Genomic DNA, 144,179 nt, shown 5'->3' with positions numbered 1-144,179 from the left:
TGATTGTTCATAACTGTTATAAGTGATAACAGAAATTTTGTTTTGCAGACATTCCACAACATTAAATGTAAGTATATACAGCACATTTGCCTCGCACCTCCAGGGTCGGGGGTTCGATTCCCACCTGTGCCCTGTGTGAGCGGAGTTTGCATGTTCTTCCTGTGCTTCGGTGGTTTCCTCTGGGTACTCCGCTTTCCTCCCACAGTCCAAAGACATACATTGTAGGCTGATCAACATCTCTAAATTGTCTGTCATGCGAAAGTGTGTGTGACTTTGTCCTGTGATGGGTTGGCACTCCATCCAGGGTGTCACCCAGCTTGTACCCCGGGTTCCCTTGGATAGGCTCCAGGTTCCCCCATGACCCTGTGTTGGATAAGCGGTACAGAAAATGGATGGATGGATGGTTAGAGTTAGCAAATTGAGGTACTTTAAAAGGAATAAAACATCTTTGTTAATTAATTTCTTATAACAGCACATCCCAAAGTGTTTTATTCCTTGCTTGATTTAATGATCCCTACTAGCTATACTACAGGATGCCACATAAATGCTACAATGTGTTATGTGATAAACGCGATGTGTTAAATATAATACAACTAATAACATTGGCATAAGGTTAGAAAAGAGGAGACAAAAATACTTACCCATGTACAGCAAATAAATGTAATGCACACATAAACAACACAATGGCATTTAAAGGACTACTCGTGTGATTCGTAGTATAATCATAGGACATCATTCAACATGTCCTGTGCTGAGAAAGGAACAGAAATCCCATTTTTTAAAACATATTTAAGCTTAAAGCGCACCTATTATGGCTTTGAAACGGGCCAAATTTTGTTTCAGAGGTCTCATACAATAGATTTACATGCATTCAAGGTCAAAAAACATCTTAATGTGCTCATAATTTAAACTGCAGCATTATCTCCACCCCCCCCCCCCCCCCCCCCCCCCGCCCAGTGCTGACCGAAAACGACTCCTTAAATGAGTCCGTTCTAAAGGATTCATTCTAAACTCCTCCTTTCAGAGAGCATACTCTGCTCTGATTGGTCAGATGTCCCAGTCTGTTGTGATTGGTCTACCGCTGTCGGGGAGCAGCCGATAAAGTCCAGAGGCGGGGCTTTTTGTTACAAACTTACGTAGGTTTGTACAGGAAGTAAGTCTGGAATTACTGACGACTCGTTTCAGCTGTTCAGAATCGGTTCCTTCTTTTGGGAGTCAATAACTCAGTTTGTTGTGCGCTTTGATTTTTGAAACCTTGCAGACCTTTTACTTTCACAAACAGCTCTATAATACACTACATGAAAGGTGATATTTGAAAAACCATAATAGGTGCACTTTAAGGGCATGTCAGTGAATGTTTACCTGTGATTATATAACATGAATTCAAAACTACAAGTGTTCTACTCCAACAATAAATGTGTTAGGATGACAGAGACTTGACATTTTATTACAAAAGCTGTTTTTACAGAGCTTTACCCAACGCTTTCGTGAAAGCTCTTCTGAAAATGTTCTATCCAGGCGTAATCAGACTCGTGCAACTATGTCATTAATACATAACCACAAGCTTAATGTACAGTAGAAATACACGAATGCATATGAATACAGTACAATATAATTACAGAAAAGTGCATTGATCAAATACAGCAAATTTCCTTTTAGACTTCCACTTCCATTATACCCGAGTTTCAGTAAGCATTCTCTGTTGTTTTTTTCCCTCAAAGTAATGGAAAATATGTTGAAATAGTTGTTGTTTGTACTTGCACATATGCTGCAGATGTGGTAGGTAGAGATTAGGTTGGATTGTGCTGTCCTATACTGTATCTCTTACAGGTGTGTTTTCATTCTTACACATTCTGATTTTCACAACCCTGTGTGTGTGTGTGTGTGTGTGTGTGTGTGTGTGTGTGTGTGTGTGTGTGTTCTCTCCCCCACCTTTTGATGTCTGCATTGCGTGGTCCCATTGGTATTCTGCATCTGGTGTACTGCACATATTCACTTATAGCCAGCCGAGCACAATTAGCCGCTAACATTACATCGCAGAATTCAGTCCAGAATTAAGAATTAAGTTCCTGAACCCCCTGGGAAATTAATCCAGCAGCAATTCATTAAAGCACAAGCTAAACAGTAGCATGCATTTGCATTTTTATTGCACCTGAATACAATAGACACTTTCTATTATCATTGCTGTGCACAGAAGGGCCGCTGTGTTTAATATGATGATGTTGTCCCATATAAAAACAATGGCGTTTATCAGAGAGAACAAGAGCAGCGCAGGATGATGATTAGTGAAAGAACAAGGTGCAAGTGGCTGACTAGCTTGACAGTGGTGTAGCTTTGTTATGTAAATCCTATTGTCACACGTCGCCCGAATAAACAAACCGGAGAAGAAGGCTGTACAGCGAGCCAAGTGATTAGCTGAATAAGGGGAAAAAAGTTTCAGGGCATTCTGCATTCCAGAACTGTTTTCAACCATGCACTTGTACACTTGGAAGGCCTTTAAGATGCCAGCGGGAATTCCCCCAAGAGAAACTGCAAGTTGACAAGGGCAATTTAAAAAGGGGTTTTTCTTTTGTTACACAGCCTTATCTCTGAATTAAATGCTTAGGCCCTGTTCCAAGCATAATGTATTAAACAGCACAGTATGTCACCAGAGGTTTAGTCATTTGGGCATATTTTTTAGTGTGCTAGTAAACATCTATGCACGTAGACCTAAATACTCTCTGTTTGTTTTTCAGGTGAGCAGCATGTGTTCACACACCCCCCAGCGCAGGGCTCGTGCAGTGACATCACCGGTGGAGCGGGCTCTAGTCATTCAACCCGTCAACTTTGATCCTGATGAGACTCTTTCTGGACAACGCAGGTAATGGATGAATTAATAGGTGTGTTTTCAGTACAAAAGTGTGTAATACATAGTGCAGGGGTGTTGTAGTGCACAGGTTCGTGGTATTTTCTGTTCTAACTCTATTCAAGGCATGGTAATGAACTGGTAATGGTAATGACCATATTCACAAAAAAATCTATTTTTGTCACTAAGACTTCTCTTAAGTCGCATAAAAAGTTCCTAGCCAGTAATTGGCCATTCTCCGTCATGGCTGCCTAATAATCCCCATCTCTGAATTGGCTACATCACTCTCTTCTCTTCTCCACTTATAGCTGGTGTGTGGTGTGTAGCATCCAGGTGGATGATACATACTAGTGGTGGTTGAGGAGATAACCCAATCCCCCCACTATGTAAAGCGCTATATAAATGTAACTGTAAAGTTTCTTTTTAAAACCTATTCACAGGTGTAGAAAGGATTTTTTACTAGTTGTAAACTAATGATTGAAATGACAATTCAGATTACCATATTAACATAAAAATGTTGCTGATGTCAATACTTATCAGATGGTGTTGTTATAATTGGCTGGCCTCACTAGCTTTCTTTGTTTTGTTTTGATTTTTCACACACGATTGATTTTGCCCACAATGTCTAGTGTCAATCTGACCTGGCCAATTTTGCTCCCCTGACTCCCAGCCACAGACGGCTGTTGCAGCATTCAGACTCAGTCTTTAGAGAATAGGGTGAACGCTTTTTGTTTGCCTAACTCGAATTCAAAGAATTTTTTTCCACTAAAGAGAAAAACTACAATGCGATGCAAAAGATGTTCCAGATTTGTCATACTTAATTGTTTTAGATCTTCTAACAGAATTTTAAATGAGTAAACACAAAATACTGCTTATCCTAAACAGGGTCGTGGGGGAGCCTGGGGCCTATCCCAGGGAGCTCAGGGTGGGGGACACTGGGGACGGGGTGCCAACCCATCGCAGGGTATAATCACACGTTAGGGACAATTTGGAAATGCCAGTCAGCCTACAACATGTGTCTTTGGGCTGGGTGGGGAAGCTGGAGTACCTGGAGGAGACCCCCGAAGCATGCAAGCTCCTTGCACGCATGGTGGAAGCGGGATGCGAACCCCCAACCACGGAGGTGTGAGGCAAACCTGCTAACCGCTAAGCCACTGTTCCCAAATCCCCCCCCTGGACAGGGTGCCAATCCATTGCAAGGCACAATCACATACGCATTAATACACTACGGACACTTTGGACAATCAGCCTACCATGCATGGACAGGGGGAGGAAACCGGAGTACCCGGAGGAAACCCCCGCAGCACGGGGAGAACATGCAAACTCCACACACACAGGGCCATGGTGGGAATCGAACCCCCGACCCTAGAGGTGTGAGGCGAATGTGCTAACCACTAAGCCACCGTGCGCCATTTTATTGAACAAAGACCGTTATCCAACACCAACAGGCCCTAAAGTAATTGCCCCCTTAGTTACTCAATCAACCAATTAACCAAATGTAATTGATGATTGTGTTCAATTAGACTAGACACACTCAGATGAATTCAGGCCTGTTGAATCTCAACATAACTTGAATAGAATCTTTCCAGCAATATGACAACTAAAAAGTCTCAACAAGCAGCACAGTATGCCGTGATCAAAAGAAATTCTGGAAGGAGGAGAAATAAAGCTATTGAAGTATATTAGCCTGGAAAGGGTTACAAAGCCATTTCTGAGGCTCTGGGACCACAACGAACCGCAGTGAGAGCCATTATCTCCAAATGGAGAAAACTTGGAACAGTGGTGAATCTTCCCAGAAGTGGCTAGCCTACCAAGAATGTAGCGTTCATGATTTCATTTAGAAAAAGACTGGGCAAAAATGGTATCCATGGAAGAGTTGCAAGGCAAAAACCACTGCTGACCAAGAGAAACATAAAGGCTTGTCTCATGTTTGCTGAAAAAGTACTTTCATGACCTCCAAACCTTTTGAGCTGATGTCTGTGGACTGAGGGGTTGAAAGTGAAACTTTTTAAAAGACATGAGTCCCATTGCGTCTGGCATAAAGCTAACACAGCATTCCACAATTAAAACATCATACTAACGACATAGTGATGGTAGTGTGATGGTGTGGGAAAGCTTTGCTGCTTCAAGGCCTGGGCCATAATCGACGAAAACATGAATTCGGCTCTTTACCAGAAAATCCTGAAGGAGTATGTCTAATCATCAGTGGGTGACGTGAAGCTTAATCATAGTTGAGTTATGCTGCAATAGAGTGATCTGAAGAACAACATCAAGTCCACCTCTAAATGGCTCAAAAGAAACAAACCCCATTGAGATGCTGGAGCAGGACTTTATACGGTCAGTTCATGCACAAAAGCCCCCCATTGTTCTGAATTAAAGCAATTCTGTAAAGAACAGTAGGCCAAAACTCCTCCACGGCGATGTGAAAGACTGATCTCCAGTTATCAGAAGTGTTTGGTTGCAGTTGTTTTTCCTTCAATAAATGAAATGATCATTTATAAACCACGTTTTGTGTTTCCTCATGTCTTATATTACATTTGTATCAGGATCGGAAACCTCATCGAAATGAGGTACGAAAATATGCATAAAATAGAGGAACTCATCAAGCGCAATGTACTTTTTCATGGCACTGTTTTAGACATATCTTTAATCTTGTTACAAAGTGATGAGTTTCAGACTTGCCCTGTGATAATGAAAATACAGTACTGTGCAAAAGTCTCAGTAACCTTCATTTGTCATAGATTGCATGTTTGCTGCATTTTGTATCAATAGAATGGATCAAATTTTAGAATTCCATAGTAACTTTTTAAAAAAAGGAAATGTTCCAGGAAATGTTTTTATATTACTGAGAAATAGACCACTTGTCAGGTGGCATGGTTCCTCACAGCTCCAGGATGTGCATGTTCTCCTCGTGTCTGTGTGGGTTTCCCCTGGGTTCTCTGTTTTCCATCCACCTCCACCAAAAACATGCAATTGCCCCAAGGCGTGAATGGGTGTGCATTGTGCCCTGCGGTGGATTGGCATTCCATCCGAGGTGTATTCCCACCTCTCACGTAGTGTTCCCAGGATAGACTCTGGATCCCCAGCGACCCTGACCAGGATAGAGCATTTACTGAAAGTGAATGACTGAGTGAGAGACCATTTGTCAAATAAAAACATCAGACTTGACTGGGACCTGCATAGAGAGGAACACGTGAGAGCCAAAGGCAAATTTTTCATTTAATTATTTTTAAAAGCTTTAAAAACTTTATAAAATTACTATAATATGCCTTATGCAGTACAAAAATTCATTTATTCATATATATATATATATATATATATATATATATATATATATATATATATATATATATATATATGAATAAATGAATTTTTGTACTATATATATATATATATATGGGATATTATAAATTAATTAGAAGCTGGTAGTGACGACTTGATTTTGAAGATGGTATTAAATTTAATGTTCATGACATTAGAATATTAATTTAAACATCCTTCTTAATTAAAATGGGATTTTCTATACCACTAAGTAACCTGGGTTTTGCAGCTGGTGAATATCTAAACAAAGGCTGGTTAGACTGTACGCAATTGTACACAAGTGCTTGACTACTTGAGACATGTGTAGTACATTACACTTTTGGATTCCTCATGGTTCCACTTTTGCGGGGGGGGGACAGTAAGTCAATTGTGTATCTAATGGCTGAGTAATGATTAGAGTTCCTCATGGTGCATTTGTGCCTTTTTGTACAACTCCTGAAGATCCACTGCTGTCTCTTAGAGCGGCAGCCTTGAAAGCTGGCTGGCATGCTGTAATAGATAGCTCTCCAGCACAGCACTCCACACACACTTGCAGTGCGCTCTCAGCAACTATAATGTTCAGTGCTGTCCTCTGAGTCTGCCCTTAACCTTCACCTAGCTGTCCAGAGGGCTTGCTTTCAGCTCAGATTGGACTCTCCTCTTAATGATGGTCTGTGTGTGTGTCTGCGTGTGTGTCTGTCTGTCTGTCTGTCTGTCTGTCTGTCTGTCTGTCTGTCTCTTTGTGGGAAGTATATGATCAAAAAATTCCAACACTGTAAGGATAGTCATTTAGTTTAGTAATATTCTTACACAAAATACTCAAAATTCTATTGAATAAAGTAAATAAGTGAATATTTCATTTTGTTTACAGACCCAAGGGTTATTCTATATGTATTGCAGTTATGAAAGTGGGTTGTGTGTGTGTGTGTGAGGTGATGCTGACAGAGAGGCGCTCATTAACACTGGCTTTGTCTCCTGCCGTGACAGTGACATTGAGCTGCCTTCTGCCTTCTCCATCTTGCATGCTTCCTCCCTCCCTCTCGCTGATGAACAGATGAGTGAGCCTGGGCCAGCGCAGCAGGCAGTGCAGTTTGATCCTCAAAGTCCATTTACCATCAAAACACTACAACTCAACTTATTCTGACTGGAAACACAAGGAAATGGAGGAGATCTGGTTTCACAGGCTCCCCCCCCCCCCTTCGTTTCCTTTGCTTTCCTTTTTATTCTCTTCTTTTTGCTGCCATTTTAATTCTCACAACTAATTCACGTTCCTGTTTAAACCATCACTTTTTGTTTTCATATTTCTGCTCTTTTTTTTTATTTATTTGTATCTTCAGAGAGTTTATCCAGAGTCTGAGGGGCTTCAGTTTCTTCTATGCTAATCTTGGGGAGACTCTGTGCAGCCGCGAGCCAGCGGCACTCAACGGCTCCCTCTGCTGGAACGGGCAGGAGATGACAGACAAGTGAGTAAACAACAGCAGGGCCACATTACACATGGACTCTATACGAACACACTATTCATTTTAGTTTAGCTCACTTCTTCAAGACATCATATATATATATATATATATATATATATATATATATATATATATATATATATATATATATATATATATATATATATATATATATATAAAATATACACGTTTCCCCGCATCATTTCATCACATGTAGCACTATAAACTACAGAGCAAAATGTTGTGCACTTATCCTCCCACATTTCGTTCTAGGATATTGCTGTTCCATACTCTCCCAAATAAACATATTATATGATCCTGTTTGTAATGTAATGCTGAGGTATGGATTGTATGGGAGCCAGTTGACTTTAGTTGTGTTGTGTGCCTGAGGCAGAGAGAGTGGAGGTAGGTGAGCTGAAGGTTGTGTTTGTCGAGAAGTGATGAGCTCTGCACAGTCCATCCCTCGCTTGACAGGCTTTGGGGTGTAAATCTTGACTCAGGCTGCGTGAAGGGTTATTAATGTCATCGAAGCTGTTGTTTCTCTCCGGTTGCTTAATTGCGCCTTCGATCGCATTCACCGCCTCTGCCTGGCTCTCCACTCACCCAGTGGAACCCAATTTGGAGTTTGCCATATTTCACTTTGCCTTGTGTCTCTGCACCTCCACCTTCCATAGCTTTGTCTCACTTTCAATCTAAGCCAGGATAACATGGGCTTCCTTGCAATGCATGTGCATCTGTGCCATTAAAAATGAGCTTCGTCTATAACTCTATCTGCGTTCATTACAGTCGTCATTAAGACATTACGTCATTATAACTTGAACAATTTGCTTGGAATCTCTATTTATTGTTCTGTGTCCGTCTACATCCTCATTTGGTTCATGTTGGTGTCATGCTGCTGTAGTGGCCGGTAGGACATCGTATCTACGTCACTGTTGTATTATTTGTGTGTGTTTTTTTCATTATGCCACTAAGCTGCTCACTCGGGTGCGCCAGATCTGAGATCTGACAGTGAGGAGATTAGAAAGCAGCAGCAGAGCTCAATCACTGTCAGCTAAAGAGCAGTAAGCCTTCGGAGCAGCCAGAGAATGTCAGTGGTCACTCTCCTACCGGCCCGAGATAATGAGAACCAGACACAGGGAGAGACAAATAGTCTACAGCTGTAGGAGAGAATATGCAGATGCATGGAAATGACATCTGTGATGAGATTATAATTTGCTAGGAATAGAGTCTGCTTCATTATTGGCACTTTCCATTTGAACAGTCAGAGGTTATAGGTTTATTGGATAATTAAGGCTCACAAAAAACAGTTCTTGCAACTCGTTCTGGAAAACACTCCGTTATAGGGTTCTAGACGTTCTAAACGTTTAAAGTGCCTTGAAACTGAAGCGTTATTCGATGTGTTGACGTAGTTTCCACTGAAATAGGAAGTCAAGGTGGGACATTTAGACTGACTCCTCCCCTTTTTAAATAGCCAATAGTGTTTAGTGTACCTCACAGCCCGGGCTAAGCCGTACTTGACACAAAATTGTGAGCTGGCACAAATACCTCTTTCTTCAACGTGAATGAATTCAAGCCGTTTCCTTCTTATCCAATGTACGGTTGGAAAACTGAATAAAACATGCGTGCTCAAACAGCCAAAGACACCTTTATAACCCATGCTTGCTGATATTTCTCTCACTCACCGACGGCAAAGTTGTTGGCGGGACACTTCAGATTCTAGAGAGCATTTGATTGGACAGAAAATCTGATGAGAAGCAAAACGCAAAACAGTACATTTTAGACATTAACATTTTGCAACAGTCATCTGTGACTACATTGTATAAACGCAGTATGTAAAGGATCGTGAATTATTCTGCATGTGGAAATGTCCAAGATCCCTCTACAAGTGTCTGCTTGGTTCAATACAGTGCTGTCTAGAGGTGGCTGACTAAATATTTCTTTACAGATATTTTTTAAACTAGTGTTTTAACAAAAATATCATATTTGTGCGATTGCTATTCATTTTGTTATTCATGGAATTGACTGTTATTAACAGACTTCATATAAAAATCATAATGAACTTTCTTTTACCTTCACACTATCCGTCGTTACCCAGATGAGGACGGGTTCCCTTCTGAGTCTGGTTCCTCTCAAGGTTTCTTCCTCATATCATCTTAGGAAGTTTTTCCTTGCCATCATCGCCACCAGTTCGCTCAACAGGAATACATTCACACACTTAAAATCTATATCCTGTGTTTATATGTTTCTGTAAAGCTGATTTGAGACAATGCCCAAAGTCGTTAAAGGCGCTATACAAATAAAATTGAATATATATTCTAAATTTATGCAAGAATTGGAATTCTTACAGCTTGACTTTAATTCATAGCTTTTTTTTTTATTTTATTTTTTTAATTGGCTTGTTTAAACTGTTGCAAATTACAAACCATGGGATAATAATGACTTAAAAATCTATTTGTATTTACTACTACTTCATTCTGCAAGAATTTGTGTATTAAAGAGACAAGAAGTCAAAAAGTCCCATATAAACATGCATACTCGCTACTTACAGCAGTGTAGTTCATCTTTTGCACATAATGAATAACCATGCTCTAATACTTGAATTAATATTTATGTAAATATGAACTAATGAGTTAAGGCATGGACTAATCACAAACTAATGAAGAGTTAACCGTAACTACGATGTAAGTCTTATGAATTCACGCGTGAATAATGACTACCTTCAGTACGTTTGTTATTTAATGTATTACTTAACACATAGGGGTAAACTAAACAGAACACTGCTTTTAAATGTTAATATATAATAGTGTTGGCTAAATGAATAAATGTTATTTTATTAATTTCACCCTTATGGGCAAAGAAGCAGTGCCGCGGGCCCTAGCTACCCAGAGTATGCACTTGTGCTACAGTGGGATTTGAAAAGAGATGGATGGAGAATGATACAAAATGGGTTGAGATGAAATTAGTGGTGTTTCTTATTAGTGCATCTTTCCATGTTTGATAAGGAGGATCAATGTCAATTATGAAAGTAATCCAGCGCCATCCGATGATGTTTGTGTACGCAGCAGCATATGGCAAATTATAGACGGAATTTGAAATTCTGCACATATAATTCATATTCTTTCTTATAGAGCGGTCTTGGTTTAGTTTACCCCTATGTGTTGGTTAATACATTAACTCAAACATGTTAATCACGTATCATGCATGTATTCATAAGACTCACGTCAAGGTTAAGGTGAGCACTTCATTAGTTTGTGATTATTACATGCCTTAACTCATCATTAGTTCATATTTAAGTAAGTCAGGTATTAGTGCATGATTATTCATATACTTTTACCATTATTCTTTTTTTTATTATTATTCATATTGTTCTAAGGAGGAAAAGTTTTTTTCTGTGAAACCTTTAGTTTTTTTCTCACCTATATTCTGAGAAATCCCATGTTCTGTACTACTTTGTCTAGCAATCCTTACTTTCAAAGTATTTGTATAATGCACACAGAGCATGGAAGGATGTAAACACAACATCCATGCACACAGAGCATGGAAGGATGTAAACACAACAATCATAACACTCATTACCAGTCACTTTCAATAACCACGTTCAGGGTCGTGGTGGATCAGGAGCGTTACCCTGGGAATACTGGATGTAAGGTGAGGGTACACCGTGACTGGCCAGTCCATTGCATGGCACCATGCATACAGACATTTACGCACTCATTCACTAGGGGCAATTTATCTTAGCCAGTCCACTTACAGTTCATTGGGGTGGGGGCAAGGGAATGGGGAAACCCATACGGATATGGGGAGAATACACGAAACTCCACACAGATAGTAGGGGACCTTGGAGCTGTGAGGCGGTAATGCTACCACTGCTATCACTGTGCTCCCTCAAGCATACCACAGAATCATAGATTCAATCAAAATGTTGAAGATGGCTCTGAAGAATACATGAGGTGACGAAATTCATCATTTCAAAAGACAAATTGGGACAGTAGAAACATCAGAATAAGCATCACAAATAGTTGCATGTATCATTTCATTCCTATGTTTTGTCTACATCTGTCCTCACATTAATACTGTAATAATAAGAGCCAATTCTGGTAGGGAAAGATGCCGTCAGTGTCTTACACCTGCTGATCTATAGGACTGAGGTCCGGTGATTTTGCCAGTGAAGTGTCCCGGTGTTGCATCATGCTCATCAAACAAGTCTCACGTAGGTTTGAGCCTATACAGCATACAGTTCTCATCCTGGATCCAGACAGTATCAGTGTTGTATTCCGTGTCTAGCTTTTCTGCTACGTTACGTTGGCCCAGGTGCACACCTTATCGGTGGGTATGAAGATTTTCCTCTCCATGGACGTTGTTAAATAATTGGCTCTAATTATTATACAAGCCTTTAATCCAGTTGTCCACATTACTTAACCAATCACATTCGTTTGATGATCATTCAAATAAACAAACACAGGAAGCAGTGCAGATGGTGACTGTAGCTGCATTCATGCCATGTCGTAATCACCGTAATTCTGAGATTCCGACTTATAATAAGCGTTCATGTCTTCGTAGAACTCGTAATTACGACTTGTAAACGAGGAATTTTTGGAGCACTCCGACTTGTACCACATGACCGCTGCACCGCCATGCGGAAACACTCAAAATGGCGGTGGCTTCAGCCATACAGTGTAGTTATTGCATAATATTTCTGTGTAATAACTGACTAGCATCGTCTTAATAATGCAAGATGAATCTCAAAATAAACGAAAGACATACAGTACCGTTGAATGTAGCTAGCACAGAGTTGGATAATCAGCTAATGTCTAAAATAGGAGATCGAGGATTCCTAAACCTCTGGGATCACATAGGAACAGTGGAGGTCAGGGATATTCTCTGGAGAATTAACTTTATCCTTCAGTTCTCTTTCCTTCAGTTCCTCCTTCAGTTGCTCTACCTCATGGTAATCTTCCAGTTATCCTGGGATCATAGCGAGGGAAATTATTTCCCAAAGTTCAAATAAAGTTTTAGTGAATGCTTCTCCTGAGTATTTTACGATTATACTGTATCCTTGCACTCGTCCTTATCCTCTTTCTCCTTCCAGTCATCGGTGCATTTGCATTTCAGTGGTGTGGATCGGTGGATTTGACTCCGATAAGCTCACACAGAGGAACCGTGACTCTCTGGGATTCTCTCTCATATACTGAGGAGATGCTTCTTAATTAATCTTTACACAAATGTCATATTTAATCAATTAAAATTAATTCATCTTAAGATCATAACCATTCAACATTCAACGTTGCCACTGAATCAATCTCTCTCTCTCTCTCTCTCTCTCTCTCTCTCTCTCTCTCTTCCTCCCTCCTGTTCATCTTTTTTATCTTCATATCTCTTCCTTCTGGAATATGTGTATGTATTATTAATGTGATAATTAAGGGCGGAAGGTGGGCTGCCATCAAGCCTAATAAGGAGAATAAATAAGTATGCAAATGTAATTTGGTTTAATGAAGAAAAGGGGCATAGAGTCGATGAAACTATGAATGATGATGGGTTATGTCATTGCTAAGAATGGCCCATGATCTCATATCTTTGCCTCTCTCTCTCTCTCACTCTCTCTCTCTCTCTCTCTCTCTCTCTCTCTCTGGTTAAGTTTTTTTTTAATGTGTCTTTTGTATTTGTGTGGTGCTATGGTAAGTCATATTTATCTACTTTATGGTTGGCGCTGATGAAAAATCACAGTCTATGGGTAACGCTCACACTCTACCACAGTCAAACAGGTTACGAAACGTGTTATTGACTGTAATGGAGTTGTAAGTTTGACAGTGTAGTGTTAGGACTAAATGGAAGTTGTTTGTCAGAGTGGGGTTTGTGGCAGTCGCTCGGTAGTTCTGTGTCTCTCTGACTCGGTCCTAGCAAATCTCTAATACACTAATTACATTTTAATAGGGAGTAAGCTACTGGAACATAAGTTTCACTGCTCCTCTGAGAGAGAGAGAGAGAGAGAGAGAGAGAGAGAGAGAGAGAGAGAGAGAGAGAGAGAGAGAGAGAGAGAGGGAGAGAGACAGACAGACATACATACATACATACATACAGACATACATACATACATACATACATACATGCCTACATGCCTACCCACATGGAGATTTGAAGCACATCCTATGTAAAGAAATTCCAGAAATATTTCTATAACTGTGTATATATTTTATGATTCTGTTGTGCTGCTTCATTTGTAAATGGACATGATTATCCACTGATGATTTTATAGAGCTTCACTGTAAACTCACCACTTAAAATACAGCCATTCTCTTGGGAGAGAGAGTTCAAGCTTCCTGTCCAATTGAGTTTCATATTATTTAATTTATACACTTACTCAAGTACTGTTCATTTTTTAAAAAAAATGTTTAAATTAACTTGCAAGTCGCTTTGGTTAAGGGCGTCTGCCAGATCCCGTAAATACAATCAAATGATGAAATTCCTGGAGCCTTTTTGTTCATTTCACCTCTAGATGGCAATATAGTCCACGTTTAGTTTTATATCCAAGCTTCAGTTTACATGCTTAGTGCAGATTTTTGTAATTTGAGAAATGTAACTCATGACCCATGAGTGTGTGCACGTAGCCTAATGACTTTGTTGCGTCTGAATAGGTTTTCAGGTCCAGGGCCGAAGAGGAGCCAGTCTCATGGATCGGACACCAAACACAAGCACCCCGAACCTGTCATCAGCCAAATCATTGACAAACTCAAACACATCAACCAGGTGAGTGTGAATCTGCACCCCCCCCCCCCCCCCCCCCCCCACACACACACACCTGAAGAACAATCGTTCATATCAAAAGCATTACCACATCCCGATATTCTCTGTATCACTTTTTTCACAACTCGACTCACACACTAGGATTTGTAGAAGTGCTCTATCAGGAGGAACCCAGTCATAAGGGCTGCAGGCATCTTCAAAACAGACCACTGCTGAAGACACAGCAGAAGCCTGCCTTTGTCCCTTGACAATACCACAGGTGGTGGAGACATCAGCGTTTCTCTTCACGTGTGTGGATGGGATTTTTAGGGCAAGGCTTGTTAGAACGTTTTGCAGTGTAAAAACTTTACACCTTTAGACTGATCACACAGATTGTTGCGTGTATAATGCAACTATTCAAATATTAAGCACATTAAGCAAAACTGTACCATCTTTTCTATAAGAGAAAAAAAACACCTTTTTTTTAATTTACATTCCAAGTTTCCACACACGGAACACAAACATGTGTTTTAAAGCTTCAGAACAGTTTCTGCCATGTTCAGTTGAGCTTTAGATTTGGACATGAAAAACACGTTAGTGTGGCATAATGTAAACCGCTAGCATATAGCACCTATATAACTGGGGTGTAACGATGCACATACTTTAAATTTAGAACGATACTATATGGTCGTGTCTCGATTATAATGAATGTTTGACGCAGCATTCCCAGCATGTGTGAACATGATAAAAGAACAATAACTGGAACTTTTTGTAAAGTGGTTAAGACGTTGGACTTCTGATCGGAAGGTTGTGAGTTCAGATCCCAGCACTGCTAAGCTGCCACTCTTGGGCCCTTGAGCAAGGCCCTTAACCCTCAACTGCTCAGTTGTATAAATGAGATCATTGTAAGTTGTTCTGGATAAGGGCGTCTGCCAAATGCTGTAATGTAACTTAATAAAGTAAAATCCACAGTGCTGAATTAACACCTACAGTGTTTATTCAAGTCCAATTGGACACAAACGAACTCTTTGGAGGTTAATTCAACACTGGGGAATTTTTCTGTGCAGTCATTCATTCACATTCTAATGGCGTGGGTGTCAGGTGTGCGCTAGAATGGAACAAACTTAAACACGGTTAAGCTTTCACTGGCGTGACTCCAGGGGGCGTATGTGAAGCACAGAGCTTTTCCCATCCTGTTCTCGAGTAGCTGTAAAGTCAAAGTCATGTAGCTCTGTGTAGCCTTAGGTGTGTTTTTGAATCCTGCTTTCTCCGATACTGAATCTGCTTCATGTCTAGTTTTAGAGACCCCAGTTTGAGAACCACAGCTGTAAGAGACATTATGCATTATGGGTATGTTCTTTCTGTGCATTCGGCTTTGTTTCTTACCCGTTACTATTGTCCTAACAAGTATGGTTTCACAAATATTTGAGCTTACGACTTTTTATTGTTTGATAATTTTTATAAATTATTAGGGCATATCTGTAGCTAGGGACGCAGAAAGGCGTTTTAGACTGGGGTGCTGGAATTTTAAGCAGCATCCATGCGGCATGATGTCACACCTGAATGATGGTCAAATCATTTTTTCTTTTAAAAGAGAATGTGTGTGTACGGTGATACAATGATAGTTCACTTTTCAAATTAGATGGTGTTGACTAATTTGCTATAACTGTCCCTCAGTGGTGGAATGAACTTCCAACCTCAATCCGGACCACAGAAGCTGTCACTATCTTCAAAAAACAGCTAAAGACCCACCTCTTCCATGAGCACTTAACTAATCGTTAACTTAACTAACCGGGCAGCTGTGGCTCAGGTGGTAGAGCGGGTTGTCCACTAATCGTAGGGTTGGCGGTTGGATTCCAGGCCCACATGACTCCACATGCCGAAGTGTCCTTGGTCAAGACACTGAACCCCAAGTTGCTCCCGATGGCAAGTTAGCGCCTTGCATGGCAGCTCTTCTACCATTGGTGTGTGTGAATTGGTGAATGAGATACAGTGTAAAACGCTTTGGAACGACTAAGGTTAAAAAAAAACGCTATATAAGTGCAGACCATTTACCAACCCTTAAATGCCAACCCCATGTTATTTATATATATATATATATATATATATATATATATATATATATATATATATATATATATATATATAACATACTCTGGCTCTTGCACCTCTACTCTGCACACTTTTCTTCCCTCGAACTCAATTATAGATCTTGTATGGTAGCACTACTCGTATTGTTCTCCACTTGATATATCGCTTTGCTCATATTTCCTCATTTGTAAGTCGCTTTGGATAAAAGCGTCTGCTAAATGAATAAATGTAAAATGTACAACAGCACGGCTCTGATAGTAGTCAAACATAAACGATACGATTTAATATGTTAATGTTTCTATAGTAACTGCTCATTCACAGGGACTTTTGTATATATGGTATGGCAGATGCAGCACTTTAATCTAAACCTAATAATAAATGAATTAAAAATGCAGTGCTGGTTAAGAAAGAAAATCATGTAATTGTTGATATTGTATAAGTTTTCTGTTAGGTGACGATTATTGAACATTTCACGGAAGGAGTCTCTAGTGTTGGCACTTGGTAAAAGTCAGTAGGTTTTCCTGAAACGGAAGTTAGTTCCTGTTATTGATTTTTTTTTTTTTTGTAGCTATATGAAGTCATTTCATCAGCAGCGTCACCTTTTTCATTCTCTTGAAGTTAATGAGACAAAAAGTGGCAACAGCTGGTCGAGTCGATGAGAAACCAGACAGCGTGAACTCCTCTGGACTGACGACTCAAGTTTTATGGACGTTCCATAATATTTAAGCAGTTAAATACAACGTATCATCCATCCATCCGTTTTCTGGACCGCTTATTCTAACCAGAGTCACGGGGCGCCTGGAGGCAATCCCAGGGGGCTCGGGGCACAAGGCGGTGGGACACCCTGGACGGTGTGCCAACTCATCGCAGGGCACAACAGCAAACACACATATTCACACACAACACATGTCTTTGGATTAGGGGACGAAACCCCAGAAGCACAGGGAGAACATGCAAACTCTGAGATTTTATTTTGATTTTATTTCCTTATTTGTTTATCTATATATAATTATGTTAGCAGTTGCAGTTAAAGGACTATTGAAAGGTTGCAAAGTTTTGCAAAGTTGCAGCAGCAGTCCTTGTCTGCAACAGAAATCCAAGGTTTTAGGCTATAGCAGGTCATCATGAGAGAGAGAGAGAGCTGTGAAGTATCTCGGTTCCACTTGGTTGTGTCATCTTGGTCATACCAAAAGTTATGTGGTGTTGAATCGTCAGTGTGCAGAGCCATAAGTCAGGATTACACCCGCTTCCTTTGTGTGTGCGTGTGAACTACTGCTTTGCTGTGTTTCTTGTGTGAGACTTGAAGTGAGACTTGAAGTTTGTGGAGAGTGTATGTGGTCTGTGTGTATACTGGATGTGTGTGTGTGTGCGAGTGAGAGAAAGAGAGAGAGAGAAAGAGAGAGAAGCCTATTGCAGCTCTGCGCTCACCAGGCATGTCTGAGTAGATTAACATGGTGCTCTTGTTTAAACAGGATGGAGAGGCAGGTCTGAGCAGGAGGTGGGGGAAGACCAGGGGTCTAGGGTAGGTTCACTCTTCCTCTGGGACAAGCCTTCATTTTCTCAATTACTCCACCGCATTACCTCATGCCAGCAGGCTTCTTCTCTCCCGTACTCTACGTGAAGTAGATAGCCTGGGGTTGGCTTGAGAACGAGTGCTAGATAAATGCAGATAGACAGTCAAGACATGCTGGTATAACCACAAATTGCCAAGCAAACACACACACACACACACACACACACACACACGCGTACACGCATCATATGATCATGGATCAGCTGTATGGAGGCTATGAGGGCAGATCAGTGTTGCTGACGTCCTTATGTCAAATGAGTGTGCTTTGGAAGAAAGCCGAGTTTCTGTATGCTTTTGGGAAACACATCTGTTACATTTATAAGCATGAGCGCATACACACACAAGCAGAAAAGACCCGTGTACTTCTGTAAAAAGTTCTGAGATGCTAGTTAGGAGTTACACTATTGTATGTATGCACAAGGGTATAGTACAGACATCTCACAACAACCAGCATGAAAGACTACGTCAGCTATTGCACTACAAGTACCACAAGCTACCCTCATTATATACCGTCCCAAGTGAGTCAGATCTGAACAAGTTCTAACAGCGCTCACACAGGCGCTGCAGAATACAGCTAAATGTCTTTATTCTGTTTTCTTAAGATGAACAATAAGACTGATTTTTGCTAGATTACGACATCGCTTTTCAAACAGCTTCGGCATTGAGTTAACATCCGGTGTGACTGTTGCATAGGGTTTATCTGATGAATTTAATCTGTTTCTCCCGAGGCCTGTGTTCTATTTTTTATTATTTTTTCCCCCAAGTAAAGCTGGTCTCCTTTCGTTTTCTACAGTCAGGAGCTCTGCTCACCGATCTGTACGGACAGCACATACTGACTGTGAGCTTCCCTCAATGGAGTCTGTTTAATGTAAGAGCAGAGGTGATCTCCCTCGGCTAGGAAAGCTCGATCTGATCTCTTCACACCTCCAGCTGTGTGTGTTACTCTATATCAAGTGTTTCCCATACTTGGGTAATACCTTGGTGCTACACCCAGTTAGATTTTAATGAATGCCTAATTAAATTTCATTTTTATTGCCTTTTAATGCATTCAGATCCTTGTATTTAATTTGATGGTGACGTGAATGCAGCAAGTGAAAGAGAGACAAAGGGAGTGAGAGCGAGACAGAGCGCGAGAGAGACAGAGAGACAGCCCTGTTTGTCTTCAGTTTGTTTGTTTTTTTAACTTCTTTAAGATACCAATTTGTATCAAGAAATAATTTCTTTTCTCTCATCTCCATGTTTCTATACGGACACCCAGTTTTATAACTAATATGTTAATAATATTAATAAACAGTTCTTCTGTTTCCGGTAATGCTTTGGCAATAGCGTACATGAATATGGTCAAAGCTTGTTGAATTGAATTGAGAGACAGAGAGAGCGAGAGAGATTTTTAACTTGAAAACCTTTTATTTAAGTCATACTACAAATGAATTCATAGTACACTTTTTATACTTATTAATTCATCAACAGTAATGTTACTGCAACACATTATTAAAAAAATACTTTTTTAAACCTTCCTCATCAATACCCGTACAAATCAGGTCCTTATAACACCATTCTAACCTTCTCATGTCATTTATTTTCTTATATAATTCGAAGAAATAAACACTGGTACTAATTGCCGACCAGATCAGTTGTCTCATTTGTTTTAGTCTTTTAGCTTACCCGACGAGGAAGTTCAGCGGCTGCCAGTGTTTTTGATAATGGTGTTCCACAGATAAAAGCCTGCAGTGTAAAATCCTTCCCACACCTCTTAAACAAAAATATTAAATCAAAAAGTGGTTCGAGTCTTGCATATTCTATCAAGCAATTAAAACGTTTTCTCAAAGCCCTCTAACATTTGGATTTATAATGGATACAAATGCATTCACAGCCACAGCACCATGCAGAATTCTGCACTGGAGATCACCAGAATGTTTTCTCCATGGTGGTTTGTACAAAACCTTTCAAACTGGTGATCTATCTTTTTTTTTTTTTTTTGGTAACAAGGAAGAGAAGCTCTTTGTGGCTCTGCTCTCAACAGGCATATAGAAGTGGATTAACTTGGTGTTCTTGTTTAAAACAAGACAGAGAGACCGATTTAAGCAAGGAGGTATGGGAAGTCCAGGGGTCTGGGTTAGGTTCACTTCTCCTCTGGGGCAAGTCGACATATGGGTCAACGGGTCAATCATTTCAAACCACCTTATAATCAAATAACAACCCATACAGGACGTGAACAAAACAACATAGCCGAGAAACACAACAAATTCGAATGGCAGTATAAGACTCTTCATACCCTCTGGACTCGGAGACAAATTATCTCCTGTTATACTGAACAAAGTTAGCAAACCAGATGGCATCCTAAATTAAATAATCACCCACACAAGCCAAATTATTCAATTAGTCATTGTTAAACTTATTCAGCAGGAATCTGAGTGTAGGTTATTTCCCTGGACTCTTTGTTTACATTTAATCGCTAGCTACTAAATTCTAATTATGTCATTCTAAAGAAGCAGACAAACTGCTGCATTAGTACTCTCTCTCTGTGTAATAGCAGGGCACATACAGTGGTGCTTGAAAGTTTGTGAACCCTTTAGAATTTTTGACGTTTCTCGGCAAATATGACCTAAAACTTCATCAGATTGTCAGATAAATCCTAAAAGTAGATAAAGAGAACCCAGTTAAACAAATGAGATAAAGTATTTTTCTTGGTTATTTATTTATTGAGGAAAATGATCTAATACTACAACTAAACGTTTCTGGTCACTGTTGATCAGTCCTGCACATCGGCTTGGAGAAGTTTTAGCTCATTCCTCGGTACAGAACAGCTTCAATTCTGGGATGTTGGTGGGTTTCCCTAGATGAACTTCTTGCTTCGGGTCTTTGCACAACATTTCTATTGGATTAAGGTAAGGACTTTGACTTGGCCATTCCAAAACATTAACTTTATTCTTCTTTAACCATTCGAATTACTTGAGTTTGGACTCATCTTTTCACAAATATTTATCCAATAGCCTTCTGGCTATTGGATAAATGAACATGATCTTTGAACTGCAGACAGGCAACGATGTTCTTTTTGGAGAGCAGTAGCTTTTTCTTTGCAACCCTGCACACCATTGTTGTTCAGTGTTCTCCTGTTGGTAGAGTCATGAACATTAACATTAGCCTATGTGAAAGAGGCCTTTAGTTACTTACGCTGGGTTCCTTTGTGACCTGGCAGACTATTACAAGTCTGTACTGGGGGGGTGAGAAAGAGCGTGGGGTGAGACGGTGTAGAGGCGAGCGAGAGTGGTGGGGTGAGACAGTGTAGAAGAGAGCGAGAGTGGTGGGGTGAGACGGTGTAGAGGCGAGCGAGAGTGGTGGGGTGAGACGGTGTAGAAGAGAGCGAGAGTGGTGGGGTGAGACGGTGTAGAGGCGAGCGAGAGTGGTGGGGTGAGACGTTGTAGAGGCGAGCGAGAGAGAAATAGTGTTAGTTTTTATTTCTAAAAAAACTACCAAACTGGAATGAGAGCATGTAAACCTAATCAGTCATGTCTTTCAGTCCTATACATTATACATGCAATATCTGTTTAAATACATATTAAACACACTAGTACATCACAGCCCCCCACCCAGTCTTCAGTCCCCTGACCCACGTATACTTCAGATCTGTGGGAAACACTGATACGGCTCTAGAACTATAAAACAACTCTGGGTGTTGACCGAGCCATTTTTATGGAACGTTTTATTTTAACTTTCCCCTCAACTTTAGAGACGCTGTTTCAGACGCCTAGCGTGACTGGCTTCTCTCTAATGACTTGTGGGTGTTTAGCAGTTATGGAGCTCAATTGCAGGGAGATGTAGAGTGTTTTGGTTTTCGATTAACACCTCTCCTGACACTGTAACAGTGGGGACTGTGCTAAAAACCCAGAAACATTTTTATAGAATTAGAAAATAGAAAACTTTAACCTCTTTCGACTCTTCAGGATCGGCTTTCTCACGCCTAAACGCGGCTGATGTAACGTCTGAGTCAGGCCAAGTTTAAAATGAGCATCCTTCCATAAACTGAGGGAATAAAATGACTGTGTGCCGAAGTTATTTCATGCCGGCAAGCACTCAAAGAACATCTGAGCTCTTATCTGCTTGCTCGACTATAATTTCTCTTCGTTGATATTGACGTTTCCTGTGGACTGCTTGCACTGAAAATATTGTTGGAAGGTATCGACGCATACCCCGTATGAAAGTAATTATCAGCCGTTTAATGGCGCTCAGGAATGAGAAAGATGTGTTTGTAGACGTAAAGTTACACACATGTTTATATGGTGTTTTTGTTTTTTGTACAGCTGTAAGCGAGTGAATTACTGAGTCGTCAATTATGTCATTAATGTGATCTCCAAATATTCAAAAATTACCTTTTAATCTAATCCATCTAGATCAGAAACATATTAAAAATGTTTACGGGTAACAGTAAATACTCAAACCAGCAATCAACAATAAACAGTCAGTGGAATCAGAATTTTTTTTAGAGGACATGTAGGTCATCACGTGATAATCAATCCTCCTTGGAATTGTCCGAGTACCGACATCAAGGCAGTTTTCAGGAAGCTTGAAAACACGTGCCTTGTACTGTGATTATGTCTCATTTACTCCAAACGGCGCTAATCCGACTTTGTCAAGATGAGGACGTACAAAACAAACAAACAGTCCATCAGTGTTTTTCCATTACATGCTGTCACAATCAGCCATATTCCGAGTATTCAGAAATTGTACAAATTGTCATATTCAAAGATAGTGTATGTCAATATCTATGTGAGGAAAGTTCTTCATACTCAGTGTTGGTTTATACAGATGCGTAAATGGATTATTTTTGGATGGTTCGTTCATTCATTCATCTTCAGGTGAATGAACAGCTTTATCCCAGTCAGAACTCTGATGGTCCAGTGTCCATGCTGGGAAAATTGGGTGCAAGGCAGGAAAATACCCTGGGTAGGAGAGCCAGTCCATTTCAGCCAGTGGGGGGTGAGAGAGAGAGTGTGTTTTGGGGGGGACAGAGCTCTACCACCTGAGCCACAGCTACATAGTTCAAACCCGATCACTGCCAAGCTGCCACTGTTGGGCCCTTGAGCAAGGCCCTTAACCCTCAACTGCTCAGATATATAAATGAGATAACGGGCTAGATAAGGGCGTTTACCAAATGCCATGAATGTAAACATAGGCACTTGCCTTTAACCCACATAAAACATAGAAAATAGGAACTGAAGCAGCAGATCACTTTTGTTTTTGCTGTCAAATGTAATGTGATATAACAAAAGCAAGAGACAATTTTTTAAAAAAAAAGAAGAAAGAAATGTCGCACCAATTCCGTCCAACTACAACTCCCAATAGACATGTCTCAACCAGCTCTCTCAATAGGTATGTCTCAACCAGCTCCCTAGTTCAGTTTTCAAGGCGCTGATCAGGGAGCACCCATGCTCACACTGTATTCCCTTGCTGGAAATGATGTCATGTTTTATGAAGCTTTTCAGCTTGGGGGATGAGCTCTCTGCCAATTTCCGGCTACACATGTAAGTAGCTTGTTATCGTTGTTGTAGTTCTCAATTGATTACTTACGTTAGCGATCTGTAACTTTATCTGACGTTCTATATATGGTTTGTTAGGGTCTAACGACTTTTTTTGGATTTAATGATCTATATTTTTTAAACTCACTCGCTAGCCTACAATCATGCTTGATGTATTATGACAGAAATACATGTGATTAAGCTAACAAATTTATGTGACGTATAAAACTTCAATATTTTGAAGAAAAATTAGGCACATTTAAGCACACCACCAACTTGATGGATCGCTCACAGTTGAGTACAGTTGAGGTCATAAGTTTACGTCTTGCAGAATCCGCAAAATGTTCATCATTGAGCAAAAAAATTAAGAGGGAGCATCAAAATTGCATTTATTAATTTATTAATAACAAGAACAACCGAAGGACTTGTACACAACTATTACATAAGTGCAAACATTCACCGGTTATCAAGAAGGCAACACTATACATTAGGGAGGGAGGGGGGTGTAAACTTTTGAACAGGATGATCGGTGGAAAATGATTACTTTTGTTTTAAAGATCTTATATTTTCCATTTGGTACTGCCCTTCGCAAGCTGCCTGAGACATTTACATGTTTCCCAGAACACAAAATATTAACATTTTACACCGATCGTCCTGTTAAAAAGTTTATACCCCCCTGGCTCTTAATGTATCGAATTGCCTGCTTGAGAATTGATGAATGCTTGCACACTTTTGCAATAGTTGTGTACGAGTCCCTCAGTTTTCCTAAGTCTGAAAAGATGGATCAAAATCCTCTCAAATTCACAAATCCAGTGTACTTGTGCATGAGGTCTGAATACCAACTCCTCACTGCACAAATGTAATGAAGAAGAATGAATCAATGAATTGATTTTTCTGGGGCAGGGAGGGAATGTGGGAGATCGTGGGGATTGTGGGAGATCATGATTGTGTATTTTTTTTGTTTTGTTTTCTTCCATATATACAGTTGAAATTCAGAGTTGCTAGATCGCAACCAAACTCAATCAATTAGGGAATTAAGAATTTGGGAAAGAATAACTTTAGAAGTTTCATTAGCTTGTCTCTTCTCTCTAGCTCTGCTTTCTCCTCTCCCTTTTTCATTTCATTCTCTCTTTTCCCTTTTCCTCAGTTCTGATCCTGAACTTTTGTACCCTAAGTGCGACAATATATATTAAACGAAATAGAACCCACATGTGGGAAGCAGTGGTGGTGATGCTATGCTGCAGTCACGAAGGAAGCTCAGTGCTGCACTTGAGGCAGCAGAATGTGTTTTGGGAAAGGAAGAGTGCTGGAGAAGGATTTTCTTCTCATTAGTAGAAGATTTATCCTTGTGTTTTTTGTTTATATAAGCATGTTGCTTGCAGGCACTCTAGGGGGAAAAGGGAGAAAGGCTTGAGGATTGTCGTCATGTGCTTATGTGATCTGTGATCTCTGTTGTAATGCATGTAGTTTCACTTACACTGATTTGTTGAATTAGATTTTAATATTTGTGTAGCATGTCTTGCTGTCTCTACCTTTATTGAAACCATCTGTTGAAATTCCCAGAGTGTAGGATTACTGCAGAGGGCTGCCTCTCTCCCAGCAAGCAGTGCAGTTCACATGAAAATGCTGCAATTATCTGATTGGCCTTTGATTCCAGAGCCAAACTTTGAGAAGCGTTTTTGCACAGCTAGAGAGGTGAGGAGGCACTAGGAGTGTCAATAAGATGTGTTGTAATTTGTTGGAATGAAAAAGAAAACCGAATTTGTGCTTTTGCACTGCAAAGAAGCAAGTTGAAGTTGTGCCCAAAAGTTTGCATACCTCTTGCAGAATCGGCTAAATCTTAATACTGTTAACAAAATAAGAGGGATCATAAAAATCTCATGTTTTATTTAGTACTGTCCTGAATATGGGATTTCACATAGCAGGTATGTAGATATAATCCACAAGACAAGATAATAGCTGAATTTATTAAAATGACCCTATTCAAAAGTTTACACACCCTTGATTCTTAATGCTGTGTGTCGTTACCTGAATGATCCACGACTGGAGGATTTCAGAAAAATCCTCCAGGTCCTGCACATTCTTTGCTTTTCCAGCATTTTCTGCATATCGCTACCGGCTTGCTCAGTTGGGATAAATTCACACATTTAAAATCTGCATACCGTGTTTATATGCTTCTGTAAAGCTGCTTTGAGACAATGTCCATTGTAAAAAGCGCTATACAAATAAAATTTAATTGAATATATGAGCCCTTTCCAACCGCGGCTATATAATGTTGAGATCCGTCTTTTCACACTGAGGGACTCGAACACAACTATTACATAAGCTGCAAACATTCACTGATGCTCAAGAAGGCAACATGATACATTAAGAGCCAGGGGGATGTAAACCTTTGAACAGGATGCTCTGTGTAATATTTTGTCTTCTGGGAGACATGTAACTATATTATTTTGTGTCTGAAGGGCAGTACTAAATGAAAAAAGATCTTTAAACAAAATAACAATAATTTACACTGATCATCCTGTTCAAAAGTTTACATCCCCCTGGCTCTTAATGTATCGTGTTACCTTCTTGAACATCAGTGAATGTTTGCACTTTATGTAATAGTCGTGTACGAGTCCCTCAGTTGTCCTCAGTGTGAAAAGACGGATCTCAACATCATATAGTCGCTGTTGGAAAGGGCTCAAATATTCAAAAGATGCTGGAAAAGCAAAGAATGTGCAGGACCTGGAGGATTTTTCTGAAGAACAGTGGACAGTTTAACTGCTCAGGACGAACAAGGGACTCATGAACAACCATCACAAAACATAAAGTTGTGGATCATCCAGGTAACGACACACAGTATTAAGAATCAAGGGTGTGTAAACTTTTGAACGGGGTCATTTTAATAAATTCAGCTATTATCTTGTCTTGTGGACTATATGTAAGCATCAGTGATGTGGAATAGCTTATTCAGGACAGGACTAAAGAAACAACATGGGATTTTTATGATCCCTCTTATTCTGTAAACAGTATTAAGATTTAGCAGATTCTGCAAGGGGTATGCAAACTTTTGGGCACAACTGTACATACAACTGCATCGAATAGCAGATTTGCAGCCTGTACTCTCTGCGTGCATCGTTTTTCCCATCTTGTACTTTCCCCTGCGTTTCTGTTTCTTTTCACGCTCTCTTCATCTGGACTTCATGACTTTTTAATTTGTCCTGTGGTGCCACTTTCCCTTGTTCCAATTCTATATCTCTGCTCATGTTCACTCCCTTTTCTTTTCAACGCTTCATTTTTTCCCTCGTTCCCTCCCATGCGTCGTTCTGCTCTCATCTCCTTTGTTATATGACACACTACAGTCCTGTTCCTGATGTTCCTCTGCTTCTCCGGTTCCCTTTTCAATACACCTACAAACACACAGACGCACACAAAGCACGCACTGGGTTGGGCAGAGTATGCTGAAAAAGCACCATTCTAAAGGTATTTAGTAAAGTATTCTGTTACAATACTTTAAAAACAAACAACTTTCCACAATTTACTTTACTGTAGATAATTTCCCACTATGTTGCTGGTCAGTAGCTTTCAGTATGTTATGTTTCTGGATGTCCAAAGTACTCGAGTTTTTAAACTTCATCAACTTAGATAGCAGACTTAAATCAGTGTCAAAGCTATGAAACTGAAAATATGCCACTGGTGCAACATATGCTTATTACATTCATATTGCATATGGCTTTGAACCAAAAAAAATTTTTTCTCACAATCGGATGAAAAGAAGAATTCATTATCTCTTCATGTATACGTGTGTTTGACATTCAGACAGACACATGTAAAATCCATTCTGTCATTCTTTGACACGTTGACCTGTTGCCACCGACTGCTGCTTTCTGTTAGGGCTGCACGATTATGGCCACAATGATAATCACGATTATTTTTGATCAATATTGAGATCGCGATTATTTTTCACGATTATTCATTGATTTTAGGGACGACATTTTTATTGCACGTTCATTTTTAAATAAACAGACCGCTGCTTTCACCTCCATGTCGTGCTACATTCCTGCTAATGTACAAATCTTTGCATCGAATTAGACTGATCCTTTAAGTGCATCATCTCGTAGAAAGAAAATATCAATAAAATTGTACCCAAAATATATGATAAGTACAAATAAAAATACCATCAAACAAATGAAAATATGCAATCAAATATAACAATGTGCAACCAAATGAAAACAATTCAGGCGAATGCAGAAAAGGCAATAACAGTGTTTACAGGAGGAGATACACAGCCAAATCACCCAATAGAGTGGTGCAGGGATGACGTCATTTTGTACCGGAACCCAGGAGTTATCATCACACTGGTTCCCTCGACAAAAACCCAATAGGATTTTCCCATAGGCTTTTGGATTATTGTGAAAAATAAGCTCTGTGATCAACAAAAGTTTATAACACTGAGACGATTTTCTCCATCAAGATAATTTTCACAAATTAACAAAACTTTTATGAAGTTTGAAGCCTAAGTACAATGTCAGAAATAAACAGCTAACCGTATACTATAAACGAACTACACCACGGTCGCTCGACTTCAACGTCACCATCACTAAGCTTCCGAGAACTTTTCCAAACTTGATTTAAAAACATTTTCCATAATACGGATTTACTCCCACTGGGTGTTGTGCACAGCATACCTGAACCAGTTTATCTGGCAAGTTTTTTCCTGTTCAGCGTGATGACGTGTAATGTCCCCGACAACGTCTGTAGTCCCATTTAGCAACTTGTTAGTGTCATGATTTCCCCTCTGAAACCCGGAGCCTAGCTCGTAGCGCAAGAGCGCACGCTTCCAGTTTTTTTAGTGACGTTGACTCTGTTTACTTTCTACATGCGCGTTTGTTATGATTTCTGTCGTGTGTCATCATTAGTCTCAGCTGTTTTGTGTTCACCCTTAATTACGTTTGAACCCCTCATGCCTCATTGTTCGACGTGAAGTATTGCATGTGTTTTCCGTGTACCAAGCCTTTGTTCAGTTTCAACGTCAACATCGCAGTCGATCATTTTCATGTAATCGTGGGCTGTCAGAAACGTAATCCAGATCAATATTCAATTAATTGTGCAGCCCTACTTTCTGTGCAAATGAGAGAACAGGTACTCCGGTTTCCTCCCCCAGGCCAAAGACATGTGTTGTAGGCTGATTGGCATCTCTAAATTGTCCGTTGTGTGTGAATGTGTGAGATTGTGCCCTGCAGTGGGTTGGCACCCCGTCCAGGGTGTCCCCCAGCCAAGTTCCCTGGGATAGTCTCCGGGCTCCCTGTGACCCTGTGTAGGATAAGCGGTATGGAGGGTGGATGGATGGATGGAATTTCACTACTTCATTTCAGTACTAACCTTTCTCATGTCTAAATTTTAATGGACGTGGTAAAGAATTGACTCCGACCCAAGCTATTGATATTTCTAGATTTTAGATCCAGACTAGCAGACTTTTTTCAGTTTTCCTGGTTGGCGTTTCTGTGATGCAAATGCATAGAATGGTATGAGATTGGATACAGGCATCAGTGTGTTGACAGAGGAGATTGACATCCCTCCCACCCAGAGAGCAGAGAGCATGGCCCATTTTGGATCCCTGGTCAGGGGTGGCTATAGCATTATCAGGATTTGAACTCACAATGGCCTGATGATGGAGCAAACCACTTTTTGTAAAGAGAACTTTGTCATGTTAGAAACATTTGCCCGTAAGCTCAACAAAAATATTTTCTAAGAAGAAAACTCAGTCCTATTTGCCAGCAAATGCACTATGAAACGACAATCGAGCATGTGTTCTGTCAGGGAAATGGACTTTTTAAACAGAATCAGAAACTCTTTATTGCCTATGACTTGTGCTTGCAGGAATTGGTTTTGGTTTGGTGCCGGTGTGCAACATTAAACAGTACACCAAAACATACAGTGCAGCAACAACAGACAGGATCAACAGTGCAGTAGACACCATTTATACAGTGGAAAGAAATAGCCATTGCAACAGCTCAGAGACAGGACATACGACAAGAAACATAAGGCAAAAGTCTGAGTGTGTGCAAAATTTCGTTGAGGCGGTTCAGTAAGAGTTGATCTGGACTGGGGCCGTTGAATAATTGGATAGCATCTAGAAAAAAACAGTGTGGTGTGTATTTTGGGAGGTGATGGACTTGTAGTGCCTCTATGATGGCAGCTTGACAAAGAAGTGGTTGCTTTGATGTTTGGTGTCAGCAGCAATTTTCACTGCTCTCCTCTTGGACCTGATGGTGTAGAGGTCCTTGAATTTGGTCTGCTCATAGTCCATGAACTTCTCAGCTGAGTGGACCACTTGCTGTAGTCTGGTGTTACAGATGGAAGAGGCAGTTGTCGACCTGCATAATATGATATATAATGGGGTAGAAGTGTGAGAGTTCCTCCAGTGAAGTGCGTCACTTGATATAAAAGCTGGGCTTTAGACCCTCCATATAGGCAGAGGTGCAGCATGGGGTTAGGTTCGACACTGAAATGAAAACTTCCCACCCCCTCCCTGAATCCCCCTTCCATTCTTTCATCCTTCTCTCACCTCTCTGTATACGTGCCTTTTCATATTCAATAGGTGGAAACCTGTATATCTTTCCCACAGTGTTCTTCCTTCACGCGAAACCTTTTTTTTTTTCCTGTTTGTCTTTCATGAATTATGTCTCTCATTTATTTTCACTTTTCCACCCCTAAGTCCTCTCACTTTGTTTTACCACTCTCCCTCTCTTCCTCTCCGTACATCTGTTGTACAACACAATCTCACATTCTTGTTCTCCTTCTTATTCATCCACCTCTCATACTGCTTCTATCTGCCACTCTCTCCCCTGCTGGCTAGGAGGTTAGGTGGAGAATGTGAGAGGTCTTTTCCTCCCAATTAGTTGGCTGGTAATGAGGCTGAACCTCTTCTGTCCTCTTGCTCCATTCCTACCCCCTTAGCCCGGAAGCTCAAAGCTGATCTACCCCTCCTCTTCCATCCTTTACCTCCCATCTTCTACTTAATCCCCCTGGCAGACTGCAATTACCCCACTGTAGGTCGACAACAGCCCCCCGGCAAGGATGCAGTAGGGGAGCTGACTCTAAGTAAATTATAATACATTCATAGATGTTAAGGCCAGTGCACCATTTTCATTCCCACCGGCATTGTAATGCTAAGATCAGCATAATTGTTACAGATCGCATTGCGTTTATGTATTCTTTTACTTGTGATTATCTTAGGACCTGTATTAAACTGGAAGTCAAGTAAGTGCAATGGAAAGATGATATTGTAGCAAAGTCATGCATCCATGTAGCCCACCCTATTATTGTAGAGCAAGTGGATAGCTTAACTTGATGGCTAAAATGAATACATTTCTTCCTCTGTTCTTTTAAAAAGAGCTTTGAATCGCCACCTCCTTCTTCATGCATATATGCAGCTCAGGTCATTTCTGCTTCCCAAGTCCGTAGGCCCGAGAGAGGAAGAGGCCTACAGGTGGCAGCGTTTTTGCATTCTTTCTCACACTGCAGTGTAATCGGAGCCTCCCTTGGGCTGCTTGGGAGAGTTCGGCTGTGCTAGTTCGTTCTCATGGCTCATGTAAGTCTTGTGGCGCTCACGCGGACCTCCGTCAGCAATTTTCACTCCAGGAAGCACAATGGGAGCCTCTCGGCAAGGTCAGAGGTCTCACTTCCTGTTTCCTGTCTGCTCCAGGTCATCAGAGGGTCTACTTGCGAGGGTCATGTACCCCTCCGCCTCTCCTCCCTTTTGTTATGGGGGCCTCTCAACCCTGGCCTCCATCATTACAATGAGCGAGAAGGCGAGGGAGTACAATCTCACACATTGTGAGTGTGAAAGGACTGCTTAGTGTCATTGGCTATCGGTGATAAGCCAAAAGTTAGAAAAAAGGCACCAAACTACACACTTTTTGTTTCTTACAAATGGTCATTTCATACAATAAATGAAGAATATACCCATAACTTAAGATGCATACTAGAGATGCACCGACGTATTGGCCATCTATTGTGGTCACATCACAATATGTGGAGCATCCATTACACAAGTCGCTCTAAATGAGCTGTTACTATAGAATGTAAATGTATGGCCAAATGTATGTGGACACCTGACAATTAACATCGTACTGTATGTATTTATTGAACATCCCAAATTCATCCATTCCAGTAGAATAAAGTGTAAATGAAACATTGTCATAATCCTGTCTGGATGACGAATCAGGGTGTGTATAAGTGTTGTGTGGTGACAAATTGGTAACAGCAGGGAGACTGTGCTAGACCCACCGGCATAGATTTGGTCATTTGGATGGTCAAATATTCATAACATCATACTATGAAAACAATCTGTTATGATTGTTCTCTCTATAAAATAACACTAGCTGAAATAGAATGGCTAGCTCACTTGTCGGTTAACCAGGCTGTATTTTCTTAACTATTAGTGTAATATACTGAGCAGAAATACTCCTTCAAGCCAGTCAAACGAATGCCTTTACTAAACAGAGTTTGAGATTTAGGTAACCTTTTGTTAAGCTTATTAATGACAGTTTGCGTAATACAAAAAATATTGGTAGCGATGATTCAGTACTACCATGAAGCCCTTTGTAACATCCATACCTAAATCTGTTCCTGCGCATAGACCTCATGACTTCGGGTATTACAGTGCTAGTGTTTTCAACCCAGAGACAAGCGTTCTCTGTTTGAAGGCTCTAATCGGATTTAGCCAGCAGAACATCAGAAGTTGACCTTTTCAGTCCCAGCTTCTCATTTGAAGAATACGTGCATTTGTCAGTGATTTAAAATTTTTTGTTTAAGGTTTGGGAATTGTCTTATATCGAGTTGGATATATGTTCATAAGAGTATCATTTATTTTTTTAAATGATTTTTAAATATATATATATTGATTATGCCGTACTTTCTTTCCAAAGCATAAATTTGCATATGTATTTACAGAGCATAAATATATAATCAAGTACTTTTGTCGAAAATGCGTCACTAGTTGAGGCTGGAGGGGGGAGCAAGGAGAAATATTAGGATCCTGCAAACATGTTTTAGATTTTAACATGACCTAGAAAACTGCGGTAAGAGCATAGTAATTCATTGTAAAAGTGGCACACACCCAGTTTAAAATACCCAGTGGAGCAGAATCTCTCTCTCTCACACACACACAAGCACACACAAACACTCACTGATGTTGGAGAATCTATCAGATTGTAAAACAGAGAACATGTGCCAAGAGTCAAATATAGAGCAAAGTGATAGTCTAAACCCTTTTTTAAATAATAATTTTTTTTAAAAAATTAAAAAGTTAAGTAATGTGTAAAGGAAGTGGGTAGATCTGAGCCCCCAGATATCCTTAACCTCCTTAAACACTTTACAGACACTAATCCTGTCTTTGTGTGTGTGAGGGTATGTTTTTATATCTTGTTGGGGACCAAATATTCCCACAAGGACAGCAATATCTGACAGTTGTGACCTTGTGGGGACATTTGGATGTCCTCATGAGGGGAAAAACCTTTCATAAAAAAAGAAATAACTACAGATTTTATTTGAAAAAACCAGAAGAGTCTAAAGATTAGGCTTTGTTTCTTGAAGTTAAAGTTAGCGTTCGATTTAAATATAGCATAGCATTAAATGTATCTTTTCATTTTAATGCATTATTAATTATGTTAATGTAAGGTCCTCACAAGGTTAGTCAGACGTGTGTGTGTGTGTGTGTGTGTGTGTGTGTGTGTGTGTGTGTGTGTGTGTGTGAGATTTCCTATTAGCAAGAAAGTGGATTCCCTGTAGATCCAAGTTAATAATGTAACAATGTGAAGAATGCAGGAAATTGAGATTAAAATGAAATTAAATGCGCATTTAAGCGCTAAGTTTATTTGGTTGTTCAGCTCCGTTTACTTTAATAAGATATGCCAGGTTTACACTGGAGTGCTCTGAAAAGATCCGAGTGCTCATAGCGCTCTTAATTAAAGCATACAACGGTACAGTATGTAAGCTGTTTAGTCACGGGTCTTGGCAGGAGTCATAACTTCACTGTATATAAGCTGTAGTCCACAGGCTGTAGGAGACTTTACACGTCTTCACATGTCTACACTTGTCCAAAGAGAGGATGTGCATGGCCTGATTCTTATCAAAAAGTGTGACAGAGGAAGGTCGCTTTCTTCCGTCCCTCATCTAGAGCCACACACAATGGTCATGGTTGTATTAAGGGAAGATGCCTCCACTTTGTGCTGGATACACACACAGAATAACATGCTGCGGGATGACACATGGGACCAAACCACAGGATCCCTCTGGGGTCCTTCACCCATGGCCCTTAACAACATTCTGTCTCTCACTCACCGCCTCCATGCTGTGTGTTGTGGTTACAAAAGACGGCAGGGGAAAAAAAACATGTCTGCTCTTGCTAGAGAACAAGGAGTGTGCTAGGCTCTCGCTGCAGATGTTACTGTAAACAGGAGTTCTGGTTGAGTTGGAGACACTTGGATTATTAGCTGAAGAGGGAAAAGAACTGCTAAATCTGGGAGTGGTGAAGTTTACTGATGGAAGAGTGATAACTTCAAAGAGGAAATCAGGTGGATATTAGGACAGGGAGGTTCTGCAAACACCGCTGACATTTTTTTTTTTTTCAATGGTAAAGTTATCAGCGCACACCATCAGAACATCAGTCATGTATAATGTGCTAAGCCCCCTTTTACACACATACTAGCGGTCTTTTCCTGCAAGTGCACGCTAGAGTCGAAATCCTGGGACGATTGAAGCAACAGGACAGTTCTTGGGAAATGATTAAACAGACAGTCCTATACTAATATCTTCACGTATTTATTTTATGACCTACTGATGGTGATTTCAAACCCGAGCACAGCGTAGAACAGGAATACAAATCTCAAGTCGGCAAAGAAATGTCTGGAACGTCAAGGAGCCGTTACTGTTTGAAGGCTGCAGGTTTGAATAACCCAAAGCCTGACACTACAGGTTAAGGTATGCTGATAATGTAAAAACGCTATTAGACTGGACAGCGGTGCAGCTCGGTGTTAACACAGCTGTCCTGTGGTCCTGTGTGTCTCCACCATATGCTGGCCTTGGAGCGGACCCGTTTCGCTCTGTTTTCCATTGTGACTAGCTGCTATGGTAGAGGAGGATCGCAGACACGCTGATTGCATGTTTCGTGTCGTTCGGCTCCGCAACATTCCAGAGGATCCGTGCGGCTCTTGCCTGCAAACCACAACGAGCAAGGAGGGGGGAAGGGGGCTTGATTTTGTTCCTAATATATAAGGCATGTTCTTGATTTTTTCAGATGTTTTCATTTATTTGTTTTCTTCGATGATTCCTTTTACCGTGTGTGTGCGTGTGCGCGCAGGAGAATGTTTTTAATGAATTCTGAATTGAAGGTGGTTTTTCCTCATGTGGTGTTTCTTGAGACCTAGCTGCCTGGAGCAAAACGTCACTTTCTGTGCAACCATTCCATGCCACCGCAGCAGGGTGCGGTGTGTTTGTTTGTGTGTGTGTGTGTGTGTGGGTGGGTGTGCACGTGTTAGTGGGTGAGGGGAAGTTCAGGGTCTCTGTCAGCGTATCCTGTTCTCCGCAAACCCTCACGTCATACAAGGCTCCAAATGAGGAAAGCTTTTTACATCTTATTTCCACCTCAGCCTACATTATTGGGGGTTTGTTTTGAAATCTCTCAACCCCCCGCACCCCCTAAACCGCCACTCATGCACTCTCTTTATGACTGTTTCCCTTTAGTTTCACTTGTTCTGCAGGACGGCGTGGCTCCCGCTGTTTCCACGCAACCATTTTTAGGATGGAATTCCGAGCTACTTGCGTCGAGGCCTCTGGCACACGCAAACCCACGGCTTAAAGAAGAACGAGCCGGATGCATTAAAAAGCCTTTCTAACCAAAAAATCAACCATAGGGAAAGAGAAGAACATTTGTGGTATACTTGCTTACTGGAAAAGCCCCAAGAGAAGAGAGGGCCAGATGCATTAACGAGCCATCCGTCCCTGAAAGTCGAGTGTAGGGGAGGGAAAAAGAACACTTGTCTTATGTTCGCTTACATTCAGTGGAACAGTTTGTACCCAGTGGAAAGGAGTTTCAGTAGCTGGCACTCTGTAAAGACCCTCTGCTGCTGGATTTCACTCTGGTTGGGCCTTCATCATACAGAACGATGCTGTTTCGGTGTGACTGAGCTATGGTGAGCAGCCTGTTTAAAAGAATCAGTGTTTACCACAAGTTCCTTTGGCCAGAAGCAGTAGAAGTGCTTTCAGAGAGAGAGGCTCATGTATGCCTCCAGTATCTGGCCCTGAATGGAGGCTTGTTTGGTACTCTGGTGGAAAATGTTGTATGTGCGTCCTTACTGACCTCCAGCATTAAAATCACAGATGTGTGGTGTGCAGGAGAAGTGGAGAAGTTATTGCGGCTGTTTGCCCCCTCTGTTTGATGTAATTTGATGATTATCGCTCTCTCCCGCTCTCTCTCTCTCTCTCTCTCTCTCTCTCTCTCTCTCTCTCTCTCTCTCTCTCTTTCACCCTATTAAGGTCCCTGTCATGGGCCATGGCTTTCAGATTTGTTTTTGAGGAAAGCAGTCCGGAGCGCAACCCACCTGATCTCAATTTTCTCCTGTAGACAAAAAAAAAAACATTTAAAAAACAAAAAAAACAACCCAACAACAAGCACATGCTTGCGTCTGCACATCGGAAGGAAATCAATAAAAAAAAAAAAGAAAGAGTCAGAAGACGAGACAAAGATGAAAGGAAAAGGCAGAAGGCGTGGAATGTCGAGTAATTTACTTTGGCAAACCATAGAACCTGTTTGTTATAGGAAACGTATTGAACAGCCACGTTCTTTTCCCACATTCGATTTTCCAGTCCAGAGAAATCCTCCTCATTTTGTTTTGGCACAGCTTAAAAGCATTAAACGAATACTACATGTATTATACATTTGAGATCGGATATCGATTCTACTGCTTTTATTGGAAATATTGGTTTCTGACTGGGAAATATAATGTGAAAGGCTCGAGTTTCTACATCGTGTTTTCATATGTTCAGTATGACCGTCACGTTAAATCTATCGACTAACATGTTAGCAAAATACACGTTTAATAAGTTGCATGAATTTTTTTAAAGGCATAGTTTCCAGAGGGTGTGTAGGTCAGTTTTACTGAATGATTCTAACAGGTTTTACGCCCCACCGCCTGACTGGTGTGCAGATTCAGGTTTTATCTCAGCTTATATGCCGAGATGTGTATGTGCTCAAGTTGCACAGACTTTTAAAAACAAAAACGTTGCGTCATCAACATAACTGGGACAACAACAAATGTCTGAAAAGTGTCTGCCAACAAATTACACATCCGTCTCTAACAGCATCTAAATTACAGTTATTTTGCCACCTGTGAATATATAATGTAGAGAAATAAAATATCTGGTTTGTTAATAACAACTCTATGGTGCTAAGATTACTCAGTTTTTATTTTGTGGAAGAAAGTCCTTCTGGAGAGCTCATTTAGGAATACGTTGACATGGATGTACTGTGGATGATATCTGGGTTGATACTTGTTACTGTATAACTTTTTTTTTTTTTTTTTTTAGTTCATAAGAGTATAAGCATTTCAATTAGGGAATGGCATATGCAGATCACATTGAAGCCATTGTTAATTGTTTGGATGTAAACCACCAACTATTATTCATCTCCTCAGCTGTTACGGATGGTGACGTCACCGGAGAAGCGGTGGAGGGCTCGGCCAGGAGGGGGCGCCGCACGAAGAGATCCAGACCGAATGAACCAAGGGGTGGAAGATGAGGAAGGTCTAGAAAGTGGGGACTGCGATGATGAAGACGACTGCACTGGAGTTTCGGGACTCGGTCCACCCACACGACGCAAACGTTTACGTATTTTTGCAGGTCAGTTGTACAATGTGAATTACAACGTGTAGTAGATATTTAGATATTGCTTTTGTAACATTGATCTGCTAGTCTAACTCCTCTCAGTTTCACAAACAACGTTGGTGGAAATCACCCTAGTGAAACATTAAACACCCAACCATGTTGCAAGTCCTCATTTAGCGTTCAATTAACTGCCACATTCTCTTTTCTACTCTACATCTAGACTCATTTGATTAGGTTGCACCTCAGTTGAATAGATAACGAGTACTTCACCTTTTATCGGTTACTTCTTGATCTTCTCGTTGTTAAACAACACAGAACGGTGGAAAACAGGAAAAGTTTCCCTTGATGCAGGGTGACGCTCTAAAGAGCCAACAAATCATACAAATGCAAAGAAACCAAACACAGGCAAATAATAACAGGAGAAGGATAGGAACAAGGAGTTTGATACCGGTTGACTAAACTGGCCCAGCTGAACAAACACAGCCAGGCCATGTTTTTGTAGCGCTTTGGGTAGCACCATCAGAAGCCTAGACATGAGGCCAAAAATCTGGGGTGTCCACTACATATGAAATGGTTGGATAAAGTTAATAATTAACACTCACACTGAGTACACAGGCAGTACATAAAGTCAAACTCGTGTCACAGTCCAGTGCTCTAAATGTTTTCTGAAACTACCAAACCGTATCTGGGTGGATTTACTGCTTTAATTACTGAGAAGAAAGGGAATTTGGCTGTCCTTGCTTGGACCTGTGTTAAATGCGTCAAGACTTTGTGTGTGTGTGTCGGTAACTGTTTGGGCTCCGGTCCTGTTTGGAGACCTTGTGGGCGTCCGTGGTGAGGCAGGTATACAGATAGCAGCTGATAACTTGGTAGCTTTTGATGACCTAGTAAAATATGGTTGACCTCTGTGTCTTTTCATCCCATTTTGGGCGAGTGGGCCTGAGGGAATGAGGGGTCAGTGTGCCAAAGGTCATCAGCAAGCAGATTCTTTAATGCGAGGTCTGTCTGTGCCTGGTGCCAGGAGATAGACGACGTGGATCTGATTTCACAAAGCTCTGCAGAGGGGAGAGAGCCCCAGGAAGGGTGACTGGCAAGTCAGCAACAAGGTGCAGACAGCTTATGGCCTGGACTCAGACCCTGTTAAGTCAAAGCTGTCAGTCAGCTGACCACATCAGGGATGGTCTGATGGTGATTGATCGATAGTGATTCGCTCTAGCCTAGGATTCCTAACCCCCATCCTAGTCCCTCCCTATTTTCTCTCCGGCTATGGAATTAACCCCGATGCATTCTGTGGAGCATTCCAGGGCAGCAGAGCTATTCCAGGACAGGGTGTCTGTGTGTGTCCAGTCCAGACACCCAGTGATGTATAGAGTCAGCGCTGTCTCCATAAGGCCTTGATAATGTGACTCTACAGTGTCAGGTGCATTTTTATTCTCTGATGTTTAATCAATATAAGGTACAAAGAGGTTCTTAAAGTCCATTTATTTTACTTAATGACTCTAAAGTTACAAAATATGTATCATTGAAGGAACCATCCCAGTGACATGTGTTTCACCTCAAATTTCCAATTTAGTACCCCAAGAGGAAAAAAGTGCAGCACAAGCAGTCTCTTTGTTTGAAGGGTTGAATTCTGCATACAATCGGATATACTGTAGAAGGGGTATTGAGGCAGTAACAGCTGGTCATCATGTCAGATGGGAGGCTAGAATCGAATGTCAATCAATAGATTGACAGTCAAACTATTAGAGTTGAGAAATGCATTATATCACATGGTCTCACATACACTTAAAGGCAGACACATTGTAAAGCAAACAGGAGCAAAAAAAAAAAATTTTTTATGTGTTTTAAATGTCTGTTAAATGCTGTTCAATACTGGCTTTATATTGTGTTTCTGCTAAATATTAAACGTAGTAAACAGAAAAGTTTGTTCAAACCAAAAAACACTACATTTACAGTTCTGTCATCTGTGTTTTTGTGTCTTCTCCCAAGGCATTTTGCTTGGAAAAATGATCAGAGAGTAAATAATCCCTGTCATTCACACTCATCACATCACGTGACCATATTTCACCTGATCCTTCTCCGTCAATGCTAATGATGCGTTACAAATGCGTGAGCAACGCGGGTTGAAAAATATTCGCCCAAACGCACAGGAATAATGTGTAATTAACGGACACGACCGTCACCGATAAGCTGTATGAAATGACTTTCGGCTAGAAAGAATGAGCCCTAACTTCGGTTCTTCGTACCATTGTGTGATTTTCGAACTACAACTGGTGGTGCTGTTGTGTTTGGTTGTGCTTTGTGCATCAGATGCTGTTGTTTGCAGTTGATCAATGATGTTGTATTTATTTGATCATATAGAGAGAAATGCATGTTAAGTTAAACATGTCATGCAGTAAGTACGGTACTAATTTAGCTTAATAGCGCACATTTATCTAGGTGAACGTTAACGTTAGAGCGAGCGGCCATGTAAAGTGGCTAACGTTACGTTACTGCTTGTTTCAAATGATAAGCCGTGTTTGAGGTCGATGGATGATAGGCGATGTTTGCCTGCAGAGTTTGCATGTCACCTTTTTGGGGTCACCCTCTCGAAATGATCCCACACTTTGGATTTCCTGCCCGACGTAATTATCACACGGACCAGCCGTGTTAACCATCTGTCCGTCACAGGCTGCGTGACTTAACCGCTTCCCGTGGAGTTTTTTTTTTTTTTCTGTGACCAACGACCAATCAAAATTTGGCCGATCAAGCCTCTTCTTATTTATGAACATTTGGTCGACTAATAGGGGGCAGCCCTAAATAGGGACCTAGAAATATTGCAAAATCTTGAATATTAAATATGCAACATGGACTTTCTTTGTTTTACTTTCATCTTTCAGAATTCTTAAACTATTCATTTTGAAATGGAATTTTAAATGGAAAAAAAAAAAATATTTCAATGAGGACTTTTGGACCCCACTGTGTGTGTGTGTGTATATAATATAAATATACAGTTGCAATCAAAATTATTCAACCCCCATTGCAATTCAGGTTTATTGGGTGTACGTCTTGGAGTTCTGGCATGGAAACCTTCCGCGTTTAGTACATTCCTTACTGTGCTCACTGGAACCTCAGTGCCTGTTGCCATCAGGTCCTGCTGCAGGTCTTTTGCAGTCACTCGAGGGTTTTTCACAACCTGCCTTCTCAGAAATCTGGCTGCATTGATAGCTTCCTTTTTCTTCCCCGTCCAGATATTTCATAAATTTTCTGCCCCAAGCCAGGTATTTCATAATCTTTTTGCCCCTAGCCAGTTCAGGTATTTCATCTGTTCCAGCTCAAGCACACCTGAGGCAACTAATGAAGCCCTTGATGAGTTGCATCAGGTGTGCTTGAGACAACACCTGTTTTGCATATTTGTGCTGTTATGAGGAATTCTATTCAGGGGGTTGAATAATTTTGAAACTGGAGAAATCATTAGAAGTTGCATTTTCAGTTGAATTTGGGGAAACCACTTGAAGCATTCGTTGTGTTGAACTATTTCAATTGCCTTTGTTTGATTTGTTCATCGCAAACAGCTGAAAGTCTGTACAATTGGTCAATACACCTGATGTGCAATGGGGGGGTTGAGTAATTTTGATTGGTGTATGTGTGTGCACATGTATGTATATATACGTATGTATGGAAGGCTAACTTCCTGGATATTGAGCTAAAGGAAATCTTTAGCTCATTCACTCTCCTTACTTCAAGCCTACCTAGCAGTTGCCTTTAAAGGCATTTTATTGCCTCTTCTCGTGTTTAGCCTGGATCCTTTTGGGCCTTCCCCAACATTCTCTCCAGCTCTCTCTCCTCTCTTTTCTTCCCTTTATATTACTCCCTTTATATGACTTTATATGATGGTTCTTACCATAAACCGTAGTTTGGAAAATTCTGGAATGAAGTGTTGTGCCTCACCTTCATATACTTTAAAGATGTCTTTGCTTTGCATTCCATACCCGCATTTGATTATCCTTGCAGGCAAGAATCAGGAAAAGTTGACAAATGTAGCTGTCACTATAGGCCCTGAGCCATGTAGTAGAGCCTTCCCTGTAGGACTGGAAGTGCCCTAGTTCTGCACCACACAGTGAGCTCTGTGTCAGATGAGCTCTTGTTATTTTCCAGCGCTCAGCAGACACTCGGTCACTGTAAGTGCGGCAGAGGCGCTTTTTTTTCCCCCCTTCAGTGCTCTTTGGCCCTTTATCAGCAGGCAGAGGTTAGCAAAATAGAGCGTGGAAATATGCCTGCAATGTGAAACACGCAGCTCACCGCAAGAGTCTGGGCCTTTCCCGAACCTCAGGTCTGCTACAAATTTACTCAAACACAATGAGTGGCAAGAAGAAAGATGGAGTGGAACTCCAGAGACAGTGATGGACACCAGAAGTATGTTTCACTCGCACAAATGAATGTGCAGACACACACACACACACACACACAATTCCCTCTTTCCAAAATACACAGACCTTATCCCATGCTTCTTCCATTTTGGAGGCTGGAATGCTAACGAGCTCCATGTGGCACCTTTGACCCGCAGCACCTGATAGGTGAGGAGCAAAGAGCCCTGTTTCTATTAAATCCAACATGCCCCATGTCTATTACTTTATGTATGCCAAGAGGAGTTTTACAGGTTGTAATTAAAAGTAATTCTAAGGTCATGGCAGGTTATTATTCATTTATTCATCTTAAATCATATTATTCAGTAACTTTTATAATTATTCATTAACTACAGTGAAACTAAAAGGAACCCTCTTGGGGGTTTATAGGGTTATGTTCTTACTAATATTTAACTTGATTAGATGTTCTGCTCTGTTAAATAGCTCAAATAAACCCAAGTTGTTTTTCAATCTACAATAAGAATCATTGGGGTATTTTTTTTTTTTTTTTTTTTTTTTTAAAGATTGCTTCGCTTTTAACAGAGCTTGCAAAATGACTAAATGTAAACGCAGATGCAACACTGAATACCTTCAGAGGGAAAGTTTTGGATCTGTCATAAATTTTTTTTTGCATGAAGTTGACAGTCCATGCAAGGGATTTCAATCTACAGCTCAAAATAGATAAACTGTTAAATATATTTACTTTTGAAACATGTTAACCCCTTTTTTGTAGTCTATAAGCAGAACGTATCATAAGTAGAATCTGAGACAAAAAAAGCATAAGAAAAAGAAAAAAAAAACGCTAAAGAAACCTTACTTATTTTCCCGAAAGGAAAAACAACATTTGGATATTAAGTACAGAGCTTCCGATTACAGCTTTTAAAAATATTTAGTGTGAGCAGCACAATGGCCATGTCAGAAATGTCTTCGTTTATTTTTCCTATATGACTCAATATTTAAGTTTCCTATATGTCTCAGTATCGGTCATCATTCTACCAAAAGCTTCTGTTCTATCAGCTAGATTATACTGCATTTGCTGTAAATGGAGCACACTAATTAGATCTCTGAACAGTTCAAACATGGGTATAGCTTTAAATTTGCATAATTGTAGAATTAATCTTTTGGCAAAAGGGGCACCAAGAGAGATGACCTCTTTCAGATATTCAGATCAGATTCGGATATTTCGGATAATATTTCTTAATATAGATCCTAATGGATCTGTAGCGTAAACTCTGTCGAAAAAAAATGAACGACCGATTCTCAAAACACGTACGTGTTTGAGCATGTCCAAAATTGAATTTCAAAGTGTAAAATTGAATTGAATGTTACACTTTGCCCACGTTGAGGACTTGACTTTTGAATAATCATGTATGTAAAAACCATGTATGCCTATATTTTAAATTGTATCAAAGGATGCCTTTTAGTAACTGAGGATGTATTAATGTTCTCAAGAACATTTTCACACAGCTCATCAGAACTCCCCACATATACAAATAAATAAACAAATCTTATTCAAAAGGAATTTTTATGGTCAGTTATATATGCCACAACTTTTGGCAACGGTTTAATGCACCAGTTAAGTGATAGTAGTATATGGGAATAGTGCTAGAGGAAATGTTTGTCATTTTAACGATGGGTTAAAGATGAAGATTGTTTTAATTATCGATCTTTTAATTACTATTAAGATTATTTTAATACAAATTCAGGGTTGAGTTCACAGAATAAGGTCATGGCAAACAACCCCAAAGGGCAAGGTAGTAATCAGAGTCAGGATCAGGCATAAATGTCTGATTATCTACAAGCAGACTAAACTGGCCAGAGCCAGGATCAGGATGAAAAGCAAAGCAAAAGTCAAAGCACGATATACGCAATAATAAGGTAGCAACGTCACATGTAGAATGCAGGAGCGAGAATTCAGAAAGATCTTTTGAGACTCTGGGTTGATTAAGTTGGGCGTGTATAGTTATGAGCAGGTGTGCTTGATCAAAATGTAGTGATTGTTAGCCAGATGTGTGTGATGTGATTGTTTGTATGATGTAGTTTTGTGGCTGGCTGAGGATCCTGGGAAGTGTAGTTCATGGTTTTAGCAGAGACAGGTGTGACGCACATAAGCTGTTTAACCAATTGGCCAATCAGAGAAAGGAATTTTAATACAAACACTTCCACCATGCTGGAATTAGCAATGCTGTCACAGAGAGATGATCCAGTGCTGGTTCTTGTTTTTGAATGTGCAGTGGGAAAGATCTGAGCTCCAATCTGTCATGCTACAGCAATAAGACTTTGAAGGAAGCCAGTTAAGCAGGCACTTGATCACATTCATGTGCACTAGATGGGCCGGTAATCAGATATGGTGGACAGATTTCAGGGGATTAGCGCTATAGTGATGGTGCAGCACAGTCTACCTATAGTACTGTTGACTCACATTTGAATTGGTTAATGGCCTGTTTGGAAAATGAGCTCATTAAACCGAAATGAAGCAGAGGGGGTTGTTTCCCTCCTGGGAGGAAGCTACAGTGGTGGCACCATCTCATCTGCAAATCATCCTGATCGTAGTGAGCGGAAGTTTGCCTTGAGGAACGGCGCAACGGATCTGGAGGATTGTGCAGCATTCCCTCCCCTTTCCCTTGGCTTATAAACACCAGTCATTCCCCACTCTCGCACAGCTCACACATAAACGTCCAACCACACACACTCACAAAAATAATGAGACTTAACCACCATCTGTGTAAACAGCATCTGGCCTGATGTGCACAAGCATGTGATGGATGGCCTCTATAGATGTTTTAGGGTTCTTGCTGGTTCCTACTAGAAGACAAGTTGATCACTGGGAATTTAAACCTGTCACATTGCATTGTTTCATATAATAGAGCACTTTAGGAGGCCAAATCATGAAGATGGTGGGAAAATGGACTGATGTCTAACTTCAGCTATGCGAAGAGAAGAGAAAATCCTAACTAAATCCAAACAATATTTACCATAATCTACAGGGAACCTTCTCCATTCACAAGAGTCCTGCCTTTCTCCTTCGTGCTTGTTTGTTTAAGAGTTTTATTTACACGAGCAAGAGCTCTTGACGTAACAAATTGACTCCAGACGGCTTCTTGTGGCACGTCTGTCAACATGACTACATTCTCTAGAGACTCAAGCCAGGACAAACCATCAGGGATCATCTATTCATGCCTATGGTGACCATGACCAGGCTGGAAACTGGGAGGTAACATTGTAACAAAGTGACTTAAATGGCTATCTCTGAAGCAGAGGTACTTTGTAAATAATAATAAATAGTACAAAGTCTCCTGAATGAGTATTATGGAATGGACTGACTCGTATCTCTCAGACAGCCAGTTCCTTGGCTGCTTCAGTGGGGCTAATAATGCAAACGATCGCTATTATTTTCTAAATGTTTAACACTATAGGGCTTGGGAATGTGATGCCACGCCACCAGGACTTGTGGGAAATCCTCCATATTGTTTGAGTATGAACAGTTTTGAGGCATCAAGGTTACCCAGCATTCCTGATGCCAGTAATCTAGTTACAGTTGCTTTTCACATTTGGGATTCTAATCCAATTGTGAGAGGGGCACGATGGCTTAGCAGTTAGCACATTTGCATCACACCTCCGGGGGTTGGAGGTTCGAATTTAACACCGACACAATTTAATGAAGTACGTTAGCAGGCTTATTAGACTTGAATTCTGCTTTCTCTTTTGTCATAATTTCAAATTTATTCCTGTTTATAAAACTTGTGAACTGGTGGAAACCTTCAACAGATAAGATCATTGCAAGGAACTGTTTTAAGAGTTATGACATTCATAACAGCGATGGTTTAGATGACTCTGACGGAAATGACTGCAACTGCTTGTTGCACGTCCTTATCTGCATTTTAGTAATAATTCTCCTGGTAGTTTTGTAACTACCACCTAAGTGTTCAGCACAGCTCAGCTCTCCAAATTACCCATAATCCTCTACATTGTTCCTCTACATACCTCCACGCGAGCCGTGCCATGCCAGATTAATGTCTGGAATCATTTCTATACAAACATTTTCAGTAGCAGGCTAGTGTAGTGGCTGGCAAAGTTTCTCACAATTTTCCATAGTAACATTTTCTCATTGCTGTAGCTAAAATATGTAGGAAAATCCACCATCTTCTAGTCAGGGCAAATCTCAAATGTCTTCTTATTCACTTTGTTTGTGTCCACCTTACACTATAACATGGTCTTTGTTGGGACATTTGCCTCATGTCTTTCTACATCTGCCCTTCTGTCTTTGGCTTTAAACATTTGATTTGTCTCTAGCAGAGGTTCAGGGATATAAATACACAAGGGCAAATCTAATTGTGCCAGGTTTTATTGAGAGCAGCATTATAACTGTGGTGTGTTGGTCATCCCTCTGCAGACACCAGTGTGTCTAATTAATAGCTGTTGACTTGAATTTGGCCCACCGAGGGGCCCATTGGAGAGCAGTGGGGAATGTTGGCCATGGCTTGCTGTGGTCCAGCTTAAGGGGAAAGGAATCAATTATCTCCAAACATGTAGTCATATTTCCTGCGTTAGTCTGCTCGAGTCATTAGGAGAGACATAGAGGCTTGCCCTTCGTACATCTCCACTCAAGCTCCTTGGCGTTCTTGTTTTCTGCCTCCCTCGTCTACAGAGCTTTCCTCTCTTTTTCCACTTGTCTTTCTTGATGAATGTTTTCACTCCTCCAGGTCATTTGAAATGTTTTGTAGTAGTCAAGATGACAGGGCTTGTGTTATAACCTTGAAAGCATTTCACCACTCTTCTAAGAGGCTTTGTCAGTTTAGAAGTGATGAAGCCCCTCACATGAGCAATTCATTTCTCCTCACCATTATACCACATCTTCACTTGCTTTGATTTACTACTGCCAGACCTCTCTCTCTCTCTCTCTCTCTCTCTCTCTCTCTTTCTTTCTCCCTTTGGGAGGCCTGCAGAGAGAGAGCAGTGAGCTTGAGTGAACGTTCTTTAAGACACTGTGCTGAGAGCTTTAGGTGGGGTTCAGGTTGGTAGGTTTTTCTTGGCAGGCCTACTGGATTGACTCTGTGGTCAGGAACATGGGTGTGGAAGCTGACATTCACATTCCCTTTCTCACTCATCCACCATCAGACCTGAGCAAGGCCATTAGTCCCTATAATTACAGCACAGCCTTAATTGACGTGGGGGTCTGTTAAGACATCTTCACATAAAAACACTCCGCTATTTCACTGAAATAACTAATAAATATCAATGAAATGAATAATAATCTCATTGAAACTAAACAAAACTACAGAAATTAGAATCCCCATCTGCATTGACATTACTCCATGAAGGATGAGGATGAAGGAGATGAGGGAGTTCTCTGTCATTAGGGCTATTCGGATGGGACGAGTTTTCCCGGACTGCGTGTTCCTGTGCTGATTGAAGATTACAGTGTCTTTCACCTTCTATAAAACAGCCTGTAAAAACAACCCCAGGTTAAACTAATCCCATGCAAATGCACTTTCTGTAGTCTAATCGTTCTCGACATTTAGTCCGGTCACCAAACACGACGTTGACAGATGGACATTTATCGCAAACGTCCCGAAAAATCTCCTCACAAACGGAATGATTATGTACCATTTTGTCCAAACTGAAATTGAACAGAGTCTCATCCAGTTTGCGTCTTTTCTTTTGCTTCATCGGTGGCATGATGTTGTATTATCAAACCCTGAGGTGCAGCACCATGTTACGTGTGACGCACGGGGCTGCTGTGATAGGCCGTCGAAGACACGCGCATTTAGGTGATTTCTACAGAAAACGCTTATCCCGTATAGTTACTTTACAGCCATATGTCCTGTAAACGAATCCCGTCCGAATATAGGGCTATATTCTGCAACAAATGACGTTATGTCTGGTGTTATTTGTTTACTTTGCCTTTTTGGACCTTGTTTTTGGTTTTGTTTGTAATAGATACAGCCATTGTACTGTACATACACAACTGTTACAAGTAACTTAATAACTAGTGACCTCCAATTGGTGGGGGGTGATCTTTGGTTAAATATTCCTTGCCTTTGTTCTCTAACAACCCTCAATACGCTTCCAGGCTTGCATTTCTATATAAAGTCTAGAACGTTCAGGGTAAATTTGTCATATATTTCTGAATCACATAGTTTTGCCCTCTGCTCATACAGGTAAAAGCTCCAGACTCTGTCTACTATCCAGACTCATTATTCATTTTTTTCTCTCTCTCTCATTCTTTTATTCATAGCTTTTGTGGCACTTGTTTTTGTTCACATTAAACATTTCTGACCCAAAAAGTAAAATGGTCGAGGATGTTTTCCTTGTTTATCTTCATTTTAGTTTTACCCAGATCAATATGATCACGATGGCTTTATAACGCATATTAGAACTCTGTATCGTCTTATCATACAATGTTCTAACTTGTGTTCAGACAAAGTCTCGGCAAACTGTCAGATCAGTGTGAGTTTGGTTCATGTTCACACACACAGCCTCATCCTGTTAATCTGCTGAAACATTTACAGGAAAAAAAAATTGCATGTGTGACAGATGTTTTAGCGATACATCCTGTGTGACATGCTGTATTTATTTTTGCTCACTTATCTGCCTAGAATGTGTTAGTAAAAGGATCTCTGGCTGCCTTTTTCATTCCTCTTTACATTTTCACTCTTAGTAATGTCAGAAATGGTCCAGTTGTTAGCATACGTGATAGAATTATCTTACAGCCTTTGTACCATTTCACCATTTCCGACAAGCTGAAAAGGACTTTGAGCAAAACTACTTTGGGGTAGATATGTACTGTCTGATGTCAGTCCTCCCTGCCGTACGTCGAGGACCATGATTTGATTTATGCAAAAGAGCTCTATGTACACTGGCAGACAGGTCTGAGTTAAACGTTGTGTTCGAGCTACTTGTTTGCAAGCATTGATGTCAAAAGACCAGCTAAGCTGGTGGGATTCTCAATAAAATTACTGCATTCATGTGTATTTTCCTAAGCATCAGCTCAGCAAATGCAGCTGCAATATGAACCAATTCCTGTTTTATAAGAAGCACCTGTGTTTGGAAATTGACATTCCGTAGACCATGCCGTTCTGAGGCACACCTGTACAGGGCTGCAGGATAAACACTGTGAATGTACAGGTGGATGTTCGCCTTTTGTCTGGAACATCTGAAAAAAATTTGTATAATGTATACTGTCCAAGTCTCCCTGGAGAGCTTTTATGATTTAAGGAATGTTTCGCAATAAATTGACATGCGGATAACGGTGTCTGCTGGGAGTATAAGTATTTCATTTCATATTGCCGTTGCATGGATACTGTGTTCTCAACAACAAAATAAATCAGTGTAGAGAGTAAATACTAAGCATGTATCCCCCCCCCCCCCCCCCCCCCCCCATTCGAATAGGTTAGTGCATTGTTATGTATGTGATAAATGTTGTGTCTTGAAGATCATTTGTTCTTACTCTTTATGCTCAGCTATAATTAGTTAGGTTTAGATTTGTGTTCGGTGACTGGGTTTCATTTTGTATTGTTTTGCTGGAATTAACCGCCTTTCCAGTCGAAAAGATTTATGGATACATTATAAAGCAGGTTTATGGAAACGTTATAAAGTTGCTCCTCCAAAACACCTTGACCTTTACAAAATTACCAGAAAACAAAACAGTCCACTTCTCTCTACAGAATCCTTTACTGCCCCATTCTCCACTCTGAAGACCTGAGGACTTTTTTTTTTTTTTATGTGAAGCTTGTTTTATGTGTTTGTTTGTTTGATATAGTTCACTACTACCATTGAGGCAGCTATGTCCCACCATTAACAATCAATGGCTGCCTTTTGAGCTTTCACCCTGAGCGGTAACAGGATCTCGCAACTTTGTGATACCGCCAGCCAGACCACGATGGCACTACGCTGACCCTTGGGGCGTTATCCTCTGGGAAACTGATAGCCGTGGTGGGGGGTTGTAGACCGTCCCAGCGCCAGGAAGACCCTGCTACATTGTGTGTCAGAATGTTCCACGTTGGTCACGTTAAACACCAGTGAGGGTGCTGTTGATATTTGTAGTGGACCTCCTGCATCCCTACATTCCTTTAGTTAATTATTCAAGCCTTGGTAATATACACATGCTTCTTATTCTAGCCTTGAGAAAGGAAGAAAGCTTACACTACTTCCTGATGTCTGTTTTTGTGTCTTTTTCCTGACACAAACATGCATATTTGTTCCCAATTGCAGTAGCATGTTAGTCCCAGTACTGACGAGTGTGGACCCACTGTTTCTATAATACTCGGTCACCGTTCGCTTGTTCTGAAAAACCTGCAGCACAAGCCCTTTTTCAGACACTGGTTGTGTGGAGTGTACGGTTTCACCAGTTACCCACCCCCTTTACATTTTTTTTTCTACTCGGTGGATGTCTCTGAAGGCCAAGATTTTTACTAAATGATTCATACCCTTTCACAGTTCCCCATACTTTCCCTGAACAATGCTCTTACACACTTGCATGCCTGCCTCGCTGGTTTATTCACTCTTCCCAAGCAGGGCGAGTGTATATAAAAGCTGTATCAAATTGCATGTCTGCTTTAATGGGAGTGGCTGTACAGTGTGCTGCTGTCACAATGACAAATCAGCCTTTCAGGCTAGAGGTGTGCCCGAACCATTGGCCTGGCCATGGAGGAAGGGGAAGAAAAAGTTAATTGTCCTCTGGCTCGTGTTCAAGCGTTGTCGTAATTGCAAAGAAATTTCAAGGAGTTTTTAGTACCCAAGCTTTATTTGTTCACCCCCTTCCCCTGTTTTAAAGGTGGCAGCACTGAAATGGGCCCCTTGGCACTTGGACACCTCCCCAAAATTAGGCCTCCATCTCTTTGCCTGTCCTGCACTCGGCCTGGTTCTCACTCCCAGCCGATCTTCAGACCCAGAATTAATTACGTTTCAGGGTTTTCCTGCCAGTCCCAGCACCACGCAGCCACTTGTGTAAATGGTGGACTTCCTCCCAGCGGAGCAATAGCTCCAAAATGGAAGCAGTGATAGTACAGTGCAGAAGTGAGTCATATTAAGGCCTGGGGCCTCGTTTATAATGATGTGTGTAGAAGAAACTTAAATGCGGACAAATGTTTATTTACTCAAGCGTTCTTATGAATGATGTATACAATGCACAAAAATGTTTTCGAACCCTGGGGCCTGTTCTGTCTTAAAGTTACCACAGGAATAAGCACATTGACGACTCCTAAAGAACATCCTCAAATATCCATATATGGTGGGATATGGGGCACGGTTACCAGTTGGTTAAGTAATTAATCATGGCCATTTTCTCATAACCCTTTAAACTCATAGTAATCGGTTCCAGACTTTCAGTCCTCACTCTTGTAACATGTCCTATTAGTTTTACTGTAGTTACTGAATAATTACAATAGCATTTACTTATTAATATACTTATATAAGCTAGGGGGTGGGATATGTGATCACACACACAGTTCCTCAATGTTATTTATTTGTCTGACTGTAATATTGGTAATATGTGTGATTTGGTCAACATGCCCGTGCCTCCCGCGATAAGCTGACGTCTACGACCAATTTTATAACAATAAAACATACTACTAATAGAACAAGGTCAGAAATGATCCAAATGAGAGAGGGTACCGTTTACAATCGTGTCACGATATTTATGAACAGTATGGGTTGGGTTGATGGTTCGGCTCTTAGACATGCATAATTAAGATATTTTCGAAAACATAACATGTCAGTGGTATTTATGTATTTTGATTAAAGTTCATATGCTAGCCATCAGATTCTTGTGATGTGTGTGGTTTCTTATGACTCAGCGAAAAAGTTGGAATTTTATAAGCAGAGAGGATGCGATGTGTTTGTGTGTGTGTGGTGTGTTTGTTGTGTCTGGGATAATGGGGAGTGTATGCTGCTATCACTGGAAAGCTATGTTAGAAATGAACTGCTTCATTGGGCATGTGTGTAGGCTATTGTATGTATGGTGTGTGTCTGCACACATGCTCTCGTGTATGTGTGTGTGTGCGTCTGAAAGAATGAGGCTCTGCACAGCTGGCTTGATAGGAGGCGCTTCCACACATAGCTGAAGTGCCTCTCCTTAGTGGTCTTTTATAACTGATATCCTCTTGGCCTTTCTCATAACTCCCGACTTATATCAGTGTCGCTCTCGTGCATTTCTCAGACCACGTGCCCTGATATGAGATGCTGGCATAAATGAAAAGTTGTTTTAGTTTCCTTGTGGGGTGATGGCATGCCTGATGGGCAAGTTGTTGCAGACAGACATACATATGCTTTGAATCATGATAGCACGCATCTTGAAAGGTGTACAGTAATGTCACATTATGATCGAAAGCAGATAATGTAGAGAAACGTAGCATTTCCAACTTCCACATTTTCCAATAGAATGACTTATAACGCTACAGTGAATGTGCAAGTACTACATTACTTGGTAAGGGAAGCTGTCCGACTTTTGCTCTTAGCATTCAGTATTATATGAAAACTATGTAGAAATGGCATTTCTGCTCTTATCTCCTAATATATGTGTAATTTAATAGTGTTTGTGTCCCATTCTTTTTCTGGAATGCTGTCATCTAAACATTAATATGATAACAATCTAGATAACAATTAGAGATTTTTGTTTTTGTTTTTATTGTGCTAAAAGTGTTACAGCAGTGTACCATTTTAAAGTGTACTTTAAACCAGTATACTGTAACAGTGAAAGGTGGGAAAGAGCTTTTACAGCTTTTATTTGCACTTAATATAACAAGCCAAGCTTTCCCTTTCTTTCCACTTCAAATTAGACATTGTATCGGTTCTTATTTTCTTCTCCTGTTTCTCTCTTTCAGATTTGGCAGATAATTTGGCAATGGATGACTTGACCTTTCACGAGTTGCTCCTGACCCCGAGACTTGCCACAGACACGCATGCCGGAGCGTCTGTACCTGGAGCGGCAGACGGGCTGCGTGTCCCTGCTCGTGTCTTCTTTCTATTCGTCATCCTCCTTCTCTTTGGATTTCAGTGAACCCTCCAATCTGTTTTACACAGACTCCACTCAAGAATTCCTCTCCATCGACTCCTGACTGTCGTTTAAACCGGCCAGTGAGTTTTAAAGGACATCGCAGCTGACCCTTTGTACATATATTGAAAGATGACCTAGAGTGAAGACAGAAAACTCTTTCTCCCTTTGTGTGTGCAATCTCTGCTGTTACTTAATGAACGTCTGGGTTGTTTTTTTTTGGACTTCTACAAGGATCTGTTCAGTTGCTAAACCATTAAAGATGTACTCTCCCAGAGCATGACAAATACAACACGTATCCTAACTGTATCCCTTTGTGCTTTTATCTCACAGTACAGTCATCTGTTTTACATGGGATATCATTTGCTTTCTGGTGTTTTACACATGGCTTTACACAAAGAACAGAGCTTCCTGTAGGTAAAGAACCTAACCGTCTTTTTCTTTCTTCTAAATGTCATGCTTTTGTAATTTATTGGACTTTCCAGAGGAGGAAGACTGTGACTAATGGGGTCTGGGGAAAAGTAGTGCTTCTCTAGTGGACACGGGGTCTGTCTGATGCCTGGACATGATCACACACATACACACCACATTGCATCCTAATTCTGCCACTCATTTCCTCTGTAGTAAATGATCCTTGCAGGAGATCAAGGGATTGGTATGTCGTTGTGAAACCTTCTCACTGCAGGGTGACACCAGTTGAATGTTACTTGGAGAGATAACAGTGTATTAGAATGGTAACTTTCCCTTTTAGAGTCATACTATCTTTTCTTCCATCCGTCACTCTCTGTTTGCTTTTTCTCTCGTTGGTGACATGTATTTCACTCGTTCTCTTTCTCTGTATCCTCGTCTGTCTCTCTGACTCTCGCAGTGACAGGCCATGTCATATTTAGGTGTGTATTGTAGCTGGATGATTAAAGATATGGCCCATGTGGACACGCTTAAATGTCCTCCTCTCATCTTTGCTTTGATTTGCAAGTTGCCAAGACAATGGCGTCCAAGAAAGGAGGCGCTGTGTTGATGGCTGAAGTGTTTGAGTATGTTTTTCTTTGTTTCTAAAACTGTCACTCAAAGGGATAATCCTATAACTTAAGACCACTGTAAAAAAAAAAAAAAAAAAAAAAAAATGTTTTTTTTAAGTCACTGTACAATTTTCAGTAAATAATCATGAAACATATGTCCATTAAAGTATTGTAATATATTTACAGGTAATTACTTTACATTTTTACGGTACATCACTGTATGTTTTCAGTAATGTACTGTAAATTTTAAACAAAATATCCATTCACTCATTTGACTCGTGCTTTTATTGAAAGTTATATGAAACTTACAATTGAAGCAGGATAAAAACTGAGCAGATGAAGAGTTAAGCAGTTCTGCCAGGATTTCTCGATCGCAGACGTTAATGCAAAATCAAGGAAACGCCGCAGTGTTCGGAGGACCCGGAGTTTTTCAAAATTGCTCAACAATGCGCATTCAGCCAAAACCCTCTTTGATATGTCAGCATCAAATATGAATACAACTAAAAAGTCTCATTTACCAACAAACCTCACTGTGAAAGACTGTGCAAAAAAGTTCGTGCAATTGCAGTTTCGCCAATTCAAGTCATTTGCATCACAATTTTTTTATTTTTTTTTTTTTTTAAAGTCGCAGCAAAATCAAGCATTTTTGGTCGCACCAATAGCAAAAAAAACCTCAACAACAAAAAAAAAAACCTGTACAGACCGGTTAAGGGTCAACCACGGCAGTTTGGCAGTGCTGGGATTTGAATTTACGACTTTCTGATCTATAGCCCTAAAGCTTAATCACTGAGCTACCACTTCACTCGACTAGTTTGCACTGATTCAACCACCTCTACCATTGAATTAATTCACGCTAAAAGAAGAAAGTTTGTGCTTTGCTAACCTGACATTTTTACTAGCATATAAACTTATATCGAAGAGGGTATGAGCTCACTTAAAAATTTCTAAAATAAAGGCCGCAGAATAAGATCTGCTCATTTACAGATGTCGACACAATGAGAATCTTTGCTAAAACATTAAATATTCCACTATGCCTTGTGTGTTCCGGTATTTTACTGTATATAAGCGCACTGCTCTAATTGCCCAATCGTTTATCTGTACAACCCTGTAAAATATTTCCAAAATAATATTTTGCTGTGAAAGAAATGCTGTAAATGTACAGTCATTTTTAACGTGTAGAGTAATAAATGTTCTCATGTGCAGTATGTTCTTTGTAAATTATGGAAAAGGTTTCATATTTTGAGCTGTTTGATGACGTGATCCAGTATCCAATCCGCAGGTTTGTTTTGCCCAGAAGTATAGCAGGTTTGGAGGCTCTGAAAGATAGTGTCTCATTCCATTCTCATCTGAAAGTAATAGGCACGTAAGTTCAAGTAAACGACTGAGAACTCACGAATGAAATCACATCGAAAATCCAGTGGGTATTAAATGAGTTATTACATGTTGGCCTGTAGTGAATTGTGTTAAGAAGCCCCGTAATTAAACACCAAATTCCCTCATTGCTGTTTATATTACAGCTGATTTGAGTAGTGGGGGAATATCTGAGGCCATTTGGCAGCTCTGAGCTGTGGAGCACTCGCGAAGACTTTCTTTCACACCAGTTACCCAGTTCAGCATTCAGTGACGAGTACTTCCTGTATGTGCAGCACTTCGCCTTGTTTGACCAGTATTTGTGATTTGTGGAAGCCAATATTGATGCTTTTTTTTTTTTTGTGGTAACAGGGTGTCTCACAGCCAAACCAGATTAAGATGATGTTTTCTGGCTTTGCGACTGCATTCTGATTTCACACTTTGTATTTATTAAAGTCAATAAACATGTTCACATTGTGCTGTGAATATTCTTTGTGGTTTTGGAGCGGGTTCCCTGTTTGTTTGACGAGACATAAGGGATATTTCTGAAGTTTGTGTGTTCTTGCTCTTCAACTCAAAGACGCCTTTTTGATATCCAGTTTCACAAGTGTGTGTCAGAAATGCAGACTAATTAAGGTATGAGGAGCCACACAAGGCCAACTATATAAACAAAAAGCAATCTTCTTATTCATTCGACTTCTTTGATCTGTTAAAAAAAAAAGAAAGAAAAAAGTGTCAGACACAGCTATAGAGTTTCACACCAATAGCAGCAAACAAACCCCATTTTGCTTGAGTGTTTACCTTCTAATGCCCCCCACCAGTGTATTTAGCAGGCTCTAATTTATTTCCCATTACCCGCCTAATCTGGCCACCTAACTGACCGTGGGGCCACACACCCTGAGGCAGTGTCTTTTGCATTCTCACACTTGCTCCTTTCTCCCTCAAAGCCAGATAAAGCTTGCCTGTCTCTAGCTGTGCCTTTCTCTTAGAACTTGTGAAGAACCTTTAGAATGGTAACGAAAGTCTGGTTATCAGGCCTGGGCCAATGGGGGCTTGAGAGAGGGAGGCAGCAGCTGAGCTGACCCCAGCTCCTGCCTACACTCTGAATGTTAATGGGAATGGGAGAATGGGCAAACAGACCCATTGAGATGCGTAGGATGAATGTTTTCTTAGGGTAATAAAGTGGCAATACAAGGATGACCCAATTTTAGGGTCAACTGGTCCATATTATGTGGGGGTGAATGGGGCACTGGGGAACCGAGTGTAAACTGATTTATCTGTTACTAAGAACATCAATTAGGCAAATTTTTACAGATATTATCAGCTCATTGTTAGATCACTGTGAGATAATGATTCTGCCACCAAAACTCATCATGTATAGCCCATGTATAAAGTTACATATAGGGGAATTGTAAAGTAGTCAGCCGTGTAATATCAAGCTGTAGTAAAATGTTTCACTCTAGCTATTTCCAATTGAGATGTTAATGAAACCGATGTTGCACTAAGAGCCATTTCTGAAACGAGCATAATTCTCTTTTTACACTCAATCCCATTCATGTTCTGTGGAATTCCAGGGCCACAAATTTGTCCATTAGTGAGAGTTCTGAGGCAAATAGTGCTCACCTTTTGTTGTCCATTGAAAGTAACACCAGCCCACTTTCACATCCATAGTCAACAGATCCCCAGAACTCCTCAGTGGCTTTCCATTGGCCGTCCGCTTTCCAAGCCACGGTCACACAGAATGAATGGGGCCGGCCGAGGAATGCGGGACACAATAGTCGGAATGCAATGTTGCTGAAAGCCTCCCCCAAACCATGAAGACGCGCGCACACAGCCGCAGCGATACATACACATGCTTTCACAAATCCAGACATGTTGAGGCCCCCAAGTATGCTCTTGATGAAGTTTGGTGTGGGAAAATATACTTTAGGCCAAGAGTGCATAAATACAAGATTACTAGTGTGACATTAAGTGATAAATCATGGGTCTAATTTAAAGAGGCTATAAATTGCATTTCTAACTTTTGCCATCAGTCATAAATTATCGCCTCTCTCTTGGTCACATGGTGAACCAAATGGCTTGTCAAAACATCAGCATAGGAAATAACATACATTTTTTGAGCTGCCTACTTTAGATGAGTCAGCCAAATAGTATTCCAAATCATTACTTTATTGTAGTGGTTGTGCACATGAGAATGTCTTTAAATAGATCAAATCAAATAGACATTGAAAAATTATTTTGGGGTCCTATGAGAAAAATAATTGGTGTTGGTTATGCTGGAAAACAGTGTGTTTCTGACAGTCAAAAACAATTTAAAGTTATAGTGATTTTATTATATCCAAGGATTTACTATAGGATTTACTTTCTGCACAGGAACACTGTGCCATCCTTTAATATTGACACCCTTGGTAATTATGAGCAAAGAAGGCTGTGAAAATTTGTCTTTGTCTATTGTTTATAGACAAATACTCTGCTCTCATGGATATCAAACAATTGCAAACACAAGTGTTTATATATATATATATATATATATATATATATATATATATATATATATATATATATATATATATAAACTTTGTTAAATATAGTTAGTAGTTAGTTCCGTCCGCGCAGCGGGGCGCATCGGGCAACAAGCATTCGCCAGCGGGCTCGGTCGGAAGCGTCGATTTCCACATCTTCCCACTTGACATCGAGCGCTCGTAGATCTTCCATGAATGTTCGTCGCCAAGTATTCCGCGGCCGCCCTACTCTTCTCTTCCCCCGTGGCGGCGTCCAGCGCAGCGCGATCTTTGCGTGGCGGTGGTCAGACATCCGTAGAATGTATCCTGCAAAGCGCATTCTTCGCTCTACGACCATTTCTGCCAGGCTGCGGGAGTTTGTTCTTCTTAGAATTTCTTCATTTGAAATACGATCACGGTATGATACACCGAGTATTCTTCTCAGGCATCGTTGTTGAAACACATTCAGCTTGTGGATGACTGCCCTCGAGCTCTTCCAAGTTTCAGATGCATAGATGGCGGTTGGGATGATGATGCTATTAAACAGGCGAAGTTTGCTGTTGGTGTGGATAGTTCGCCTAGCCCAAATCGGTTGTAGCTGTTGGAAGACTGCAAATGCTCTGCCGATTCTGCGATTGACATCCACGTTAGTCCCACCATCCGCAGCCACAATGCTGCCAAGGTAGGTGAACTGTTTGACTTCTTCGATCAGCTGGTTGCTCACCGTGATCCGCACCGGCGTCATCCGGCCGACGGCCATGACGTTGGTCTTGTCAGTGCTGATCCGTAACCCAACTTTGGCTGCTTCGTGCTCCAGGCTAGTGGTCATCTCCTGTAAGACTTTCCCATTCTGCGCCAATAGCACAATATCGTCGGCGAATTCCAGGTCGGTCAGGCGTCCCTGGCCTGTCCACGGAATTCCAGACGCTGGCTGTGTTAGTGCTCGTCACATGACGAAGTCCATCATCATGAGGAAAAAGAATGGTGAAAGAATGCAGCCCTGTCTGACTCCAGTCTCGATGGTGAAAAAGGCAGTATGACCTGTGTCCGTCCGGATGCAACAGCTAGAATCCTGATATAAGTTCTGGAAAATGGCGATAAACCGCTGTGGAATGCCATATAGCCGTGCGATGTTCCAAAGCGATTTCCGGTGGACGCTGTCAAACGCCTTCTTAAAGTCTATAAAGTTGACCAAGAGCGGTTTCTGATATTCGGAGCTTTGTTCAATGATGTTTCGAAGAGCAAAGATTTGTTCAGTGCACGACCGACCGCTTCTAAACCCGGCCTGTTCGTCCCGTAGAGCCTGATCGACTGCTCGCAGTATCCGTTTGAGGAGGACGAGACAAAATACCTTGCCTGGAACAGACAGAAGGGTGATGCCTCTCCAATTGTTACAGTCTGCGAGATTACCTTTCTTAGGTAATTTGACGATGACACCCTGTCTCCAGTCATTTGGGACACGTTCCATGTGCCAGCAGTCATTGAGCAGCGTAGTGAGCACCCGTACAACTTCATCACCACCCGCTTTCAGCATTTCTGCTGAGATTTGGTCAAGACCAGGTGCTTTGTTGTTTTTCAGATGACGAATCGCTGCAGCGACCTCAGCATCCATGATGTCGCTCATGTCCACTTCCAGCTCACAGGGAGGAGGAAAGACTGTAAAGTCGTGCGTGGCTACGGGAGCCGGCTGGTTTAGGGTGTCTTTGAAATGTTCCACCCAACGCGCGTCCTGCTCTTCTTTGCTAACTAGCATCCTGCCGGTTGTATCCCTTATCGGCCCAGTGGAACCGCTTCGGGCCCGAGTGAGATCTCTGACCACACGAAAAAGAGTCCTGCTGTCACCCTGGTCCGCAGCCAGTTGTGCTTCAGTGCCCTTCCGGTCCAGCCAGTCCTTCTTGTCTGCTCGGCAACTCCTCTTGACCCTGCGGTCGAGTTCTCGGTACGCCTGCGATGCTTCATTTCGCTCCTCTTCGGTCTTTGCTTGATCGCGCTGACGTTTCTTGACCCGTCTTTCATCAAGCAACGACCATGTCCGGTCCTGAATCCACCGTTCTCGCTGCGTTCCACGCCGTCGACCAATCGTTCTCTCTGCCGTCTCTATGGCAGCATCCTTGATCTGTGCCCATTGTTCTTCGATGCTGGCCGAGTTGTCAAGAATCTGGAATCGATTAGCGAGTTCAATGTGGAAGTGCTCGGCGTTCACGCGGTCCTTCAATTTCTCGAGGCAAATGACCGAACGGTGTTGCGTCCGGCCACTCTTTTCAATTTTAGTCGGATTGAAGTCACAAGCAAGTGGTGATCAGATCCGACGTCGGCGCCGCGAAAAACCCGTACGTCACGTAAAGCCGAGCGCCACCGTCGATGGATGCATACATAGTCGATTTCATTGTGAGTGGCCCCATCTGGTGACCGCCACGTCTTTTTGTGAATCCGTTTGTGAATGAAATATGTATTCCCGATGCAAAGGTTGTTAAGATTGCATAGGGATAGGAGACGCTCTCCATTATCGCTCGTTACTGCTGCCGATCCATGAGGTCCGATCACGTTTTCCCAGCCCTGCCGGTCGCTACTGAGTTGCGCATTCATGTCGCCAAGGAGGATCTTTATGTCATGGTTGGGGATAACTGTGATTGTGTCTTGCAGTTGGTCGTAGAAGGCGTCCTTCTCTTCATCATCTGCCTCATTTGTCGGTGCGTAGACTTGAATAACAGTAATTTTAGCATGGCGAGACTGAAATCGGGTGGTAATTATGCGATCACTGATCGGTTTCCATCCAACGAGTGCCTGTGCCGCGGTTTTGCTCAGGACCATCCCGACACCGTGCACGTGATGTTCTTTGGCTCCCGAATACAGGACGATCTTCCCGTCGCTTATCATTTTTCCATTACCCGTCCACCTCATTTCGCTGACACCAAGAATGTCAAGCCGGTAATTGTCGAATTCGTGCAGAAGCTGCTCCAGTCTCCCACACTGGTACAACGTTCGCACGTTCCAGGTTCCAATTCGTGTGATCGTATTGGCGTCGAGTATCCCATTTTGCATCGGGCGATGGACGACCTTTCGGCTTTGCTCCAGCACCGTCATCAAGGGAGAAACAGGGTCATCGCGCCGGTATTGTTTAGACCGCTGGTTTTTGCTTGTTGTTTCCGTAGCAAGATAGATTTTACGGGATCAGGGTGCTAGCCTGATGCCCAACCCTCCTCCTTTTTCACCCGGGCTTGGGACCGGCGTCGGCGGAGATTGTTAAATATAGGTGTGGCACAATTATTGGCACCCTTTAAGTCAATACTTTATGCTACTTCCCTTTGCCAAGATAACAGCTCTGAGTCTTCTCCTATAATGGTTGATGAGGTTCAAGAAAACATGGCAAGGGATCTGAGACCATTCCTCCATACAGAATCTCTCCAGATCCTTCAAATTTCGAGATCCACGCTGGTGGACTCTCTTCATCAGTTCACCCCAAAACCACCTCTGGTTTCATCTGACCATAGAACCCGATCCCATTTGAAGTTCCACCATTCTCTGGCAAACTGAAGATGCTTGAGTTTGTTTTTGGATCAGAGTAGGGGCTTTTTTCTTGAAACCCTTCCAAACAACTTGTGGTGATTTAGGTGACTTCGGTTTGTAGTTTTGGGGACTTTCTGACCCCAAGACACAACTAACTTCTTCAGTTCTCCAGCTGTGATCCTTGGAGATTTTTTGGCCATTCAAACCATCCTCTTCACAGTGCGTTGAGACAATATAGACACACGTCCAATTCTTTATTCATAACATTTCCAGTTGACCGGAACTTCTTAATTATTGCCCTGATGGTGGAAATGGGCATTTTCAATGCTTTTGCTATATTCTTATAGCCACTTCCCATTTTTTGAAGCTCAACAACCTTTTGCCACACATCACAGCTATATTCCTTGGTCTCACCCATTGTTATGAATGACTAAGGGAATTTGGCCTATGTGTTACCTCATATTTATTCCCCTGTGAAACAGGAAGTCAAGGGTGAACAATTTCCTTTTCCTAGTCACCTAAAAAAATAAAAAATATCAATGGGAATCTAATTCAAATATATTTTTCTCATATGAATTCATAGGGATGCCAATAATTGTGCCACACATATATTTAACAAAGGCGTTTGTTTTGATAAACCTGTGTTGTGTTTGCAATTGTTTGATATCCATGAGAGCAGAGTATTTTCGTGATTTCTTTTTTTAAAACAAAAGAGCAAAAGGTTAAACAATAAAGACAATTTTTCACAGCCTTCTTTGTTCATATTGACCAAGGGTACCAATATTAGTGGAGGGCACTGTAAAATATTGAGACATAAAACACAAACCGGTGATTTACAGTAGATGTTAATCCTAAAGTCTATATCCTCCTGTTCTGTAAACTAAGTTAAAGTTAAATTAAAAATGACCATTCTCCATTTGTCCCTCATTCTCACTTACTGAGCAGGCCTAACCTCAGGAATCTCACAGCAACCACATACTACCAAATGTATGACAGAGACAACATCACGGGAATCTCCTCACAATTTACGATCTGTCACGTCTTCGATGTTACATTTTTACCACGGGCTGGAGGAAACATATCATCACCGATAGCCATTTGTGTTTAACATTTAATATTTTTTAACATCCTTGTTCTTATCTAACATGCTCTTCTTAACCTTGTGTAGTTTGATCCACGAGTTGATTCATATCTATAAAGTGCTGAATGAGCACCATCAGTTCAGAAGAGTGAGAGCGAGACACTTTCTGCTGTCACAATATACAAACATGACTTGGACTGCATGGCCTGTAACAAAACAGTGCTACTCATATGAGTGTTCATATGACTGTGACACATTTCATGACATGCAGACATATCAGTGTTTGTGGCTCAGGGCTGTGCCTCTCTATAGTATTGGGTAATGTATTAATGGACATGTACTGTGTTGTGTCTATGGTTCTTCATAAAGAAATGTACCAGTGTACTGTTATATAATATAATTTTTTATTATTATTATTTAACTAATAGAGTGGTGAAAAATTGTAGAAATATTTGTAAAAAAATCAGGAGATAAAAACCATGAATAATGACGACAGTGCTGATGAGTCATGTTTCCCTTGTCAACAGCAACTGTTTTGGTCTGGCAGTAATGCTACCTTGTGTGTGTCTAGAAAGCTTTGACATTTCCCTTCTGATTCACCTCACTCCACCATTTGTGTACCTTGAAGAAAATTTTCACTGTCTGTTTTCCTTTCACTGCTTTTTCATTTTCCCCTTTCTTTTTCCATAGCAAAAAAATGCTTCGCATATGTCACACTAACTGAATCGTACTGTTCTACATGATCTAACTCCCTGAATTGGTAATATGGGATATGTTAAAAAATGGCTGCCTAATACATATCCCAAAATCAATATTGATTCAATTCAATTATTTAACATAGGCTAAATAACCCTTTTTGGGGGCGTTGCACTACATGTAGTATGCGCTTCCCTTTGTCATGAAGTCATGGTTTATTGATAAGGATAATGCCACATATGCGTGCGAGACAGAGGCCTTTAGTCATTTGTAAACATGTGGACATAAATGGACAATACACAAAAGTCATAAATCATGCAGTGACTACACAAAATAGATACCCACATGAATCCAGTGTTAAAGCAATAATTAAGAAGTTTTAAACAACCAGAGCTGTAATAATCCTGCCTGGAAGAGGACACACACGTCGAGGAGGATGGCTACAGAGCTAAATATTTCTCCAAGCATCACAGCTGGCGAGATGACGGCAGCATATTGAGGTCACCAAAAGTCTCCAAATCTACAATTAGACACCTCTATGCCAACAAACTGTATAGAAGCTACACCTTTTCTTTTGTGTAACCACAAAGACACTACTGAAACTTTGACTGAAACCATTTAGCTCAGACGAGACAAAAATAGAGCTTTTGGATAAGTGGGTATGTATGGTGGAGGCTCTGTGATTTGATGTTGTGGGGCCTTTTTTTTTTTTTTTTTTTTTTTTAGTTTTTTCCTTTAAAGGCCTTACTGGCATCATAGACTACGTGAAGTACCAGGAAATATGGAATGGAAATCTGGCTACCTGTGCAGGGACATGTGGCTTAGCTCTGTTGCATTGCACCTCTGGAGGGATTGATTCCCGTCTCCGCCCTGTGTGCACAGAGTTTGCATGTTCTCCCCGGATACTCCGGTTTCCTCCCCCTGTCCAAAGACACGCATGGTATGTGTATTGGCATTGCCAAATTGTCCGTAGTGTGTGAATGTGTGTGTAATTGTGCCCTGCAATGGGTTGGCACCCTGTCCAGAGTGTCCCACATGTTGTGCCCTGCGTTCCCTTAGATAGGCTCCAGGCTCTCCCTCGACCCTGTGTAGGATATGCAGCATGGAAAATGGAAGCTACAAATGGTTCATGGTTGGATATTCCAGCAGGAGAAAGGTCAAAAACATATACCCAAATTCAGGCAAAAATGACTTAATGATCACTGTGTCAAGCTTTTGACATGGTCATCTCAGTCCCCTGATTTAAGTCCCATTGGAAACACGCCACGTGAACTGAGGAGGAAATTCTATACAAGAGAACCAAGGACCCTGGAAGATTTGGGGAGATCTTGAATGGAGGACTGATTTCAGATTTGTTGCTCTGTATTCTCCACACAGCAAAATCCCCAGTGTTGAATTAACATCTTCAGTGCTTATATATGTCCAAATGGACACAAATGAACACTGAAAGAGTTCAATCAACACTCTAGGTGTTAATTCAGCACTGGGGACTTTGCTGTGTGGTCTCATCAAACATTATAGAAGACTCAGTGCTGTTTTATGATCATAGGCAGGTTGCATTTTTGAGAAGGATTCTTTTGTTTGTTTACTTTTTTTTCTTAGAATAAATTTACTTCAATTACAGATTATATTCCTCATATATATTAGTGTGAGATTAGGCTAATTATTAATCACCAGACATTATTGAGCAGGATGTGTCATGCTACCTGTATAACCTAAAAGATTATATATTTAAATAAGTTAAGGCGATTCATTTTGCGTGTGGAATGTAAATAAATCAAGGTGATATTACTAAATATATGAATAATGATGACATTTTTTTTTTCTATGAAAATTATCCCTATGGGCAATAAATGTTTTCAAATCATAAAAACAAGGAAACATGGTGAGTTTAGTCAGTGATTACAGAAGAATTCGCTCTAGATATAACTTTTATTTATTTATTTAATAATAATAATAAAAAAATAATAATAATAATAAAGTACTTGTCTTTGTCCCACACACATTGTTCAGATACCTGAGTCAGATAGCCCCAGGTGAACGCGTGTTGCGCGTGCACGCCGCTTTGTCTGAAAAGGCGTTCACGTGAGCGCGCGAGTCGACGCGCCGAAGACGTCGTACCACGCGCGCGCGCATGCAGGCAGGCAGCGCTCGAGCACACGGCGAGTGACTCCAACCTTAAAGCGTCCCGTCTTGAGGGCTACACAGCGCTGGGAGGTTAAGAAACAAAACCAAAAACTTCTCACAGAAACTTTCATTCCATTCCCAGTTATTCTCCTCAAGACGGAATCAAACTCCGAGTTGGATACCTTCCAGCGAAAACATCTTTCGAAGCTGTTTTGATACGAGTTGTGCGTGGGGTTTTTTTCACCGTATGTTCGTATTGGCGCCGGGCTCGCGCTCACTCTCTCTCGCGACTGGCTTTTTTCACGCAGAAGTTTGACCTCGCGAGACTGCCGATACAAACCCGTCTTTTAAAACAGTATTTTTTCCCTCCCCTGTAGTCTTTGTTTGTTTGTTTGTTTGTTTTTTAAAAAAGGTCTTCATCAACTTTTTAAACCAGAAACGGACGGTGAAAACTCCCACCGTCTCCGTGAGCAACTTTTTTTTTTTTTTTTAAATTTGCTTTTAAAGTGAACTCCACGAGACGCCGCATCTCCATGTGGAAATCCGAAGACGGGCTCAGAGATACATTTTAACCGAAGCGAAAGTCGTGTTTTGTCACCGCTTGTGTGTGCAGAAAGCTTCGACGCGACGATGAAGGCGATTGTTGCGCTCGCGGTGTGTGTATCCGCAGTGATTTGTGCCTCAGCCAGCCCGAGTGAACAGAAGTCCAAGAACTGCAATGAAGTCCGGACGGCGTACAGCTCGAAGGGCTTCAACAGTAACGACGTCCCCAACAAAGGAGTGTACGGTAAGACTCCTCTCTCAGCCTTTCTCATTCAACTTCGCGGCCTCTCAAACACAACTAGGTTTTGTGACTTGACTCTGAACACGTTTATTACTCTCTACCTCGACTACAATGAACGAGGGGGATATAATATATAGCCCAAAGCTCCTACACGGAAAAGTTTGCTCTGCCAGAAGCTAAGCACAAATAGCTTTATAATAACACGCATAGTTCTGAGTTCATTTTATAGCCTGAGCATTATGCTGTAATTCGTTTAAACCTATAGACTCGACGTCTGGCTGTGATTTTATGTCGGGAAACGGGTTTGTTTCTCTTTTTTTTTTTGTCTGAGGAAACGAATGAGAGCAGCATGTAGGCTATGTGGAGGGCTAGAGGTTTTCCTAGCTTGTTTTTTTTGTTGTTAATATTCTTCACGACGTGAACATTGTGTCTGTATGGCACTTGGAAGCAAAAGTACCTACATTCCCCAAGTCGAAACCTAAATCTTATCGTAGTAGACTATAATGGTTATGTAAATGTAGTGATTTTTATCTGGTTGTAGGTTGCTGGTGAGAGAGAGAGAGAGAGAGAGAGAGAGAGAGAGAGACTGTGAGCTCTTCTTCGTGATCAGGATGAGCAAAGCTGACTCCAGGATCCACTCTGTTTATATACCACATGTTTCCCTGGAGTTAAAGGAAATCCGTGGCTTTTACATTTACATGTGTTTATTTGTACTATTTATCATCTAAAGTGCTATTAAAATGAGGAGAATGCATTTCAAGGGTGTTTTCCCAAGCTTAGGAGTCTGGCCGAGGAGTCGGGCACTGGCTCTCAGGCGGTCCTGTGATCTGGACTTCATTTTAAAAACCTGCTGAACCCAGTCCCCCCAATACACACACACACACACACACACACACACACACACACACACACAACACAGGGATTTGTTTGTCTGGGACCTCTTTCACCTGAAGTGAGAATCACACCCCTGGGCTAACAAGTTTTTCAGTATATTGGTTGCCATGTACATTTACATTTTTGGCATGTGGCTTACGTTTATCTCATTTATTACACGTTAAGGGCCGTGTCATAGAAGGAAAAAAAAACGACTACGGGATGTCCTGTAAGTCTCCAGACATGGGGGACTATGTACGCCAGCACCACGCCGTTCATGTCTCGGTCGGTCCGCAACACTTCCAGTCTGCTTGAATTTGTTAGTAAGTTTGGTAACAATGTCGTGTGTGTGTGTGTGTGTGAGTGAGAGAGATGGGCCTGTTAAAGTCCATCGCAACCTTGCTTCACGATCTAGCCGTGCGAAGGATTTCAACACGTTCTTCTTCTGTCAAATGCGTTCTTAAATGTGTCTGAAAATCAAAATGCATAACGTAAACCAAGTATTAAGTTTTGGAAGATATTGCTAGAAAGTGGTACGTTTCATTGTGTATGTGGCCTTTTTTTTTTTTTTTTTATAAACACAGAGGGCAGTTGTGGCTCAATGGTTAAGGCTCTGGGTTACCGATCGCAAGGTCAGGGTTCAAGCCACAGCACCACCAGGCTGCCACTGTTGTGCCCTTGGGCAAGGCCCATAACTCTGTCAGTTCCCGGGACGCTGTATCACGGCTGACCCTGTGCTCTGACCCCAGCTTCCTAACAAGCTGGGATATGTGAAGAAAAGAATTTCACTGTGCTGTAATGTATATGTGATAGATAAAGGGGGCTGCTTCTTCTTGTTTTGGGACACCCTGTGGATCAGGAAAGGCTGCTTTCTGTCCCCTAACATTTAAATCTATGGTTTTCAAAGCCCATCTTACAAATACCATTAATACTGCCGGGTTTAACGCTTTTTCGTTACATAAGTAAATGTTGTTATTGTCTCCAAGTTTTAAATCCATGCTTGGACTATAAATTCCACCACAGGAAAAAAAATCCAGATGTGGAATAATCTTGCCGCCACATGTCTGATTTATTTATTTATTTATTTATTTATTTATTGCAGTTCTAGTTATATTTCAAGGTTTTATGTTGTAAAATGAGCCCATTTGCAGAGAACTTTTGATTTGTCCCCAAGTGGTTGGGACTAATGTGTGACTTGTAATGAATGAAATGCTTTTCACAGTCACCGAAGCCCTTTGTGGCTGGATTCGTTTCACCCGATGACGTAGTGTAATCAGTCCCTCGAGGATGTCGCGAATGCGAAATCAAAACGAACTCCGCAGTATTCATCACAACGCACGTTCAGTCAAAACCCTCTTCGATTCACGTGCGTCGAACACGAGCACAGCTAAGAGGTCTCGTTTCCCAGCAAACTTCACGTCGAAAGACCACGCAAAACAATTTCCCGCAAGTAAATTTCGCCAGTTCGAGCGCACAAGATTTCCACTCCGCAAGATGCATCACAAACTTTGAAAAAACCTGCCGCGAAATCAAGCGTCTTTGGCCGCAACGGTCATTACAAAACTTTGCGAAATCTTGTACAGACTGTGTAATGTAACTGTATTGGACAAAAAAATTCTGCTCCTGTTCAAAACCATCATCATGGTAACTTTTTTTTTAATGTACTTTGTGTTTTCTCTTGGAAAGACTGCATCATTGTTATTATTACTGACTATAAAATACCCTGTAGACATAAACCCAAGTAATGTAATTCATCCTTTCACATCATTTGGACATAATTCATAAAACAGCATTGCTTCATTTATTTATTTATTTTTTTGCATCAACTTTAGCTTATTGATGTATTGATTTTATGATACTGGCGTTTCAGCTGAGACTGTGATTATGGGAAGTTAGTAGGTGGAGTGATGTAAGTCTTAGTAGTTGGGTTATATGTGCGAAATAGAACAGCTGTCTCAAATCACAGACTCCATTTGCTTGTAATTTGCCTTGTACTTTCCACCAGGCCCAAAGCCCATTGTTTTCCCCGGTGTATCATTGTAATGTAAAATTCGTCCGATTGTACCCAAACTCGCCTGCATCGATAATCTCTTATTGTAGCGCAACTCGGGGTTTTGTCATGACTGTTAACAAGACCGCGTCCTAATGGCTTGTTGAACAGTCTGGGTGCCATGCGCATGTGCGTCTCACAATAGACCCTGATACGCATCGGACTCTTTTCTTTGTCAGTAATAGGGCCTGAGATAATTGATCCGGCGAGAGTAACAAGGTCTACTGTCGCTGAAGGGTGGAGGCTTCTTAGAAAGCAGAAAGAGAACACAAAAAGCTCTGCTTTTTGGCTAACAATGTCTCCTGTTGCTAGGGTGAAAATGGTCCACAGGAGAACGTAATTGAACGGTCAGTGTCCCCCTTCTGGTTTTGGCTTTCAGCGCCGGCCCTTTTCACCTGGTAGTCAAAACATCTATTCTCCATATTTCCATGGTCCTGAATCCACATTCTATCCACAGTTAGGCCAAGTATATCCAACACAGCACCGATGTCCAAAATTATATCCTTTCCAAGCCAACTTGTCTGCTTTTCTGTGATTAATCAGCAAGGGTATTATTATTTTTGCCCTCTGCATTTAAAAAAAAATTTTTTTTTTAACTCCCCCCTCCAGATGGTATGTTCCAGCCAAGCTGGCCAAATAAAATTTTTCATCCAAACGGTATACTTCATTCAGATGTTGTGACCCATTGGTATTGTAAATGACATATTACCATAACGGACACATTGAGAACTTTGTGTTACAAAGTTCTGCTATTTCATCTCCACCCAGATAGAACGTAACCACGAGCACAGTTTTTAGACAAAGCTTCTAATATGACTAGTGATCCATCAGCCACAAGCATCTTTTTGTTTTCAACTCGTGGTGGAAAAATTATAGTATTTGCCGGCTGAATCGCTGTCCTTTCAATTAAGACGTAGCGCTTGTGGTGGTTTGTACGTGAACCAGGCCAAGAATACGATCGAGCGTGTCCTGTCCTGTAATAAATGTGCAATTTTATTCCTTTCTTTACTCCTTTTGACAAAGATTTTGCACAAAAGCATACCTAGACCAACACGGACATATTTGACTCTTTATATTGCTCTAATTGATCTCTTTTTCTCTTTTTTTTTTTTTTGTTGCTGTTTAAAAGGGTTGTGCACCATTGGAAGTAGTGTTAACTTTAAATAAGTATGTTTGCGCAGGTTGAACAGAAGCACGGATCTGATCTGCCTGGTATGAAAAAGCAGTGGAATTATCTTTCCACAGTCTAATGGAGTACACTTTTTGAACTTCTCTTTACCGTCTGGGATTCAAGATGTTTATTCGCCAACCAGTTGGTCTCCTCAGATCCTTTCTGTACGAGAGATACCAAGGATTATATTATCGTGGAGGACCTCATAGTTACTTAAGCCCTGAAGTACACAGTTCCCCACTAAGGTCTGAAGCTTTCACACCCTCCCATTCCTAACCAAAGCAGAGAGGGTCTTGGCCTTTTAAAGAAAAGCCCCAGTGTTTGTGATGGTTGATGATTGGCCTAGATGTTGTAAAAACGTGTGTGTTGAGTTCCTGCTGCTGCGCAGTGCCTCTTCAAAAGGAGAGTGGTTAGCACTGACCAGATTGGTATCTCTTTGTGTCAACAGTTTCTTATTGGGAGGCAGCAGAACACTCTTTCCTGTGCTAGAGCAGTCTGTTTTGCTTCATATTGGCAGCTGGGTCTTATGTCATGCCTCAGGTATGGACAGTGGTGAAGATCAAAGGCTCGTACTTCTTTGCTCTCGGAGGATCGTTCCCGTTCTAATTACTTTAGCGCATTAGAACTGCAGAACCGGCGACCGCAGTTCTTCGACTTCCTATTATAGTATACATCTTGTACATGTTCTCATAGGGGTATGCTTGACGCGTGAAATATTTCCACGTTTTAAACTGGAGGTCATATCTTATGTTCACTATATGTCTCTCAGCTGCAGTCTGGTAAATAATCAACTGTGTGCCATATCACTGCAGAGATAAGACATGAGTCGAAGGGAGGGTCCAGCCATGCCCGTGATCTAAAAAGCTCCTGTTTTGCGTTACACAAAGTAATGTAATAAGACTTGACCAGGTCAACTAATATGTCCCGATCAGTGTCATTTAGATTTGAATCAATCCCACAGTTCTGTCTATTGGACGAGCGTGTAGTTATCTCTGCAGCAGTGCAACCTTTTGCTTTGTTCACGTGTGTTATTTATTTATTTATATATATATTTTTTGTACTGATAAAGCCCTGCCTAAAACAAGTACTGACATAAAAAAAAAATCGTTACGTCTGAGTTCTGTCTCATATCAAATGCTGTGGACTAGTTATTTAGATTTGATTTATTATTATTATTAGTAACAATAATATTTTTCAACATTTAGCCTGGCTATAGTCATGGTGACATCACGCAGTAGCGCACACAGGAGTTTCACTTATTGAAATACGATCCAAATGGAGAAATTGACTGGTCTAAACCGATCAAGATACTTTTGGCTGTACTCGCCAGTCATGATGCTTAATTGCTCAAAGGCCGTATTTTCTATTGCGGAGTGCATTCGAGTAAACCTGGCTGTTTTCTCTTGGTCGAATGTGCAGTGGCAGTTAAACAGCAGGGCTCGTGTGAACACAGCCTCGTGCTCTTTGTAGTGTCGGGTAAGAGCAAACGCATCAGGAATTATATTTCTCTTTGTCAGTGACTAAGGATGAAGTCTTTTGTCAAGAAACGGGCCACTAGAATATCAACAGTATCGATGGAGGGAATTGATCCTGGCTCGACAGAAATTGTTCCTCCCTGTTGTCAGCGAGATTACAAGCCTAAGAACGGATAGCAAAAAGAGTATCGTGCACTCTTTTCTGCTTAACACTCTGACCTCAAAAGCATTTGTCTTAAACCAGAAGTGTTGCTTAAATGTGTGTATGTGTGAAAAAACTGCTTCTGCTGCCATGATCGTTTTGAATTGGCACCTAGCTGTTTTCTGATGAGCAGAGAATAATAGCTGAAGTGCATCACTGTAGCCAGGAGCGTATCAGTGTGGGTGGGCCTGCCATTAGAAATCAGCATGAATTAAAATCATCTGAGAAGCTAAGGGTGAAGGGAATGAATGTCCCTTATTTTAGATAATATTGGTTTTACATAGTAATTAAGAGGAAAGTACGTTCACCGGCCACTTGGATAATGTTCACCCAGTTAATATTCAAAACAAACATCATAAAGGGGGGGAGGAGGGGAGGGGAAGGGGGTGATTTCAGTGATTTTGACCATGACAAGGTTGATGGTGCCAGACTGGTATGAATATTGAGGGTAAACTGCACTCTTTACAACCATGGCGAAAATAACAGCAGCTGAAGAACACACAACGTGTCGAATCTTGAAATGGATGGACAACAGCAGAAGACCACATCGGGTTCCGCTCCCGTCAGCCAAGAACAGGAATCTGAGGTTCACTGAAACCGGACAGACAAATACTGGAAAAAGACCAGGCAATGTTTTTGTAATCTCCAACTGTGCTGTTTCAGTGAGACCAAGCCTAGTGAAGCCTCAGATGTCTCTTCTTGGCATGGAACCTGAGGTGGTGTTCCGACGTTGTAGTCCGTCCAGCTCAAGGTTCAACATGTTGTGCATTCCTCAGGCCCCGTTTACACTAGTGCTTTTTCCGTTTTTCCAAAAACGCATAACTTTCGTTACGGCTGTCGTCTACACTACTCGCGCGTTTTCGACCCTCGAAAACCGCGACTTTTGGAAACTCTGAGCTCGCGTTTCAGTGTAAACAGACCAAAACGAAGACTTTTGAAAACGAAGGCGTGGCTCCGCCCACATTCGCCCCCTGATTGGGACTTCCGGATGACTGCGCATCCTTCCCTGATTCATCACTCCCGTACAATATGACCATCAAACTACCTTAATCGTTTACGCAACAACATGGAGACTGAACCGCAAGCTTTGCTGGATTTGTTGTCATTCTTAGGCAGCAATTGTCCAGTTAAATTCTGTATTTTATTAAACTGCAGCTGCTTACATGCGCAAGAGGCGAGCTATGATTAGAGAAATCGGCAACAAATCTCATTTCAAGCGGCGTAAGCCCTACATGGACCGCCGGTTTTGGGTTGGACCAAAAGAAAGCGGACCGCAGACAGTGAAACCAAGGGGAAACGAGCGAGACACATGGTGACAAGGTTTCTTGACCCATAAGCTGTTTTGAGCAGCCCACATTAAGAGCAGCCTACATTTTAAAAAAAGAAACAATATCCCTTATTGTTTTTTTCATAATGAGTGTATGACTGCTTATGTGACCTATGCATCTGTTTTTACCATCATGTATCGTTTATGTATTCACTGCAGTGAACCAGTGTACTGTTACAAATAGTTATGTCTTAAACGCCGTTTTAAAATGAAAACTGACTAGCGTAAACAGGGCCTCAGATGCTCTTCTGTTCACCAGTTGTGAAGAGTTATCTTGGCCTTCCTGTCAGCTTGAACCAGTTTGGTAATTCTCCTCGGAGCTCTCTATCAGTAGGGTGTTTCCACCCACAAAATCGCCACTCACTGGACGTTGTTGTTGTTTTCCACACAATTCTGTGTGTGAAGGAGTATTCATTTTCTGAAATACTCAAAACGGTCAGAGCAACTGAGATCAGGTGCCACATGATTGGCTGTTTGCATAATTGGTATTCCTAATAAAGACAGTGAGTGTAATTAAAAAGGTACTTTGGGAATTGTTTGAGGAAAAACATGCTTAGAATGCTTTGCCCATTTCAGTACAAATATGGGTTTAGACTAACTTGTCATCAGTCTGCAGGTGGAGAAATTCATTTCAATCAAAATATATATAAATCTTTACTTTAGGGCATTGGCAGCATTTCTGAGGTACCGTTATTGAGCTGGATGGAGATATCAGTAAGGGTAATTAAAGCTTCGGGCCATGGGCGAGGCTAAAATGACCTTGCTGCAGCCTGTTCCTGTGTCATGGCCAGGCCCTGGGGCTGGCTGACTATTTGGCTATCAGAAAGAAGATATGAAACACGTTGACAGACACATTACGTAACGCGTGAGTGGGTGTTTGAGGATGTAAGAGTCTTGGAACGGTCAGCTTTGCAATTTTGAAAGTCGGTTCGCTTTGGAGATTGCACGTGTCGAGATTAAGGCATGAACGCTCTAGTGCCTTAGGATAGTTTCTACTCGGAAGCACATGGCCCTGATAATCAGTTACGTCACGATGTGCGGAACGTGCGGTGGATTCGAGACACAATATTACCAAGTGGTTGAATACAGGAAGCTATAAATCGGCTACTAATCCAGCTGGTCAACTTGCTTGTAGCCAAAGCTTGCATGAGCATTTTGTCTGTACTTGTGGTCTCTGAATGTAACCCAAGTCCTGAGTCTTGTCTCGTTTTGCTCCGTTTCTCTGAAAACCACTGGAGTTTGTTACCAGAGTGTAACGGTAACATTCATTTTCTGCTAGTTTCTATACATTGTTACCCGGCACTCCCCCTGCAGAGCCTCCAGTGAGTGACGGCCCAGCAGGGGGTGAATTCTGCATGCAGGAACAATCAAACAAATGCCCCGCCCCCCCACCCAAACCCCGTTCCAAATTACATTCTGCATGAGACCACCAAGACCCACACACTGGGAGCCCAGATCACCAAGCAGCAACAAAGCTTGCGCCTGCAGAGGATTGACGGGGCTGCACCACCGAGTGAAAATTGCAAGGGGATTTTGACTGATTGAAGAGGAGCCTAGTCTGAGGATGAGAACAAACCTCAGGACTTACCAAAAAGGAGTTGGCACTGTGTGTGATTTCAAGCAAGCTTCAGTGTTGCACTTTCGGCGAATAAGCTGGACGTCTCTGGGGCCTTGCCCAGGCGCTGATGTTTGCTTTTAACCATATACATACACATGCTCTGTGTGTATGGATGAGGCATATGCGTACTGACCTTTTCATAGCCCTCTACTCACAGCTTTGAAGCTTGTGCCTCTGGTGACATTGTTTAACTCGCTGTTCTTCTGAGTGAACCAGGCTGTGCAGTGCAGCGCAGAGCCACTCCTGATTGACGCTTTGTAAAAAATCCGCCTGCACATTTGTGCCTTTTCCTCACCACAAGGCAGATAGAGGCCGCCACCGAAGCTCCTTGTTAACACATCCAATTTGCATGTGGAGTTCCCAGGGGCCCATTCACTTGGCTCATGCATCCTGCCTTGTCTTAAAGAGCGTGCTTTGTAGGAAGTGTTGATGCAGGCATTCCTTTTTATCTAGCCTTAACATCTAGAAGCTTTTCTTTTCTTTGTGCTCATTCTGTTGGGCCATTTTTTTTTTTTTTTTTTTTTTTATCTGTTCTGGCTTGCTCCAAGGCCTCATCCAAGGTCTGGTCCCTTCTCTTTTTATCCTTCATTGTGTCTTTTTTGTTTTGTTTTTCTTTCTGCTCTCTCTTCTCTTTCAGTTGAATTTAATACCAAAACCCGTTGTTTTGTGCATTTGCCTTGACAGACGTCGTTGTTACGAGGTCATGTTTAATCACGCTCTTCGGATCTGTTGCAGAGACGAACCGCTCAACGGAGAAAATGCGCAGTCTTTTGAAAGAAGACATTGTGTTGTCGTGTTTCATCTGTGGGTGTAATCGAGAGCACTAGCATCAGTCCACCAGCTCCCAGTCTCTACTGTGATGTGTTCCATGCTACCCTTCCCTTACCAGGCACAGCTCCATATGAAACTCCCTTGTTTCATGAGCAGCATTGCAAATTAAGCCCCGAGACAGTTGCCGTCCACTAGTATTGATGTTAATGGGAATAATAGTACGGATGCTGCCAATAACTGTGGTGTTTTTATGGTCCCAGAGCAACGTTTTGTGGCTGTGGAGACAGAGGAAGGACATGGGCCAGGGATTTTGCCGTGGGTTTTGGGCAGTATCCCCAGCTTGGCTAACATTCCAGAACCTCTGAATGCTTGCTAATTATTCCCATAAGCTTCATCGGGTATTGGCCTTGATGAGCCTAAGACCAGATCTCTGCTTGCAATGGTAATTCACATTCACTTCCCCACCACCTATGTGCTTCCTTAATCCCACTTTTACAGACCTTCTGAACATGCCATAAAGTCTTTTGAGGAGGATAAAAAAAAGCACGGTGTTGATCTGATGTGTGCTGTGGTAAAAGGATGGGGGATTAAAATGCCCTCTGGTTCTCACAGACCCCATTTACTTTTTAGATGGCTTTTCCAAAAACTGACCATACGATGGCTGAATTTACCAAACGTATTTTAAACAGGCCATCTCTTTCAAACGTCTTTAATGGGATGGGGGGGGGGGTTTCCTCCCCCTGAACATCATTACATAACTGTCACTACATGTGTTGGTGTCCCGTCAAGGGTGAATTCTCCTGCCTTGAGCCCGTTTAGCTTGGGTTCACTGCGACACTGATCAGGATAGTGGTTACTGAAGATGAATGAATGGTGATACTTTTTATGATTTTATGATATGGATTCCAATAATGATCTGATGTATTTTTTTTTTAATTGAAGGACTTCACTTAAGATGGCCATATCATATTGGTGCCATGTCTAAATGCATGAAAGGATTGTCAAAGTTTTTTTAATTTTTTTTTTTTTTAGGTATATTTATTGACACTTGTTTACTACAGTCCTCTTTGGACATGTGTTGTGTGTGGCATTGCTGGTATTGTGCTTACCACATGAGAGATTCAGGCAGTTTTTCACCTGTCCTTCTCAAAATGTGTGCTAAGCTGGAATTATCAGGCAGCGTGAAGAGAGGTTTTGCTGTTTGCTTTGTCTAAAGCCCTTAAAGTGCACTTATTACGCTATATTCAATTCAATTCAATTCAATTCAATTTTATTTGTATAGCGCTTTTTACAATAGACATTGTCTCAAAGCAGCTTTACAGAAATATCAACATGGTATACATATATTAAAGGTGTGAATTTATCCCAACTGAGCAAGCCACTGAGTGGCGACGGTGGCAAGGAAAAACTCCCTAAGATGTTTTAAGAGGAAGAAACCTTGAGAGGAACCCGACTCAGAAGGGAACCCATCCTCATCTGTATATTAAAGTGCCTAATTTGTTTGAGGTCTCATACATTAGGTTTACATGCATCCAAGAGGAAAAAACACTTCAATTTTCTCATAATTTACATTGCAGCACCTCTGTTTCCTCAGGGTCACAAATGACTCGCTCAAGGATGCGTTCACTCTAAACTCCTCCTTTCAGAGAGCCTACTCTGCTCTGATTGGTAAGCTGTCCTGGTCTGTTGTGATCGACACCGCTTACAGCACGTGTCAGAAAGGAAACGTCCATTACCATATCTAAATTTCAGTTCACTACTAATGTCGTCGGTTTTACTTGATCGATTTCAAGCCTGAACCAACATCGCAAGCACGATGAGAACAGGACGTTTCTCAATGGTAGGTTTATATGTAGTTTGGCAATAACATGAGTTAACCAGTTAGCAGAGGCTAACTGCTAACAGGCTAAAAGTTGTGCACTGGCTGTACACGTGTACAACACACAACTACGCATTTGGAACACGGAAGAAAATATATACATAAATAATGAATCATACTTACAGGTTGTGATCCAGAGGTGCAAGATGGTGTAAATAAAGTGGCTACGGCTCCATCTTTAACGAATAATCGTTTCGCTGATCCCGCGTTGACTTCAGCTAGATTTGAGAAGCGGCCGTCAGTGAAATGACGGGAACACAACGAAGGTCGGAGTTGAACCGTATCGTTTTAAAATGAATTCTAACCACTGACGCTTTACATCCTCGTCCTTTGGGAGTCCATGCAAAGTGGTTTTGCTTTTGCAGCGCAGAAATCAGCGTCTTCTAGACACGACCCGACCCCTTTAGGACGCAACCTCAACTGTAGTGTTTGAGGGTGGGTCAAAATACACGTCGTTCGAGCAGCCGTTGAAGACCAGAGGCTGCGTTTTTTTGTTACAAACCTACGTAGGTTTGTACAGGAAGTAAGTCTGGAATTACTGATAAGCCGCTCCAGCTGTTCAGAACCGGTTCCTTCTTTTGGGAGTCAATAACTCTTAACTTTTCAGACTTTTTACATTCACAAACAGCTCTTTAAAACACTACATGAAAGGTAATATCTGAAAAAGAAAAATAGGTGCATTTTAAAGCTGCAGACACATTTTCTGGCATCATCCAATTTCCTCGCCATCGCAAGGAATAGATGGAATCGATTTCTGATACCATCGTCAATCAGCTCAAGCCTACAGCCTGGATCCTCTGAGGACTGGATTGGGGAAAGGTTTTAGACAGAGTGTGGTCTTTGAAGGAATCTGAGGATGGCCTGACTGTTTGATCTGAAAGCTTTTGCGCATGCGACTTCTACTCCTAGTCCTCAGTGATTTATTGACATAGCTGTCTGTATCTCATTGGGGATGGGCTAAGGGATGTCCATGACTAAAGCATACTACCTTGGTGTAAGTTTCCCTTTATTGCAATCGGCTAATAGTACTGCTCTTGCTACCACCGTCACTGCTATCCAGTTTCCTGAGCCCAACAGCTATATCAGAATCATTGTGGCTGTGTTGTCGCATTGAGGACTTGGAAACACGATCATGGGCTTGACCTCATCTTGCCAGTGGGCCCCTCTCTCACTCCATTACTCGTAAATGCACCCACAGTTCTATTGCTTGTCCTTCAGGTTCGACATCTGGCAGATTTCATCCCCACTTACCTGCGCTTTGTCAGTGTTTATAACGGTCATCGAAGTCCCCTGCCGGTTTTTGCTCTCCTGATGAAGGGAAGATGTAGAACATGGTGTTTAAATACTTCTGAAGCCCTGAAATGTTCTGAGGGTTAATGGGTTCATTTTTGTTTAGATAAATCGACCTGCACAAAAATGTTAAAGAAATAAAATGGTTTTAGTATATATGTAGAGGGAGTATTTCTGCATGAGTACATTGTAAATAGAAGTAGGATTTCTCCGGATGTATAATATGTATAAAATATTTATTTTCTCCCATGTTGGAACAGTGAGTTGTGGTGTTCCTGCCACACTAAATCACTTTTCAGGGAGGAAAGAAAAGTTGTTTTCAAGCTGAAAGTTCTAGCTTGTCGTCTTTTATTTAAGCACCAAAGAACAGGGTACGGAGACACGGTCTTTTGGGACAAGGGATGAGCCAGGCTTTTTGCGCAGGCTTTTCCTCTGTTGTAACAATGTGCTGCTGTGACGTGATGTCTGGACAATCACTGCTTTTTCCTGCAAATCTTTTAAGATCCCCCTCCTCTTCTCTTATTGGTCAGGCGATTTCCAATGCTATTTCCCTTTAAAAGTGCAATGAAATTAAGCACAATTAAATGCAGGTTTCACTTGTAGAATTTCAATGTGTGTTTTGCAGTTAATTAAGGGAGAAAATACACATGCAGACTTTGTACGGGTTCAGAGCAACGTGCTGCTTTTTTAATCGACAGAGCAAAGATTGTCCATACCAGTTTGGACCAAAGTTGGAGTAAGTCTGTTTTTGCAGGTTGTACTGATTTGCATGATCGTGCTCGTTGATCCCTGTAACGTCAAATTTGAATCCAACATTAAGCCAAGGCGCTGTCCATCGACTTTTAGGTGACACAAGCATTGTTAATGCTCATATGGCCCCACAATTTCTCACGTTCCCTTACTCTTCCCCCAAGAGTTCCACCAAATTTACCCACTTCAGATCCTCGCGAGTGTGCTTTTGTGTCCGCGCATGCTCACACATGCGCGCGCACGCACGCACACGTTTGTGTGTATGCAAACCGCTGTGTGCGTTTGCTCTCAGTGACGATTGCGAAGTCATTCTCGACACCACGGATCGCAACCGGTATCATCAGCCCTCTTTTTATGTCAACATTTTTATCCGGGTTCGTGTCTCAGTCCCCTTTAACTGTCTTAGTCGTCTCGAAGCATCCCAAGCTGGCAATGTCTCCGCTGACCTGCCGGAGCAGTGTAATTAGCCTCTTATTCTTTCTCGCATCTTGTTGGTTGTATGGTTTGAGAGAGTGGAATTGCTTCCACCTGAATGCTGCCCTGTTCTCTCGTCCTCGGCAGCTTCACTAGGCCGCAAGACTCTGCTCGGGTAGACCGCCTCAGTGTGCTGTACCGTCGGTTGACTTCCATTGATCACGCACAACTCGCTGCTGGTTTGCTTGTGAGCTGATTTGTTCTTCCCTCGTCGGAACGCGGCATTACGTTCCAGCGTTCCTGCGTATCCCGAATCCCTAATGCGTACCAGACAGCCCCTGTTCTGTCTCCAGCTAAATGCTCGTTTGTCAGCTGTATGAAGTGAATTCATAGAGTTTCTATGACGATTCTGGAACAAGTTTACCATTTCACAATGAGCTGACCTGGGAAGTGGTGTAGGCAGGGAGCTTTTGTGTACCGAGACAAAGCCGGAGACGGCACACTGGGGAGGGAGACGGAGCCAGACGGAGAACGAGAGGCCAGATCCATGTTGTAGAATCTTCATGGATGACAAGCTTTTGGAATGTGCACCAGTGGGGAGTTTTAATTGGCCAGACGCTCTGCCTGGTTTCGTAATCAGAGGCACACCGGAAGCAGAAAAGACCCCTTTTGTGCATTGCTGTACACACACAGTCCATAACAGCTTACACGTAAGGGGGCTATTAATCAAGATTTCTTACACCACCATCCATTTCGTCACACAAGTCTGCTTTGTGTTGTCTCGTAGCCATGCGCTCGGACTGATCAAGTTCTAGAATTGCGCTACGTGTTAGAGAAGGCGAAACGAGCCGTAATGCTACAGTGTCAATCTGGTTAATGATCAGTGTTGTCTAGACTCTTAAGCCTGTGATTAAATGTGTGCTGCTCTAAGGCTGACTCTTTGAAAAAGGGAAACAGACATGGTCTATGAAATCTGCCTCTGCATATCTTTTATTTGATTTGATTTTTTTTGTCAATCAAGTGCCATTTGAAAAAAATCCGGTTGCATAGTGTTTGGCAAGAAATTTTTGTAATTCACGATTTATTTAAGGAAACATTTTACACACAATGCTTTCCAAGGACTTGTGGCTAGCTGCCCTACTGTAAAACATTGTATTGCAAATTATTGTGGCTACAAGTGCAATTCCTGATCCCCAAACTGTTCCTAAGTGAATGTTAATGTTCCTTTATATTAATCAAGACTTCAGTGGCCTCTGAAAATAAACATTCCCTCTAGGCCATATTTATTGACTTTAATGCCAGTACAAGCAGATGTACGTATACACCCACTGTCTGTTCTATACTCTGTGGACTTCCGAGCAAGCCTACAGTATATTTCAGATCCTGCTCCAGTTGTAATGTGGTCAGCAAAATGTTTTATATTTAATAATAAAGGACGTAAGGGGCAAAGGTTGACTCTGATTCTCATATATGTATGTGTGTGTGTGTGTGTGTGTGTGTGTGTGTGTGTATATGTATGTATGTATGTATGTATGTATGTATATATATATATATATATATATATATATATATATATATATATATATATATATATATATATATATATATATATATATATATAATAATAATAATAATACACTTTCTGACCTTCCTTCCTGTCCATTTTGTTGGTGCTGTGGGAATTGTCAGTGCCTTTGTGAAAGTTCCTGACCAGTGCGAATGTCGGCTGTATTGTTTGGCTTTGGATATCCGTCTTGTTACTTTGCTTCCTCAGTAACACAACACCTGCCCCATGGGGTACGACTGCGCACCCATACAAATGCTCACCCATGCGTTGGGATTGGAACACTCTCTCTCTCTCTCTCTCTCTCTCTCTCTCTCTCTCTCTCTCTCTCTCTCTCTCTCTCTCTCTCTCTCTCTCTCTCTCTAAGGACAGACAGATGGAGAAAATGTACATCGGTGAAGAGGACTCTGGTTATCTGCAATGTGCCCTGTGGACCCGTGCTTAGTGGAGAAGTGACAAATGGGGTGTATGTGAAGATGTGCTGGGAATAGAGGGAGGATTTGGCAAACAGATGAACTTTGCTGCTCTTATAGAATAAGTGTCCAGTTCATTATTATTATTTTTTTCATGGTGTCAGACCTTAGGAATGTGGCCAGTCCTATTGCAGTTGCTTTTAAGTATTGTAAATTCCTTTTCGCCTGAAACAGTTTGTACTTATTGCATTAGCTTGTCTTGAAGATGCCCGTTGCTAACCGGCTTATCTGGTGAACAAATCTATTTCTGTGGTGGAAATGAATGAAATTGCCTCGCTTGATGTTATCCGCTAATTTGGGAGAGTTCGTATAAACCAGACCTTTGTCAGTCCGGTTGAGCTTTATTGCAAGCCATGAAAGTCATTATTGTTTTGGCAGAAGTGTTCTAAACTCGTCTTGCTAGTATTTTCAAGATATTGGAAGGAAATGGGGGGGGCAAAACAATGCCCATACTGATCAGCTCCATATGAGCTCTCGGGCGCTAATACTGGTTTCGGGTTACAATCATCTCTTTTCAATACACTTCCACTGAAGTGGAAACGTCACATTGAACATGTTGTGTATGTGGAATAGAGCTGGAACAAAACAAGGTGGTTTGCTAGGAAAAAAGCCGTTAAAGGGAGGGCACAAGTTGTTATTATTATTATTATTATTATTATTATTATTATTATTATTATTATTATTTCTATAAAAGTTGACCTAACTTAAAATTTCAAGGCAATTTCAATTGCTGCACACCTTTTTTTTTTTTTTTTTTTAAATTTATTTATTTTTTATTTATTTATTTTTAAAAGTTGACCTAACTTAAAATTTCAAGGCAAATTGCTGCACACCTTTTTTAAATTTATTTTATTTTTATTTTTTTAGTTTTAAAAGTTGACCTAACTTAAATTTTCAAGGCAAATTGCTGCACATCTTTTTTTTTTTTTTTTAATTATTTATTTTTAAAAGTTGACCTAACTTAAAATTTCAAGGCAAATTGCTGCACACCTTTTTTTATTTTATTTTATTTTTTATTTATTTATTTTTAAAAGTTGACCTAACTTAAAATTTCAAGGCAAATTGCTGCACACTTATAACCAAAGTAGTTCACTTTGAACCTTATTGAGTAAACTCAAAAAAGCTGTGCAGCAAGTTGCCTTGCAATTTTGTCAAGCCAACTTTTTCCTTTTTTTTTAACACGGTGAATCTGGTCTAAGGGGCCGTTTCCACGACAAGGTTGTCAACTAAAAACAGAGAACTTTTTACGCGTTTTTGGGGTTCGTTTACATGACAACGGCGTTTTGTGGCCTGGAAGCGCAATATTTTGGGGGGTTTCAAAGCGCAGGTTTTTGAAAACGCTGCCATTATCATCTCGGTGTAAATGTTTGGAAACCATGACGTCATGGTCACGTGTGTTACGCGCTCAGTCTATAGGCATGCGCCCGAGTACTTCAAAACAACGCGCGAGACGTTCAAAACTCTAGGACTGTGTTTGAATTTATTGACTCTTCTCCAGCAAAGTGTAGATTTACGGCATCACTATTAAGAGCAGCGGAGACACATTTGTTACATACGGCAAATTATTAACCCACATCTATACCGACAAAGGGTATTCAAAGTCTGTTTTGGACTACATGTGTATCTTTTTATTGCTAATAAAATATAGAAAGCAGACTGAATGCCAGTGTCTCACTGTTTGATTTGTATTTGCCGATTTTGTTCCATTTTGGTACAATGATGGTCAATTATTACTTACATACACGGTTAAAAAGATTTTTTTCAGTATATAAAAATGAATGAGCTTTGTTTGAATTCTGGCCTGGAGCACTAGGAAAGCTAAAAGATGGGGTTGAAGACAGAAATTCATTTCCGCAATGAAAAAACTTTTCTGTGCATTACATTGTTTTGCATTAGGGACGTCTCAGCATTTATTTTTCTTGGTTAATAAGCCGAATCTACGCTTGACAAAACGCGCGAGTTTTCACAATTACTTATGACAATGAATCATTTTCCAAGTTTAACTATCGAGATTCTAAGTAACTGGAGACGGACCTTTTTTGGTACTCCACCTAGATCATAAACCATTGAAATCGTTTGAGAAAGGTAAACGTTATTGCGCTTTTTTTATCCAGAAAAACCAAAGCTTCCCCGTGTTACTTGTATTTGTTTATAGAGCAGTCTTGCCCGGCTCAATATGGCGGACACGTTGTGTGAATGCTTGTGCGCAGGCGCATAACGTTTCTTTGCAAAGTGACATCGCCAACTACTGGCCTGGCATGCATAATACAGTTTTTAGTATATCGATGTCCTGTAAATGTACCCTAAAACACTAAGAATGACTTTACCTGCAGATCAGTAGCATAAGTATAGCAGTAATGAATACCAAAAATAATGTATACTTTTTAGCAAGCATAATGTTATTCTAGCTCGCCTTATAAAAATTTGTCTAATGAATTTGTACGCTGTATGGCCAAAAGTTTGTGGACACATGACCGTAACAGCCACATGTGCATCTTCTCCAAAAAAGTTGCCACAAAGTTGGACGCACACAATTGTTTAGAATATATTTATATGCTGTAGCAGTACATTTTCCCTTCTCCTACATTGACCCTAGAAAATCAGGAATGGGGTGTTCAGAAAGCACATAAGAGTATGATGATCAGGTGTCCACAAACTTTTGTCTGTATAGTGTATAATGATTACCAGAGTTTACAGATGATCTTTGTATGTGGTTATCTGATGCAATTTGAGAGGAGGTTGTTTTCCTAAGCAAGCCTTTAGGACTCTAGGGTGATCACAAGTGACTGATGGACACTCAAAATGGCCTCAGGCCACACAACGTGGAGAGAAGAGATGCACGATGGATAAAAATATTGCTCCAGCAACTGGAAAACACACACACAGAGAGAGAGAGAGAGAGACGGAGAGAGAGAGAGAGGAGTGCTGAAGGCAAACAGTGAGGACAAGACACGACACGAAATGCAGATTTGGGAAGCTACAACTAGAGCAGCATAATATCTATGATTTACAAATCAAATATCCAGCGTTTATCTACCCTTAATGTTCCTGCTCTGTTTCACTCTTCTGCTTATCCCTTTAATCTTAGTTCTTTAGACTGCACCTACTGTAATAGGAGTGTATGTGTAGTTTCTCTGCTTGCAGGAGGTTGTGTATCATTATATCGCAGGGTGAGAGATATGTTCCCCGACAAATAGGAGTCTTGCCAATCCCCCTGACCCCACCCCCCCAGTAGTAATTGCAGCTTATGTTAAGTGAAAATGAAATGTAAAATATGACTTTGTGGGGGGTGTAGATTTGCTCTGGAATCTGTTTTGTAGGTGTATGTCTTAGGAGTGCTCTCCTAAAGTATGGGCTGGGAACTCAAACAAAATTTCTTTTGAGTATTTAGGTTGCCGAAAAAAACTTGTTTTACACTTAAAGAATTATTGTGACTCCAGTAGGCACATGTTTTGATTTCCCCTGTGTTGGTATGTGGGATCTGCTGCATATGTTTAGCTTAACCATATGGAGCCAGTTCCAACCAAGCAGGAACCACGCCTAAGTCCACCTGTTTCACTTGGCCTTCAATCGACTATCAGGTGTGATGCTTACTTGACTGGAATATAAACGTGCAGCCGCAATGGCCCTTTGCAGACAAGAATGGACACCCCTTAGTTAGGTACCAAGCCCATTAGTCTGTCTTTCTGTTAACAGCACGTAGATGTGGCAGCCATTACGATTTATAGTGGCCTCCAGCCTGAAATAATGCCCTTGAGAATTTATGACATCTGACTCGGAGAGCCTAGGGCTGATGGAAAAATGCGCATGTTGGTGGTGTGTGCATGCGGGTGGTGGGTCTGCTGGCCAGTGCCGTGCAGGGTCAGAGTGCATGGCCTTTCTCAGAGGAGTGGCTGGTGACCTTTGACTCTAACGGTTAAGCTAGGAAGCTGGTTTCGTGGAGCGACGGCCATTGAAGTCTGTCTGGGTTAGGGGGGGGAAAAGGCTGGGGGCACAAAAAAGGTTGGGTTTGGGTTGTAAGGGCATGAGAGCTAATTTAGGTTTCACCCACATTCCTCTTTCTACCAAACTGGATCGTTTCTGGTAAACAAAGGATGTAAACAGGACGTGACTTCATCGTTAATGAAGAACTGAAACAGCTCATTAAGATTTACTGTAAGGTCACTTACCACTAAGTATAAGTGGTGAAAACAGAGAAACAGGACATGTATGTTCTTAACGTTTTTACGATATTTTGTTAATTGCGTGTTTCTTGGTATTCGCTTCTATATTCTGCCGATTGTTCTTGTAATTATTTTGGAGGAAACCACAGCTTTAAGGTTGTGACTGGGTATAGTATACTTCCTCTTGGCTTAGGAAGGGTAAGACTATTAAAAAAAAAAATACTTCAACAAATATATGATAAGAAATGCAAATCTTAGAATCAAGAACAGACACTCGAGCCGCTTTTCCACCGTATGGTCGAGCAGCTCTGAGCAAGCAGAGAAACCAAGATAAGATAAATCCTGTCAGATCTTTTCTTACCGCAATTGCAAAATATACAAATAAAGTGAAAAACTATCAATCATTTATTGGGGGGTGCGGGGACTAAATTTACAATAACCTAGTTGCGTAAGTACACCCCTAAACTACTACTTTTATTATTTATTTTTTTATTATAGCACTCAGTCTTTTTGGGTAAGAATCTGTCAGAGTGGCACATCTTGACTTGTCAATATTTTCCCACTCTTTCTTGCTGAAACATTCTAGATCCATCAATCCATCTCCTGTGCACAGCTCGTATCAGGTCACACCACAGACTTTTAGTTGGATGCAGGTCTGAGCTCTGGCTAGGCCATTCACTTTGATCTGCTTTGGTTAAGCCATTCCTTTGTTGATTTGGATGGAACACCACCACCCCCACATACACACCTTGATAAAAGCCCCGGTTGACGAAAAGCAGCCCTAATGCATGATGGTGCGCCACCATGATGCACTGTGGGGATTGTGTTCTTTTGGTGATGTGCCTTTTATTTATTTATTTATTTCACCAAACATACCAATTCAAACTTGTGGAATTCTAGAGTTATTATACCTTTTTGGAAATGGTCTCATCAGAGCATAACACATTTTGCCACATGGTTTGGGGTGATTTTAGTTGGGCTGGGATGGGATTTTTTTTGTTTTTGTGATAAAGGGCTAGCCATCCTAAATATCCAGATATTCCTGCAGCTCCTTTAATGTTGCCGTTGGTCTCTTGGCAGCCTCCCTAGTAAGCAGTGACTCACCGAAAGGAAAATTCTGGCCCGAAACGGAAACCAAAAATTCAGGCTGCTCTTGGCTGAAAACTGAAATTCATTAAAAAAAAAAAAAAAAAAACATTTAAAAATATATTTTTGTATGATTGTATTATTAGACTTTTTTTTTTTTTTTATTTCATTTCATGATTTTAATGAATCTGAATTGAAAAACTACAAACCAACAAAAATGACCACACATTTATTGAAATGAACACACCAAAACAATTTTAAATATATTCTTCTTCCTTCAGTTCTGTAACAATCAAATTAAAAAAAAAATATTTATTTTTTTTTGTCCAATTATCCAAACAGTGTAAAGTTCTAGAAAACTATTATGATCTGCAAATCAGCAGTCAAGTAATGAACCAGGCCTCTATTCTTTTTACGTAAACGTAGTTCCACTTTCATTAAAGATTGTGTGGAACGGCAGCAACAGAACTAAAACTAACCTCAAACTGTAAACAACAGCTGTAGCCTCAAGTCAAGAACAAAGTTTTGCAGGGCTACACAAATGTGAATGTAATTGCTAGACACGATAGCAAATTGAACTGCTTTCTATTTAAGCGAAAGTGCCAGGTTTCTCTTCAAGAACAAAAGTCGCTCAGCTTTCTGGCAGGAGAACGGGTGCTTGGGGCAGATAAATGCCTGCGTGCAATCTGCGCAAGCGGTGGAAAGCGTAGCCGCGCTTGTTGTGGCGCTGCTGTGGATCGAGGCGCTTTCCTGTAGAATCTCGTCGAACATGTCAAAGCGAGGGAGTTTGCGCCTCATCACTCGTACGCACACGCTGCTCTGTGCTGCGCGTCGATCCTTCAGCAGATGCGTTCATCACCTTCAGCTCTGCCGGTAGCGTTTCCCGTGCACGCTGCTTTTTTATCCGCGTCAAAGTAATAAGTAGTTAGAAGTAGTTCTTTAAATTGCGGATCTAGTAATGTTGCAATGCAACGATAAGCGGCGAGCACTGATGGGTGGGGCGTGGCGGGGCGGCATATATTTTCCGCTAATAATTTCACTGCATCCTTACTGGTAAGTGTCTTGTCCTTTTGTACATTTTGGAGGGACATCTTGTTCTTGGTAAGGTCACTGTGGTGTGCCATTTTTGCCACTGGTTGATGCTGGCCTTCAGTGTACCATGGTACAGTTTAAAGTTTTAGGAATTTTTTTTTGTACCCCTCTCCTGATGGATTCCTTCGTGCAGGTAGACCCTGTACAGGCCTTGTCAGCTCTTTCAGGACTACGGCTTCAGCAGTCAGATGAAACCAAGATGTCTTCAAGAAAATCGTACAGAAACAGCTGGGCTTCATTTGGCGTTAAACAGAATGATTTCATTGATAGCTGTATGATAATTACTTTTGAACATGAGATTGAATGTTCAATGTGACAAGGTTATCGTAACTTCTCTCTTCCCCCCCCCCCCCCCCCCCCCCTTATTTCTATTTGTTTTTCACTTAATTTGCATACATTGTAATTTCACGTTGAGTGTGGGAAAAGTTCGGACGTGATTCATCTTGGTTGATGAATCCAATCACAAAAACTTATCCATTTTAACAGGGTTAAAATGTGTATACTTTTTATATCCACACTATGAATGCGTTCTCTTTGATCGCACGGTAAAAATGAAGACACTTGCACCAGTTGACATTTGGGGCCGTAGGAACATTCAGGAGAAACTAAAAGAAGGAAGACGGAAAGAGCTGAAAATGTGTTTGGGAGGCCAGACTTATTAAGCAAACGGCATGGTTTTTACTGTGAATGGTGACAAAGTGTTCAGTCATGATGATGAGTACTGCTTCATAAGGATGCCTGTATACTGCCTTTTAAGATGGGCAGCGCCGATCACGTTATGAATGAGAGGGGTCGACTACAACACCCTGTTTTATCCTAATGGCAGCCAGGTAAAGATCAAATTCAATCTCCCATCCATTAAAACTCTTGCTCCATTTCACTTTTTTCTTTTTTTTTTTTTAAAGATTATTTTGGTACCTCATCTTATTGAATCGTCCAGAGGATATAACGTTTTATTTAGCCTCTACTCTATCTACAAAGTCTTTTTTCAAAACTACCCTAATTATATTTCTGTATTGTAGTTTACAGTTGTTGTCATGTCTAGATGTCTAGAGTAAATCAAATGATTTACTCGTTGCACACTTCCTAGCTAAATGAGTTTGCGATCATTTTCTTTCGTAATACCGTTTAACAATTTAATGACACGTTGTTCAACAATACCATATCACGGCTGGATACAATTCTGCCGCCTTCAGCAACCTGCAGCGTTCTTTTCAAGCCCAGGTTAATATTTCTTGAACCAACCAATCTTGGTCCTGGGTTACTTTGTTGGTCGTTGAGTTTGGCTGAATTTTGGCTAAAAAGCGTCATTTGTAATTAGCGGAAGATATAACGTGAATGGTCGCGTAGGAATGAACGTGACTAGAACGTGGATGGTGGATCCGTAAAGACAGACGCTCGTGATCAGCAGTTTTAACGGCACTGACGGTGTAGTCGAACGTTCGGCAGCAAACCAGCAGGGCATCAGCGAGAGGTCCAAAATTCCCAGCAGTATCACCACTAAAAGCGACGATGGCCCAAAAACGAATAGCATCACTCTGTCAAGTCAACCGAGGAAGCTGATCAGGAGCGTGGATAGCTATTTGGATAAAGCGTGAGGCCGATGGGGAAGAGGGTATGCAGTAGATTAGAACATGAGAATGATAAGTAGATTGGCTAGCATAGACATGGGCTTATGAGTTAGATTTGACCTGGTGCCAAATGGTCATGGAGCAAAAACTCTTTGATCCAGTGTACCTTAACGCTTCTCATTTAAAGCAGTATTAACCAGAGTGTGTCTTGTTTTGTTTTTCAATACCAAATTCTCCCTTCTCGCTCCTTGGCATTTTTTAAATAAATAATAACCCCCCCCCCAAAAGCAGTGTGTTTGGCTGTTCACTGCTTTTGAACACCTACACATACATTCTCATGCTGTAACTTGTTTGTGTGTGTGAGTATCACCTATATGTAGTTATACATTTCAGATGGTCTTGATGGACGGTATTCAATACTCGAGCGTTTTTCAGATTCTGCACAATTTTAATTGATGGGGGGGGGGGGGGGTGTTGGACGGGTTGTGGCCAGAGAACATTCACTCAGACTCTGTTTCTCCAAATGATGATCTTGAATTTAAGACAAGTTAGCGGTCATGTTTAATGGGATTTAGTGATTTAGTGGAGTTTTGGGCAGGTGAGACAGAGCCCTTTGACCATTGATCCCTCTTCAATAGTCATAGGCTACAAAATTGTGTGTAGTACTATAAAGAGTAGTAAGAGAGTAGATTGATTCATTACTACTAAAGCATGATTTTAGAAGGATTAAAGGTTTGTACCATGTGTTAAATTGCGATCTTAAAAAAGATGTGCAACGTTTGCATTTTGCCCTGTTTGCATTGTTAAACTGATTTAAAACTAGGCAAAATCCCAGAGGCGTGTTTTCTGTTTCTGTGGCCAGCGCAAAGGTACAGCAGTTTATTAGACCCAAGATTCTGTTCCACAATTTTTTTTATTTTTTTTTTAAATTTTCACTTCTGTGTGTTTTACTTGTTTTACCCCGTTTTCTGCCCACCCCTCACACTTTGCCCCATACAAAGAGCTAAGTGTTAGGGAGAAATATGATGGTGGAAGGGATTTAATGGTTTGTGTGTGTGTTGGGTGGGGTGGGCAACATGTTTTTGAGCCTGGACAGCGTAGCATGCAAGTCATTTTTGTTCACTGTAATGTGGTGTCATGGGTTTGTATACTGAAGTGCTTTTTATTATTGTTAATTTTTTATTATTGTTTAGTATTTTTTTTATTATTGTTATTTTTTATTATTGTTATTTTCCTGTGTAGTATTTAATCAGTTTAGATCAGCTAGAACAGTTCCGAGCGCAGAATTTCCTGTTTAGAAGTTTACCAATAGCTGGATCAAATGCATCTCAAAACAGATCAAGCACCAATGTTTGTATGTGAGTGTGGCACATGCATTTGCAATCATAATTATTCAACCCCTATTGCAAATCAGGTTTACTGTAAAAATGTATGCGTATATGCAAAACAGGTGTTGTCTCAAGCACACCTGATGCAACTCATCAAGGGCTTCATTAGTTGTACCAGGAGTGCTTGAGCTGGAACAGATGAAATACCTGAACTGGCTAGGGGTAGAATATATATGAAACACCTGGACGGGGCAGAAAAAGGAAGCTTTCCATGGCTGCAGCCAGATTTCTGAGAAGGCAGGTTGTGAAAAACCCTCGAGTGAGTGCAGAAGACCTGCAGCAGGACTTGGTTGCAACAGGCACTGAGGTTTCAGTGAGCTCAGTAAGGCACATACTAACGCAGAAGGTTTCCATGCCAGAACTCCCAAGACGTACACTACTACCGACCCAAAAGCACAAGAAAAGTCGGCTCAAAATCATATAAATAAGCCACAGAAGTTTTGGGATTCTGTTCTGTGCAGCGATGAAACAAAACTGGAACTTTTCAGCACGATGGATCAGCGGTATGTCTGGAGGAAGAAGAATGAAGAAAGAACACTCTGTCCATAGTCAAGCATGGTGGTGGCTCGGTGATGCTCTGGGGCTGCTTTGCATCCTCTGGTACTGGAAACCTGCAGCGTGTGGAGGGTAAGAGGGATTCACTGAAGTATCAGGAAATTCTAGGAGAAAACATCATGCTGTCTGTGAGGAAGCTGAAGCTTGGCGTCATTGGACCTTCCAACACGACAATGATTCCAAGTATACCTCAAATTCCACCAAGGCTTGGTTGCAGAAGAAGTCCTGGAAGATTCTACAGGGCCATCACAGTCACCTGACTTGAACCCCATAGAAAATCTCTGGTGGGATTTGAAGACGATGGTTGCAGCACGCAAACCCAAGAATATCACTGAACTGGAGGCCATTGCTCATGAGGAGTGGGTTAATATTCCTCAGGAACGCTGCCAGAAGCTTTGCATCTCATTTGCAGCAGGTCACAACAGCAAAAGGTGCTCTACTAAGTAATAAAGATGCTTGCCATGAAGGAGTTAAATAATTTTGAAACTGGAGGTCATTAGAAGTTGCATTTTCAGTTGAATTTGGGAAACCACTTGAAGCATTCGTTGTTTTGAACTATTTCAATTGCTTTTGTTTGATTTGCTCACTGCAAACAGCTGAAAGTGTAAATTTTGACAGTAAACCTGATTTGCTATGGGAATTGAATAACTTTGATTACAACTCTATGTATGTATGTGGTTCTGCAAACCTATCGGGGGTCCAATTTCTCATTTTGGGGGTTAATATACAGTTTCTCGCAAAGCCCACATCAGTACTGATTCAACTGCAGTCTTGTACTAGAAGGAGAGAGCACCATGAAACATTATTTGAATGAGTAATATAGCATGGAGTGTTTGACAGCACTAAAACCAGGCATTTGGACCACAGACCAAAAACTCCATTTGGGACAAGGCTATAGTCGTCATGAGCTGTAAAACTGTGGCTGTGAGCGTTGCACAAATTCCTGGATATTTGCGGTGATGGATACTTGCTCATCACATACTTTAACCTTTATTCATTTTTATTAAACACTGTGTTCGTGCGTCACCGCAAATGTTTGACTGACTAGATACAATGACCCCAGATTTTTATAGGAAGAACTAATAGCTAAAAACATGAAGTTGTTCGCTGAGAAAACATAATTTCTAATACAAAAATTGAATCAAATTAAAACCGTGGCTGTTTTGTCACATGCCACTCAGGCACATCCATTCATGCCTGTTTTCCTGTGTGCATTAAGAGCTGGGTCACTTGAGCAGAGTTGTAAATGTTGCAAAACGGCCTGTTTGGCTCTCGGCAGGAGCCGTTGCTGTGAATGAGTGGAAGTGTCTGTCTGTAGAGTGCAGACTGGAGTAGCTACAGTTCCAGCAAGCTGGCAGGGAAAACCAAACAGGCTGTCCACTGAAAGGCCCCTTGTGTTGTCCCTAAATTCCAGCAACTGCATTAAAAAGTTAGAAAAACAAAACATTATTGCAGCTGTGACTACGCACTGCCTCCCACTCCCCCTGTACTATCGTGACAAGTCAGCTTGTTTTGCACACACTTCAAGCCCACTTTGCCTCCCAGAGGCTGTAGATCAGCAGAATTATTGGACACTGGGCCACGAATATCTATGGCGTCTTTTGAAATTCACCGTACTTCAACACTTCTCCACTGAGCAGCACCAGTCACCATGGCTCGGCAACAGATCCGAACACAGGGCTATCAGTATAGTGTCCGAGCGAGCGTGCCGCTTTCACATCATATAAATCTACCTATGAAATCACTGGCTGGTGCTTTGAAAGGCACATGAAGCAAAATACAACTCTGCTATTTTTTTAAAAAAATTGTTCATTTTTAAATGAACCAGGCATATCTCATTTGATGTTAATGAGACATAACAAGTCACATGTTAGACCGCTCTCCCACAGCGTTCACAGTATTGACTACCTTCCAGGCAGTACTCCACTTGGAATACGAGTGGGCACCAAAAAGGAATGAACCTCCCAACGTTTTCCCTACTTCCACTGTTTCGCTGTGGTTGGTGTGTTGATTTGATTTGAACGACTTCTCGAATGACGCATGGAATAGGTTCGGGCTGTTTCATAATGCTTCTTTCAGGGGTTGACGGATCAGTAGCCTGGATGCCTGGAACAAGAAGATTACTTATCCAGGCTATTAGTATTTTATTCATAGCTGTGTGAGCTCAGTAGACATAGTAGGCTAGTGGACACCATTTAATTTTTTTTCCTTTCTGTGCCCTTGTTCAAGAACCAGATAAAGGAAAAGCCCTACCTGCTGCCGACTTTCACTCAACAGAAGTTGACCTGTATGTTTAAACTAAATGTGCTTCACAGTTGTATGACCCATCTCATGCTGTAACTCTTTCTGAATCCCATGACTTGCTGCACCAGACATGTCTGCTATGCAGATGAATCAACTTGACACACACACCGAGGCATGGAACCTAATCAAGTCAAGTCAAATATTTATTTGTAAAGCATGTTTAAGGAAAACAGGAGTTGATCCAAAGTGCTGTACATAACATCACATCAAATAACATCATAAGACAAAGAATAAAAAGAAGTTGAAGAGGGAAATGGAAAAACGTCTAAAGACGGAGCAGACCTCGCGTGAAAGGAGAGACCGTTTTAGAGTTTGTGAGCAACCAGTACGATAACGCGACAGATGAAAGAAGTTGATTACAAGATCTGTGTTCTGGTAGGAGAGTAAGGGTGAAGGAAGTCAGTAATGTACCGTGGAGCAAGACCAGAAAGAGCTTAATATACATAAATAAGAATTTTAAAATAAATTCTGAACTTAACAGGAAGCCAGTAAAGAGATGCCAAAACAGGGGAAATATGATCCCTCTTGGTAGTCCATGTTAAAACTCTAGCTGCTGCATTGTGCACGAGCTGAAGATGAGATAAGGCAGATTGAGGAAGCCCAACATACCGAGAATTAAAGTAGTCCAATCATGGTGTAATAACAGCATGAATCACAGTTTCCAGGTCTTTTGTAGAGAGGAACTGTTTTAACTTTGTTAATAGGCTTTAAGTGGAAAAAAGCTGCCCTTAACAACCGCACTAATTTGTTTATCAAAGTGTAAATCTGAGTCCAAAAATAACTCCCAAGATTTTTGACATGTTTTATGTGCATTAGAGGAAAGGGGCCCTAACTGGGCCTCAAGGACAGACGGAACTGTGGCAAGGCCGAAAGTAATGACTTCGGTTTTACTTTTTAATTTAACTTCAGAAACTTGTTAGCCATCCAACATTTTATGTCAATCTCAAGACATTTAAAGAGGGAAGCAAAAGGGCTGTTGCTGTTTGACCTGAATAAAATTGCTGTCATCATCATCGCAGTGATTTAAGAAATATTATATTTCTGAAAAATAGTACCCAGGGGAAGCATATAAAGGGAAAGCAACAACGGACCTAAGATGGAACCTTGAGGAACACCACACGCAAAGGGGGCCGGTTTAAGAAGGAAAAATTCCCTATGTTTACTGAAAAAGTCCGGTCTTTCAGGTAAGAGGCAAACCACTGCAAAGCCAAATGCTGGATGCCAACCACAGACTCTAGGCAAGTTAAATGAATACTATGGTAACTGGTATCAAAATAAGTCCTAAGATCCAATAAAATAAACACAGCACATGTGATGTTGGATCAAGATGGGGGGTTTTTTTGTTTGTTTTTTATATGCTTCCCCTGGGTACTATTTTTCAGAAATATAATATTTCTAAATCACTGCTATGCTGATGACAGCAATTTCATTTAGGTCAAATAGTAGCCCTTTGGGTCCCGCTTTAAATGTCTTGAGATCGACACCATACAAAATGGTGACGGTGTCACATGTTAGACAGCTCTTACGCTTATTTTCCGCCTCTTCCGCGGGGATCTTTTCCCCCTGAAAAATCGTCTAGTATGTGATCCTTGTCTGCGCTATAGTATACACACCCACCGAACAACTGATTGCAAGTGATTTAAATTTGTGTGGTATGAGTGGTTCAGCGTTTCTGAGACCTTGAAAGCTATGTAGTGTGCATTCGTCATTGTCTGAAAATGGATCTCCTTATCTTGCTGCTAAACGATATACCTGCCTAGCTACTTCTGGCTAGATTCCTAGCTTCTAGTTTTAGCAAATGACTCTTGTGAGGAGTTTAAAATGGCGATCTGTGGTGGCTGGGAAACCTGAAGCTCAGATTATTTTTTGAAAGCATTCCACACCATCACCAGCATCTCACAGCAGATTTTCTAGGGGGTTTATGGGTGAAGTGCTCGCACCATGATCTAGAGAAAACCTTGGACACTCGGTTCTATGCGTCGCATACTTCTCTTAAGATCTTACAAGTAGTGGTTTAAAGAGCACTTGTGTAAGAGCTCTCTTGCTTTGTGTTACAGAAGCCCATCTGAAGGTGTGCCCTCAAGGCTTCTCATGCTGCACTCTGGAGATGGAGGAGAAGCTGAGTCAGCAGAGCCGCTCGGACCTGAAGGCCCCGATCTCCCAACTGAGCGCCACCCTGCAGAGCAGCTTCACACAAAGACACCAACATTTTGACCGTGAGACTCATGCTCTCTCCGCCACACACACTACAGAAATGACGCATTTCATGTTGGTCACGTTGACCAGGTCGTGTGCGTCAGTGCAAGAGCTTCCATCCAGCTGTAATCCACCAGAACACATCTACGCAAATCCATAACGTTGTGTTTTTAGATGCATTTCTTATTTATTCGGAGTCGCCCTCATTCCTGTTGTTTTGGCAGCCAATTTGTTTATTTCAGTTCGGTCCAGCAATGTTTCAATTTTACCGGAACTCCCAGCTGTTCCCAGCAAAGGGTGTTGTGAAACCGAACGGTATGTTGCATTACGTCTCTTTTTAAGCATGTATTTAAATTCATGTCATTTTAAAAAGTCTAGATAAGCGCATCCACTTTTTTAAATTTATTCTAGGCTAATGACCCAGACAGTTTAAATAACACTGATGATGAGAGAGAAACAGTATACAGGTGTGCTCATAAGTTTACATACCCTTTGCAGAGTCTGCAAAATGTTCATTTAAAAAAAGAGGGATCATAAAAATTACATTTTTAAAAAAACATTTCGTCCTGCCGTCAATGAGATTTCGCATAACAGATGTTTACACACAGTCCACAAGACACAATAATAACTGAGTTTACACAAATGAACCAGTTCAAAAGTTTACATACACTTGATTGTTAATACTGTGTTGTTACCTCAATGATTTATAACTTTGTTTTTAGTTTTGTGATGGTTGAGTCACATGAATCCCTTATTTGTCCTGAGCAGTTAAACTGCCCACTGTTCTTCAGAAAAATCCTCCAGGTCCTGCACATTCTTTGCTTTTCCCGCATCTTCTGCATATTTGACGCCTTTCCAGCAACAGCTGTATGATGATGAAATCCATCTTTTCACACTTAGGACAATTGAGGGATTCATACAAATCTTTTACAAGAGGTACCGAGCAAGTGTGAGTGTAAACTTTTGAACAGGATGATTGGTGTATTTTTATTTTTTATTAAATATATATATATATATATATTTTTTTTTTTTTTTTACAGATCTTATTTTTTCCCCCCATTTAGTGCTGCCCTTCAGAAGCTACATATGATATTCACATGTTTCCCAGAAGACGAAATAATAACAATTTATACCGATCATCCTGTTCAAAAGGCTCTTAATGTATTGTGCTTTTTTGAGAATCAGTGAATGCTTGCAGCTTTTGTAACAATTTTGACTCCCTCAATTGTAGGGCTGTGATGGTGGCAGTTATATAACACCGCCGTGGTTAATGACTAAATAATAATATACTGTTGCAAGCAAAATGATTCAACCCCCAGTGCAAATTGGGTTTATTGTCAAAATTTACAGACACTCAGCTGTTTTCAACACCAAAATGAAAATGCAACTTCTAATAACTTCTCCAGTTTCGGAATTATTCATTCCAGGACTTCTGCAACTTGGGATCATTGTCCTGTTGGAAGGTCCAGTGATGCCAAGCTTCAGCTTCCTCACAGACGGCATGACGTTTTCTCCTAGAATTTCCTGATACTTCAATGAATGCATCTTACCCTCCATACGCTGCAGGTTTCCAGTGCCAGAGAATGCAAAGCAGCCCCAGAGCATCACCGAGCCACCACCATGCTTGTCTGTTTACAGAGTGTTCTTTCTTCATTCTCCTTCCTCCAGACATACCGCTGATCCATCGTGCTGAAAAGTTCCAGTTTTGTTTCATCGCTGCACAGAACAGAATCCCAAAACTTCTGTGGCTTATTTATATGATTTTGAGCCGACTTTTCTTGTGCTTTTGGGTCGGTAGTAGTGTACGTCTTGGAGTTCTGGCATGGAAACCTTCCACATTTAGTACGCGTCTTACTGTGCTCACTGAAACCTCAGTGCCTGTTGCAACCAAGTCCAGCTGCAGGTCTTCTGCAGTCACTCGAGGGTTTTTCACAACCTGCCTTCTCAGAAATCTGGTTGCAGCCGTTGATAGCTTCCTTTTTCTGCCCCGTCCAGGTATTTCATTCATTTTCTGCCCCTAGCCAGTTCAGGTATTTCATGTGTTCCACATGCTCAAGCACACATGGGGCAAATAATGAAGCCCTCGATTAGTTGCATCAGGTGTGCTTGAGACAACACCTGTTTTGCATATTTGTGCTGTTGTGAGGAATTCTATTCAGGGGGTTGAGTAATTTTGAAACTGGAGAAATCATTAGAAGTTGCATTTTCAGTTGAATTTGTGGAAACCACTTGAAGCATTCGTTGTGTTGAACTATTGTGTTGAATAATTTTGATTGCAACTCTATAGATGGATGGATAGATCATTTTATAGGCTTAAATTAAATAAATTTAAACGAGGCTTTATTTTAACACTTCCGTCAATGAAACTGCCTTGTTGTGTCATGTTGTTGCAATGAGAAACAGCCTGAGGGCGCTGTGGGATACGGTATTGCGATTGACCCAAAAAGAAGAAGAGAAGAGAAGTGAAGCACGCACGTTTCTGTGATGAATACTTTTTCTTTTACAAGTGTAGTATTCCACAAACCTATAAAACTTTGAAAGAAATACCAGTAGTACAGTAACCGAAATATTAAATAAAATAAAAATGCAGCTTGGTGTTATGCCTGGAGATGGATCCTGAGATTTGTAGGCTAGTGTTTGCCCGTTTAACACTCCTGCTGTTGGAAAGGGATCAAATATGCAGAATATGCTGGAAAAGCAAAGAATGTGCAGGACCTGGAGGATTTTTCCTGAAGAACAGTGGGCAGTTTAACTGCTCAGGACAAACAAGGGACTCATGAACAACCATCACAAAACATAAGTTATTGATAGTCCAGGTAACAACACAGTCTTTAGAATCAAGGGTATGTAAACTTTTGAACTGGTTCATTTGTGTATAGTAAATTCCTTTGTGAACTAGCTTATTCAGGCAAGTACTAAATTAAAAAAAAAAACAAATTTCAATTTTAATGATCCTTCTTTTTCTTTTCTTTATTTAAATTAATTTTAATTTGACAGATTCTGCAAGGGGTATGTCAATTAATGAGCTGTATAAGTAAATCATACATGCCGGAGAAATGGCTTATATCCTGTAGGTTATGATTAACAGAATTAGGACACACTGCGAACCAGATAAAGAGAATCCAGTCAATAGATGGTACAGCCAGTAGGTTCTAATGTATAAAGAAGTGATCTGTGAAGAGAAAATGAATCAAAAAGAATGAACCGAGTCATCCAGGATCGGTCTCAAAGTGCCTTACACCTTTTTTTAGACATTACAGGAAGAGCCTCACTGCTGCTGTTCTCTCCAGGGTAGAATTCACCAAATATTTGTAGGTGTACCAATCATTTACTACAGAATTTTCCAATAGTTTTAAGCTCAAAATACAACCCCAATTCCAAAGAAGTTTGGACGCTGTGTAAAACGTCAATAAAAACTGAATGCAATGATTTGCAAATCTCCTAAACTCATATGTTATTCACAATAGAACATCGAAAACGTGTCAGATGTTTAAACTGAGGAAATGTACCGTTTTAAGAAAAACAATAAGGTCATTTTGAATTTGATGGCCGCAACACGTCTCAAAAAAATTTGCGACGGGGGCAACAAAAGGCTGGAAAAGTAAGTGTTATTAAGAAAGAAACAGCTGGAGGTACATTTTGCCATTAATTAGGTTAATTGACAACAGGTCAGTAACATGATTGGGTAAAAAAAAAAAGAAGTGTATCTTAGAAAAGTGTACAGAGTCTCGCAGAAGTAAAGATGGGATGGAATCTGGATATGTTGCTTTAAAGCCTGTATATACCTTTCAGCGTTGATGGAGCCTTTTCAGATGTGAAGGCTGCCCCTTTCCATCAGAGACGCAGGCTTTTGAACTGAGCGCTGATAAAAAGCCGGATGGTCCCTCTCCTCTTTAGTCCTCTTTAGTTTAGACGATGCGGACTCTATGGTTTCCAAAACGAATTTCAAATTTCGATTCGTCTGACCGCAGAACAGTTTTCCACTTTGCCTCGGTCCATTTTAAATGAGCTTCGGCCCAGAGAAGACTGCAGCGTTTCTGGATGATGTTCACATATGGCGGCTTCTTTGCATGATGCAGCTTTAAGCAGCATTTGTGGTCGGCACGGCGAACTGCGTTCACAGACGATGAGTTCTGGAGGTGTTTCTGAGCCCATGCAGTGATTTCCATTACAGAATCATGACTGTTTTTAATGCAGTGCCGCCTGAGGGCCTGAAGATCACGGGCATGCGATACTGATTTTCACCCTTGTCCCTCGTGCACGGAGATTTCTCCAGATTCTCGGGAATCTTTTGATGATGATATATACTGCAGATGATCTGTTCATCATCTTAGCAATTTTACATTGAACATTATTCTGAAATTGTTCCTCAAAGTGTAGAAGCAGTTTTTCACACTCGTTAGTGAACCTCTGCCCATCTTTACTTCTGAAAGACTCTGATTCTTAAGATACTCTTTTTTTTTTATTTTTATTTTTTTTTTTATGCCCAATCATCTTACTGACCTGTTGCCAATTTACCTCCAGCTGTTTCTTTTTAGTAGCATTTACTTTTCCAGCCTTTTGTTGGCTCAATCCCAACTTTGTTGAGACGTGCTGCGGCCATCAAATTCAAAATTACCTTTTTTTTTTATTTATTTTTCACATTTTTTTTTAATGGTACATTTCCTCAGTTTAAACATTTGATGTTTTCTATGTTCTATTATGAATAACATCTGGGTTTATGAGATTTGCGAATCACCGCGTTCTGTTTTTATTTATTTACATTTTACATGGCGTCCCAATGTTTTTTGGAATTGGGGTCGTATCCTTTTATCATCTATTCATGTTTGCTCACTTTCCTGAAGGATGACAATAATGGACCCACCAGGATCTGAATTTGAGATACGAGCAGGGAACGGTAATTCGAACACTGCTGTCCAGAGACCTAGACTGCGCGTTCCCATCCGTCTTTCCACCTGTCTCACAGAACACACATTCTCTCACACACATACAGAAACGCCCGTCAGACAGACCACACACATGCCCAGAGCCAGGCTTCCTTTCTCCTGCGCATGTGGCTGTAAATATCAAGCAGGGGGAGGGAGATCGGGTTTCTCCCGTGCTGAGGGTGATGTTGTGCGTGGGAACACGTGACTAGCTCTGCTGACTCACCCAGGAGGTGGAAAACCCCCCACACATGCATGTACACACAGAGAGACCGAGTACCTAACATCACGTTCATGTCATTAAGTCTCGCAGGTGTAAACTCCAGTAATTTACAAAACAGTGTGAGACAAAGTGGTTTGGGATGAAGAAGGCTTTGCCAGCAGCTGCCAGTGTAGAAGTTTCAGTTTAATGCCCTTAACTGTTAGGTTGATTCGGATAGGAAATTTCCGGCACTTATTAGCTGACTCATCTGGGCCAGGTGAATGATACTCGGCATTAACCCTGATGACCGATGCTTACAAGGAACAATCAACTGAATGTGATTTCAGTTTTCATTCTCATGCATAGGCGCCCAGATATTAAGCTTAGGGGGCAAAAGAGAGAGAATATATTTCCAATACCGTCCAGTACAAGGCTTAAATTGCAGCGCATGCCACTCCGTTACCTCGGTTTTGATCAAACCTGTTTCAAATCAGACGCAAAGCACGCCAGGTCTCAAGCCCGCCGTGATGCTTTTTATTTCACACAGGCCGCTGCTCTCACGTGGAGCATCGGTATCCGTTTTCTTTCATCGGTTTAGTAAACATAGGAGAAATCTGTAGGAAACTTAAGATGATTATAACATTGGCATCTCACTGGGTTTAAGTTCATTAAGCCCAGTGAGCTTTTCCATCATTCTGCCCCAAATATCCAAGCGGTTGTAGCATTTTAAACATCAGGTTTGAATTTCAAGCTATGCTAGAGTGCGCACTGCCAAAGGGATGCATGCTGATATATTGAGCCGACTTCCAGTAAAGCCGTATTTGTGTGTTTTTATTTATTTTCTTTTCTTTTCTTTGGGTGTTGTAAATGATACTTGAATACGCCATGTTAACTGTACTTTTTCCCCCCCTCCCCTTCTCTACTAGTGGTTAAGCAAAATATCTGTTCAAGTCTTGCGGATATCTGAATAATAAAACGAATAATAAAAAATAATAAAACAAGAGCTTAGTTAGTGGCAGTCGAGTCGGTGTGTATCTGGCAGAGGCGCTTCGTGCTTTTAAAAACGGAAACGATCCCAAACACCTGGCAAAAGACCGAGGAAATGTTACGGTTTGGAGAAATGTGCGCACCGGTGGCACCCGACACTTTATGGACGCGTTTGTGTGGAAGAGAAAGTGGAGGGCGCGTATCATGCGACCTTCATAGTGGGGGAAGAGCGTTTTAAGGAGAGAGACGCGAACCCACCGACACAAAGACACACCAGATTGCTTTTATGATACTGGACGTTTTGTGATAAGTAGGGTTTCTAACAGGGTGTGTATCCATGTTGCACCGTTTTCAAAGGAAAAGCTTTAGGGAGTGATGGTGAGCAAGAATGCCTGTATTGCAGCCAGATGTGATTAGGAATGTGATGTTTCGGAATGCAGTGGCAGCCCTATACCTCCCCTCCTTTGCCTCCTCCTTGCTCCCATTCTCTGCCCTTTGTTCCCTTTCTCTCCTTTTCTCTGCCTTTCATTTCCATGCCAGCTCCAGGTTCTCAGCTCTTTTGAACTATTACCGTGGGAATAAGCTTAGAAGTGCTAGTCGGTGAAAACCGGCACAGACACCCCTGTTTAACGAGCTAAACAGCCTTACGACTGGAACACGCTAGACTCTCTTGGTGTGACAATGTAGATGACGAGCAATACAAATATGACCACATGAACCTGTTTTTCTCTTGGTTTTCGAAAGGAAAACGAGCTGGGAAAGTTTAGTTGACGAAGCAGTTTCTCCCATCAGAGATCCATGGAGTAAACTGTTAACATTAAGACATCAAACAAGCGAGCAGGCCCACAGGAACCAGCACAGACTGTATACGGTGGCCTTGAGATGGAGATGATAATGACACACCCACAGTCGAGCAAACAGAACTACAAAGTGGAATATTTACACCGAGTACCGAAGATAAACGCTCGTTAAGATAAAGATGAACACACATCCACGTTTGTGCGCGGGACGTGGTGAGAGTAGTCTCTCGGTTTCAATCGCAGCCCGAAATAGTTCTCCTTTGCTGCGTCTGGTCTGGATAGCTGTGGCCAGGTCAGTATTGTCTGCGGGATTAAACCCCCCACCCCCAAACTCTCATGTCCTGCGCGGCAGGGTGCCTGCAATCCCACAAGAAAAGAAAGGAACTCGCCGACTAATTGGTACAAATGGGAAGCAATTACTGGTTGGGACAAGAAAGGTCAAGGTACATGGAATAAATTGAAGGATGGATGGAAGAAAGCAGAGAGCTTTGGTGGCCAGAAACTTCTCCTTTTTTAAATTTTTTTTTTTTTTTTTTTTTTTTATAAATTAAACCACATTCTGTTTTCTAGACAATACGCCCACGTTTAAATATTCCCCGAGTTTTCCTTAGCGACGGTGCAAGAGCGCAGACCACTGGAAAAGGGTATTTTTAGAGCCGCCCTTTTAAAAAGTACGGGAAACCTGTGCTCGAAGATTAAGTTCCCCTTGCTACACTTGATGTACTTGATAATCTCCAAATGACTAGCCTTGCGTATAACTACTTGCTAACAGATCGCTCACTTTAATGGAAACACCAGAAGGGAGGTCTCGAACTTGTCCGCTTATTGGCAGACTGCACCGCTTCGCGAGCATGTATTTAATGATGAAACAAGATGCGTAAATCTTTTTATTTATTTATTTGTTTAAATCCAACTGCAAGTATACAGACACTTAACAGATATCGAACAACGTTAAAAACTTTTTACATCGGAGCGACTTGGGGGGAAAAAGCTTTCCTTGTTTGTTGGTTCAAAAATTAGAAAAAAAAAACTTAAGCCAGACAAAAACCTTGCATTTTTACATTGCAATTGTGTTATTTTCCTCTGCTGGATAGTGACTTACTCTAGAGCCCTGCATTTCATGCATGTAGGCTTTTAATATATATTTTACCTTGACGCTGATTGATTAGAACCGTTCTGTACTTGTCCTGTACTCGTTTTCACCATCATTCTATTACTTGATCCAGCGCGCTCTAGTCCTTCTCCAGCTATATCCCTACCCTTCATGGCTCTGCTGTGTGACTTACAACTTTGGCAGACCTGGCATTCTTCCCTGTCTAGCTGGGGCGGGAATTTGTTATAATCTCACTCGAGAGCTTGAGCTGCATGCCCTTTTCCTCTTCCCATGTCAGTAAGGGGCTGATGGCCGCCTGCCGAAACACTGATGAACGTAAAGACCGCGGTGTTTCCGGTATCCGTGGTTACACGGCGTGGCCTCAACTCCCTCCCTATACACACGCGCACCACCTGCCATGGTGCTGAGTGGATGCCAGTGTGAAGTGGAAGCGATGGTGCCTGGCGGACCTTGAACATACGTGCCTGTCAGGGTGCTTGAAAGCAGTGTGTGGTGTGCTTGTGAAGTTCTGGTATAAGTCAAGTATTGGCATAATCGAATTTTGGTGTAGTCCTGGTGCTTAGACTGATTTAACATGTCATGAGGCATGTAAGCAACTCTGAAAACACACACACACTTAAATGCATCATGAAATAACCAGTAAGGGAGAAGTTAATACGAAGAAAAAAGGCTGTGCGTTAGTGCCTATTTCCGTCTGTGTGTGTGGGGGGGTGAAGCATTTCAGTGGAATTCTCATTTTGTTCAGATTAAGAAAAGCCCGTGCCATGGGGAGAGAGTTTCATGGGAGAGAGGGGCTGGATTATTTGTGGTGGGGAAGGGGGTTGACATTCCACAGGATGAAGTAGGTCATTGTTCCCCGTCTCCACTGAAGAGGGCTTTCTGAAGGAACTGATGAGCTGAAAGCAGAGCACAGAGGGAATGAGAGAGGCTCGAGGTCCCTTTTTTTTTTGGTGAAGGGGGTCTGCATTATTCAGTAATCCTATTGAAAGCTCTTCTCTGAAGGATGGCGCAGGAGCAGCGCTGAGAGAAAGGGGGAAAAAAAAAAGCGACTGGAATGTGACAGCAGGAAAATGCCATTGATGGTGGTCAGTCTCAACTGGCTTGATGGGTGAGATGTTACCGTTTGAACAGTAGGCCGGCCTGCATTCTTTCTTTCACTCCCTTTTTTTTTTTTTTTTTTTTTTTTTTTTTTTTCTCCCCCTGTCAGCACTTTTCTCCCATGATAAAAAGTTATTTTCCTAGAGGCTGCAAGAAAGTGTTTGTAGAACAATGTCGGCTCGAATGGAAAATGCATTAATGTGTATCTGGCCTCACTGGCAACCCTAGTGGCTTTTCCAGACATGAAAGAACAAAACATTGTGGAATATGAAATGGTGCTCTCTCGATTGTCATTCTAATGGCAAAGTAATATATATTTGGCACAACAGAGCAGTGTGGTGTTTTTTTTTTTTTTTTTGAACTGTAAATCAGTTCACATGTCTAGTTTTTAAAAAGTAATCTAGATAATGAATGCGTGTGTGTTTTACTGTTTTATAAATTCCCAATAAGTTCAACAGACCGCTCTAGATAAATATTCTGTCCCCGTATAAACAACTAACAAAACTCCGTCAGGATCTGCTTTGCTTAGTCTTTGCTGTCTAATCGAACCTCTCTTTCCTTCCCCGTTCTGTCTCTCGTAGAGTTTTTCAGAGAGCTGCTCAACAATGCCGAGAAGTCGTTGCACGACATGTTCGTACTCACCTACGGAGTGATGTACATGAAGAACGCCGAGCTCTTCAAGCACTTCTTTCGTGACTTGAGGCTCTACTACACGTCGGGCAGCTCTGCCGTGCACCTCGATAACATGCTTTCCGAGTTCTGGTCCGAATTGCTCGAGCGGATGTTCCGCCTGGTCAACGCGCAGCACGAGTTCAGCGACGCGTACATGGAATGCGTGAGTCGGCATACGGAGGAGCTGATGCCGTTCGGCGATGTGCCGCGCAAGCTGAGACTGCAGCTGAGCAGAGCCTTCATCGCTGCCCGCACCTTCACCCTTGGCCTGCAGCTCATACCTGACGTGGTCAGCAAAGTCTCCACGGTGAGTACGACGATTCATTGAGATGGATAAAGGAAGTCCTGAAGGAGAACGTGACCTCAATAAGATTCTTTGACCTTTTGGTTTATTATCGATTAAACGCTCTGTCCTGTAATTGAGCGGTCTGGTTACTCATCAGCCTCTGCTGCAGACCTTTGCACTTTTTATTTCTTTATTTTTAAGCTGAATCTGATTAACTTTTTTTTTGGTCACTCCTTCACAGGTGAGTGCCTCTCCAAGCTGTGTGCGTGCTGCTATGAAGATGCTGTACTGCCCGTACTGCACAGGTCAAGTGGCTCTGAAGCCCTGTAAAAACTACTGCCTCAACGTTATGCGTGGCTGCCTAGCCAACCAAGCCGACCTCGACACCGAGTGGAACAACTTCCTGGGTAGGGAAGGGGTGTGCGTGTAAATCCATTCATTACCGAAGTGGTGTGAAATAACACATTTGCTGCCAGTGTTTTTGTGATCGTAAGAGCAGAGGATAATGGTTTAGTCGTGGAGACGTGGTTTGATCTTGAACATAACAAGGGTATTCCTGTTAGTTGTAGTGTACTGTGCCTCTTACTACTATACTATAGACCAAACAACAGAGCTGTGCACTAGGGCTGGCTTTGTTCATCAGCTTTGTGGCGCCTTGTTAAGCCCACTTGCTGTTTAACAAACCTTAAGTATGGCAGTCTGTATTGCCCCAGTAGCCAGCTCTGTGGTTCCCCCCAGTGGTAGTTATCAGTTACTGCAGCAGTTAGAAACTGTGTCTGCACATTTCTTAGTTCCAGTATTCAAGGGCCACAGCACTGTTGTTTACCCTTTCCAACCAAACCTAAATAATGACCAGTGAAGCAAAGTTCAAGACGAGTTGAACCAGATGGTTCTGAGGAAAATGTTACAAAACGCAGTGCTTTGGGTCCTTCCTTCAAGTCTTCAGTTAAATGTCATACTTTCCTGCTGAGTCCGCTCATGTGTTTGCCTTTTAGATGCCATGCTGAGTCTGGTTGAGAGACTGGAGGGACCATTTAACTTTGAGTCAGTAATAGATCCCATCGACGTGAAGATCTCGGAGGCCATCATGAACATGCAGGAGAACAGCATGCAAATCTCACAGAAGGTTAGCGACCGCTCAGGCTGCTTTATGATTCCACCATTAATTAACACATTCTCTTCATTTATCTCCGAGTGGCAAATAAAGCTTACACTGGCGTTATACTTCACCGTTCAAGCAGTCCGCGCAAATGTTTGAGCAAGTGATGACTTTGTAACTCTTAAAACTGAACATTTCCCTCAAATAAAACGATTTATAACTTAGAAATAAATTTTTAAAAAACTATATTTATTCAAGATTTATTACATTTAATAAATGCTGTTTTTAATTGTGCTTTTAATTTGCGTGATTTATTTTATTTGCATCACCTTTTATTCTGACCAACGAATGAGAGACTTTTGCTACTTTATATTTCCCATTAGATTTGTGCAGTGCAAAATTGAATCGGACAAAAAAAAAAAAATGTAAAAAAAAAATCTAATTAAAAGCTAACCAAAATGATCACTATTCGAATGATTCGTACTGGGCACAAGGAAGAACCGATGAAGTGAATAAATGCCTTGTAATTGTAGAATTTTCATCCTGTTTGGTTCCTTTAGGTATTCCAGGGCTGTGGGCAGCCTAGGAAAGAATTACGCACCCGGCGTTCTACAAAAGACTCAGGATTCCCTGGTCGCTTCCGGCCGTACAGCCCAGACACCAGACCCACCACTGCAGCTGGGACCAACATGGATAGACTGGTAACTTTTTAAAAAAAATTTTTAACTGCTTTCACAAAAGGGAACTCGGATCTCTGTTTAAATTGCAACTGCTGGCAATTGAATCGTGAGTCATTTACGTCTAAGACGGAAGTGAAAGTCAAGAAACGGAACTAACTCTTCACTCAGGTGGCAGATGTGAAGAAGAAGCTGAAGTTTGCCAAGAAGTTTTGGTCTACTTTACCCGAGACGGTTTGTGTTGACGACAGGGTCAACCAGGGCGACGAGTGCTGGAACGGCACAGCCAAGAGCAGGTGAGCTGGAGCAGTTCCCGAGTGCTACCGTTCTACTTCTAGCAAGACCGGAGTTTCCGTTAGCCGCTAAATACCACGTTTCAAAATGTCAGATAAAATCAAAAACTGTCCGGAAATTATCCATCGAAACACGATGTCCGGTAAAAAATATTAACACGAAGCAGACATTAGACAAAGTACATTTGCAACTGCACACCTAAATAAGGTTTCTGTCTGCGCAAAAATTTGTTCTCTCCATGTTTAATTTTGCTTTTCGGCTGACCCGTTCAAAGACACGCTGGTCGTCTCTCACGCTCCCGCTCATTATGCGAGGCACTGAAAGCACAAACAGATGCACACGAGTAAATCCTGTCTAACAGCTGACGCTCGACCACTCCCCCTCGCTGCCACAATCGCATATACTATATCCATAACATCACAGTGCGAAATAAACACAGAAATGAGATGTGCAGATTTAGTTCCAGTTTGTCCGGTTACCGGTACCAACATTTCTTAGTGGAAGCTCTGAGCAAGACGATTCTTTAAACCTTCTTCATTTTTTTTTTTTTTTGGCTCTCTCAGGTACGAGTCTGTGGTCTTGGGTAATGGCTTAGCCAATCAGGTCTCCAATCCTCATGTGGAAGTGGACATCACCAAACCGGACGTTGTGATTCGCAGACAGATTGCTGTGCTGAAGGAAATGACGACATGGCTGAAAGCAGCTCACAGTGGAAACGACATCACGTATGACAACGGTAAGAAGTGACCACACATCCAGTACATTAACACGATAACATCGTCGCCGTGTATATCATTACATCATTCCTTGGGCAGCGTTTCCCAGGCTTAGTCCTCATGTACCTATGTGCCTATTTGAGTGTTTTCCCTGTTTCCATCACGCCAACTTGAACTAACTGGTGAAGTAACACGCTATCGATGTGTTTGAGATGTGTGTATTAGAGCGGGGGGGGCTACGGTGTGTGGACACTGCTGAAACCATGTAGCATGCCTTTTAATAAATGACTAACATCACTGGACATAATCATGTTAACTCGTTCTCTCTTTTTTTTCTTTCTTTCTTTTTTTTGTTGAAGAGGATGGCAGTGGAGAGGGTAGTGGCAGTGGCTGTGATCCGTCCTCCTGTGATAGAGACAAGGATATCTATTTCTCCACACCCACGCCCGTCAAACCCCGCCAAGATACGGTAGTAAAGGATTCCTCCAGTGGTGTGCGGCTGGCACCGTACAGCCTGTTGCTGGCCCTGGCAGCCGCTGCTCTGACCCTCCTGACCTCCCACATCAGATAAGAGCGCTTCAGAGGAGAGAGATGAGCATTAGTGCGGAGAAGAAACTGTCGGAGGGATTTTTAAAAAAATAAAACACAAAAAAAACACAAAAAAAACACAAACAAACAAACAAAAAAAAAAGAACAGAGACCACCTTTAAGACTATGGTCTGTCTGCCATCTAGGAAAGACTCTCAAGTTATTAATACTCAAATAACTTCTCCCTAATGTTTTTTTTTTTTCTTTTTTTAATACAAATGGACTCTCTCATACATGGGATTCTGAAACAGAAACATCACCCTTTCCGACCATTTTCACCTGGACTTTGCTTCCCAAAGTCATTAGCAGTGTTGACAGTACCACATGGAGATAAAGATAGATATATATATACAGAGAGAGAGAGCTAATATCTCTATCTCCATGTGGAGATATATATTTCTTCTAAAAGGAGCTTTACAGGCTGAGATTTGATCTATATTTGTGCGTTTGTGTGTGAGAGTCGGTATGAATGACATTTTGTCCGAGAGAGACTTTCCTAAGATAACTACTTAACGAATTCCTATACCATCTTTAGACTGAGTGAAGCAAAATGTAGCAGGTACACAATCACCAGAGTTAAAACACCTCTGTTTGTGTGTGTGTGTGTGTGTGTGTGTGTGTGTGTGTGTGTGTGTGTGTGCTTCCGATTTGCCAACTTGCATGGCATAGATGTTGGCAAGCCTTTAAGAACAAAATCCCTTCACCAAGCGTTTCTGTTTATAATAAAAGCTGAGGGCCAAGCCACAACATATGGTACAGAGTTAAAATGGCTAGCATGTGCAGAATTGAAGGTCCCTTTGTTTTCTTTGTTGTTTTTTTTTTTTGTTTTTTTTTTAAAGCAAATTTCTATCAGGGATGTCAGGTCTTTATCAGAAAAGTGTACGGAGTAATTTGGGGAAATGGAGCGGAAAACTTCGTAACGTTTTTCCGTTCATCTGAACGCTGATTGGTTGACAAAAATCGATTAAAAGGTGACCTGATAATGACCCGTTTGTAAGTGAGGAGTGTGTACAGGCGTGACCATTCAACTTTATTCATTTAGCTACAGCACGCACACTGCAATTGAAACAGCCTGACTGCACACTGGCTGTTCTGTGCACAGATACTTCAACGAGGAAGGAAATCACATCCACCTGGACAAAGGTGCGCTTGTGAATTAGTTAGAGCGGAGTTTGAGACGTGGAAGAGTAATAATGAAATTAACACAGGGTTTTATTTGACGGTTTTTAATTTCGCTTGAAATGTAATCTGAGGTGTAAATCTATATATCGGGTACTACAGCAGATTTGCCTTGTCCAGAATGACCGACGGTGCCGACTTGAGTGAGATGGAGTGGTTTCTGTATGTTTGTAAATGTTTTCTTTCTTTCTCCCACTGGTCTAACCAAGCCCTATTAGAGTACCCTGTTTAACTCCATTTTTACCATCTGATCATCATCTCTGCATTACAGTACAAGCTTATGCCCCCCCCCCCTAACCTGGAACGTTATTTTAACGTGTCCCTACGTCGGGAGACGAACGGCGCCTCTCGCAACGGTTGCACGTTTCTTACATCATCTTGCGGCTTGTGAACCGTTCTTCTTTCGCTCCACAGGCCGTCTGTGCATGTAGGTTTTCTTTTTGATGAGCGACGAGTACGGCTTTACGTTCGAAAGCAACCGAGGTCCTTACGTTACAACTTCTCAAACGAACCCGTCTCCGTCTCTCCGTGAACTACTCCCTGCTTGCTCTTGTACAGTAAGTTATTTAACTGCATGTCTCTAGGTTCTTTTACAAACACAACATAACGTCCATAAAGTGCAGTATTGGAAAAAAAAACATATTTATATCTGTAGATGGTTGCATTTTAACATTTTCATAAATTACCTGATTTTTTTTATTTTTTTTTTAAATTGGCTTCGAATTTCATGTATTGTAAAGCTTCTTGTTTATAAACCAGTTTATCATCGTCATTCCTCCCCCCCCCCCCTTCCAATAGTTAAGTAAGGATGTTGTAAAAGGTCTGCAGAGTGATGGATGGCGTCGACCATGAGCTCATGAGTGTCTTATAGTGTCGTACGCACTTTTTAAATCGTCATTCAAAATGCCTTACACTTCGGAGTGCTAGCAAGAATCCCTTCAGTGACTATTGATTGGAGGCCCTGAACAGTGGTTGACTTTTTTTTTTTTTTTTTTTTTTTTTGGAAGATCTGTTGTTTATTCATATGTAGATGGGGAGGGGGATCAAGTTTCTATTTGACACACATCAGTAATGTATCCTTTGTTGTGCATGAGAGCGTAAATAGAGAGCAATGTAACTTCTCTCCACAACAAACCTTCCCTCTGTTGCACACAAACAAGGAATGACCATGTAAGTCCTTCAGTGTTAAGGTGAGATGAACAGTTTGACTGGGATGACTGCCTTTTTTTTGGATCGAACAAGTCTTTTAGCGGGAATCCCGAGCTAGAGAATGAAGTTTGTGTAGTCGTTCGCTCTGAACAATGGAACAGCGCCATCTTTTGAAAAGGAGTTACAAGAGACTTGACTACAGAGAGGAAATAATGTAAATATGCAGCAGTCGGTCTCTGAGAGAGGTTATAACAGTACAAGTCTTACTCTTTCTGAGGATAGACTTAACATGGAGAGGGGGGGGGGGGGGGGACATGCTAAAAATGTAAGAGAAAAGATGTATTAAACACATCAAAGTCTTGTGAAAATAAAGACTGCAGATATTTAAATACGATGTGCCGTTTGTGTCTTTTCTCCATCACTGTATTTGTACACTTCACATTACCACAGCTCCATTCTGAAAGATATGACTTTTATTTATTAAATTTTTTTTAATTATTATTTAAATGTTTATTGGTAAGGACATGTAGCGCTCGCGGTGTACATCATCCACTGAAATAAAAATGCTTCTTTTCCATACATTTTGAGTCTTTGCGAATGATTGGGAGCTTATTCTCAACATTCTTCGGTTAACATTCTCGGCGGTAAATGGGTCGAGAATGCATAACGGGTCCTTATCCTGATGTGGACTTTTTCCAGAATATTTACGGTAATTGAGGGAGATGTTGGAAGGAACAGACGAGCACTGCTTACACCCGTGCGGAGCAGAAAGGCATCTCAGAACGTGCAACAGGTCACGTGTTGAGGCGGATGGGCTGACGACCACATCTGGCTCCACTTCTGTCAGCCAAGTAACGGAATCTGAGGCTACAACGGGCTCAGGTTCGAATGAGGTTTTTACAATCGACAGTCTTCCAGTTTCAGTGAACCTGTGGACTGCAGACTCCTTCCATACGTTTTTAAATAAACGCCTTCTAAGAGAAAACGTTTCAATATCACTGATTTATATGTTTTTTTCTGTTTAATATTAACCTTATTATGTTGAGAATCTGCTATGGAAGTGCCTGTGAAGGGACATGCACATAAACATAAACCTATCATTTGAATTATATTCAGACTTGAATGACAGGGCTGTTCTACTACAGAACATTAATCGATATGCTCCGCCCAATCAGATTGGAGAATTCGGCCGCCCTGTGGTATAAAGGACAATCGCTCGAAAACGATGTTAAGAATTTGTAAAGCGATATTTACTTGGGACTCATAAATGAACACGTTTTTCTCCGTAAGAATGTAGAGTAGTGTTTTTATTTCTCCCATCGTTCAAATGAAATCACATGCTAAAGCTACTACCATGGGGGTAAAGCATGAAAACTTAAAATTATCGACTGAATGTGATCAACATCCTTAGAGAACATGACAAAGCTTGGACCTGATGTGTAGAGGATAGGGGACGAAAAAAAAATTCAAATCTAATTGTGTTTAAGAACAAATCGAATGTTTCATTCTATTAGATGAGAAAACATTTTGCAGAAATTTCTTAATCATTTCATTGGACTGCCAAACAAGCCACCAAGCAATTGATGACTGGCCAGTACTGGAGGTGTTTCACCAATAGAAAACACCGAAATGCTGATTTTAGGTGAGCTAACTTTATTCGGAATTTGCAACATAACAATACCATAAGCATGCTAGTGCTGTCCCTGTACAGCAACGTGCATTTATACACCTGTATTTATAATCTTGTACATCCTGGCCCGATGCCAATTTGCTACCTAGTCAGTTAGGTCACAGTGAGGCATGATGGGTTGCCAGTCTATCGCAAGGCACCATTTGATGTACACATTCACATCTACGGGCAATTTAGAATTGTGAAGTGGGAGAAAAACGGAGAACGTGACTACAGGGTGTTACAACCCGCTAATCTTTGGGATGGGAAGCCTTTTTTTGTGTGTGTATTGTGTCATGTTTTGTGTGCAGGTCTGAACTCACTCCCAGAGTTTCCAGCCTCCCATGATGACATCACTAAAAGGCAACCATATTTGAAGAGACAGAGAGATGTTGTTTGAGGTGGTTACTTGTGATTTGGTGTTAGGAGATTGCGTTTGGTTTGTATTGCTTGCCCTTGTGGTTATAGTATTCTTTGTTTTGGTTCTGACTCTGAGTATGGTTCTCCCTGTACCTGTTTATGTGTATATATTCACCCCTGTGTATATGTTTCATTTGGTTTACCAGCAGTAGGGGTGTGGCTGCCATTTCTTTTAGGAGTGGGGTCCTTTTTTTGTCTCTGTTTTTGGATTAGGGTGTTCGGGAAGTACATTTGTATTTTTCTTGTCTCTCTTTTAGGTAAAAAATAAATAAATAAATAAAAATCTATAAACCAAGAGTTCTTTTGTTTATTATTTTGGCCTTGGCCCACCCTGAAGATACGCCTGGTGTTGTGTGCTATGTATATTTATATATACACTTGCCGATTTGTACAATATACCAGAACTTCATTGAAATATGTTTGTGTCTGTCGTTCCTGTCTTCCCTGCATTAGGTCTTTCCCTTTGAACCGCGAGATGGTTACTCCGTACGACTCAACCTAGACTGGGTCGTAACAGGGAGAACATGCACAGAAACTCCACACAGACAGCAACCTGAGCTTCGGATCAAACGGGGAACCCTGGAGCTGAGCGATGGCAACACCACTACTGTGAAACCATGCTGTCTGTAACTCATCACCACATTGTTGGGTCAGGTAAAGTATTGTTCTGCTTCTGTGAACGGTCCCACAAACTTCCCAAAAAAAAAAAAAAAACAGTTAATGCCCAAGTCTCACCCTTTCTTAAGTGGATAATCTCAGCTGGATACTGTAGGCCTAAGAACTGCTGTTGTACATCATAAAGACTGTCCTGTGCTCACCTCAGGACTCTTATTAACAATATGTGCACACTCAGCACGTGGTAGACATTATAACTACATAGTTTTCTAGTCAAATATGTTATGTTCTATGATTCTGAAATTGTGTGGGGTTGAAATAAGTTTTAATTAGCTTTTTATTGTGGTTATGCTATTCAGAAAGCTTTTATTGGTCACAGTACAGTGAAATTCTCCTCTATGCATATCCCAGCTTCTTAGGACGTTGGGGTCAGAGCACAGGGTCAGCCTGGAGCAGAAAGGGTTAAGGACCCCACAGTGGCAGATTGGTGGTGTTTGAACCCCCAACCTTTTTAATTAGCACATTAACCGCTGAGCCACCAGTGCCATTTAAGTTCTAGCCTGACAATGACAGACTGACTAATTGCTGGTGTTATTTTATTTGTAGGTTCTCTGGTGATAATATACTGTGCACTGGAAGTCACAACATGCCTGAAAAGAAGTTACATGTGTAACTGCGGTTCTATCGACCTCGGATTACCACCAGTGTTTAACTGTGCATTATTACTTAATACTGTTTTGCTTCTCAGCCTCAGATTTTACCTAATGTTCTTAATATTTGGTAGGTCATTTGAAGATTAGTTTTGTAGCTGGATTTGCGATTAAGCACCGTGGAGTAAGACGTGTTTCTCTGCTTACCAGCGTGCAAATGCACAAATTTATGCCACATTTGTTTGAATAAAAAAAAACCCCACATTTTCTGGTTTACATACAATTCATACACATGCAGTCCCCTAATGGTCCATTGGAACAGCAAGGTAATTGAAATTCATCGTTTTTTCCTGTAGACTGAAAACATTTCGGTTTGAGATCAAGAGATGAAAATGAGAGAGTTTAGAACTTCATCTTTTATTTCCTGGTATTTATATGAAGATGTGTTGAGCAACCAAGAACAGCACATTCGGTATCGGACCATCCAATTTGTAAGCAAGCAGAAATATGTGACTGACAGGTGTTCCTTGTTAGATTGATTGTTTTAAGACAAGCAATAGCTTTGAACATCTCTTGGTTTCAGCCGTCAGTTTCACCTGTGAAGACTGCATTTGTTGTTAAAAAGGATAAACCAACATGAAGATCGGAGAGCTGTCTATTAGAGAAAAGCGAGGCATTTTGAAGCTGAGAAAAGAGGGAAAATCATTCAGAGGCATTGCACAAACACTGGGCATAGACAGTGCAACACTTTGGAATGTCCTGATAAGAACGAAGCAACTGGTATGCTGAGCAACAGACAGAATGGGTCGACTAAGGAAAACAACAGCGGTTGGTCACAGAAGCATTGTGAGAGCTGTGAAGGAAAAATCCAAAAACAACAGTCAGTGACATCACCAACATCCTCCACAGGGCAGGGGTGAAGGTATCACAATCCATTGTTCTAAGAAGGCGGTGAGAGTAAAAATATAGAGACCATCCCACAAGATGCAAACCACTCGTCAGAAGTAAGAACTGGAACGCCAGATTGGAATTTGCAAAGAAATACAGAGATGGGCCACAAACGTTCTGGAACCAAGATTAACCTCTACCAAAGTGTGGAGAAGGAACGAATCTGCTCATGATCCAAAACATACAAGCTCATCTGTGAAACATGGTGGAGGTAGTGTCATGGCTTGGGCTTGCATGCCTTCTTCTGGGACAGGTTCACTAATCTTTATTGATGATATAACTCATGTTAGTAGCAGCAGAATGAATTCAGGCATTTACAGGAACATTCTGTCTGCCAATTTACAGAGAAATGCATGTAGATGAATCAGTCGGCGCTTTATCATGCGGCAAGACAATGATCCAAAACATACTGCCACACTGCTCAACAAAGGACTTCATCAGGGGGGAAAAGTGGAAGGATTTAGACTGGCCAAGTCAATCACCAGACCTTAAAACAATTGAGCAGCATTTCACCTCCTGAAGAGGACACTGAAGAGAGAACCCACCCCAGAACAAACAACAATGAAAGAGGCTGCGGTAAAATCCTGGAAAAGCAACACAAAAGAAGAAACCAACAATTTGACATCGTCAACGAGTCGCAGGTTCCATGCAGTTATTGCAAGCATGAGATATGCATCCAAATATTAAGTGTCATTTACTTTAATTTACTTCAAGACTTATCCGTTCCTATGTTCTATATTTTGCGTTGTTTAACACATCCGGATGTAAATACCAGGAAATAAACGCTGAAATCCTAAAGTCTCGTATCCATCTTTTGATCTCAAATCCAAATGTCTTTGGTGTACAGCACAAAGAAATGAATCGGTCTTGCCGTTCCGATAGTTTCAGAGCGGACTGTATGTGTATATATGCAGCGCTGATGAATGCAGACTCGGGTGTGCCAAGCCTGAGCGCATCATACCTCAGAACATTTTAAACTATAATCAGAGCCACAGAGCTTCAAGAAAAATGCCGAGTGAGGGGACTGAGACTTGTGTATGTATTGTTGTATAAAAATTGTATTTTAAAAAAAATGACATTTTTATGAATAGATATAACTTTGTAAAAACATGTTTATGCATTTTATTTCTAGGGTATATTTTTTTGTACATGTTTTAAAAATATCAATACATTGGGTGTGAACTGATGACTATGCTCCACTGATGTTTATAATGAATAAAATGGTCTCAAAACATCCCCGTGATTTAACAGATACGCTGACCAAATTGCCATCGGCTATCGTTTGTCATTCGTACGTCTTCACACTGCAGATAATCTAATCTAATTTTGCTCTCTTATAACCAAAACCTAATTATGACACATTAATTACAACGTAGAATAGCATCAAGGACACAGACAGGGAAGAGACAGTAGCATGCATGTAGTAGGGACAAATATTTGACTTGGTGTATTGTGTTCATAGAATTGTGTTGATCATCTTATATGTTGCTACTCCAAGAAATACCTCATAAAAAATGGTTTTCTACTCGAAGTTTGGTTGAGTGTATAAAACATTGCTGATTTTTGTTGTAGTGATTATTGCAGTAAGAAATGAATACTAGAATGTTATTTAAGCCAACATCTTAATATGTAGTCGGTTTTACTTGGTCTGCCGCTTTCCTATAATATCTGAATATTATTGTGTAATATAATTTTAATAAAATGTCGTGAGTAAGTGCGCTACAAAATAATGTTTTCAACGTGCCATTGGAGATGAAAGTAAAGGCCTAAATATATTGAAAATATGTTCCAAAAATATCATTAAAAAAAATAATAATAATAATTCCTTACATTTATATAGCGCTTTTCTAGGTACTCAAAGCGCTTTGCAGTGGGGGGGGATCCTCAACCACCACTAGTGTGGAGCATCCACCTGGATGATGGGACGGCAGCCATAGTGCGTCGTCCTATGGGGGAATTTCACCAGGGTTATACCGCTACCTCTTTTACGAGAAGTGTCCTGGGATTTTTAATAACCACAGAGAGTCAGGACCTCGGTTTAACGTCTCATCCGAAAGACGGTTTTAAAAAGGGTACACCATGTTTCTTTAGAATATGATCATGAGTCAACAACTTGAGGAGTTTGGAAATGTGTTGGGGTATTTTGTTTATTATGCCAGCAGGATCAATAAACTCATTCGCGTGGACAAAACCTGGAGACGTTTGAATCAGTGATGAGCAGGAGGTCGCTGAATAAACTGCTTTCCAAGATGGACAATCCTTCTCACTCCCTTCATGACACACTATAAAGACAGCAGAGCTCATTCCAACAGACTCGTTCAGTTCCGCTGCCATAAAAAACCTTTTAGGAAAAATCATTCATACTTTTGATTGCAGTAGTGTTCACCTTTGATAGTTTGTCCTATACTGTATATATTATTCACTGCCATTTTTGATCACCTGTTTTCATTGCTTTTTTTCTTCTTTTATTATTACTATTACTCTTTTTGATATCACACATATCTTTATTTAATATTTAATACCATTTTTGTAGATCTGCAATTCTGCTTTTAATTTTATCGTTATTCTTTATGCTGCCGTGACATTTCCCTTGCTTGATCAATAAAGTCTATCTAATCTATCTACAGGGGTGCTTGAAAGTTGAAATTTTCTATATATCTGCATTAATATGACTTAAAACAACATCAGATTTTCACTCAAGTTCTAAAAGAGGACAAAGAGAACCCAATTAAAAAATATTACACTTGGTCATTTATTTATTACAGAAAATGATCTAATATTACATATCTGTGAGTGGTAAAGGTATGTGAAGCTCTAGGATTAGGATTTGTTAATTTGAAGGTGAAATTAGAGTCAGGAGTTTCCAATCAATGGGATGACAATCAGGTGTGTGCGAGCGCCCTGTTTTATTTAAAGAACAGGGATCTATCAGAGTCTGATCTTCACAACATATGGTTGTGGAAGTGTATCATGGCATGAACAAAGGATATTTCTGAAGATTTCTAAAAATCACGTGGGCAAACCAGGAAGCTAATGGAAATATATTTTGTAGATGGATGAGGTCAAAATAGAACTTACTGGTTTAAATGAGAAGTGGTGTTTTTGGAGAAAGGAAAACACTGCATTCCAGCATGATACCTTTATCCATCTGTGAAACATGGTGGTGGTAGTCTCATGGTTTGGACCTGTTTTGCTGCATCTGGACCAGGACAGCTTGCAATCATTGATGGAACAATAAATTCTGAATTATCCCAGTGAATTCTAAAGGAAAATGACAGGACATCTGTTCATGAACTGAATCCCAAGAGAAAGTGGGTCATGCAGCAAGACAACGAGCCTAAGCACACAAGTCAGAATAGTTAAAGAAGAATAAAGTTAATGTTTTGGAATGGCCAAGTCAAAGTCCTTACCTTAATCCAATAGAAATGCTGTGGAAAGACCTGAAGCAAGCAGTTCATGTGAGGAGACACACCAACATCCCAGAGTTGAATCTGTTCTGTACTGAGGAACGGGCTAAAATTCCTCCAAGCCGATGTGCAGGACTGATCAAGTTACCGGAAATGTTTAGCTGCAGTTATTCCTGCACAAGCGGGTCACGCCAGACACTGAATGCAAAGGTTTGCATACTTTTGCCACTTATAGATATGTGATATTGGAACATTTTCCTCAATAAATAAATGACCAAGAATAATATTTTGTCTCATTTGTTTAATTGGGTTCTCTTCATCTACTTTGAAGAAAATCAGATGGTGTTTTAGGTCATATTTATGCAGAAATGTACAAAATTCACAAACTCTCAAGCACCTATCTATCCATCTATTACTAGTAAGAAAACTTAGACAAGGTGGAAGTTCAGAAATGGTCTGAATTCACCCTGTTTCCGATTTAAAAAAAAAAAAATCAATATCAAAGCGTGTTTTTTATTATTATTATTATTATTTCATCAAGTGATTAACTATATTACGTAACACCAGGTTTCTAATAATAAAAAAGCACAAATGGGCATGTTTACTTTAGAGAAGACCACAAATAAACCAAAATAAACTTTTATTAAAAAAAAAAAGAAAAGAAAAGAAAAACGGGGAATCGTGAACACTCATTAGGATCTCATAAAGTCGATTTAATGCCTCGCGGGAAAGTTAGACGAGAGGTGAGGAGAGAGACGTAGTGAAATAGAAAAACAAACCCTTGTGGCGTAGAGGACTGGGCGTTTACAGGCACTGTAGCAGGACTTTTATTTTGGAAAAGCGGAGCGACAAAAACACAAACGCAAGTTCTGCTGGGAAAAAAGGAGGTCGGAGTCAAATTGCACGAAACCGTAGTGGAAGTCTTCAACGCTCGAGGATCTTAATAACGCCAATGATCGGTTTAAAATGGGAACTCTTAGCTTCTGAGTGTGTGATAAGGCTGGGAACTGGCGCCGGGAGAGTGATAGAAGAGGAGTGATAGATGAGGAGTGATAGAGAGCAGCTCCGCCGCCGCTGTACGGTGGTTTCTGTGCGGTAAAGCTGCCAAACCAGTCTCGGTTAGTTGTTGAGCATCAAAGCCTTCAGAGGACAACAAGAAAGAAGCGAGACAGGGCAGAAAGGGGTAAGAGGGTAAGCGAGACAGTGTGGTAAAGGGGATAAGAGAGGGAGGACGGTAAGGGGGGGTAAGCGAGGCAGGGTGGTAAAGGGAGTAAGAGAGGTAGGGTGGTAAAGGGGATAAGAGAGGCAGGACGGTAAAGGGGATGAGAGGCAGGACGGTAAGGGGGGTAAGCGAGGCATGGGGGTAAGCGAGGCAGGGTGGTAAAGGGAGTAAAAGAGGCAGGGTGGTAAAGGGAGTAAAAGAGGCAGGGGGGTAAAGGGAGTAAGAGAGGCAGGGGGTAAAGGGAGTAAGAGAGGCAGGGGGGTAAAGGGAGTAAGAGAGGCAGGGTGGTAAAGAGGGTAAACGAGGCAGGGGGGTAAAGAGGGTAAACGAGGCAGGGTGGTAAAGAGGGTAAGAAAGACACCTGTCTGAGTGAGTAATGCTTCCCATTTTCCAACGAGAAGATGGATGAGAAGTCCAGCTACAGTCGTGTGCTGCTCGGCGTGCTCATGCTGCTGCTGTTCGGCGTCATTGTGCTGCAGTACGTGTGTCCGGGCTCCGAGTGCCAGCTGCTCCACTTGGGCTCGTTCTCCGAGCTGCGCGGCGGAAGCGACGGCCGTGATGGTGATCCGTACGTGGCGGAAGACGGGGCTCTGGCGCGATTCGTGCCGCGGTTTAATTTCACTCCGCAAGACCTGGACCGCGTCGTCGACTTCAACATCAAGGGCGACGACGTGATCGTGTTCCTGCACATCCAGAAGACCGGCGGCACCACGTTCGGCCGCCACCTCGTCCGCAACATTCAGCTCGAGCGCCCGTGTGAGTGTCACGTCGGTCAGAAGAAGTGCACGTGCTTACGCCCCGGGAAGAAGGAAACATGGCTCTTCTCGCGCTTTTCCACCGGCTGGAGCTGCGGACTGCACGCCGACTGGACCGAGCTCACCAACTGCGTCCCGTCCAAGATGAACAACCGAGACGCTTCTCAAACCCGCAAAAACCCAAGGTGAGGAAGACATGTGCATCACTTCTGTTCCAGTTTTATTGATCTCTTTCACACACACACACACACACACACTTCTAATCATTTGGAAAACATTTGCCTTGTTAACTCTCTATCACTATAGCTCTATTGTCCAACTACTAATCTTGATGGAACTGAGCGCTCCTCCTGCTTCATATTGTTTTCTACCTGCACTATTATTCAGTGAGAAAATCCACAGGGAAACCAGATGCGCCAAGACACAAAGGCCACCAAGAGGTCGTTGACAACGCTCTGGGACTCGCCTTTCTTTAGATAACTCAAACCACAGGAGGTCTATTATAACATCTATTCACTCTTTAGACCAGGGCTGGCCAAACCGCTCTAAATATCTGGGCCAGATGGGAGGAAAACTGAGTGTGAGATCATTAAAATGCTAGTAAGTGTGTGTGTGTGTACTCAAACAAAAAGAAAACCGTACAAACCTGCTGGATTGCCTTTCAAATAATTTTCTTAAACACCTGCATAGGTCTATTCAAAAAGGGATTATACTGATTTTGTGGCATTATGTTGACCTTTAAAGTTTGGTTACAACAATATCTAGGCCTAGGGCTTAAACACTAAGAAGCTGGGTAGGGCTGCAACTAACGATTATTTTGATAATCGATCGATCTGTCGATTATTTCTTCAATTAGTCGGATTCAAAGGCCAATTATTATTTTCTCAATTTTTTTCAACAACAACAAAAAAATCGTTATTTCACGTCCTGCCCGATGTTGTCCTTCAAACATTACATTTATATACAATTACATGTTCTAACCCCATTAGGTACTGCTCGCATAAAAGACACAATTACTTTGGTTTCGAAATATCGCATCAAACTACGTATTTGATCAAAATGAATATTTTATTCAGAGTTATTGCGCCTCCTTTCTATGGCACGCTGTTTGATTGACACGTACGCGTGGACTCGCTCTCATTCAGTGACGTTTAACGGAGACCCGCTCGCTGTCAGGACGAGCCTTTATGTAAAATGCAACACTGGCGTGAATTTCTAACGTTTACAGATAAGGATATTAAGGTAAAAATGTCATTTCTGCGCTGAAGAAAACATGTCTGGAACATATTAAAGGGCACACGTGTCTGTCACAGGATCATTCTGTGACCTCCGCTGTTTCCCAGATGTGTTTTATTCATACACGTCTTCCACCTTCGTGAAGTGACGTCACAGACCTGACTAATCTATAATGAAATTCGTCGTCGATGATTTTTAATTATCGATTATTGTCAATTTTAGCGACTAGTTGTTGCGGCCCTAAATATGGGTTAGTTTTATTTTCTAGATGTCTTAATTTTTGCTTTTATTTTCTGCAAAGTACTGCTTTCAAAACGATCGACGCCCCCACATTTCGTATATAATGAAGCACCCTCTGGAGAGAATAACAGCACCAAGCCTCCTCTTGTAAAAAAAAAAAAAAATCTAACACAGTTGGAGACACTTGTACACTCCTCTGTGTGAACCTTTGCATTCAGTGTCTGGCGTGACCCGCTTGTGCAGGAATAACTGCAGCTAAACTTTTCCGGTAACTTGATCAGTCCTGCACATCGGCTTGGAGGAATTTTAGCCCATTCCTCAGTACAGAACAGCTTCAACTCTGGGATGTTGGTGTGTCTCCTCACATGAACTGCTTGCTTCAGGTCTTTCCACAGCATTTCTATTGGATTAAGGTAAGGACTTTGACTTGGCCATTCAAAACATTAACTTTAATCTTCTTTAACTATTCTTTTGTAGAACAACTTGTGTGCTTAGGCTCGTTGTCTTGCTGCGTGACCCATTTCTCTTGGGATTCAGTTCATGGACAGATGTCCTGTCATTTTCCTTTAGAATTCAGTGGTATACTTCAGAATTCATTGTTCCATCAATGATGGAAAGTTGTCCTGGCCCAGATGCAGCAAAACAGGCCCAAATCATGATTCTTCCACCACCATGTTTCACAGATGGGATAAAGTTCTTAAACTGGAATGCAGTGTTTTACTTTCTTCAAACATAACGCTTCTCATTTAAAACCAAGAAGTTCTATTTTCCCACGTGATCTTCAGCAAACTGCAGACGGCAGCAATGTTCTTTTTGGAGAGCAGTGATTTTCTCCTTGCAGCCCTACCGTGCACACCATTGTTGTTCAGTGTTCTTCTGATGGTGGACTCATGAACATTTAGTTGCTTAGAATTTACCCTGGGTTCCTTTCTGATCTGGCAGACAATTACAAGTCTTGTTGTTGGGGTGATCTTTGTCGGTCGACCACTCCTGGGGAGGTTAACAGTGCTCTTGAATTTCTTCCATTTGTACACAATCTGTCTGACTGTGGATTGGTGGAGTCCAAACTCTTTAGAGGTGGTTTTGTAACCTTTTCCAGCCCGATTAGCATCAACAACTCTCTTTCTGAGGTCCTCGGGAATCTCCTTGCCATGATACACTTCCACAAACATGTGTTGTGAAGATCAGAAGTTGGTTGCTAGTCCAAAACCGGCGGTCCATGTAGGGCTTACGCCGCTTGAAATGAGATTTGTTGCCGATTTCTCTAATCATAGCTCGCCTCTTGCGCATGTAGGCAGCAGCAGTATTATAAAATACAGAATTTAACTGGACAGTGGTTGCTAAGAATGACAACAAAGCCAGCAAAGCTCACGGTTCAGTTTCCATGGTGTTGTGTATACGATCAAGGTAGCGTAATGGTCATATGGTAGGGGCGTGACAAATCAGGGAAGGATACGCAATGATCCAGAAGACTCGATCAGGGAGCGAATGTGGGAAGCCACGTCTGTTTACAGTGAAACGCGAGTCCGGGGTTTTCAAACTAAAACGGGCTATTTGGCGTTTCTAAAAGTCTCGGAGTAGTGTAGACGACAGACGTAACCGTAGCGAAAGTTATGCATTTAAAAAGAAAACACACTAGTGTGAACAGGGCCCTGGTTGTACTCTTCATGTCCTTGTGGCTTTCTTCAAGGTTCTCCTCCCAAAAACATACCAGTTGGTGGACTGGCTGCACTAAATTGCCCCTGTGTGTGTGTGTGTGGTGCCCTATGATGACCTGGTGTCCTATCCAGGTTGTTTTCCTGCCTTGAGCCCAGTGTTCCCGGGTGTAAGGATGAGTTCTAGCTCCGCCACAACTCTGTTCAGGATAAATAAATGAAAATTCCTTCTATGCAAATTTGAACTCCGTTAGGAAGATCTGCACATCTGTACTCCTGGAGTACTCCTGGAACTTTGTCCAGCGCTTTCACATTCTTATATTCGCTTGAATGTAGTGCGGCTGTTTTGATAAATACTGTCATTTCAGAAGCACCAGACGTTCTAGACTAATCGTGCATTCTCCTGCTGAAACCTCTTTCATGTACTTGTTAGACCTCCTAAACTTGATCCTGAAATATGTGCAGTGGGGGTAAAGGTATCACTAATTGAATTAAGCCAGCTCCGGTCGCATGACGAGCCTTTTGCATTTCACAAGGAATTGAAAGGAGTCTTGCATTATTCATAAGTAATATACACCAAATCCATGCTTAGTCTTCAAAAGTGATGTGTTGAACACTAGAGTCGGTCGTTTCTTAGACATGTAAAACCATTCTGTTTATATCCGTGCACATTTACATTTATTTTCATATTCTAAAGACGCAGGTGGAAGATTTCAATGGCTACTCGTTTGTAAGCAACCACAGTGTGTCTTGTTGCACAAATATTATATGGACCTTGCTATCCACATTGTTCCTATTGATTCCTTTCTCTCTCTCTCTCTCTCTCTCTCTCTCTCTCTCTCTCTCTCTCTCTCTCTCTCTCAAATATGAGGACACTGCTGTGTTAGAAACCTTGGGCATGTTTACATGCAGAGATTGTTTTCACCAGTTCAAATGGATTCTGTTGATTCTGTGTACACGTCCCCTAAACTGGGCACTACAAAAAAAACAATCTTGAATTCTGTCAGTGTAACAAGTAGATAATGTTGATCAAGAACATTATCCCAGTTGCTTTTGGTTTTAATACGAGTCCAACAATGACTCGGCACTTTGAAGTTTCTCAGTAACGTGACAAACTACAGTACATTTCTTTTGTGTGTTCGTTCCATCCTAACACCCCTTCCTATACCGGCGTGTCCCGATGTGTTTCCTTACTTGGTTCCTTACATAAAAGGTGTATAATCTCAGATTGTCACAATACCAGTTTTTTTTTGTGTATTTTTTTATTTTGACGCCAGTACCAGGTGTATTGTGATTCTCAATACCAAAACTATACTTTTGCAGGAAAGAACTAATTAAATTAGTTAATTCAATATCTAACTGAATAACTAAGCAGCATCAATCCATAAGAATGCCATAAGTTCTCCAAAAGACACCAAAAATATATATTTTTTAGCGCAGTTAGTTACTGTACACGATACCGTACGACCACAAACAGTCCTCTTACGCCGCTTAAAAATAGCGGCGTACAAGCAGCAAGTAAAAGCAAGGAGACTGGGAGACGTGATCCGTGCATGCACCATTAAGCAGCATCAATTTGTGACATGAACTTATGGTTTCGCTTTCGCTTGTTTAACGCATCATTGTTTTGATCTGCGATATTTTATCACACTCCTTTTGAATTTTGGCTTCGGAAATGTAAGTAATTTAATTAGTGACTGTGTCACGACCTTGATGAGTGACTACACTGGAAAAGCAGTTCATCGTTTGCCAGAATTAAACACTCAATAAAATGTGTTCATAATTACAGACGTTCGCTAACAATGTACGTCGAGGTCGCGTTGCTTATTGGCCGGATTTCACGCCCGTGTTGGCTGTTTTGCAGTGTCGGGATCTCCAGTATCTTTTGCATGCTGCTTTTGTTGTTGTCTGTTCCCCGTCTTCAAAAACATCACTTCAAACCGTGCACAAATAAAATATATATATATATATAGAGAGAGAAGAAATTTGAGCATTACCCCAAAGAGTCTAGCCAAAGCACCCAAGTACATACTGTATGTCTGCACATCATGACCGGTTTCCATCAACTCCATCAAATAGCACAAATAACATAAATATATGAATATTTACGTTAAAATGCAACACAGAGTGCTTCTTACTTGCTACAGCCTAATGAACAAGCCATGCGCTTGCCGATCAAGCCACTTTTCACATTTAACTAACCGAGTTAATCCTGGTTTATACTTCTGCACTAATGCGTATTTGTGTCATGACACACACAGGTGGCTTATGAAACTGATCAAAAACTGATTGTTTTTTTTTTTCTTCAGGCTGGTGTCTTCAATAAAATGTCTCCTACGATAAAAGCGTCTCTATGGACAGCTAGAAATGAAGATCACGTTAACGTACAACTGATCTATTTACAGAAAGACTACGATCATGATATTGTGGCATGTGTGAGGCTTTACACTGACGGTAACTGTCTTTATACTGGCCAGACACAGTATAGTCAAGTCAAGAAGGGTTTTTACCGTCATTCCTCTATATAGCTTGTATACATTGGAAAGAAATGTCATTTCTCCAGGAGCATGGTGGAGGAACACATAACAGTATGCAAGACTACACAAAGTGCAAATTCACAACAGTGTGCAGGATCACATTTTTCTTTTCTTCTAACGGATTCCCAGTAAAGAGCGTAAGTGATGCGAACCGTCGCGGCGCAATCCGTCGATCCTAAAACTCCCATAATTCCATGACTTCTACAAGTGTTGATTTAAATAGTACTTGAATGGAAGCGCTTCGACATTACAGCCAGCTTGATATGGCTGAAAACAGACGAGTGAAAATCGCCTCTAGGCAGAATACAATGTAAGATCAATGCTGGCTTATTTCACTGCAGCACTGAAAGGATCAAATGTTTATAGAATCGAACTTTTCACCATGTAGTATTGGAAATGGGATCAAAACATCTCTTGCAACTCCAGCATGAACCGTATTTGGATTCAAAGCTTTATATGGTGTTTGTTCTTCTGTGTACTTGATTACTCAACAGATCACGAAAGGTCATTTCGTTTCAAAGTACACAAGCTATGTAGAGGAATGACGATATAAACCCACTTGACTTGATTATGCAACCAGTTCATTCAGGTATCACCCGGTTTACTCTTCTTCCGATTTAGGTGTATATAAATGATCTCCAGTTGAGCCATCAGTGTCAAATGTAGGTATTATAACCATTCAGTCTCCTGATGTTGAATGGGGATATTGAAATATTACAACAACAACAAAAAGTCTGTCCCTCCCTAGCATTAGTATGTTGGTATTTTACTGTGTAGAGGATTCCAGTTTTGGAGAGTTGATAATTATGCAAAATTGCACGAGCAAGAGTGCGGGTATATTCTGATATACAGCGATATTATGAGGCATCACAGGTCAATTAAATCAGGTGAACTGAATTATCTGTTGTCATACTTTCGTGCATATGTGCATTAGTAATAAATCTACTCATTGTCCTCTGCATATGGCACATTAAAATTCTCAGACAGCATCCTGACCTGCTGCATCACTCTTAAATTCACAATGGTGATGAGATTGAGGACACGATGGATGATGTGATCTGCACGGTTGTGAGTCAGCTGTGTGAACAGCAGTGGATTTGGCACATACAGCACGTGGGGGACTGGATTACTCGGTGTGATGCTGCTGGAGGTATTGTACTGACTGAAGATTTCTCCGATAAGCAGTTCAAGATCCAGTTACAGATGTTGAGGGTCAGGGCTAGCAAGCTCAATTTACCTGTAGATTTCTGTGGGACAGTTAAGTAGATATGAAGTCAATGAATCCCATTCTCACATGGGTGGGTCGGTGCCAAGGGAATGGCAAATGATGTGATATTCAATCGTCAGTTGAATGGTTAGGTGTATATAGTAACTGGAGCGGGCTGTATAGTGGGAAATCTGCTCCTTATATGGCTTGTGACTCTCCTTTCAAAGCACTTTTTTTTTGTATGGTATCTTGTGCAAGTTGACCGGAGTGATTGTGGTGGCGCTGAAGCGTGCAGATCGGACTAGCTTGCTCAGGAAGATCTTAAATATGTCTGTATCTACTAGCTGGTGCACTTTGCCTGAGCATCAACTCTTTCTATCATGAGGATAGCATTTTCACCTGATCTTAAAGATGGGAGAGAGCCACACATGTCCAGCCAATCAAGACAAAAAGGTTCATGTCTGGCAATCAAGTTGTCTGGCAAAAAAGGTACCCTTTGACACCAACATGTTCTAGCCTAGGAAGACCCTATTTATATTTGTAGGGAACCCCCTAAAGGAAGGTACTGTATACGTTTAGATTTGGAATGTATTTGAACAGCTAGCTTCAGCTAACTAATGCCAAAGTTGGCGTGTAGTCAGGAACTGCTTGCTGACCGTGGTAATTGTAAAAACTAAGCTGGATGGTGGATCTTTGGATGATTCTGCAGTAAACAGGAAGCATATGATTCTGCATAACAGTACATTTCCATTATATTTCTTTAACAACTTTTGTTGTCCAAATGGTGGCATTTTTTTTCTGATATTCTGCTGCTGCTTAAAGTGTCTTAATGTGTCTGAGCACTGACCAGCACATGGGGGGGAAAAAACAGTATTTAATCACTTTCTAATGATCAAATATGCCACTTTGTGGTAGACCAATTTACTCCTTTTAGGTTCAAATTATTGTCCTTTATTCTCTTTCTTTTTTATTAGTGATGTCGCCGAAATATTTTGACTGAAAATCGTCAAAACTGCAAAACTTTTGAGTTTGGACACAATTTTCTAATGGCTTGCCTAATAAATATAATTAACTGATGTTGTCTCTCTATGCATTTAATGTTAGCTAAGTCAGACATGCAGTTGTTGGAAAAAGAAAGTGCACCCTCCTTCAGTTCCAGGTTTTTATTTATCAGGACCTAAAGAACAATTGTGTGGTCCTCACCAAATTCTAAAAAACAAACAAACCTCAGATGACAGAAAACCCCCCAACACAACAGATTTCAATATGCAGAAATCTTTTTCCAAAAAAAGTAAACCAACCTTCAGAAACCAGGTGGGAAAAAGAATCACCCTTTAATTCTGTAATATGTAGAACCACCTCTAGTGACGATAACGTGACGTAAACTTTTCCTGTCAGAGTTTGTCTCTCGCATCGTTTTGGAGAAATTTTGCCCCGCTCATCTTTACAACATTGCTTCAGTTCAGTGATGTTTGAGGGCGTTCATTTATGAACCACTCTCTTAAGATCCCGCCACAGAATCTCGGTGGGGTTGAGGTCTGGACTTTGATTTGGCCATTCCATCACCTTGCTTTTTTCTTCTTTAGCCATTCAGATGTCGACTTGCTGGTGTGCTTGGGATAATTGTAGTGTTGCGTGACCCAAATTCAGCCCAGCTTAAGCTGCTGGACAGATGGCCTCGATTTTTCTCAGGAATATTCTGATATAAAGTGGAGTTCATCGTTGTCTCACTGACTGACTGCAAGTTTCCTAGGTCCTGTGGCTGCAAAACATCCCAAATCATCACCCTCCCACCACCATGCTTCACAGTTGGAATGACATCACCTCAGTTTGTTCAGATGCAATTTCCAAACCCAAGTCGTGCTCCATATTCTTTTTGGAGATTAGTTCATCATCATGAAGTGTGGCTATCTCTGTAAAAGGAGAACTTTTGGCAGTCGTGTGTTCTGGAGCACTCGGGTGTGTGTCCACATCCTGCCAAGAAGAAAGGAGATCAGCCATGACCTCAGAGAAGCAACTGTTGCCGCTCATCAATCTGGGAAGGGTTATAAGGCCATCTCCAAACAACTTGAAATCCATCATTTTACACTGAGAAGGATTGTTTACAAATGTAGAGCTTTCAAGATGGCTGCCAATCTTCCGTCAGACCGTTTAATGCTCAAAGATATGAAGGAAAACCCAAGAACTACATCTTGTGACCTACAGGCCACTTTAAGCACGTTAAATGTTTGTTTATGACCGGACAGTCAGTAAACAAGTATGGCTTTCACAGAAGGGTGGCTGGGGGGAAAAAAGCCTCTTCTCTCCATTAGTAACCCCTGGCTGCTAATTTCTCTCTTAATGATTGTAGAAGTAGGAAGGATGTACTTATTTTTTTCCCCACCTGGTTTCTAAATGTTGGTTTACATTTTGGGAAAAAATGGCTACATGTGTAAATGTCTAGAAGATACGACCCTATCACACCGATATTATCAATACTGCATTGGCTCCCAGTAAAATCTCGCATTAACTATAAAATACTTTTATTAACCTATAAAGCACTAAATGGTCTCGCGCCACAATATCTAAGCGACCTTCTGGTTTTATATGATCCGCCACACCTACTTAGATCAAAAGATGCAGGCTATTTGACGGTACCTCGAATAGTGAAGGCTACAGCAGGGGGAAGAGCTTTCTCTTATAGAGCCCCACAGTTATGGAACAGTCTTCCTATTAGTGTTCGGGACTCAGACACAGTCTCAGTGTTTAAGTCTAAGCTTAAAACGTATTTGTTTACTCGAGCCTACCCTGACTAGATTCTGTTCTACTACTTCACAGTCATAATTATCTTTTTTCTCCCTCTCTCCTTTCGTCGAGCCCTCACGAATTTATGGAGATACTAGAGATCCAGATCCTTTCTGCCTCTGGATGGAGCTCAAATCTTCTTTAATTCCAGACTGCTGGGACTACGGCTGCTCCTAACGCCATACAGACTTCATATAAATCCATAATGAACTTTTTCACACTAACTGTCGTTACCCAGATGAGGATGGGTTCCCTTCTGAGTCGGGTTCCTCTCAAGGTTTCTTCCTCTTAAAACATCTTAGGGAGTTTTTCCTTGCCACCGTCGCCACTCAGTGGCTTGCTCAGTTGGGATAAATTCGCACCTTTAATATCTGTATACCGTGTTGATATTTCTGTAAAGCTGCTTTGAGACAATGTCTATTGTAAAAAGCGCTATACAAATAAAATTGAATTGAATTGAATTAAATCTTTTTTTGGTGTCACCAGAGATTATTTGTTTGTTTATAGAAGTTCGTGAGGAGCAATTTGTTATCTGGCCCCTGATAGATAAAAATATAGAATTGAACGAGGCTTCATTCTACATTAATGGACTCTGCTATATTCTCTGTTTACCTTGACAGAAAGTGAGGGTACATGAGATACACCCTCATTTAATATTGGAGAGTTCAAAACACCTGAACAGAACATTGCATATTCATGTGCTGATCTCCTGATTTATTTGGGAAGAAAAACATTGCTCTTTTGGTGTGTTTTTGTGTGGTGATTACTACTACTAGTGCACTCCAGTGTTCAACTGTAGAATTCTTACACAAACTGCATAAAGGCTGGCTGGTCTTGTAGTAACATAACTGTATAATAATATAATCGTCGTAAAAGTCACTGGATATTGTGGCAGTGTAATATCGTGTAGAAATAATTTAATTATTATATTGTACAAGCCTAGTAGCTAGCTTGAAGATATTCCTGTACTCCTAAGGCCAACCCAAGATTTAATCTACACCGACAGCAATATGCATGATGGAAATCTATATTATATTATGATTATTATTAATTTGTTTTTTCTCTTCCTCCCAACAGGAATTATTACTACATCACGATCCTGCGGGATCCGGTATCCCGCTACCTGAGCGAGTGGCGTCACGTGCAACGTGGCGCCACATGGAAAGCCTCACTGCATGTGTGCGATGGCCGGGCGCCGACTCTGGCAGAGCTTCCCAGCTGCTATACGGGTGATGACTGGTCAGGTTGCTCGCTCACCGAGTTCATGGCGTGCCCCTACAACTTGGCCAACAATCGTCAGACTCGCATGCTGGCCGACCTGAGCCTCGTGGGCTGCTACAATGGTTCAGTCATGAGTGAGCAGCAGCGTGGCGCCGTGTTACTAGAAAGTGCCAAGCGCAACCTCAGACGCATGGCTTTCTTTGGCCTGACCGAGTACCAACGCAAGACGCAGTACTTGTTTGAGCGTACCTTCCGCCTGGCCTTCATCGCACCGTTCACACAGCTCAATGGCACACGGGCCGCCAGCGTCGACGTGGCATCCGAGAAACAGCAGCGCATCCGTGAACTCAACGCCTGGGATGTGGAGCTGTACGAGTACGCACGCGACCTCTTCCTGCAGCGCTTCCAGTACGCACGGCAGAAGGAGCGACGCCAGGCTCGCCAACGCCGCCAGCAGGAGAGGCGTAGGCTGCGCGCCAAGGTGCCACACTGGACAGGGGGGAAAGGTACTAAGCCCACTAAAACCCCACCACAAACGCGGCAGTCTCTAGCCACCAGGCTTGCTGAACCAATACAGGATGAGACAGGGAACATTCTGGAAGAAGATGCAGGAGTGGAATCAGAAGATCCATGGTGGGAGGACGATGACGATAATGAAACCATAGAGGACTATTTGGTCAATGTGGAGCAATGGTAATGTGCAAAAATGGATGGAATTGCTGACCTTCCTAGATACTCCACTAGGTTGCCAAGCGAAGCATTTTCTACTCATTCAAACCCCATAACACTAATTTTATGTTCTAGAATAACACATGGTTAAAGTGCATTTGTTTTTGTCAGATAGACACAAGTAAGTGCAGAGTGAATTTTGCTGGTGTCTGCCCTTTTTTTTTTGTTTTTTTTTTGTTCTTTTCCACTCAAAATCCATACGCACTGCAATCCTCCCTATGTACCAGTGTACCTTAAGGTCCTTAACTGAATTTACGTTGTTAAAATGCTATTGAATCAAAGAGGTTTGTTTCTTTATGGTTACTTTTTTTTTATTTTTTTTATTTGAACTTTCACTACGACATTTGATTGTAGGTGGTGGTGTGATATTTTCTAGCATTCTTACTGTACTGATTATGTAGCCTCTGGCTTCAATATAAAACCTTGTAGCAAATCACATTATTTCTCATTCCTAACATAAGCTATATTACAAAATGTATGAACGGGTAAACGTGTGAATATCCTGGTAATCGAATACAATTTGTTGCTACTCAAATAAATTTTGATATTAATTGTAGCTTTGGTATGTGTATGTGGACGCTGAAGTTTTGGGGATTATATTTTTGGCTTGTGGGCGACTTAACTGAGTATTTAATTCCGAGTCTTAACTTCTCGAGACCGTGGTTTGAAAAGGAAAAAGGTGTGAACTAAAAGCTTGTGCCAACATTATTTATGGTGAACAAGAGTGCTGTAAAGGTGGGTGAAGTGAGGAATATACTAAAAGGTTTCTTAGTGGACCCAAGAGAACTTTAAAAAAAAAAAAAATAAAGAAAAAAAAAAAAAATTTTTCATATAACATGGTCCCTAAAGGCGTACTGCTGTACTAAATGTATACTTACATGGGGTTTATGAAGTTTACAGTGCACCTATTAGGGTTTTTCAAATATTACCTTCTCAAGTAGTGTGTTATAGAGCTGTTTGTGAATGTCAAAACAACTGCAAAATTTCCAAAATCAAAGTGCATGACAAATGGAGTTAATGACTCCCAAAAGAAGGAACCGATTCTGAACAGCTGAAACCAGTCGTTAGTAATTCCAGACTTACTTCCTGTACAAACCTACGCAGGTTTGTTAAATAAATAAATAAACCAGCTTCTGGTCTTCCTTAGCTGCTCACGAACAGAGGGAGCTGAAATTCGTTATAGGGCGTTTCCTTTTCCAACACACACTGACAAGGGTAGACTAATCACAGCAGAATGTGACATCTGACCAATCAGAGCAGAGTATGCCCTCTGAACGGAGGGGTTTAGAATGACTCCTTTAGAACGGATCATTGAACGAGTCGTTTGTGACACTCGGCGGGGGGGGGGGGAATGCTGCAATTTAAATTATGAGCACGTTAAAGTGTTTTTTGACCTTGGATACATGTAAATCTATTGTACGAGACCTTTTTAAAACAAAATTAGGCCCGTTTGAAAACCATAATAGGTGCGCTTTAACTAATTAGTCCCAATATGTTGAATTCAGGATCATCGAATCAGTTCACTCACCTTCGGTTCATAGAGCCTTAATTAGTATTTGAGACACAGCCCCCCATCACCCGCTGTATTTACCTGAAGTTCTCTTTCCCAACAACAGATGGCACCAAAGTGTCAGTTAAGACGCCGTTCGTGAACAATTTTAGAAATAAACAATAGACGCGTTTGCCGTATGAAATCTGTTTATTTTTATTCATTTATTTTTTATGTGTATTTGAGTTTGTTCAATTACACACCGTGTACATTTATTATTTATTTAAAAAATAAGTACGTTAAAATTACATTTAGACATGCGTTACTTTGGTTAAAAAAGTGAGCAAAAATTCGAGGTAAAAAAAAAAAAAAAAAAAAACGAATAACGGAAGTAAGGTTTATCTTGATTTGTTAGCAACCACTGCGAGGGCTGGTTAAAAAAAAAATTCTTCAGTTTTACCGACTCCACCCTTGCAACAGGCTTTTTTTGCCGTTCAAGTAGGAATGGGATTCCCCTAAAATGGAGGAAGTGAAGTGCACGCTGTAGTGCACTACTCCATGCACACTCCTCCTCCCTCGTTACCGCCTCGCCTCGCCTCGCCTGCTGCCTCCCAGCCGCCAGCAAGTTCGCCTCACGCTTCCTCCTTCGCTTTCGTCCTTTCTTTCTCCTCAACAACAACAAAAAAATCCCACATCGCTCCTGCTGAAAGCTGCCGAGCTGAGCGACAGCTGGGAGGAGAAGTAAACTTGGTGGCTGAAGAAAAAGCTCCGCAGACAACACCAGTGAGTGGGACGCGGCTGGTTATAGAAATGATTGTGGGCTTATTTACGTGTTTGAGTTTGCTTTAAACCGAGGGGCCGAGCTACAACATTCAGCACTTTCCCCTCCTCCTCCTCCTCCTCACTACCCCTCCGTGAGCAAAAACAAGAGGTCTGCACAGGTAAGTGCTTATTCACTCTGGCGCAGTTAGCAAACTAGCATTTCAGCGTTAATATCCCTCGAGCCCTCTGTGCACGCGCCCATGTAATGTCCAGGCAATATGTTTCTATCTTTATCATTGTCGAAGCTTCTAAGCCCTTCGATCGCCTCCTAGTCCTGAGCCTCAGGCTAACCTTGCTTTTGCATATGGCCTTGCAGCATGCCTGTTATAACATGCCATTTCCCCAATGGCTACTTGCATTGTGGCGTGTTTTACAAACCCTGCTTGTTGTGTACACAGATGAAATGCTTCAAGTTCTCGTGTGTTTATCTCTGCAGCTGTTGGTCTTCTCAGTAGTCAGGTTGTGAATGTGGAGCAGTGAGGCAGAAAGGTGAGCAACATTTCAGGGAGCCTTTAAAAAATATTTATATAATAATTCAGTTCAGCTATTAGTAAGGGAATATATAGGAGCATAACCCCAGAAATGAGCTTTATGTGAATATATTCAAGTATAACGTAGCATATAAGTGTCATGTTTGTGTGTGTGAGTCTCAAAATAAGAACTTGTTTATGATCTCTAGATTTACCGTAACGTCTTGTTTATTGGTTTGTGCACAGTTTTTTTTTTTTTAATTCTTCCCTCTCATCCACAGCTACTGTAGGCCATTTCCTGTGCTTCCAGTTGCCATTATGCCATTATTGTAATGGTCCAGGCGACAGCTTAACGCACCCACAGGAAATGCATGTCCTGATTGACCACTCTGACCTTTTGCTCCTGCACATTCAGGCTGCAGTTAAGATAGCAGTCTGACATTTCTGTTTTCTCCCTCCATGTCCGTTCTTCTTACTCTAGTACTTCCTGGTGAGACGGCGTATTCGGTCCATGTGTCATACGTGTTGTGTGTGTAAAGTGTTGCGCAGTGAAATGTTATGGGGTATGGCAGAGGTATGGAGGCTGAGTAGTGGCACTGTATGTGTGTGTGTATGTGTGTGTGTGAGGCTGTTTGTTCTGTTTGATTTCACACTATGTGATATGGACCGTGGCCTCGTAAAAACGCAGTGCCAATTCCAAGATAAGATCAGGAGGGCGGCTGTGTCTCTGTCACTGTCGGTTACCGGTGTTGAAATGTGTCAATGTTTTTCATTTCTTACTAATACAGATCATATAGGAATGAAAACAAATAATAGTTTAAGCCTGTGCCTCAGAACACATGGCTGATGGACATGCCGCCCCCCCCCCCCCCCCCCCCCCCCCCAAAAAAGTTGGGAAACCTGCCTTCCGGTCCAGAACGTCTGTTTGGATTTGGATCGGCCTCCTAGCAGACGTTTTATAGACACACCCCCACCACTTCCTTATGAGTCATTACAAGGGGAATTTTGCTTGTTTGCATTATGTTATCGGTTTGTACCTTGGCTTTCGAGCAGCTGAAGGTCCAAGTGTGCTTGCAAGTGGTGTTATGACGACGTCTTTGCGAACGGTGATTCTAGTTAGTATACTCAACAAGCGTTTAGTCCCTTATACTAAAAGGATGTACATTTATTTATTTATTTGTTTGTTTGTTTGTTTGTTTGTGAAGGAAAAAGTACAAAGCTTGAGTGTGTGTATTAATCGAGTATACGAACACATCGTGCAGCGCAAGAGAACGTTGTTGCCCCGGAAGAGAAACGCGGTCACCGTGAGCAAGCGCTTCGTTGCATTTCAGCTCTTCTTTGCTCATTATTCCTTACATAATTTAGACCGTATAATTTAATGTAGCATTCCCTTGCTTTATCTGTCCACATTTCATTTACACCGGTGAAGCAAACAGTCACGAAACTCCTCCTCCTCCATCGCACAAGGAGTTGAGGGCAATATTAGCTGAAAAAGTGTCCACGGATCCACCCGGGTACCTTTTTAGGATACTCATTTCAACATACTTTGATTTGGAACACGCTAATTCTGATCTCGGATATCATGTAGTACGGATAGTATGCCAACTGGGACGCAGGGTGACTCTAGTCGAACCGACAACAGTTTTGGGGGCGGAGCTTTATGGGTGGAAAGGGGGGGCGAGCTCAGTAAGTGAAAAGCTCATTCTACTCTTACTCAACGCCACTCGTTTAACCTTTTTTTTTTTTTTTTCCCTTTTCTTTTTTTAACACAAAATTTTACCTCATGCATCTTTAAGTTCATTGGCTCTGGTTTGGTTATACAACATTAATAACAACACAGCCTTATTACCGAGTTTATGTCAAAGCGTTGAAGCATTTTCTAGCATAACATAAGCACTCCAGTATGCTCGTGTAAGCCTCTGCATACCCATAACGCACTTCGTGTTGGTAAGGAATAGTGGGTAAGGCGTTTCGGACACGGATTGATTGCGGGCAGCGGTATGATATTCCTCCTGCGCTGTTGTGGGAATATTAAATGCTGCAGCTAATCTTAGCACTCGCTTGCCCAATCATCCGCCTCTACATGTCTGTGTTGTTCTTAGGTGGAACGTCGAACTTTGAGTGCTCTCTTTGTTATGCCCTTCCTCATTTAGACCATTACACCACGCTACCTTCAAGGCAACGGCCACTTATGGACATGACGAAAGACTAGGAAAGCCATAATTAGTCTTCCGAGCTCAGCATCCAGTCTGTAAACAGAAGAAACAACAACAACAAGCAAACGCTAGACCTATTTGCAGGTTGTGTTCAGGGGTTGGCGATGGCAGATAAGAACAGGGGACCGGTTGGTCCTTGTAGAGGTGAGCAGAGTGGATTGAGGGTACGACTGGTCATCATAAAGTCTTTCTCACACACACACACACACACACACACACACTGCTGCACAGAGCGGTGCCATTACAGAACGTCGTTTACAGTAACCCTGCTGCAGGTCCTGACTCGCCTCCATGCCTTTCTGAGCTTGTGGACTTTGCACTTGTCTAGCTCGCTTGCGCTGTTATCGCTGTTTCCACGCCGTTGTGACATTATCATACACACACAACTTGTCCTGATTTCCCCTTTTCCTGACAGGCCAGCTCTGACTAGTTCTGCCATGTCAAAAGGTGCCGCGTGGTGCTGATCCATCTATAATTGGCAATCTAGCACACAGAGAAGAGAGTATACACTCAAAAGGAGGAGAAGTTCCGTCAAAGCTTTAGTGTTTACCACAACTGAGCTCGAACCTTTCATAAAGAAATGACAACTTTATTATCATTACAAAGACCTGCTTAGCAAGCTTGAATGCTCTGGCAAGCGCGTGTATATAGTAAAGTACATAGGCATAACGGATTAAGCCATGTCTCTTAAGTAAATAATCTCATGCTTATCTTACTTTATTAGCTCGTAATCTCACAGACATTTTATTTAGCAGGGACTGGTATGGTGGATGCTTTAGAATAAATAGATTTGCTAAAAAAACGACGTACAAGTGTAAACGTTGATCCGGTGATTTCGGTAAGGAGACGGTTAATTAACATTTATGGAAGAAGTGTCCAGCGTCAGCACTTTTTTTTTTTTAACAGGCAGCAAGTTTTCCACCATGGGAGAGTCTTTCCAGGTTCTCAGCAACATGACGTTACGCTTTAAAAAAAAAAAAATTAAAATTAAATTAATTTGAAGAGAGAGATAGAAAGGCTGATGACGTAAGTGATAACAGGGATTTACCCGTGGTTCGGAGATCGTGACTTCGAATCCGTCGCCACAGCTACCCGTTGCTGGGAGTCCAAGGGTGCGACTCGGTCAGCTCCCGAGGTCGTCAATCAGTATATCGTGTACACGAGTTCGGGCACTGGTAAGGACCCTCACTACACATTGGGACACCGATGACTCATTTTGCGGCGACGTGACCGCGTACTCGCGTTGTAAAACGTCATTACTGGCATTTATCAGCAACAGCAAGGACCGATAACTTTTTGACATTATGTCGTCAGAAATTTGTTTGCTTAATCAGGTGTTTCTGTCATGGAACTTCGAGCAGGATCGTAGGCTAGCTAGTGGATTTTATTATTATTTCTTAAAATCAATAAACACTTCAAAGTCATTAGACTCAAACCGTGTATAGAACGTCAATTAAAGTTAAAAATCACGAATGTAAGTAATCATTCGAGAGCTACAACGATAAGCTACTTACATTTGTAGACAAAGTTGGCTGAGAGTTCGTCCTCCATTTTATTCAGAGCCGAGAGGCTTCAGGAAGTATGATGTCATTTCCAGTAAGGGAACATAGTGTGAGCATTTTTTGCGGTGCATTGTGGGATTTTTTTATGGACTGAACATTCCAGTGCTGAATGAAATGCACCCCATGAGAGTAAAATTGGCCATGCTCGCGCTCTCTCTCTCTCTCTCTCTCTCTCTCTCTCTCTCTCTCTCTCTCTCTCTCTCTGTCTCCTGCCAATCACAGGGACACTAGCCAATCATGGGGGTCTGTGAGCTCATGCATGCAGAAGGGGGCGGTTCATGCTTTCCTCCATCCCGAGACCTAGCATAAGCAGCAGTTGAAAAAGAGTCTTAATTATGAAGTTAACGGATTATGGATTAAGAACTTCGTTACTTTTATAAAGTTTTAAACTCCAGTCTCGCTTTTAAATGTGTTTTTGAGAGGCTGTTACAAAATGGAACCAGTAGCCACTCACGCAAACCGTGCAGCCCGGTCCAAATTTATCGGAACACGCCCGGTGTGTCCCGATATGGTGTGTAGGTTAACGTGGAATAGGTCTTCATTTGCGTTCGTAATGGTCTTAAAAACTCTTACGTTGAATTTGTTGAAACCCGTAGAAGCCAATGGAAAAGTCCTATTGGATTTTTGTCGAGGGAACCAGGAAAGGCTGGGTTGGCCTACAAAAATACGTAATCCCTGCAGCAATCTCTTGATAAATGGCCCGAAAATTCAGGCGATCGCGTCAGAGTTTGCCACGTCGTATAATCCTGTCGTGTAGCATTGCATCTGTACAGTTTTCCAATAAACTGACCCGTACCGCGTGGCTCACGACCTCAAGACTGTCCGAACTTGCACCGCGTACACCCGCCCTTACACAGGGACTTGCACGACAAACGCTCCAGATAAACGCGTCAGAAAAGACGATTTCTGCGAGGAAAAACTTCTCTCTCTTTTTTTTTTTTTTTTTTTGGAAAGAATCTTCAGTGTCAGCACTTTCAAACATTTCGACCCAGGAAGGTCTTCACGATGGATGGCTTTGCTGTTTCCCTGTAACGCCAAGCTTGATTATTTTCCCGTAACCGCACGCCCGTGGTGCTTTTACTCCATACATAAGAAACGTCGCCTATATATGGTTTAGTTTATTTTCTTTTGAGCTATTTCAGTGTTTGGTCAGAGTAGTTTGGGTGGAGAATGAAAAACAAACAAAAAAAAAATTTGTTTGCTGACACACATTCTGTAAATGTACCGTGTATGTTGTAACTGTACGTTGCTATGTGGACGCAGGACACTGGAGGTTTTTGTGAATGAAGATTGCAGCGCAGGAGTAGGCTAAGGAGATTAGAGATACTTAACCTAATTATTTTGCTCTTAGGCCATGGTCTCTCTCTCTCTCTCGCTCTCTCAGTTTAACTCCTGCAGCTGCCGGCGCCTGTCTCCTAACCACTCCTCTTACTCACCTCAACCTCAACTGTCTGGCGTCCATTTTAAGCTCTGCCTCTGCACGCTCCTGCCCCGCACTCCTCTGCTGCTGTTTCTCTATTTTTCACTCCGACACAACGGAAAGCATGACCGCTCGGAACATGGCCCGTGGTTCTTCATCGCAGCGTGACTGCTGTGTCATCTAACTGCACCTGCTTCTAATAGAGCTCTAATAAAGTCGATATGCAGCTATATGAAACGTATCATATGAAAATTGGAGTCGTTTCTACGCAATCATGAAAAAGTACACTCCAGTTTTTTGGCCCAGTCCCGCCATTTCAGTTTGAGCTGGGAAGTTTATTTTCAGCATGTCACTAAGCGATGTTTTTTTTTTTTTTTTTGGTATCCCTGTATGATTATCATAACAGAGGTCCGTTCGTGTCAGTTCCGTCGTATCCAGCAGTAAACATGGTGTAGGCTAAATGGTGAAACCGGGCAACTTGTCTAATTTCAAGCAGTGTTTACTTCTCATTTTTGTTCTACGGCCTGCGGTTTCAGTTCTGCAAGTGAAACTGTCAGAAGACCTCGCGAATCCTGCTCGCAAGGATTTCACTTAGCATGTCCATATGCTATGCAGGGGCGTTAGCTGGAGTGTTAATCATCCGGGGGCCGAGCCCAGATTCTTGTGCAAGGGGGGGGGGATACTTTTAAAAACATGCTTCTAAATAGACTGTTTGCTTGCTTTTTTTTTTCTTGCATGTGAGGGCTAATTCCTTTAAATATCGGACAAAAAGTTGCATTTATCATAAAACTTGCCTCGTGTGTAGAACTACCAGACCGATAAAATATAGGACACTATGCTAGTTTGGTGTCGCTAGCCAAAGGGAGGAACAACTAAGCTATCATTGTATGGGTTTCGCTGTAATGATAGGAAGTCCAACCCTTTTTATTGAGCCAGAACTTTTGGCTCAGCTCAACAATAAGAGCCGGCTCTTCGTTTAGTACCCCTTCTGGCTTTTATAATTTAGCCAGATGTATCAATATTGTGACCTATGAGTAGTATGTGTGCGCATATATCACTTAAATTATTCAGTGTAATTATACTAAACCTTTAATTGTACACGCTTTTGAATTATGTTTAGCACAAAATCCTTAGATAATGTAAAAACATCAAACATGTGTATCGAAAGTTTAATTTGTATTGAACTATCCAAAACAAACCACTCCAAACAAACCATTCTCGCGGAACTGTCGCACGTATATTTGTAATATGGCTGTGAAGGATGTCAATAAGCACGTGATTTGTCACACGTACGTCAACACGACGTTCAGTCAGCGCATGGAGCGCGCGTGGCCGAGCAGTGTGGCGAAAAGATCGTCCTGTTATTCTGTCTCGGACTCATTTACAAAAAAAAAAGGCGGGAGGCGTCTCCCATCGTTCACTTTACGAGCCGAGCCGAGTCGAGTCACTCGCGAACGACACAACGCTATTTACTGTAGCTGCTACAGTGCCATGCAAAGTACATTTCCTTATGCTCGGCTCATCATGTTCACGTAACGTGGAACTCGTATAGACGTTTACACACCTCGTTTTCCCCCTCGGCACAGAGGATGTTAGTGTTTCGGTTTCGATTCCTTTACTGATTTAAAGAAAAGAAAGTAAAAAATATTTCCTTTCATCTGCGTATGTCCGTTCTCCCCCTTAATGACCGTGTGAGCGAGCGCTTGGCAGAATCGAGAGCTATCAACAAGTAAGACGAGCGTTTCCACGTATTTTCCTGTCAATCCTGTCTGATTAGACTCAAAATCGCAACAGTCTTCTTTGACTGACGTTCAGTTACGTAGTGACAACTCGCTCCAAGCGGAGAATCATTCGGGGCTGAAGAAAAACTCCCCGAAGTCCCGAATGCCCAGGCCATATGGTTTTTAACTAAAGCACATGCTTCAGATAATGCCGTCTGCTGCATGATGCTCTCCTAATCCTAACCCTCTCCCTGTGTTTTACAGGGCATCAAAAATGAGTTCATTTCCGTTTAAATGTCGCATCTACCCTGACAGCATCGCGTTGCACAAGCTGTTGCACAAGTGGAATATGTCGGATTACTTCTACATATGCATCAACATTGTGTGCGTCCATGATTTATTCTTTTTTAATCAAAATGAAATGCCTAGATGAATGAATGAATGAATGTATGCATGTATGAGCGTTGTTACTTCCTTCCCAAAACACAATTTTGGATTTTCCCCCCATAAAAAGACAAACCCAGAAAGATTTCCTCTCGTGGCAACGAGAGGGACACAGAAGAAAATGTTTGTGTTGCATGGCTTTACAGATTTGCACGGAGCGCAAAAGCCAAACGTGCCAGGCTCTGCGGGTTCAGCAGTGGCTAAATTCCCCAAACGCGAGCTGCAGAGTTGCACTGTCTCGCTCAGGAACATTCAGTTCCGAAATCACTTTTTGTCTGCACTCGGGTCATTTACAATAACGAGAACGCATTCTGCTCTGTCGGGAGTCCTCGAGTTCAACAGCCGTGGTTCCGTCCTAGAGGCTGATTCATATTTTTAAAAAGGCCAAAAAACTTCAGCGATTTATTGTCTGTGGTGTTAAATGGCTCGGTCAGCACGATGAGTTCGTTTTATTTATTTATTTTTATTTTTTTTAATTGAGTTTTTTCGTCCATATTGCGTGTCGTGACCGAATGTGAATGCTTGACTATACATCAGCTTATTGCGTTCTGTATTCCACAGCTGCAGTGCAGTGTGACCATACAGTATGTGTGATCTGGACAGAAACGTTTTAACAACCTTGTCACGAGCAATACTACAGAGCTCGGAGCATTTGCATTATGCTCTAGTCGAGTGCAGCTTCGCTATTGTGCAGGAGCATTGAAGAGAGCCTGGAGTTGCTTGCATACTGTAAGTGTGTGTGTGTGTGTGTGTGTGTGTGTTGGGAATGTTGTGCAGTGCACCAGTATGCAGTATCCATGCTGAGGAATTGTTTCATTCCCACCCTCAGCTCCGGTACTACTCATCCACTAGGTATGAGTATGGTGCTGAACATAACTATGCGTGTGTGTGTTATAACACCATTTCCTGTGTTATAACCTCTTAG

General features: G+C 41.4%; 4 protein-coding genes across 9 annotated transcripts in view; all 4 read left to right on the top strand.

The window, feature by feature from the left end:
- gpc3 (glypican 3) overlaps positions 1-53,685 on the top strand; it is a 123,539-nt gene extending 69,854 nt beyond the window's left edge. The window contains exons 4-8 of the mRNA XM_047157177.2: positions 2,736-2,860; positions 7,483-7,608; positions 14,238-14,349; positions 37,185-37,389; positions 52,583-53,685. Coding sequence (XP_047013133.1) covers positions 2,736-2,860; positions 7,483-7,608; positions 14,238-14,349; positions 37,185-37,389; positions 52,583-52,758 — 744 coding nt within the window. The 3' untranslated portion in view covers positions 52,759-53,685. The remainder of the gene's footprint in view (positions 1-2,735; positions 2,861-7,482; positions 7,609-14,237; positions 14,350-37,184; positions 37,390-52,582) is intronic.
- An 11,327-nt stretch (positions 53,686-65,012) lies between these two features.
- Positions 65,013-112,209, top strand: gpc4 (glypican 4). Its single transcript, XM_017474767.3, has 9 exons — positions 65,013-65,820; positions 95,891-96,049; positions 105,737-106,134; positions 106,355-106,520; positions 107,109-107,239; positions 107,773-107,913; positions 108,061-108,185; positions 108,747-108,919; positions 109,259-112,209. The coding sequence occupies exons 1-9, from the start codon at positions 65,664-65,666 to the stop codon at positions 109,468-109,470; spliced, it is 1,662 nt and encodes a 553-aa protein (XP_017330256.2). The 5' UTR covers positions 65,013-65,663; the 3' UTR covers positions 109,471-112,209.
- An 8,162-nt stretch (positions 112,210-120,371) lies between these two features.
- hs6st2 (heparan sulfate 6-O-sulfotransferase 2) lies at positions 120,372-133,666 on the top strand. Its single transcript, XM_017475027.3, has 2 exons — positions 120,372-121,686; positions 132,238-133,666. The coding sequence occupies exons 1-2, from the start codon at positions 121,148-121,150 to the stop codon at positions 133,076-133,078; spliced, it is 1,380 nt and encodes a 459-aa protein (XP_017330516.1). The 5' UTR covers positions 120,372-121,147; the 3' UTR covers positions 133,079-133,666.
- A 1,377-nt stretch (positions 133,667-135,043) lies between these two features.
- Positions 135,044-144,179, top strand: part of mbnl3 (muscleblind-like splicing regulator 3) — a 59,661-nt gene continuing 50,525 nt past the window's right edge. For 3 of the 6 annotated variants that reach the window (XM_047157175.2, XM_047157170.2, XM_047157174.2), the window contains exon 1: positions 135,044-135,540. The gene's annotated coding sequence lies outside the window, so the exon portion shown is untranslated. Of the gene's footprint in view, positions 135,541-135,819; positions 135,911-144,179 lie in introns of all 6 variants that reach the window. The other 3 variants (XM_047157171.2, XM_047157172.2, XM_017474911.3) reach the window with 3 other exon arrangements.

This window comes from Ictalurus punctatus, chromosome 8 (genome assembly GCF_001660625.3).
Source record: "Ictalurus punctatus breed USDA103 chromosome 8, Coco_2.0, whole genome shotgun sequence".
NCBI classification, from domain to species: Eukaryota; Metazoa; Chordata; class Actinopteri; order Siluriformes; family Ictaluridae; genus Ictalurus; species Ictalurus punctatus.
Note: the sequence above shows the minus strand (reverse complement) of the source record. Positions and strands in the feature narration are given on the sequence as shown.

Coding starts and splice junctions, on each gene's coding strand:
- hs6st2 (XM_017475027.3), top strand. CDS start 121,148: ATGGATGAGAAGTCCAGCTACAGTCGTGTGCTGCTCGGCGTGCTCATG. Junction 121,687..132,237: donor CAAACCCGCAAAAACCCAAG/GTGAGGAAGACA, acceptor TCCTCCCAACAG/GAATTATTACTACATCACGA.
- gpc4 (XM_017474767.3), top strand. CDS start 65,664: ATGAAGGCGATTGTTGCGCTCGCGGTGTGTGTATCCGCAGTGATTTGT. Junction 96,050..105,736: donor AAGACACCAACATTTTGACC/GTGAGACTCATG, acceptor TGTCTCTCGTAG/AGTTTTTCAGAGAGCTGCTC. Junction 108,920..109,258: donor CGACATCACGTATGACAACG/GTAAGAAGTGAC, acceptor TTTTTGTTGAAG/AGGATGGCAGTGGAGAGGGT.